The following is a 144,179-nucleotide window of genomic DNA, read 5'->3' as shown; positions in this document are numbered from 1 at the left end:
CCAAACCGGCATGTTCAGTATTGTAGAGCTCAAATACAAACACAGGTATGTTGGTCACTGTATTAGTTTGCTAGGGCTACCATAACAAAGTGCCACAACCTGGGTGACTTAAACAATAGAAATTTATTATTTCATAATTCTGGAGCTAGAAGTCCAAAATCAAGGTATCTGTATGGGGTGGTTTCTTCTGAGCACTCTGTTCTTGGCTTGCAGATGGCTGCCTTATCTTCTCTGCCTTCAGATGGTCTTCCCTCTGTGTGTGTCTGTGTCCTGATTGCCTCTTCTAATAACACCAGTTAGTACTGGATTAGGCCACACACTAATGACCTCATTTTAACCTAATTAGTTTTTAAAGACCCTGTCTCCAAATACAGTCACATTCTGAGATATTGGGGGTTATGACTTTGACATATGGATTAGGAGTGTGGAGGAGCAGGCATGTTTCAGTCTCTAGCAGTCACTGAGTCTGATGATACATCTGACTTTCAGCCTTTGGTCTCTGAACCTAGATATCCCACCTATTGGTCCTACAGCAGCATGAATGAGTCCCTGAATTATCATAAACATTGCAGCTTCGAGGACATTTGCATAACTTCGCAGTGCTTCATTTCGCATCTGATGCCTCAGACGAGGGCATGCCAGGGATCTATCTGGCTGACTACTTCAGAGTGATGGGTCTATGGTAAAATCCGGGGATTCTGTGATCATGCACTCATAATCACAAATTCTTCACTGTAAACTGGATCCTTGGTTTGATGTTCTGTTATGTGGCATCCAACGTTAGGAAGTCAGGCATACTATCAGCACTCCCCTGAAATTTCTGATAGAGAAGCCGTAATCAGGGGATGTAATCAGGTTTACTTACATCCAGTATGGGTGTGAAAGGGTTGAAGGTATGTTATGTGATTGATTTAGTGATTGGATATCAAGTACTTACTGTCAGGAAAGGAGCAAACTCAATCAACCTTAAAGGAGATGATGTACAGGGGATAATGCTGTCGGGCTCTGCATAACTTAAATCCTTGTCACCAGGACTACTGCACATGAACCCACTATTCCAGCACTGGAGAACCCATGGATAGGGTTAGGTTACATCCTCCAGGTACCTGGTTTATGAGTGTCTCTTCTACATTGCATGCTCTGTGGTGGAGATCGGTGTGCAACACAGAAATTCTCTGTGTGTGCTCATTCCCATAGATCCAGCCGGCATTCGCCTCTCAGATGACCTTGTCTCTAATCTTCTACTTTGCCTTTCCAAGTTCCCAAGCCAACCTATCAAGGTATACAGATTCTCTATATATTGTTACCTTAGGCCATTTTTCACTCCTTCAAAATACATATACATCCAAGAGTTCTTTTCACAGGTCTGCTCAATGCAGCAGCAACTTATTCTTAGATAACACCAACACAGCAAGCTAAACAATTATTGAAATAAGCCTCTAATTTTCCTCGGTCTCTAGAAGCTTCAACACCCTCAAGTAATAGAGGTGTGAACTGGGAGATATCAGTGGAACACAAGTGGGTAACAAGGAGACTGTGCCACCACTTTATGAAATAGGCTTTGGTTCACTGCATATGCTGAAGCTTGATCCAAAATATACCTTTTCTGTTGTATGATGGATTGCTACTCGACTCACTGGACCTTATGAATTAATAGAACTGATAACTCCCATAAACTCCATTAGGTCACGAAGTCACTTATCATCAGTCTCTGCTACTACCCAGTAGTACATCACACCAGTCGAATGCTAGAACGACTCCATAATCCAGTATTTCACTTTGCCTGTACCTTATCCCAAATCAGCTAAGATGAAGTTCTTATTAATTGTGACATCACAGCATGCCAGTTACCATCAGCAATGGGATCTGTGTTATGTTCTGAAGATGAGAGACTTTGATGGTTACACAGGGCAGATAATTGAAAGGATTCATAAGCCCCACAGAGTATATTCATGTACGGCTTTAATGAAGCTAAACAAGTTTGTACAGAGCAGTAGAAATAAAATGCAGATCAGTATGGAAGGCCAAGATATTTTTTACACACAGTTTTCCAGAGTCCTTTCTTTCTTTCTTTCTTTCTTTTTTTCTTTTTTATGTTTATTTATTTTTGAAGGAAAGAGAGAGACAGAGTGTGAGTGGTGGGCGGGGGGGGGGGGGTGCAGAGAGAGAGAGGGAGACCCAGAATCTGAGGCAGGCTCCAGACTCTGAGCTGTCAGCACAGAGCCCAACGGGGCTCAAACCCACAAACCGCGAGATCAGGACCTGAGTCGAAGTCAGAAGCTCAACCGACTAAACCACCCAGGCACCCCCAGGGTCCTTTCTTTTTAACCAGAATGTGAACTACCAAGACATATATGAGGAATCTTGGTTTCAGGAGAGCTGGGGCAAAAGTTTCCAGGAGGGACTTTTATGCCCCAATGGGCATATACCTAAGCCAGCTGCTAATTGATTTCACTGGGTGTAAGCCATCAATCTCCACATCCCTAAACAGCAAAAATAAGGTGGCTCTAGGTGCTGAGAAGGTTTCAAGCATTAAATACCTCATTATAAACTACTAGCTAGCCTATCTCCTCCTTATCTTGGCCTAGAGTCAGTATTAGACTTGCAGGCCGACCCACAGATAAGACAGATAAGTAGTTATGCTTTAAGATAACAGAGTGACCTAGTTCCAGAATTTTATTCTGAATTCTTACTTCCTAGGAATGCTTCTGGTTGTAAGCTTTTATTTTTTTGTGTTTCTTCCAAAGCAAAACCTCGGTTAAAGTTGGGGTTGCAAGTCATTTATTTATAAGATTCCAAGAAATAAGATGTTAGTGAATGGGGAAAGTGAGACAGGAAAAGAGGAAAAAACATCAGAGTGGGTGCTTTATTGAGGTTTTGAGACCAAAAAACTAAAGGGATTCTATAAAAAACTGCTTTTTTCTGCTCCTTTTTCTGCTTTATTCTTGCTTGGACCTACACCTTCACCTTATACAGGCCTTATAGAACAGATAATGTATGTCCTTCTTGGAAAAGTAGAGGAGTCAATGATTTCCTTGGAGTCTTCCAGCAAAACAGATAACATCTAAGGAGTGGTGACAGGGTAGCGTTATCCTGAACATTTTCCATGACCAAGGACTAATCAAAACCCCTGGCTTCAGGGCATAAGTGATCTACGGAGGACACCTAAACACACTCCTTTTTGTTCCTGGATGCCTGAGAAGATACTGAACTGGGACACAATCTTCAGTAAAAACTCCAGATCCCAAATAAGGATGACACTCACTCTTTGTTTTTTGTTTTTTTTTGTTTTGTTTTGTTTTGTTTTGTTTTGTTTGTTTTCTGAGTTCACTTCCTAGGAAGGCTTCTGGTTGTAACATTTTATTTTTTTTGTGTTTCTTCCAAAGCAAAACCTGAGTTTTGTGTTTTCTCAAACACTCTGTATCTGCACTGTATGTCTTCAGAAACTCTGCTCAATTCCTTTTGGCTTATGTTTTCTATCCTGCACAAAGCCAAAAATCCTCTTGGCCCTTGCGTTCTTGGACCCAGCTAGCCTACATCAGTTTCAGCTGGAATCACCAAGGAAGAGTAAAAAATTGTCTCCCACGAATGACTGTTTGAAGCAGGGGATCATGGGTCACCTATATAGTAGCTCTCATCCATATTTGTTGCGAGTTGCACCTTGGGGTGTTAACTTTCTCATTCTCATGGGCTGCACTAGTATGCAAAGGGCCAGTCTGTTATGGCTCTGAAGAAGGTCATGGCTTAAAGACTGTTTTGGGACAGAAATATTTCAGGAATTTTGAGATCCTGTTGTAAAACACAGCATCATTAAAAATTAAAATTCCATAAATATATAATTAATAACATGAAGAACAAAAGAAATTAACACTCAAAATCCATCTTGTCCTAATTATTTTCTTTCTATTGTCTACCCCTTATGATCATTTCTCTATTATCTGTATGGTGGAATGCTAACACAATGGAGTGCTACTGTGTGAGTCTTCCAAGAAACACATTCAGTATGTCATGCAGTAGCTTGAAATTGTCATAGTGAAAATATTTACGCCATGGAAATCAACAAATGTTAACATCAGGCTTGATTCCTGCCCTTCCATCCAGCCCTAGCTGCTGGTTAAACAATTATTGAACTCCCATTGCAGAAAAGCTATGAGAAACATGTCCTTGAGATGAGAGACTCAGTGTAAGTTGCAGTTGTGGAACCCATGTTGTTGAAATCAGAGAAGCCGAAGATATGTGACATTGGTGGTTACTTTCAGTCTCCCAGACTTTGTTCCAAACTAGAAATTATACAGAGAAGTTAGCTTCCCCTCTAATCTCCATCTGTACCTCAACCACCCTCCATAGATATTATTGTAATTGGACATGTTTCGCTTAATGTTTTTAAGGTGGAGAATTTCAGGGATGAAAGGCCAAGGAATTAAGAGTCTAGGTGTTGGCTGGGATACCATTCCACGCATTAAAGTTAGGGTAAATAAACTTGAGTAAGAAGAAAATGAGATGGGGTAAAAATCTTGAAACTTTTTTCAAAAGTTAAGGAATAGTGGCTGAAAAGCTTAGTGAGTAGTGAATATTATATCTGTCTCAAATATTCATAAAATGGGAGGGATTTTACATGTGAATGGTGGAATAATGATTAGCAATGCACCTAGGAAGGAACCTCCCCAGTAAGAGTTCTCATGGTAGGACTGTCACTAACCACACCTTATCACACATCACACCTACCCTCATTTTCTCTCTCATGTACACATATCAACAACAACAACGCACTCAGAACTATCTAATAAAGAATAAAATAAGTCATATTTAAGAGTTTTCTATGTATTAAGAAACATTTATGTTCTTTTAAATCCATAGCAATTTGACAATTTAATATAATTCCCATATTACATTATCATTCCCACATTACAGATGAAGAAACTGAGGCACAAAGATTTTCAGTAACACTCAGTGAGTGGTAAAGCCAGGCTACAAACTGTTTTGTGAAAACAAAACAAAACAAAACAAAAACCTTTCTCCATCTTCTTAATCTAAGTGAAATCTGCTACTATCTCAAGGCACACCTTACCTTGCAGTCTGGTCAAGTGATGGATGATTTTACACCCACAAGGCCTGTAAGCAGGATGGTATCTTCCTTGGTTCTTATAGCTGTGTCCAAACCTAAGCTAAACCTCCCTTTTAAGCTGAAATCCACTTAAAGGATATGCTAGCAGAACATATTATTTCTCTCTTTTTTTGGTGTGGTCCTATAAAATATTCCTGTCAATCTTTCTCATTCATTGGCAGATTTAACACCCCACTTCTTACTACACATTTGGTGATTTCTAACCAGAGCCTACTAGCACAAAGAGTATATTTGTTCAAATTTTATTTTATTTTATTTTATTTTATTTTATTTTATTTTAATTACTTTAAAAGGCCTCTGCTGTGTATACAAATTTCAGTAGAGGCATTTGCTTTGAGTACATGAATTAAAAAAACAATTCCTCCTTCCAGGTTGAGATTAGCCTCTGTCTAGAGCCCAGGGTTAGAAGTAGAATTTGGACTGGAATTCAGCTTACAGACTCCTTGGGTACCAGATTGTCCCAAGAAATGATTCTTCTAATTCCTTTCTCTTTTATTTTTTTCAATGTTTGTCATTATCAATAACTTACTTCCACCCTACCTCTATTGCCACCTCCCAGACACATACCATGACTCCTATTGTGAATAGCTGTATAACTCCAAAATATTACAAAAGTGAGCTCTTCTTTGACCACTCTCTCTAACATTTCCAGCTCACCTACCCTAATCATTGTCATAGCTCTTCACTTTCCAATTCTTTAATGGTACCATTTTCACCACCAATCACTATCTCAAAATCTCCTTATCCAACTTAGATGCCATGATTCTCCATTTTAGTCATGAAATCACATGTACAGGCACTCTTAAATTATTTGACCTCCCTCCCTCTATCTTCTTCAGTTGGCAAAACTGCAACTTTATTTAAATTTACTGTCTTCTAATTGCCTGTGGAACCCGAGTTGGGGAAAATAGTCCAATGTCAATGGGATCACTGTGCATTTAGTGCCACAAATTTCACCTGGGCTCATAACATTGCCTAGTTATCTTTATTGTATCTGTCTAGTTGATTCACCTTAATCTCCCTCACCTATTTAAGGATCTTTCTTTCTTTTTTTCTTTCTTCCTTTCTTTCTTTTTCTTTCTTTCTTCAGAAATAAGCTCCTGTCCCCACATGACATCATCAATGCTATCTTTTCTGTTATGTCATTTTCATGAGTATGTAAACATGTGATAACATCCTCCTTCCTGAATGACCATCCCTCAGTCCCTTAACTCTCTCCAGTTACTGTTCTACTTCTCTATATCATTAGGTAGCAATGTTGTTTTTTTTAAACAGTTTCCTACAATAACTTCTTACTCACATGCTCTACTTCAATTATGACTTTTCTGTCAAGTTCACTAATAGTACTAACAAGTACTGATTTCACAAAATGGTGTCATATGTCATTCCTGACCTTGCTCCCCATCACAAGAACAACTAACAACTATTCAAGAACAGGACACCACTGAGAGAATCCAGGCTGAAGCAACTCCCTACCATACCTCAGAGACCAAGACAGACTGCATTAGCAAGTAAACAAAGCAGCTACATGTTGACTACATTGCCCCTTCCACACACCAGCACAGCATCATGTGGAAAGGTCTCCCCTGAGCCTCTAAGTCCTCCAGGGGGGAAAGAGAAGCAGGCAGGAGGTGGGAGGGGAATGACAACCAGCCCTCTCCAGCATCGGGATCACCTTGTGGGAGCCACTACTCTGATTGCACACAACAGAATTACAGAGTAATATCCAGAGCTCAACCACTGAGAATCTGACTATGATGGAGAAGCAAGGAGAGGTATGCAACCATCAGCACCCAGATCTTGGCAGATGGAGTTCATAACTGTGCCTCAGTAGTAATCCCAGCCAGGGGTTCTATTCACCTACAAAACCAAGTTGGGGTGCTCTGATCAAGGAACTTGTCTAAGTACAGATCTGCCTGATTCAGATCCTCAAGCAAGGAGTTGTGCCAGCCCTAAAGCCTAGTTTGCCCACAGCCAGGCAAGGAGCTAAGTCATAGCCCCATGAGCCATGGAGAGTATCCTCCAGCTATATCTTGCTAGATAGGCTGGAGGGAACACCTAAAACTTGTGTAGTCCAGCAGCAGGAGGAGCAAATCACCCCTGAGCAAAGAATTTTTCTGTGCTATGCACAGGTAGGGGGACAAGTTCATAGTCAAGGCTGAACATACCTCTCAGCCCTTCCCAACTAGAGAGGCTGCTTGGGAAATTGAGAGTTGCTTGGAGCAGCCTCTCTCCTTCCCATCCAGATGAAGAAGCAAAGATGTAACACTGCCCACCAGCATCTGGCCAGAAAAGCCAATGAGAACACCTAAAAGCTGTGAGCCCCAGTGGTGCTTGGACTGAGAAAAGGGCAGACAGAGCCAATAGTTTGCAGAGAAAAGCCAGTGGACTTGTTTGGCCAAATGAAATGGGGGAATGGGTTGGCTTTAGTTAAGGTAACAAAGAGCTTTACTGACCTTAGTGGTGCAAGAAGCAAGTGAAGCAAGAAAACTAATTCATAGCCGTGCTCATGACTGAATACAGTCTTCAGCCTGCCTGACCAAGGAACCTAACCAGAACACATGGGGAACTGTGTGGGTCATCCAACAGCCCTACTTACTGTGGCACTTAAACAGAAAGCACAGCCCATGGCCTTCTCTGTCTGCAGAGCAAAACCAGTGCCCAAAACCAGTGACCTCACATGACCAGGGAATTCAAAGCACACTCTTGCCTCATTCAGGTCCCCAATCAATAAGCCTTATAGGCAGCAAGTCTTGTTTTGCTGCCTTGTCAGGGCAGGAAAACTAATTCATAATCCTATCTACAACTGAATATAGTACCTAGTCCTGCCAATTTGACCAGAGAATCCAGGCAAAAATAAAGCCTATCCTACAGACTTGCTTGGGGAGGGAACAAGCAGCTTTACTTAAATGTTTTTAACCAGGGTCACACCTCCCCATCCCTAACCTCAGAGCATGAACAAAGCATAATAGTAGGCCCCACTTCCCCAAAGACATTCCCAGAAAACACACCTAGAAATCCAAACTGGTTGGCTGGTGAAGGTCTGCCTCTGCTAAAGCAAATCTGTAAAGTCTGGAAAGGAATCTGATCAATAAAACGCACAAATATTAATGTAAGAAATCAAGTATCATGGATAAAACAGGTGAATATGACGTGACCAAAGGAAATTGATAAAGCTGAAACAACCGACCTTAAAGAACTAGAAATCTATGAACTGTTGGACAAAGAATTCAGAATTATCCTCTTAAAGAAGTTTAATGACCTACAAAGAAAGAAGAAGGAAAGAAAGAAAGAAAGAAAGAAAGAAAGAAAGAAAGAAAGACAGGGATGGGGGGAGGAAGGGAGTAAGGAAGGGAAAAAGAAAAAGAAAAAAGAAAGAGAAACAGGCAAATAAATGAAATTCAGAAAATAAACAAGATGATTGACAAAGCAATAGAGACCATTAAAAAAACAAAAATGTCCAAATCCTAGAAGTGAAAATTGCAAAAACTGAAGAATTCAATAGAGTTTCAGAAGCAGACTTGACCATGCAGAAGAAAGAATCAGTGTGAATAGGACATTGGAAATTACTTGAAGGAATAAAAAGAAAAAAGAATAAAAAAGAGTGGAGAAAGTCTATGGGAATTCATTGGTTGCAGGATACAAAATTAACAAAATTTAGTAGTGTTTCTATACCTTAATACATTTTCTGAAAACAAAATTAATCACCTTTAACAATAACATCAAAAACAGTAAAATACTTAGAAATAAATTTAGCAAAGGAGGTAAAAGTTTTATACTCTCAAAATTGCAAGATATTAACATAAAGAAATTGAAGAAGACACAAATACATGGAAAATTACCCCATGCTCATGAATTGGAAAAATAAATATTAAAGTTAATAGTACCAAAAGCCATGTATAGCTTCAATGCAATCCCTATCAAGATTCCAATGGCATTTTTCTCTTTACACAAGTAGAAAAAAATACTCCTACTTCTACTTTTACAGAAGTAGAAAAAATGTATGTGGAACCACAAAAGACTCTGAATAACCGAAGAAATCTTGAGAAAGAAGAATAAAGCAGGAGTCATCAAATTTCCTGATTTCAAGCTATGCAATACAGCTATAGTCATCAAAACAGTACGGTACTGTCATAAAAACAGACAAATAGACCAATGAAACAGAATGGAGAACCCAGAACTAAACCCAAGCACATGGAGTAATTGACAAGGGAGCGAAGAATACTCAATGGAGAAAAGATACTCTTCAATAAATGGTGTTGGGATAATTGGCTACTCACATGTAAGAGAATGAAATTGGACCTCTATCATACACTGCTCACAAATATTAATTCAAAATAGATAGAAGACTTAAATGTAAAACTTGAAGCCATGAAATTCCTAGAGAAATATATATATGTATGTATATATATATATATATATATACACATATATATGTATATATATATAAAGCTCTTTGACATGGCCTTTGGAAATGATTTGGATAGGACACCGAGAGCACAAGAAAGAAACAAAAAAAGACAAGTGGGACTATATTAAGTTAAAAAGCTCTATACAGCAAATAAAACTACCAATGAAGTGAAAACTCAACATATAAAATGGGGAAAAAATTTCAAGCCATATATCTGATAAGAAATTAATCAGAAATATTAAAAAATTCATACAACTCAACAGCAAAAAACTAAATAACCCAATTAGAAAAGACACAAAACACCTGAATAGACATTTTTCCAAAGATGATATTAAAATGAAGAAATATTATCATTTGTGATCACTTGGATGGACTTTGAAGGCATCATGCTAAGAGAAATGAATCAGACAGTGAAAGACAAATGCTATAGATATTATAGTATAGGATTTATGTGTAGAATCTAAAAAAAAAAAAACAAAAATCATAGCAAAGGAGATCAGATGTGTGGTTACCAAGGCAGTGGTTTTGGTAAAGATAAATAAATACTAGAGTTATAACGCATAACATGATGACTATAGTTAATACTGCTGTGTGATATATAGGAAAGTTGTGATAATTATTTCACAATATATGTAAATCAAACTATCATACTGAATGCCTTAAACTTATACAATGATGTATGTCAACTCAATCAAACTGTATGTTTGTAAATCAAACTGGAGTAAAAATAGTAGTGATCTCCATATTGACAAAGGCAATAGTCAATTTTAGTCTACCTCTTACTCAACCTCTGAGGTATCAAATTTTCCCTTCTGAAACACTTTGTGCCCTTAGCTTCTAGAGCAGACTCATAACTCTGGAAGTATTACTGATTCCTTTCTTCCTTATCCGTGCCCAATCTACACTCAAATCATACTCAGGTTTGTACCTGTAAGTAATTTCACATTGCCTATGCCAATATCTCCAAAATATTTGCTTTCAGAATTGACACTCTTTTAGTTACAGACATGTATTCAACTGTCTTTCTGATGTTTCCATTTGGATATATAAGAGAATTCCTGAATCTGACAGATCCCGAACAGAACTGTTGATCCTTGTGCTCAAAAGCCTGCTTCTCTCTTTCTCTTCACCACCTCTGTAAAAGGAATAACCATGCACTCGGTTGCTCATGCCAAAACCTAGAAATCATTACTGTCCTCTGTACCTATATCCTATATATAATTGTTTAGCAAGTTCTATGGGCCTTACATTAAAAATATATTCCAAATTAGACTATTTCTCACCACTTCTGTTTCTCTTACATATAAAACCAACTAACTGATCCTCTTGCTTCTATTCTTATTCCCTTAAACAAATTCTTCATAAAGTAATTGGAATTCTATTTAAAAAAAATAAATCATATCATGTCAGCCTACTGCTCAGATTCTACAACAGGTTTCTGTTTCAAAATCTGTTAAATATGTCTGACAGAACATTAGAGTGTAGCCTCAGTAATTCCTTGAATCTATCTTGCAATTTGTTTTTGCCTTTGTTTTTTATTTTCTTCACTTAATTCTAGTCCCATTGACTTGGTCTTCCTGCCATGTCTCAATTATACCAAGTTTCTTTCACCACTTCCTCTTTTCTCTTGTTGGACTATTCCTTCCAGTAGAGAGTTCCATGGTTCTTCTTTTTCCATCAGATTTCTGCTCAAACCTTCTCTTTCCTGCTCCATATGACTCTTTATCTATAACTTGCTTGATTTATCATTACAGAATTAATTACTACTTGAAATCATGTATGTATTTGTTTTTGGGCCTATTGTCTGTTTTAACTACTATAATGTAAGCTCTCTAAGAACAAAGATTATGTCTGCTTTGCTTATTGCTATTATTTCCATGTCTAGATAAATAACTGACACACCGAGTTCAATGAGAGAACAAATTGATTAATAAGTCATCATTTGGGAAAGAGAAGGATGATTTAGATGGTGTTGCATTACACAAAAAATGAATCAGTTTCAATCTTTATTAAAAAAAGAGAAAGCACTTTGGTAAGAGGAATGACACACATTTGCCAGACTTTACTGTAATCACATACTTTTAATTATCTTATCTATCCTGCTGGATTGTAATGTCCAGAGAGCACCAAATGATATTTGTGCTTACCACAGCATCTCAACTGCACAACACTGTGCCTAGAGGAAAAATCAGCTACCCTGTAAACATCTGTTGAATGAATGGATTTTAAGAAAGGCCTGGGACTCAACTAATTTAGGAGACAAGCAAGGTCATTAGGATATATCAGGGAAATTAGTATAGTTTAATTATATAGTAGTTCCCTTTAAATCATTTATTTTGTCTAAGGAAAATATGTGCTTCTGGAGAAATAGACAAACTCCTTGTTTGTGGAGAACTATGTCATTTCCCATAAACTATCACTGATGATAGTGATGAAATTATTTTCAATCCATTAAAGAATTAAAGAATTAAAGAATTTAATTAAAGAATTAAAGAAAAACTGAAAAAGGTGGTGGGCATACAGAACGTTGAATTAATCTGATACATGTCATCAACATACTCTTAAATGCTTTCTCTTGCACCAGAATTCATAATGAACAAAAGGGCAATCTCTTTCAAAAAGAGTTGGATTAGGAGTTTCATAAAGAGTAGATCTTTCGATCCACTGACATTGATAAATGTTTCATATATTACTCAATAATTCAAGTACATGATTAGAACAACAGTAAAAATTGATCTGTGTTGTTTTGGGTGTTTATATATGTGAGCAAATGAAACAAACCTTTCTATTAGAAACAACATTTTCCAGAAATTCAGTCAGAAGTTTGAAATTAAAATAGTCATAGGGTTGCAGGGATGGCTCAGTCGGTTAATCGGCTGACTCTTGATTTTGGCTTAGGTCATGATCTCACAGTTAGTGAGTGTGTGGAGGCTGCTTGGGATTCTCTCTTTCCCTCTCTCTCTTCCCCTTCCCAGCTCGCTCGCTCTCTCTCAAAAAGAAATAAACTCAAAAATATATATAGAGAGAGTCATAAGTCCACCACAGGAAAGAAAGAGAATAGGAAAAACAAACAAAAAACCAAGATATTTATAAAATACAAAGATCTGAAACAACTTTGTTTTCCTGGCCTTCATGTACTTGACTAATCATGTCTTCAACTCTCTAATGCTCCTCCAGCACTGGACTAAAATCCAGCAAAATCTGTCATCTTAACAGGCAGCATATGTTTAAATGAAGGAACACATTTTAAGAATTTATTATTTAGATCCCTGGGTTTGCAACAGAATGCTCAATATTCATAAAACTTCATTTTGTTTTTCTCTCCAGTATTAGCTGTTTGTAGCTTCTACTTACCTTTCCCTTTCCTTTTCCCTCCCTCTGGTACTGTATTCTCCTTCTTTTCCTCTGTCATCTTCTCTCTTTTACTCTGTATAAGAGTGCTATTTCATACCATGTAATTATTAAACAGGTAACATTAACTGGAAAAATACTTATGTAATTAAATAATGTTTGTTTTTGTTTTACTCATGTTAAAAACAGGTAGCTCTAATAATATGCTATTTTTAAAAATTGAGAAAAATTAAAAAACATTGTTAAAATCACAGTTGTTTAAATAGTGAAACTTGCACATTTGGAACACAGACAATTGACAACATTTGTGTCCTACACTATATTTTACTTGTATTTTTATTGGTCACGTTTTATGGTAGTTCAGAACCGTTAATAGGTTGAATGTGTTCTATATTACAACATGGTTAATATTTTATCAAAAAGTTATTGCCTTTGCCTTGAAATTATTTTATTCCTTGAAATTTATTTTCTTTTTTATATTATTTTGGAAAATTTGCTATTCTGTAAGTGCATTCCATATAGGAAACTGATTTTTAATAACAGAATATCCTTTGGCCTTTAAAGTTAGTGGAAAAATAATCGCTTATATGAAGTTTGTTAAACCTGATTTTGTTTGACTAGAACTATTTCATTATCAATAGACTACTCGACTTTAGTTATGGAAACTGAAGAATATAGTGTTTTTCATCATTCTTTACTTTTATAAAGAAAGAGATATTTTTGGAAATAAATGCTATTTGCAGTACATGGTAAATGACTTTTTAAATGACTTCTCTATAATTTTAAAAATTAAAAAAAGTAGTCTTAAGTTTTACATTTAAAAAATAGGATATCATCCTAGTCAGTTTCATATCGCCATAACCTACCTACCTAAACTGAAAGGAATCATGGAGGTTTTTGCTAATTCCTTACATCCGCCTTCCCCCAAACACACATTTGATAATTAAATGAATGTTATAACATGAATCTGGAATGGAAATGTCACTATAGTAAAAAGCTTCCTTATAATTATGTTTTCAAAATATGTAAACAGTTTTAGTTTCTCCTAAAATACAGGGAAGAAACTGTGTGATAAATAACATAAACAGCAAGTCAGAGAAATTAAACTTGATGAGATGTACAGAGCAGAGGAACGGCAAAGAGCATAACAGTTGGAAATCTGTCTCCATAACTCAATGACAAATACAGATATCTCTTCTGTGTTGTGTATAATGCTCATCTTTTGTGCACAAAATTGAACAAACTTTATGGGACTTCGAACATTTAAATTATAATATAGTTTATATTGTTACTATAATTTATAATTACATGTATTTGTATTTTTTTTCAACTAGGAACAGGAATTAATTTAAGCTAGGACTATTTGGAGGGGTTTCTCCAACACAGATTTAAAAATTGATATTTTTCTAACTATAACAAAATTTTTGAGGAAACACCATTATTTTGAAACATTTAGTGTTATTGATAAAAATTAATTACAATATATTTAAACTAGACAAGTGAGAGATAGTCATTATGTTTTTTTATGATTAATGCTGTCTTTTAAAGCACTAGAGGGTAATAATAATAAAAATAAAATATATCAGGGGTGATTATTAGATGCTAGGTGTCCTTTTAATTGCTTATATTAGATTTCGTAATAGCTCTTTGAATCACTTTTTTTTTTTTTTAACGTTTATTCATTTTTGAGACAGAGAGAGACAGAGCATGAATGGGGGAAGGTCAGAGAGAGAGGGAGACACAGAATCTGAGACAGGCTCCAGGCTCTGAGCTGTCAGCACAAAGCCCAACGCAGGGCTCGAACTCACGGACCGCGAGATCATGACCTGAGCCAAAGTCGACGCCCAACCGACTGAACCACCCAGGCTCCCCTGAATCAGTTACTTCTGAATGTACCATGAAAAAGCATGTGGAAGTAATTTGTCCAACTCTGCACTGAGCGCGGAGCCTGCTTGGGATTCTTTCGCTCGCTCTCTCTCTCTCTCCCCTGCTCTCTCTCTCCTCTCTTTCTCAAAATAAATTAAAAAAAGAAAAAGAAAAAGAAAAAGAAAAAGAAAAAGAAAAAGAAAAAGAAAAAGAAAAAGAACTGATTGGCCCAAGATCCCATAGTGGTGGAGCCAGTGATTGAAGTGAGACAGTCTAGTCTCCAAATTAAGGTTCAATCCTGCTTGCCACTAATTTGCTTTTCCCCCAGCTTATTCTATTTTCTCAAATGAAGACTCCCCCCCCCCCCCCCCACCTTCCTATCACATCTCTCCTAATTGCTCCAATTTCTACCAAAGAGCCAATGACAATACAAATGAGCTAGAGCAGGAGTGAGAGTCACACAGCTAGCATTTTCGGCATTTTAATTCACATCCCATTCACATGGAATCAAATATTTATTCAAAACCTTCACAGATACTATAAAGTGGTTATGAAATAATCATTCAATGCAATCTATTATCTTAATAGTTAAAAAAAATAGCAAAGTTTAGATTATTACTCACATCTGTAAGAATTTGGTATATATAGCTATTTGCCTTTGCAACCACACAGAAGGAAAAAAAAGAAAAAACCTTAACTAAGAATAAGCATACAATGGGGGAAATCTGGTCTTTTTGTTCAGTACATGCCTTTCCAGTGGACTTGCAGGTTTGCCTGTCCCATCAATCTCTAAGCTCACAGGAACCTTCCAAGCAGAAAAGAAATAAAACCATATTATAAGATGATCTTCCAGATGTGACTTCTAGTGAATTTGGGAGATAAAATTTTTATTGTAATTTAGGGAATTTTGTCATTTTCAGATAATTTTGAAAGGCGGTTAATGGTAAAATATTCCAGCAAAACTATAACAGTTTTATTTTTCAATAAAGACTGTAATGTCTTTCATATTTTATAAATAAAATGTATTTGCAAAGGAAAGTTGACCATTTATTTTTGTAATGGCATGTTTGACTTATTTTACATGGCTAAAAAAGTAAAGGGACCAAGATCTGAAAAGGAAAACCTACCTTTTCTCTTGGATAGTTGAATTTTTTTTTTCACTCATACATGCCATTAGGAAAAGGAACTCAATAAAGCATTTTCTTGGGAGTAATTCATTTATGAGGATATCAGAAGCATACCAGTTTTATTTAGGCTTTAAATATGGGTCTGTTTTAATTTATTTTTTCAAATATGATTAAAATACTATATGCCAATGGTAGACAGCACCAAAAGTTTAGGTCAGATTTAACAAAACTTATGTTTACTTTGCCCCAATTGTGCAAATCTTTCATTATTTATAATAGTAACTTTGTTTATTTTTTATAATTGTAACTTTAATAGTACCTACCAAATAAATTGTTTTAGTTCTTCTAATATCATGTATTTATTTTATCATGTAATGGGATAACATAAAACTGTCTCAAATATAACAAAGTTACCTAATGACATGACTATAATTTAGTAGGTATCATTTATTAACTTCAATCTTATTGCATTTGAGTTCCCATAAAAAGATACAGAGAAGTTGTATTTCTAGGATATACCAAGAGTATACCAGAACAGTCCTCACTATAGAGGGACCAGCAGAGACTTCCTTTCTTAAACTCAAAGGCTATTTTCAATCACCAGTTTATTAATTTGCCAGCATTTTAATACGTTGGACTATTCCCTCTCCCTTGGTAGAATATCTTTTATCTGATGTCGGTTTTTCTCTTACTTCTATCAGCTTTTCCCTGACTCATTTACAAGTTCATTCTATTTTATCCAGCTAAAAATTGTTGGAAGTTTCTTAAATATATGCTGGATCAGTGATCTCAAATCATGTCTCCAGAATGGCAGCACCAGCATCGACTTGGAACTTGGTAGAAAAACAAATTCTGGGGTTCCATTCCAGACATATCAAATTACAAAGTCTCAGAGTGGGAGCCCCAAATCTGTATTTTAACAAGTGATTTAAATTACTCTGATGCACATAAACCTTGAGAGCTACTCTCCATTATTGTCTCTACTTTTTATTTTCATGTCACATCTACTCACATAAAGCCGTATTCTTTCTTTTAAAGCAGGAATCAACAAACTTTTTCTGTAAGATAGATCTTTTTTTTTATTTTAATTTTTTAACATTTATTTATTATTGAGAGACAGAGAGAGACAGAACGTGAGCAGGGGAGGGGCAGAGAGAGAGGGAGACACAGAATCTGAAGCAGGCTCCAGGCTCTGAGCTGTCAGCACAGAGCCCAACGTGAGGCTCCAACTCACAAACCGTGAGATCATGACCTGAGCCGAAGTTCGACACCCAACAAACTGAGCCAGCCAGGGGCCCCTGTAAGACATATCTTTTAAGCTTTGTGTATCATACTATGTTACACTGCTCAACTCTGTCCACAATATGTAAGTGAATGAGTGTGGCGGGGTTCCAGTATAACTTTATTTAGCTGCACTGAAACTTGAATTTTATAAAATTTCTTGTGGCACAAATTACTATTCTTCTTTTGACTTTTTCAACTATTTTAGAAACATAAAAACCACATTTAGCTTGTGGGCTGTACAGAAGGAGACAAGAGATTGGCCAGATTGGGCCCAGAGGCCATAATTTTTGCCCATCTCTGCTTTAGAACCTTAGTACTTGTGGTGGTTAATTTCATGTATTCCTTTGCCCAGGCCATAGTACCCATTTGTTTAGTCAAACACCAATCTGGATGTTGCTATGAAGGTGTTTTTTAGATGTGGTTAATACTTACATCATTAGTAGCCTTTGAATAAAGCCAGTTATCCTCCAAGGTATGAGTGAGACTTTTTCAATCAGTTGAAGGCCTTAAGAGAAAAGATTGATGTCCTGGCAAAAAGAAAGGAATTCTACTTCCTTCAGACTAGAGACTGAAACATTGACTCTTTCTAGAAATTCCAGCCTACTTATGAGACTTTCACATTTTCTAGTTCTGACAATTGCATAAGCCAATTCCATAAAATCTCTCTAGGTAGGTAGGTAGGTACAGATAGATTAGATAGATAGATAGATAGATAGATAGATAGATAGATGATAGATGATACATACATGCATACATACATGATAGCTATAGAGGACAATAACAATACATAGATCTATACTTATTTATACCTATCTTTATTTATCTATCATCTATCATCTATCTATCTATCTATCTATCATCATCTATCTATCTATCTACCACTGGTTCTCTTTCTCTAGAGAACTCTGACTAAAGCACTACTCAAACAAATGTGGTTTGTGGACTAGCAGCATCAGCATCACCAAAAAGCTTGATAAAAATGCAGAATCTTGGACTCCACTCTGGACCTGCTGCCACGGAATTTACATTTTAACAAGCTTCACAGTGATTTGTGTGTGCATTATAATTTCATAAGGACTGCATTAGAGTACTGTCCTGAGTTTAAAAGTATACATTTATCAGTGTGATTTCATTAGGTTAATAGCTATCTCTGATACTAGGTTCTAACTCCATGAGCATAGAATCGTATCTTTAATGATTATCCTAGTTGTATTGTAGTAATAGCATAAAATTGTATCTTAGGCTTGCACACTATTGTATCTTAGATGACTACCCTAGATTCTGGCTCAAATTTATTGAACTTTATAGCCCTGAAAACTAAATGCCAATATGAAGACAATCACAATTAGTATTAGGTAGTACAGGGTGCAGGATAATTTAAGTTACTATTACTTTTATTTTACCATAAGTAATACTCCACATTCCTTAATCATACTTTCGGTAAGAGGTTAATTTTTTACTTACCTGGGAGTTAGTAGATTATTAAAATGACAAAAAATAGGATGCAAATAAAACTATTATTAAGAGGAAACATATAGATTTTGGAAATTCATATTTACAAATAGTACATAGGTAACAATAACCATTTGTGTTTGGTTATTAATTCTGAGGCTCAAAGATGTTCTACAGAAAACTTTCTTCATTTGTCTCTCCATTGCAATCTCCCTAAAAGATTCTGTAGATGTAGATTTCATTCCTATAGTTTTGCTTCATCTCAGTTTCTTGATGCAATTCTTGGGATTTGTTATTGTTTGTTTGTTTTTTAATATTAAAGAACACATTTACTAGATTTTTGTTTGGTATAATAACTATGATGATCTTATAATATGATCTTATTTAAAGTTCTTATCAACAAGTTTTCAGAGGCCTCTGCATTTGGGCCAATAGTTAATCTTTTTTTTTTTCAATAGTGTTCCCTGTACCCTGAAATTTCTTTTCAGAATTGGAATAGCAAGACAAAAACAGTTCTTTTTCCTTAACATCATACAGTCTCATGCAACAATTTAATAAGATACCTAGAAACTTCTGGGCAATTTCTGGATAATATAGTCTAATGTTATCATGTATATTTTAAAAATTGGACTTTTCAATCAAACACATAGTTACAACTCAGGAATGGTACAATCAAATTGCTTTGGTACTTTGGCTATTATGTTAAGATATTCTATCACAGACCAGAGTAAAACATAAAGACTTGATGTAATTTAAAATATATATATATTTTTAGTTAGATTAGTCCACATTCCTCTAATTGCTATCATCCTTTTGTCTAACACATGCTAAGAAGAGAAAACTCAATCAAAAGGAACATTCTGTGGAGGATGATCCATAATAAAATCTATTTTTCTGTCTCTAAAAAAATAAATAAATAACCCCATCGTCCTAGAAGATGAGATATTCAAGTCTACTTACTGGAACGCAGTAATAGAATAAGCATGGAAACCAGATTAAAAAAGCTTTTAAAACTCTACTCATTTTTCTTCATCATTTTTTAATGTAATAGTACAGAATATATTTAGTTTTCACCATGGTGCATTATTGAAATTAAGGAAGTTAAAGTTCTCTCCTCGATAATGGGGTAGATATATTCTCTTGTCAGCAAAGTGAGTCAGCTTCTGTTACAATTTTTCCAGCTACCACACCAGCCATGAAGGACAAGTGAGTGGCTTAATGATTTCCATTGCTCCCTTTTCATTTACAGGTGTCTCTTTTGTTTTCCTTTCTGGTCTTGTTTGGTTTTTGTCCCAATCACATAGTCAATATTTTTAAAGTAGTGCTATGAAAAGAAAAAAAAAACACTTTCAAAAAGTTACTATAAAATGTAATGCTGATTTTGAAGCAAGGTTTTCAAATAAACGTAAAAGATACGAAGGACTAAGGGTGTTAAGTAATCAAAGAGGTAGAAATCTAACAATGCATATGCTTGGAGAGAGAGACTAGTTGCTTCATTAAAATTCTTCTTCGGGGCGCCTGGGTGGCTCAGTCGGTTAAGCGTCCGACTTTGGCTCAGGTCACCATCTCCCAGTTCATGAGTTCGAGCCCCGCGTTGGGCTCTGTGCTGACAGCTCAGAGCCTGGAGCCTGCTTCACATTCTGTGTCTCCCTCTCTCTCTGCCCCTTCCCTGCTCATGCTCTGTCTCTCTCTGTCTCAAAAATAAATAAACATTAAAAAAATGAAATAAAATAAAATTCTTCCTCAAGTTTACGCAAAAAGAGAAGAAAATAAATGGTCCAAAGACCTTGCTCTTATTTAACAAAGTAGGGGAAAACACATAATAATAAAAAGAGGAGCGAAAGCACCCACAGACACTGGAATTGAAGACAGGAGCTAGTGAATACTTGCCCCAGCTTCCCATGCAGCATCTACCCACCCACCCCCACCCTTGCATTCCTTTGGAAACTTCCAGCAATAACCTAAGAAATTGCCAGCACCATCTCTTAACATTGCTCTTGGTAATATTCTTGCTGATAGATAAAATAAATATTTTGGGTTTTTTGTTGATTATATATGTATCTTATTTATAATATTTTTATTTCAAACCCTTACAAAAATATACAACTCAATTATTAATTTTATTTTTTTAACATGGCTCTTTTTGACATATCCTGAAGGATCAAAAGAAGTCCTAGAAATAATGTTTTATAAGAAACTAATAATATGAATATCATACACCTTACAGAATCCTAATCTTAAATGCTTAAGCTAATTATAAACATGACTTTTTTAAAAGTTAATTTATTTATTTTTTAACAGAGAGAGAGAGTGCACATAAGTGCAAGTGGGGGATGGCAGAGAGAGAGGGAGAGAGGGAATCCCAAGCAGGCTCCTCTTTTTAAGTGCAGAGCCCAATGTGGGGCTCAGTCTCATGAACCTTGAGGTCATGACCTGAGCCGAAATCCAGAGTTGGATGCATAACTGACTGAGCCACTCAGGTAACCCCAAACATGATCTTCAAATAAACCTGATTAGTTAATTATACACTTACAGATTCTATTCTGAAGTCTTTAAATTTTTGCATGGTAAGGCTGGCAGTCACATATATGTCTCTCACATCCTTGAACAATGGTGGATTCTTACAAGGCTGTCTCAAGGCCAGGAAAGAGTGACTGCAGGGATCTGAGAGTGGAGGCACTTCAAAATTTCTCAAAGAATTGGTCTCAGAACACTTGAATCGGCATATATAAGGAGGCATATTACAAGTGCTCTGAAAAAATAACTCTAGTGACGTGACTATACATTTACACAGAGAAATATTTTTATTCTACGCCACCAGCAAATCAGTCCTTGAGAGCACACTATGAATCCTGACTCAGGTGGTTATGTTTTTTAACTGAATCTCAGAAGCCTCCAGGTGAAAAATAAAGAAGACTTTGTAAGAAACAAAACAAAAAGTAACTTTCTCACTGCATGTAGTTTTCGTTTGCACAAAGTTGTTTTCCTTTAGTTTAGTTTTAATATCTTTTGCTTCATTTTCCTTACTATAAAATGAAGAGATTATGATTGCCAAGGGTCTTACTAGCTAGACAATACAGAGTTCTGTGATTTGCGAGTGTCAAATACACAGCAGCAGATTTTACCTTTGCGTGATTTATGTTTAATTCATCATGTATTTAGAGTAAAGTGATGCTTGCACAAAGGATAATATCTGTTTTTTTCTGGAAATCTCTTCATTATTTCAGCATCTGCTTATGGAACTTATTGAGAACAATGTAATAAAGTGATGGATATTAGGTAGCATTAGTGAAATTACATCCTAGAGATAGATGTTTAATAAAAAAGAGAAGAAAATCCTTCTATTTATAATATTGTGGGTTATAATATACCACAGTATACATTTCTTTGAATAAACGGCTATCTAGAAGTTTTATTCTTCTGAGGATCTTACAAAACTTTTCTCAATTTTCCGTGAGTTTTTTCCCTATTTTTTTCACCTTTATTTTTTCACTAAAAGTACTTCACTTCAGCCTCATGACCTGGAAAGTGTACCATTATAAAATCTTTTTAGCCAATTTATTTGCTCTTAATCTCTCCTATTTTCAATTGCCATTTCTTCATCCACTGAATATATCTTTTAACATTGCTCTTATGATATCACCTAATGGATTAAAAAGTTTAACAATTCTTAATTACCTACAAATACATCCCTAATCAAGAAATAACATTTAAGACTCTAGCAATTTGACTTCAGGTTATCACTATTCCCTCCTTCTAACATGTATGTATATGTTATGCCTCGGTCTCATTTGATGATTTTACATCATGCTACAGAGAGGAAATAGATATAATTGTTTAAGGATTAGCCACTATCATACATATATATGTGTGTGTGTGTGTGTGTGTGTGTGTGTGTGTGTGTGTGTATTTTTTTTTTTTTTCCATTTTGGTCATCAAATATGGTATTCAGGCTCCTATCCCAATTTAACCCCTTCCCATGCTTGAGAGCTCATTCTTTTTTACTTTCAAGTTCTTTACGACAGAGTTATCGTCTTTTCAGTTTGAATCATAAATTCCTCCTTCACTACGTCATTACATCAGTATTAAAAACGTAACCCACTTATGGCATAGAGGTTACAAAGCTCTGCATCTTGTTTGGTTTATTTACTTATTTATTTTTTAATTTTTTAATGTTTATTCATTTTTTGAGAGACAGAGAGAGACAGAGCGCGAGTAGGGGAGGAGCAGAGACAGAGGGAGACACAGAATCCGAAGCAGGCTCCAGGTCCAAACGGACAGCACAGAGCCCGACACGGGGCTCGAACTCACAGACCGCAACAGCATGACCTGAGCTGAAGTCAGCCGCTCAACCGACTGAGCCACCCAGGTGCCCCTTGTCTGGTTTATGATTCTAAACTTCCTGAATCATAAATTAAAATTTCTAAATAGTGTGTATAAATGATGCCTATGATTCCTGTTACTTGAAAAGAAAACTAAAAAGGTATATAGCATATTTAAAATTGCAGGGTGCTAGTCATCACACAGAATACTGAATAAATATGCAACATAGTAAACAGAAAAAAATGCTGGCATAGAGTTAAAGGGCAACTATTCACATAGAATATCCCGAACATAAAAAGGACAGATGTAGCATTTGATGAGGATATGAAAAAAGTGAGATAATTGCAATTTGCCAAATTGACTTTTCAATGTACCTTGTTGAAGACCTATTTTACTTAATAATTCAATAGTTTTTATAGCAAAACAATTGTCTTCACTTGCATGAAACTCTCATGTGAACTTGAAAATATGCAAGGAGGGTGTAATGTGTAGTATATTCTCAATCAGACCTCCATGTTCTAAACATTTGGATGATAAACGATGTTTAAGGAAAAGAGGTTCTATCTTTATATCAACAAGAGCTAAAAACTATATACATTTTTAAAGGCAAAATCATGACTCACATATAAATTCGAAACAATGATGTGTCAAAACTTCTTATCTCATTCTGTAATTGATAAAGGAACCAGTCAGATGCTAACACTGGTTCAAGATTCCTAAGAATAGACATGTGTATAGACGAATTCGCTAATATATGCGAAATTGGTCAACTTCAAAATGAAAATAAAATGCAATGTTTGGAATGATCTCTCCCATCCTGGTGGGTTGGGGAAGAGGAGATCAACTGCATCTCTCCGTCTGTACAGAGTTGCATGACAGACCAGTAAGGACAATGAAAGGCACACACCCCTATGGAACCAGATTGCCCCCAAGTGTCTGCTAACAATACCTAGCATCCCATGGAACAGATTCCCAGCAATCATATACTCTTTCAAAACCTTTCACACTTTTGTGGTTTATTTTTTTTCTTTTTCTGATTCTAGTATGTTCTACAGAGGTGGCAGCTGGTAGAGAGTCATTCATGGGAGATGACAAGGATATCAAAAAGTCTGATGTTCCCTGGTTTTTAATGTCCAAACAGATACGCAATTGTCAAAACAAAACTCCATCTAATATTTTAAATTTGCTATAAACAGAAGCAGGTTTCTAGACTGCGACCTTCTTTGAAAACCTGTCCTTCCACCTCTGTTTATATGCATGCTAAAAGGAAAATATATTACTAACTGATATCATAATTAAAACATAAATTAACAAAACTTGATTTTAACGATTAGCAGTAATTTTCAATGTGAAACAAACATCAATATTACATTTCTTTAATATTATTTAGGGTTATATAGAAAAATCTATGATCACTCTTGACATCACATTTATCTTGTATCCTCAAAATTTGAAAACACTGATTTCAGTCATAATTAAGTGGTCAGTACAGAGAATAAGATCTGACTTTACTTAAAAGTCAGTGTTTTAGTTTCTCTAATTCTTTTTTATCAGTATTCAGGGAGCTAATTCTGAAAACATATAATGAAAAAAAGAGGGAAAGGTTTATTTTAGTTTATTTTTTCTAAATTATATTATTACTTCCCAACATTCATGTAGGTCCCAAGTGAAAATTCTGTATTGTTTTCCATGAATTTTCTCTTTAAATCAAAGTGAAATCTTTCATTCTTTGTACCTTTTTGCCTTTTCTAGTAATGTGAACCCTTGTATTGGGCATTAACTGCTTTGAAACCATTAAGTCCTTTGTATCAACTCATACTGAAAGAGTCTAGACTGTTCACTAGTATAAAGGTCCATATCTGTGTTCCATTGTTTTTCTATCAGGATTATTAATACAATAAGAAAATTGCTCACAAAGGTATTCTTCTCCTCACTGCATTTTAATAAGCTGCTTATGCTAAGCAGGTGTCTGCAATTGTTAGGCTGTTAAGTGGGGTACACACATGTATCCAAGGTATAAACAGGTGACTCTGCTTCAGCTGAATGACATGTAAATGTACATGTCTCTATAAAATATGTATGACCAAATTTACACATCAATGTAAATAGCAATAGTTAGATGTTCCTTTTGACTCACTTTGAGAGATAAAAGTAAGAGGGATACTAGGGATTTGGAAAGATTATCCTGAAATTCTCATTAAAGCCATACAATACAGGTGAGGAAGTAAAATGCATACCGATTTTCAAAATATTCTAAGCATTTTGAGCTCTGAAGCAAGTCAAAATTTCTCTTTGGAGTATACATTTAATGTGTTTGAATTCTAGGTCATCACTTTGAAATAAATTTGGGTAGAAATTACTCAAAAATTCTGAGATTTCCCTGAAATTGGTAGCAGTGTTAGATGCTATTCCATAGGATTCAGGGTTTGGCTTCTTTTTCTTTTTATTATACAGGATATCTACTATGTTTTTAGCCTGAGAAATACCAAACACTCTCTTCAGAATTGGAGAACGGTGATTACAACAAGTGACTGGACTTTGTAACTTGGACATACAAAGAATATACTCTTACTCAATACATTCAGCTGGAGCTTGTGATAAATGCAGAATCTTTGGCTCTTTCCCAGACCTAAAGAATCCTGGTTTGCATTTAACAAGCTGCTCAGGTGATCCATATGCACATTAAAATTTGAGAATTGCTTTAAACAGCTTCATGCCTTTTGCCTTGCATCTCTTCAACTCATCCTTCATGATGTGAATTCTCAACTCTGAGATACTGCAAAATTATCACAATGTATTCTAATATGAAAAATGATTCTCATGCAAAAAAAAATAATTGAAAACCATAGTTCAATACCACAACCATATTGATATCACTGACAGAGAAACTAGACTATCTTGCTGCTTAAGTGTATATATAATAGTATAATGTATAATAGTCTCTAAAATAAAATACAAACCCTTAGCATACAAGGCCTGTGATGATCTGACACAGCCCAATCATGTCACAATCACACATAAAGTGGATTCTTATAATATATTAAACACATGACATTTTTGGAATTCTTATTATCTCTGTTGCCTCTATACTCTTTAGGTACTCATTCTTCTGGCAGGAATGCGGTATTCACCTGGGCACCTCTCTTTCAATCTGATGAATTTTGTCTCAAGTGTATGCACTATGAAGTCCTGCCTCATTTAATAATTTGCTTATATGTCTATGAGATTCCCCCTTTGAAACTTCAATGTACATATTCATATACATCTACATATTCAAGTCTGATTCACATGTAGATCAACAAAACATAAAGATAGGACTTATTCCATTCATCTTTGTTTCCGTAGATATAGTAGACTCTAAATATATATGAAGGAATGAATGAAAAAACAAAAGAGTATTCAAAATGGCTTCCATGTTTAGAGCAACATGTCTTGACAGTCAGAAGGTCATCTACCCCATTGATAAGAAAGTATTATTACTTTGAAATATTATTTCAAATATTACCTTGAAAGAGCAGACTAGCTCTACATTCCCATTCTTAGAGCTCTCAAAAGTATTAAGAGAGAGAAAAGATGCATCTGGTTTATGTAATCTATCTCTAATCTGTCCAAGAATTTGAGGCCTGTCATGATAGAATATTTAGTCCTAGCCCATTGCTGGTTTCTCTCTTACTCACAAATTAAAATTGCCTTCCTAAGTGATATGCAGTTATCAAAGAGTAACCTAAGTCTACTTTCTGATGAATGTAGAAGAATGAGTATTTAAAATCCTTTCAAAGACTCTTAAAAAAATTTTTTTTAATGTTTATTCATTTTTGAGAGAGACAGAGACAAAGCATGAATGGGGGAGGGGCAGAAAGAGAGGGAGACACAGAATCCTAAGCAGGCTGCAGGCTCAGAGCTGTCAGCACAGAGCCCGATGTAGGGTTCAAACTCACGGACTGTGAGATCATGACCTGAGCTGAAGTCGGATGCCACCCAGGCGCCCCTTAAAGACTCTTTCAACCTTGGTATTATATCATTATACAATGAAATTTATGCATACTATTTGCTTTGCATAAATATAGAATAAATAGAGAGGAGAATAAATAAAAAAGAGAAATGCTTAGGGTACATAGAGGTTAACCTGTCTAATTCTATAATATCTCAGAAACATCTGTATATTTTGGTACATCCAAATACATATAGTTTTCAGTATTTCATGACAAATTACAATTAGGCTATATCTATATACATTGTTACCAATTCAATCTAAATGTTTATGCATAATTTAGAATGTGAGATGAGCCATTGGCGTTTCTGCCATTTCTTGTTTTTTAAATGTTTATTATTTATTTTGAGAGAGAGAGAGAGGGAGAGACTGCCAGAGCAAGTGGGGAGGAGCAGAGAGAGAGAGAGAATCCCAAACAGGCCGTGCACTGTCAGCGCAGACCCCCACTCGAGGCTTGATCCCATGAACTATGACATCATGACTGGAGCCAAAATCAAGAGTCGGCAGCTTTACTGACTGAGCTACCAAGGCACCCCTCTCGTATTTCTAGAAACCTTTAGTTAAGACTTCTTTTTAGCTCAGATATTAATTTTATCTCTAAAATAACTTCTGTTTCCTTTACCAAGCTCACCAAGGATTATATTTACTCTTTGTCTGATATTTATTCACAGATTCATTATTTATTGATTACTTACAAGCAGTTGTTGAGAACTCCATGAAAAATGAATTTGTTAGCATGAGGATAGTAATGGGATGAGCAAAGGAAAGTGACTTAGATCTGGCATATAGATTTTACATACAAAAATAGTGAGATCTGAGACTTGAAAAGGGTGTTGATGGTGATGACAATTTTTGGAATTAGTATTCCATGCATGTCTGCCTTTCACATGTACACTTCCCCAGCTAAAGGTGTCTGGCTGATGGGGTCCGGCTTATCTATCTCTGTAGATAAGAATGGTTAAGAATGGTTCTAAATAGTGAATCTGAGGATTATCCTTCTTCTTCAGTTCTGAAAAATTAATAGCTGTTATTTCATCAAACACTGTTTTTCTCCATTACTTCTATTTCTTCCTGCTAAATTTTGTATTGAATTCCAGAACTTATTCAATCTGTTTTCCATATCTCTTAATTTTTTTAAGTGGGATATTTTGATTATGTTAACATTTTTTTCTTAAATAGAATAATTCTTCAGATTAATCATCCAGCTGCCTTATTTGTTTTGTGTCTTCCATATTCTCCATTAGAAGTCTTTTTCCTTTCTAAGATATAAATATAATAACATAATTTTCTTGCAGTCTTTTCCTGTTTCCTCCCCGCTACCCCCATAGTTGCAATTGCCTTCATTATCTCTCAGACTTTCACACATTTTTATTTTGAAGCTATAATCTGATTCCTCTATTAAGTATTTCCTTCAGTTATAGTTTTCTCTTTGTGTTTGTTTTCTGGTGTCTGTCTTTTCCAAGTTGTGGTTCATATTATGTTTCACAATTATGCCATCTTCTTCTTAAACTGTGTTTGTAATGTTTCCAGACCTGATTTCATTGGCTCCTGAGCTGTAGCATCAGTAGCAAAGCATCTAGTTTGGAACAACTGGGGGTAATAGCCAAGGATTTCAGGGTAGCAAGTATTACAATTCCTTGTCTGCCTCTTTCTCTAGACCTGCTTTTGGTTCACAGATAGTTCTCTCTTTTGTTCTACATTCAATTTCGAATTCAATTATGTTTGTAAACTTCTCCCATGTTTTCCCTGGGTTTCCTTGGGAGTGCTCAGTGCTTCTTTAACTGGAAGTATAGTTTCAAGCACACAGTTTTTTAGCCTGACTCTATCTTAGAACTGGATGTATATAACATTTTAGTTTGGCCTTGAAAAATAAATTTGGGTTTTGTAGGTTAGAATGGAGTGGGGAGGGACAAATTTCAGTCAAAGACTTCCTTTAGCAATGCATGGAAATTAGAAGCACAAAATATACTCAGAGAATGATGGTAGTATGTGTGTGTGTTTTTTTTAATGATTTACTTTTTAAATTATTTTTTAAGTTTATTTATTTTTGAGAGAGAGAAAGAGACAGGGCACAAGCGCGGAGGGTCAGAGAGAGAGAGAGAGAGGGAAACAAAGACTCAGAAGAAGGTTCCAGGCTCTGCACTGTCAGCACAGAGCCCAGAGCTTGAACTCACAAACCATGAAATCATGACCTGAGCCGAAGTCTGACACTTATCCCACTGAGCCACCCAGGCACCCCAACGATTTAAATATTAACCTTATTCAAAAAAACACCTTTACAGAAACATCCAGAGTCATGTTGGACCAAATAGAAATATATGGGCACCATGGCCCAACCAAGTTTACACATAAAATTAACCACAACAAATCCACCCTTTGGCAACTCTGCTTATTCATACTTGGTCCTAGGAAGGATCTGTCGTTCTGCAGCTGTCTACTTTCAGGTGATGTCTTCATATCATGCAGAACCACCTGTAAATCTGGCCTGAGTCATCTTCTGGTCTATCAACTGATGGTGGGGAACTCCCCCAGAGGCCATGGTATGGGCTGGGAGAGAAAAGGTAGTAGAAGAGTGGAGACCATAGGTGTCTTATCTATGCATCCAGGGCCTTCTCAGGGAAGACATCATATTTACCATTTCTATATGATGATGGAGTACTTTAGGGTTTGGTGAGTTAGATAATGCCCAGTTCATGATCGGTAGCTCAGATCAAATGGTTACTTGGTGGCCCATGGTTAAATATTTAGTCTCTGCCAAGACCTGATTGAGAACCAAAGCTACTCCTCAAAAGGACAGTAATTATCCATTGAGACTGGCAGGGCTTTTCTCCAAAACCCATGGGAGACCTGACAGCACCCCTAACTGCCACTGACATTTCAAGGACCATTATATCATTGCATCATATGACCCAAGTGGCAGAACAGGCTACACAGCAGCCTGGACACTCAGGAAGGAGCTGCAGTGCAAGTCCAAAGACAGCCTGCTGGTAACAATTCTTTCTAGCTCAGGAGACATCTGTCTTTGCTCTATTAAGACCTTCACTTAATCAGATGATGTAATTATGGAGGATAATCTGCTTCACTCAAAGCCCAGTGATTTAAATATTAATATAATCCAAAAAGAATACCTTCACAGAAACATCCAAAATAATGCATGACCAAATATCATCCGGGCACTGTGGCCCAGCATGTCAATACATAAAATTTACTGTCTATACCTGACATAATCAGAATTGTTTTTATATAAGGTACTTAAAATGGTGATCAGAAGAATATATAGAAGCATGAAAATTTTGAAGGCAAGAGTATTCTTGAAATACTTGAAAAACAAGTTAATAGAGTCTATGGTGGTATGAGAAATCAAGATATTCAATAGAAAGGCTATATCCAAAATTAATTACAACAAATTTGATAACATAATAATGTATCAAAATACACAGTAAATATTTAGAATTAAGAGACTCAGACAAAGAGGTGGACCAAGAAATGAAAATGCCAATTTATAGATTATTCACATAGAAGTCAGAATTGAATCTACACTAATTTTTAAAAGCCTGGACTAGCACACATGTTCTTTCAATGAAATGTGTAATTTTTATTAGTTTAAATTAATAAGGTGATGTTTGAAGTAACAATTATTTTCTTAAAGTCAATTCATTTGCTTTGGTGGGGGGAGGGGCAGAGAGCGAGGGAGAGAGAGAGAATCCCAAGCAGACTCCACACTCAGTGCAGAGCCCAATGTGGGGCTTGAACCCACAACTGTGAGATTACAACCTGAGTAGGTGTCAAGAATTGGACACTCAAATCCACTGAGCTACCCAGGTGACCCTAAAGTCACAATTATTTAAAATTTCTTAAAATTAAGACTCATTGAGAGAAATTTTGTACTTTGTCTTCTGTAAAAAGTGTAATATTAAATATTCCTAGAGACAATCAGAAAATTGGCATTGAGTATGGTTAATGGTGAGATTTAGGTTAATATTGCTGACTTATAAGTAGATTCAGAGTACTTCATTTTCTACAGTGAATATTACATACTTTAGTTATGTTTAAAGCATTTGTGCTGCAGGGATTTGATGAATCAATCAATAAATCCTATTTATATAGGAAAAATATTAACTTCAATAATTATACAAGCCAGTGATTCATTTTATGCAGATGTTGCATTAGCTCATCTGTCTTTGCTCAACTGCCTTAGAATCAGAAGACTGAAAATGGCTTTAAGAAATCACACTATCACCCTACCCCAGCTGTGCTCTATATTGTTAACAGTATTAGAAATTGAAAATGATCACACCTGACCAACTCCTTAACATTTAATGTACTGACTTCTATTCACAGTTGATTTATAATTTGTATTATATTCACTATTTTTCAATTTTATCTTCAATGATTTAAAAAAATTAAAGGGGCTCCTGGGTGGCTCAGTCAGTTAAGCATCTGACTCTTGATTTCAGCTCAGGACATGATCTCATGGTTGGTGAGATTGAGCCCCACATCAGGCTACATGCTGAGTGTGGAGACTGCTTAGGATTCTTTCTCTCCCTCTCCTTCTGCTCTCCTCCTTTCTCTCTCTCTCAAAATAAATAAATAAACATTAAAAAATAAAAATGTTCAAAATTACAGCTTTTTTATTAACCTAAGTTTTAATGTCTTGATTTCCTACTGCCATCAACAAAGCTTTATTATATTCCACACACCAAAACACTGAAGTCTGTCTCTTTTTGTAAAGGATGCCATCAATTTGTTCTATTTTGTTAATTTCAACAAAATATAATTTAATGTAACCTTGTAAGACAATACTGCTTCTTTTTATATTAACGTGTCCAAAGTACAAATAAAAAGAAAACAAGATGACTTACTTTTAATTTTTTAACAATAGAAGTAATGGATCTAACTTCCAGTTACATTGTTTTCCCTTTTTGAACACAACTCCTTGATTGATGTGCTTCTCAGGATTGCAAAGAATTGCTGTTCTTAAATTGCTCTCATGTCTTATCATAGGGCTTAATAGAGCAACTGAGAGTACCTTGACTTTGATTAATGCAGTTTAAACAGAAAGAAAAAACTAAAAATAGGAAAAAAAAAAGATTATAATAGCTACTGGTGCCAAGAAAAACAAAACTGGTTTGGTAATGTGGATTCTGTGCAACATTGTTTTGAAGTCAAGTCATTTTTTCTGTAATTAGTTTTTTTAGAGGCCTAAAATCACATTACCTGCAAAACTGCCTTAAGATTAAAATAATGGGCAAAAGGTGAACTAATAAACTGTCAGTTATGGGAATTGGCGTTTAAAGACTGACAGAAAAAAAAAATAGAGAGGGTCAGAAAATATTAATTTTCTACATTAAAATAATACTTGTATTATCCAATTTTTTTATGCCAGTGGAACATTGTCTTACAAGTACATGCATTTCACATTAAAATAGTTCTAGACTAATTGTTTGCTGAGCAGAAGTACTTCCTCTTAATGACAGGGATGAACTTGGAGTTTTGAGCAGTAGTATACTTGTGATGTTTTTTGTATCAAGTTTTGAGCAGTAGCATACTTGTTATGTTTTTTGTTTGAAATCTTTCCTTTTGAAAAATTATTTTGAATTAGTTTTTATCAAGGTAAAGCATGTATTAATTTTTTTTTTTTTAAGCTAGGATATTACAAAAAGCTCCATAAGAGTGAGTCATTCTCTAACCCATTTCTTTGTACCTTCTGTTCCTCACAGGCAACTCTTTTCAATCTTTCCAGATGTTTGTTTTGTTAGTTATCTTATGTTCCAAAAAATTACGGTCTACTGCTATTTTTGTCTTGCCAATTGTAGAGTCTTCTATTTAGCAGTGATGATGCGTTAAGACATACCTCTCACAGCCCATTCTCACACCCTGACCTTCCCCTTTTCTCATCCTTCCAGTAAAATTATATGGTCATTTAATTAAAACTAGCAATTAGAATTTTTCTTATTACTATCTGTAAAATATGTTCACTGAAGAACCACATAGTGTACCATGTATAATTATACTTCCTTCCTTATACATCTGTATTTTTCTAGAAGTTACTGGTTTTATTTTTTTCAGATGTTCAGTTGTCTGTATACTTGCCATTACATTTTTCTACATGTCCTGTCAGATATGTAGTGTTTTTCAAACGGTAAACTCTTTCAGCTCATCTATCAATTTTCATTTTTTCACCTTGTAATCCCTCTTCTTCCCACTACCTTATGATCTGGCTTCTCTCTGGACCTGTTTTACTTCCATTATCTTAGGACTTCTCTGTTGGGTCATCCTCTGATTTTCATACTTTGTTTTAATTGCTTTGTCCTTTATTTCTGGAAGCACTTTTGCCACACAATTTCTAAGAAAGGATGCATGTGAGATATTTGTTTTGAGTCTTTAGATATCTTAAAATGTTTTTTATTCTATGCTCAGACATGACTGACGTTACACATGCATATGCCTTTATTGTGACTGATTCAATCAAGAGTCTGAGTTTTCTCATTTGTATAATGAAGAAATCAGAAACATAATTATTCAATTCCAATTAAATGAAATGACTGTGATTGGTCAGAACTATATAGTTTTCTTATTTCACACTTTCTTCCTTGATCTAGTTTTACTTCAGCATTACACATATAAAATCAATAATATCCCTTCCTGAGAAAGTGTCTTTGTTTCTCAACACAGTTTCTTTTTAAATTTTACATGTAGTAAGAATTATTTTTTTTTTCAAAAAAAGTTACTAATACATTTAAAATAATGTTTATTACAGAGAAATCTTTTGTCCTTAGGCCACAGCATTCGAATACCTCTCTCATCTAAGAGGAAATGCTTTAACCATTTTTGAGTTTAAATCATTAAGAGCTTGAGTGTATATACAATAATATTAGAGTTGCTTTAACTATTTTTTTATTTAAGGAAAAATATCTACCAGAATGCCATAAAATATTTTTAGAAACTAAAGCTTTATAACCTCTTAGTAGATACTGGTGCAATATTTCTGAAGAAAATGTTCTGTCACAACAAATACAAAATATATCTAGGAAAATACATGGGTTGGAGCTATCTATGCTCAATCGGTACAAATATAACAATCTTGGCAATGGGAAGAAGAGAAAAGGCATAATTAAAGTGGTAAAGGAGGTCTTCTGCCCTGGGGAGCAAAGGATGGAGAAACTCAAGCATGTAATTTTTACTGCAAATTGTATTACAGATAGACAAGCATATCCTCCTTGGCTGTAGAGGAGTGTCTAAAAGTACAAAGCTACATTGTTTTCAGAAGAAGTACTTCTTGAATTTTGAATCCAAGCTAAAGTAGTAAATACAAGAAAAAATATTCACTCCATGGAAGTAATTGTCAACACACTCATTTATACTTAAAATTAGATTAATCAATTTAAATATTATTTCTTTCATAAAAATGTAAAGCTTCTCTACTCAATCATAATACCCATCACTATAAAACTATTGGAAAGAAAATAACTAGGAAAACTTTGCCACATACATGGCAGATAAATATTTTTAAAAGTATTATAAAAGTATACTATGCATTTATGTAAAGATGCTCACAATAATCAGTGATTAAAAAAAAAAGGCAAGTTAAATAATGAGATATCATTTCTCCTGATTGGCACTTTAACCCACTTTAATTGGAGTGGGTATGTGGAAATAATCACTATCACATCCTACTGACCAGTGTGGAAATTTGTTTGACCTTTCTGGAAGGCAATATGCATAAAAATTAAAAATGTGCATACAGTTTGACCTACCAATTTCACCTCTAGTGATTTATGCAAAGAAAAATAATTGGAAAAGTGCAAAGATGTACAAAAAATATTTTTCACAGTATTATTTATGGTATCAAGATAGCAACAACTAAAATGTCAATTGGGAAGTATTTCGTGAAATAAATTACGATACCTCAACATAATATAAAGCTATGTAACTGTTATAAAGGTAGTAGCAATTCTTTTTCAACCCATGAACTACTTATCATATAATGTTAATTTAAAACAACCAAATTATTATAAAATATTATAAAAGTTTGATCACATTTTTGGGGACAGGGAAAGGGTATCCCTCACTCATACCCACATATAGAAGCAAGTCTGAGAGGTTATGTAACAAATTATTAAAAGTAATTATCTTTGATTGCTAGTTTATGGGCAACTTTTTCTTAATTCATATTTCTGTGTTTTCTGGTTTTTTAACCCAAGAATATGTTACATTTGTACCAGAAAAAACATTAATTTATTTTTTAAAATATCAAACACACACACACACACAAATGTCCAAATACTGAGTGATTTAATGAAGTGAATTATCTGTTCATATTCCTGTTTATTTGAACAGATGAGAGAAAAAAAAAAACCCTGAATGGTTAAAGCATCTTATTTAAAAAAACTCATACGTTGATTATTTACATTATATTATTAATTTTAAATGTAGTTCACTTTAATAAATCATTAATAAGATGTCCTATGACATCTCTTTTCTCAATAACACAAGGTATGGTCTATAAATGCTAATCAAATGCTAATGTGTTAATATTTAATCTATTCGAATACAAAAGTAAATAGACTAACAATATATTTTTGTGTGTGTGAGGGGCTCATATTTAATAAAAATGAGACTTTTAAATGTTTTTCAAGCAGAAATCAATTTAAAATCAATTGCATTTAGAAAATCCTAAAGAATGACTTTATGAGATTTATTTTGTAAATTAATTTCTATTAATGTAATTAAAAATTTGAAATTTAAGCCTTCCACACAATAACAAAAAAATGTCTAAGTTCTCTTACATATAAACTTAGTAGTGCAATGTCAGATTTCAAATTTGTATTAGATTTACCCAGCTCTCAGAATCTTTTAGTTCCAGTGAAACATTTCATTATATTATTTGCCAGCTGTCTTTGGTGCTGTTTTTTTTTTTTTTTTTTTTTTTAACGCTATATTTTTTTAAATGCATAAAGTTCAGGTGAATAAAGAATGTAAACATGAGCATAAAGTGGGAAAACTGAACTGCCATGATGCTGTTCTTTACTATTCCCGCAAAGCCTCTGAGTAGTTCTAATTAGTAAATACATGTGCTTCCAAGTGTGCATTTTTAACAGCACATCCAGTGCCAGAGGTCAGCCATTATTTACATAAAAATGGGAACTGAGATGGCAATGCAAAATCAGATGTTAATACAAAAGGCAAAATGTTAATAAGAGAGCCTCCTGGAACAAAAGACATTATCCTAGTCCACTGAGTTCTTTTGATTATTCATTCTGTACACTTGTAAGTTGATTCAAATCACAATTAAAATTAAAAGCAATCTGCCGCTTTAAAACATCAGGGAGCGAGGATGCTCAAGCTTTGACAGTCTCTACACTAGAGAAATGATGACAGAGAGCAAGGACTTACTGGGCATGAAGCCTGTGATCTAGAAGCCACTGAGAATGGACAGGTCATAGATATGTAATGCCAAATAGCATGGAGTTAAAGAGTCTTTATGTATCAGGAATAAGTTGGAAGCATACAATAAAGAGTTTATTATATAGAGAAATGGAAATTTCCACACATGATTCCTTATTGGGTGGTAGTTTTAATAAAATTAACCTTTTCTTAGAACTTCAGTTTTAACAATTTCCTGGTAATTTTACTGTTACAGAAGACTGTTTTTATTTTTTCTAAGGCTCTAGCTTTGGAAAAAAATATTATATATATATATATATATATATATATATATATATATATATATGATGTATATATATAATTTTAGTAAGTAACTCTAAATCACTTTTCAAATGAACTGCTTATATCTTTTAATTCTCTACTCTAAGTCATTGTAATGATCTTTTCTGACAATTGTTTTGTAACTCCAACTCCACTAAAAAAGATCATTTGATAACTTAAACTGATTACGTATGAGTGTCATTAATATAGAACTAATCAGATAATGATATGCTTGATATTCATAAAAATTTTGTTTTGCTGAACACCAGTTTTATGTTCAAACTGGTATGTTTAACAAATAATTATTATGGTGACTATATACTTGTGATGATATTATTATTGTTATTGTTATTATTTTTATTATTGTTAGAATCTCCCTTCAATCTTTGAGGATATGAACTTTTGACTCACCATCATTTTCTCAGCACGTATTGATCATTGACCAGACAGTCTCCTAAGGGGACTGCATTTCTCATTTATGCTTCATAACAATGCCATGTGTTCGACACATTTAGTATTTCCGTTTCACAGATGAGACGTTGGAAACTTAGAGAGCTATCTAAAGCATCAGTGGCAGAGTTGGGACTTCATTGAAAAGTCAGGTTCTGTATTTTGCACACATCATCATCTTACTCTATTACTTTTATATGTAGAGTTAAAATTTGTAATGAATTTACTCATTAAATTAAAGCTCTTATTGTTTCAGATTACTCGTGTTTTAATTTTAAAATGCAAATTTTGAAAATTCATTCTTAAGATAAGTTTTAATTCAGTTTTTTTCTGTACTAATATTATCTCTGTCTTATGTTTGAGTGTGAATGTAATTGTATTATATTTTCATGCATGTTTGCTAGATTTGTTATAGTGGATACAAGGCGGGTTTGCATTCTGGCTCTATCATTAACTACCTATGTAAACATGGCAGGTTACTTAATTTCTTTCGGCATCAGTTTCTTTAGGTAGAAAATTAGAATGATAGCATTGCATACTTTATGGAATTTTGTGTGAGATATCACAAAATTAATTCATATCATATACACGAAACATAGCCTAACTCATAAAAATGCTGAATATAGATCTTCTTTTTATTATTAAGATGTTATTTGTTAAGCATTAAAAGCAATTTTTCATTTGTAATTGATCAAAAAATTTTTATGCAACTAAATATAAGTAGAATATTATACAAAACATAACAAACTGGAAATGGCCAGAGAACTTTATATGCTCCTAATGATTTTGTTATCTCTGTATTCTCCCCCTAACTCAAACATTCACAGCTAACCCATCACAACTTGCCAATGAGACCATTAGGATTGGTTTTATCATACCCCCCCCTTTTTTTTTCTGTTCACTTGACCACACAAAATCCCAAGATTCCTGGGTCATTCTTCATAACTAGGACTTTCGAGGTCTGTGCTTCCCATAATCTGACTTTATCTCCCACTCCTTCAGACTCACTCTCTAGACTTCTTCCCCTAGTTCTGTGCCCCAGACAGCTGACCAACATGTGCTACATCAACATGTTCCTTGTACTTTGGCTTCTAATTGGATTCATCCAACGGGAATCACCTGTAGTAGATTGGAGAGACAGGGGGAAGAATGAGGTTGGTATATTTATTCCTCAGGCTCTCACCCTGTGGGGTCTCTATGGGTTAGTATTTTCTAGACTAAAGGTCGTAGCTTCTGTCAGGTGGCCTCTTCATGCAATTCTGCTCATTCTCTGGGTCCCTCCTCTTGTCAGGGTTAGAAGAAGAGTACCTTGCTGTCACTCCCTCATAATTTCCCCAGACTTTTATAAAGAGTTCCTTTGTTTAAGTCATCTCTTCCCAAATTCAGATGGCCTCATCCAAGCATGCCATCTGTTTCTTATCAACACCATGACTGAACGTACCTCAAGTTTCCAAATTCTTCCATTGTTTGCTTTAGAACCTACAGACTTATCGCAGAAAAATCCCTATGTCCTTATCTTTCAAACCTTCTTGAGTCAACTAAAAGCAAGTTCTCTTTTCAGGATGCTGCCTCCCCTTTGGCTTCGTATATTCACTGGCAACTTATCAGACTTTTATACTATCAGCTAGACATACATTGACTTTTTAGGATTATCGTCCCTTTTTCCATCCTAAATATTCCATCTTTAAGGTTATGCCAGAACGAAACCACTTTATACTCCACCTTGTTGCTATATTACCTATAATGCCCCCTTCCTGTTCTCACCTGGAAAAAAAGCCCCAAGCCTGACTAAATCCAACTGGTGGCACTAGCTTGACAAGGGAAAGGTTGCAGAGCCATGATGCTTGACATCCATTTTTGGATCGCCAGCATTATCTGAACCCAGAACTCTTTCCAGCAACCGACTATATTTCCTTAATTCATTATCTCTCTTACTCATAGATTTTCTCTCCTTCTCAACCCTCAAAACATCCTCCAACATTTTCACACTTAGTGTATAGAATTAACTCTGTTCCCACCCCCACTTTAGCCAGCCAACCTGCACTTGAGTCATTTCCACTGCCTTTATTCTTGTTATTATAGATCAGTGATTCTTAACATCAATCACATTAACTTTGAGAGATTCCTAATTTTTGTTTTTTTGTGTTTTTAAATGAAATAATTGGTAGGAGGGGTGACATTGGCTTTTAGATGGCAGATTAGGACTCCTATAAAAACAACAAATGGGATAGTAATGCCCTCAAAAAAGTGTTTTCCTATATGCCTTCCAACTTTTGAATGTCTTGCCATGCATTCATACACATATAAATAGAACATAATTCTACTTAGAAAGTAAACGTGCAGCAAATTTTACCTTTTGAAAAAGTTTTTGAAGAATAAGTCATACCCAACAACGTAGCTCATTATATTTGAGGTATTTGAGTCTAAATACAATGCACGTCTGCCAATCTGTCCTTGTGCTTATTATAGAAACATGGATTCTCTTATCAATGTGGTCATTTGCTTCATTAGGTTTTCCATTGCAATTATTTTCTAGAAATTAAACAAAATAATTATTGTTTTGTTATAAATTATTTTATTTCTCATTTTGATTGCAGTTATGATATAACGTGGATAGGTTTAAAATTAAACCTGAAGATGTTATATTTTACAGAAACAATTCTTGTGTAGTGAAGGGCAAGTTACCAAATATTTGCTATAAACAGAGATGGTGGTCCTGATGGCATTGTGAACCATCATGTAGTTGAATACGTCCTTCTCCTTTCAAAGCCCAAACTTGCAAACTGAATTTAATGATCCCTTTCTTCTCAAAGACAGTTCTTTAACAACTGGCCTTGGCTCTCTCTCGAACCATTCATTTATTCCAAAATTGGCTGGATCATTCTCCAAAGCATAACATGCTATAGTAGCTTTCAAAGAAAAAAAAAAAAAAAAAAAAAGAGAAGTTTTCCTTGAGCCAGTGTGGTTGTTACTTTTAGTCTACTCAAGATAGTTTTACATTATTCACTGTTTGTTTGGTTTTTCTAATACTCTAATTCTTGTTCCTCTTGAACCCAGTTTATTTGAGCATTTCTCCCACTACTGTGCCAAAAGATCTCTTGTTAAGAACCACAGCAACTTCTCACTGTTAAATCCAGGATAGGGTTCTGTTTTATAATTTTCTTTTCAGTGGCCCATCAGATAATTTAACTTAATTATTTTTCTTTTTTCTTTCTTTCTTTCTTTCTTTCTTTCTTTCTTTCTTTCTTTTCTTTCTTTCTTTTCCTTCCTTCCTTCCTTCCTTCCTTCCTTCCTCCCTAGCTCTATGTGTTGCAGTGCCCTAGAGAATCATTCCTTAGACGTCTTGTTTTCCCCTAGTAATTTCATCCAATCTATGATCTTAATTATCATGTAAATGCCCATGATTCTGAATTTACTCCTCCAGCCTGGAATGTTACCCTTAACTGAAGACTTACTGTCCAACTTATTATTAGACATCTGCCCTTGAAGTCTAATAGGTACCACAATACAAATATGTCCAAGTATGAACTTTTAATTCATCCTCTAAATCCACTCTTCCTCTCAATCCAGTCTTCTTCTAAATCCATTCCTCCTCTAAATCCACTCTTACTCATCTGAATTAATTGCAAGTCATTCTTCCTATTCTTCAAGCCAAGAACCTAGAATCATTCTTGACCCCTTTCTTTGTCTCACTCTCCATATCCACTCCATTGGTATTTTCTTTCTTTCTTTCTTTCTTTTTAATGTTTACTTATTTTTGAGAGAGAGACAGAGCATGAGTGGAGGAGGGGCAGAGAGAGAGGGAGACACAGAATCTGAAGCAGGCTCCAGGCTCTGAGCTGTCAACACAGAGCCTGACCTGGGGCTTGAACTCACAAACCATGAGATCATGACCTGAGTCAAAGTCAGATGCTCAATCAACCGAGCCACCCAGGTGCCCCTCCGTTGGTATTTTCTATTGGTAGAATTAATAGTAATCTTTGAAACCTATGTTCAAAATGTACCCAGAATCCAACTACTTTTTTTGTTCTTTGTTTATTTTTGAGAGAGAGAGAGGCAGAGAGAGAGGGAGACACAGAATCCGAAGCAGGTTCCAGTTCCAAGCTGTCAGCACAGAGCCCGACAGGGGGCTTGAACTCAGGAACCACAAGATGGCAACTTGAGCTGAACTTGGACACTTAACCAACTGAGCCTCCCAGGTGCCCCAGAATCCAACCAGTTTTTATTATCTATGCCGTTCTTCTTTTGAGTAAAGCTCACGTAATTAAAAGACTTCTAATTTGTCTTTCATTTTGCAACCTTGTCCCCCTTTTGTCTATTTTTCAACCAGCCTACAGACTGATCTTTTAGAAATGTAGTTCAGATCATGTCACTCCCTATTCTTTAAACCTCATTAACAGTAAATTTCAAGGTTGTTACAAGAACCTACATAAAGTGTAGATGCTTAACCAACTGAACCACACAGGTGCCCCATTAACTTTATTAATTTTAATTTGTTAAGTAGCCAGCACATATTCTTTTGCTTTCTAATTCTTAGACTGGCAACCAATGGATTTGAAAAAGACCTGTGAGATCAATGTTTGAATTAAAAACATTTTAGTAAGTATTTCTTTAAGATTTTCTCAGGCTATATATATATAATGGCAGGCTTGCCTACACAGGAAATGAGTACTCACCTAAATTCTGAAGTTCATGCCAAACAATGAGAGGATGAGGGAAATAACAAGGGCTAGTAGAACAGATTTAGCCACAGATGGCTTCCGGCTATAGAGTAAAGAAAGAATGTGGTGTTCAGTAGTGGTGTGTCTGCTAAAGTTGATTATTTTCTGGCATGTTCATTCCATGCTTACAGCAGTAACCGAAAGAACTACATAAATTGCTAATAAATGATTCAAGGAGTTTTGGAAATACAATGAACACATGGAAGAATGATCATGATAATCATATACAATGCCTCTTACACTACCTTGGAGGCTTTTTAAAGCCTTATAACTTGGAATGGATTTTGAGCACCTACTTATGGATGACTTTGGGCAAGTTGCTTAAAATTCCAGAGCCTTTATTTCCTAATTTGCACAATGGAGATATAACAAACCTACTCCACATGGTTATTGTGAGGATTAACTGATTTAATACATAGAAAGTGCTTAAAACAATGCTTATGTAGAAGAAGAAAAAAATTTCCTAACTGTTAGGATCCTTGGCTAGGTCTGAAAATTAAACTGACAGATTAACAGGAGAAAAGAATACAAATGTTATTGAATTTTTACATGTACATGGGAGCCTTCACAAGAAAATAAAGACCCAAAGAAGTGACCAGAGTAGACTTTTTATACCTTTGAGACAAAGAAACAATACATTTGTGAAGAATTAATTGCCAAGACTAGGGGACTGAGCTAGGGGTTAGTCCTATTAGTGCTAGGTAGTCAGTATCTTCTTTAACTAAGAAGATAAAGGTTAGTTTAACAAGGTTTGTTGGCAGATATCTCTGGACTGATAATAGTCTGTCTCTAATAAAAGGAAAATTAGTTGGCAGAAAAGGAGTTTGTTTTTTTTTTTTCCTGCCTTTATTGATTCTTAGTTCCCTTAAGCTCAAAATAATTTTTACATCAAACAAGCGTATTTTGGGATGACATATTCTGATCTCCTTTATCGGTATATAATAAGTGAGCAGTGTGTATTAGCTTTTTATTTTTTTCCTCTTCATTATCCTAACCTGGAAATCTTTAAGTTATCTTTAATTCATTTTAAATATTTTGAAAGATTAAAAGTGATTTTTTAGATGTTTTGTCTAAAAACTTTCCTTTCAAATGAAAGGGAAATATAATTTGCAAGGTTTAAATGTATTGAATTGGCATTTTATTTCTGGAAACATTTAATATGCTGGGGTTCTCTAAATATTTAGATTTTGTGAAAGACTATTGTTTCCCAGAAATAAAAAAAAAAATGTATAATAGAAAAAAGGAGAACTACCTTAACAACTGTGGTTCTCAATGAAATAATCCAAGATCAGGTCTCCAAGCAGGCTATTGCTTTTATTCCTGTGCTGTTGCCCACTGTAGTTAGCTTTAAAAAATATAAGTAAATCATTAGACAAGGTGCTTTACTATTATTATTCAAGAAATCCCATCCCAAGAGATGGGGTCTAACATTCATACTGTCTGATGAATGAAAGCTCTAAGACGTGAAGGAGCCAGGCTCAGATAGAACCTGACAGTAAATACTGTTCCTGTCAGTCAGCCCCCAGCAGCCAGTGGGGCTTTGGCGATTTCTGATATAATTAAGCTTCATGCTTAGCATAAGAGATGTATTAAATCAGCCATATGATTCACATTATATGTCAAATGATCAGAAGTTGACACACTGCACGTAAATGTCTCTTCTCATTCTGAAGATCGTTGTTTCTATGGCATAAAATAACAAAATAAGCTCTTTTCTAAGAAATGTCCTCCCTTTATCTTCTCGTATCTTTCCAGGCTCTCCTGTTTTCAAAACGAAATATCTGTACATATTCTACCACAAGTGACTTCTTGCTGTGAATATTTCCCATGGGGGGTTAAATAACAAATTAACACTAGTTTGGGTAAAGGTTTCCTAATTAGCTGATCAAGGCTGTCAGGCCATGAGAGGAAGCAAACTACCATGATATTCTTAACACTTCGCACATTCCTCACTCAGCATCTCCCATTCCTTCCTGCTAATTCTATCTGATTAGTTCAGAGGCCTTGAAATCAGCCTAGTCTTTGAAAGGAAGCTTTTGTAAGTTGCAGTCTTTCTTTCCTAAATATGTTTGTTGTCAGCAAGCCAAAAGTACATTTAGAATCTTCTGTAAGCTTCATCTGAGGAGGATCGAGGTTTATAATAAGAAGGCTATTTGCATATAAATTATGCCTAGAATATACGGAGGAGTGAAGTCTGAGAAATGCTATTATTTGGAAAGAAAACGGACGGCAATCTCTGATATAAAACCATTTTAAAAAGTTCTGTGGAACTGGATGGCTTGTATTTCCTGTGGCACAACCAGCTGCAGATTCAGGGGGGAAATTCTAGCACTCTGCAGTACTCCCAGCCAAGAGATTGTATGACATTTAATTAGAAATCAACATTCTGTAGGAGTGTATACAAAGGGATCTGTACGATTATGGGAAAGTAAAGTTCTTTGCCTGTTTTGAATAATAGAAAAATTTAAAGCATGATGTTATTTATGTGTAGCTGGAACTTAATGCAATTAAAAATGACACAACTAGTTAGTAGAGCACTAATATAGCAAATATTTCATTCACTTAAAGCAAATATTCTATCCATTACTGTACTGACTCTCCAAATTGGGGATACGCATGGGGACAGAACATTTCTGACTATAAATTTGGCCTTAAATAATCAGTAGTAGCTTATTTCCAAGGTCATAGTTTGAAATGAACTATCCATCTGATATTTTTCAATTATTTTGATGAAATAATGCAAATGAAAAGAGAAAATCTACCATACACTGGGAGGTCAGCATTTCTAGAAATATAATGACATACATAGTTTGTGTGGAATACTATCCATGGTGAATTTGAACAATCCTTCTTCTCTCTGGTCCTCATGTTATAAACCATGAATTGTATTATTGCAATGATGGAGCTGTGTAACAGGAGGACCAGTTGAGTAATTTGTTTCTAAAGCCAGAAAAGAAAAAAAAAAAAAAAAAAAAAAGGAGACACCCCTAGGGCAAGACACCTTGCTAATGAGATAACACACTGGCTAAATTAAAAACCTCACCAAGCCTGAAGTCATTTAGATTTATTCTTTGTTCATTTCTCTTTGTTCCCTCCTCCCTCTACTTTCCAATTCTTCACTGATTTTTCATATGTTCATACTCCATTGTGATGATTATTTTATTTTAGTGTAACCGTGAGACCTTATATTAGCTGTATGTGATTCAAAGCCCTGCAAATTATTAAGCTACAAAGATTTAGTTTTGTCTTAATATAAAAGAAAACTTTTGAAAACAGACACCTGCTTAGGAAGCTATTTCTTGAGGGGCCAATTCTTTTAGGGAACATTTTTCACTGTTTACCTATAGCCTCATTGACTCCAAAAGAGACAACATGTGGTTTCATACTCCTCATTTTAGTTCATGAAAACTATATCTGATAGTCTTCCAGGGTGAGCCAAAGGCTGCCTACAACTTTTAGAGTTGTGAACGTAATCAGGTTAGACCACAGGAGAGAAGATAATTCAGATGGTTTTAGGATCCACTCCTAAAAGAGAATCAGTTCTTCCAATTGCATTATTAATTGTAGAATTTGTGGATTTCATATCATTTCTTCTTTCAATTGAAGAGAGATTATATTAGTAACTTTGCAAGTCTGAGAAGATAAAAATAGCTCACAAATTAGTGAGCTGTAACAAATAACGCATGCTATTTTTAACTTCACTAGGCTCTCAGTTTCCTTAGTATGATTTAAATTGTTTAGGGCCACGTGTCCTCTTTCTGTGATCATACCTCACTTGATCATACAGCAACTGTTCATTAAGTACATACCCAAATTTCCTTCAGGCTAATCTACATACTGTGGCAAATTTGGTCTTTAATTATCTGATTCTTGGAAATTCTTTTCCTCTACCAAACTCTATGCTACATTTACAACAAGGTAGAGGTAAATTATTTTAAATAACCAAGCTCCACTTTACCCCTTTGCCAGATTAAGTTTCATCATTCTTTCCATAAATCATATTGATAGATCTCCATGATTTTCTGAATTCTTTCTTTCACAAACCAGCATTTCTGCCCCAATATAGTGAGTTTCGTCCTTGCCAGAATTATGTTATATTTATTTCTAAATCCTTTTATGCATTTATGCATGTTATTGTTATTATAATTTGACTAACTATTGAGTGTACCAGTGAAACATGAATAGGAAAAGATGATTATTTACATGAAAACTAAATATTTTAGAAAGATGTAATGAAGCTGGGTTAATAAATTAAGCAAAATGGATAACTATGAAATACAGGGGGAAATTATATTGCTGAAATTACATTGCTCTACAAATATCTTTACTTTTTAGTAAAACAAAATTGGAGAGTATAGATCATTAATTTTGGATGTGATTTATGATAAATAAATTACATGGAACTCTAATTTGTGGCTGCCATACTGTAAGAAAGTTCAGAATAAACATGCTTGCATTTATTTGAAGTTAAAATGAAATATTTAATGTCTGTCCATTTATATAATAGATTGTTTGATTTAACGAAACAACAAGGCATCTCAATAGCTTAGGGTATAGAATGCTCCATGCTCTCCTATCTTGATGTCTTTGCACAAGCTGTTTTGTTGGGCTACTGTTGTAATCAACCAATCAATCAACCTTTCTCTTTCCCTGCCACTTAATTTACTACTTCCCTATTCTTCTTCTTCCGCCTTCCTATACTATGCTTGGCTAATTTGTAGGTGTTTTTAAGTACCCATCTAAGACATATGATATGTTAAGCTGTTAACACTGTGTGCATGCGTTTCTGTATCCTGTGCACAGAAAATACTACTCAGGCACTTCTTTTCATTTAAAATCAAATTTGATTTTATTGATTCAAACTATTAAACTCAAAACTTTATGCTTTTTGGAATGTTTACTTACACCTTATAAGGATTACTTTTCGGTTTCTAAATCTAGTAAATTCTAACAATTACATTAAGTGGTTTTTTTTGATTAATATCTGTTCTCATATACAAACAGATAAATTTGCTAAAATTTTAAGCTACATTTACATATTTAATACATTTGGTTTTCTTATTAAGTACTCTAATAAATATTCTCAAGTACTTAAATAATACTTGTGAATCTGATAAATTAAGCTTATAAACACCTTTATTGTTAAGTTTATTTAAGCATTCCAGTAAAGTTTATAACCTAAGTAAAATTTCAACTTATAATAATAATTATACATATTATATTATCATAAAATATTTTGGGAAGAATAGTTATTCAATGAAGCCATATTCTCTCAAGCATTATATATGATAATAATACCAAGAGAAATTATACAGAATATTCCTTAACATAAAAGGAGTTTTTAATGTGTTTAATTTATTTCATTATTTCTACATCAAGCTTTAAATCTTCCTATGGGTAAAATACTAACCCACCAAGAACAATTATGTGGTCCTGTGCTAAGCAAAATAACTCTCCCTTCCTGCAGATGTTCACATCTTAATCTTTGAAAACTATGAATGTTTATGTGATGTGCAAAAGTGATTTTGCATGCTGATTAATGGTATGGACTTGGAGACTGAGAGAGCTCCCTGGGTTTTCCACTACAGCCCAGTCCAATCACATAAATCCTTTAAAGGAGGAAATTTCCTAGCCTGGTCAGGGAGAGATGCCAATGGAAGAAGGGCAGAGAGATGTGACATGAGAAGACTCAATCCACTCTTGCTGATTTAGAAGAAGGAGACATGAACACAACACTGTTGGTGGCCTCTAAATGTTGGGAATGTATCTCAGCTGACAACTGGTCTGAAAATCGCAAAAACCAACATTCTGCCAACAACCCAAATGAGCAAGAGAACTGATAATTTTTGAAAGTCTCCAGAAAGAAATAGAGCCCTGTTAACAGCAAGACCTGTTCTGACCTGAGTTCTAACCCATAGAATAAGAAGTTCAATTCACACCGTTTAAGCTGCGAGGTTTGTGTCAATATGTCATAGAATCAAGATAAAACTAACGCAAGTCCCAAGTGAATTCTGAACGTGGCATCTCAGAATATTTGTATATTTTTCAGAGATTTAAGCCAAATTGTGAAAACTGCAGCAACAAACAATTACCTGGTGCAGGTTTTCCACACCCCAAATGCCATACTGAGCCCTCCTGTACCATGAAAACAAAATAGAAGACTGAGTCCAAAAAGAGTAGTTTTGTAGTCCATACCAAATAACTCAAGTTGCTGTCTACTTAACGCTCAAGCCTCTTGTAGCTATACTTCTTGGTTGGGCCCAACTAATGTATTTGTTATTCTAGTTTATGATGGCTTATTTTAATATTTTTCTCATAATTTTTATATATTTTTTTTTTAAATTTTTTTTTAACATTTATTTATTTTTGAGACAGAGAGAGACAGAGCATGAGCAAGGGAGGGTCAGAGAGAGGGAGACACAGAATCTGAAACAGGCTCCAGGCTCTGAGCTGTCAGCACAGAGCCCAACGCAGGGCTCGAACTCACGGACCGCGAGATCGTGACCTGAGCCGAAGTCGGACGCCTAACCGACCGAGCTACCCAGGCGCCCCTAATTTTTATATATTTTTAAATGGCAGCTGATTTGATTCTATGTATCTCCAGAGGTTCTGAGGTCACAATTTCAATAATCATTGTAATGAGCCAAGAAACCTTCCCTAATTTATATTGATTAACACAGCTCTGTGCTAAGGTCCCTTATAAGTAATTCTAGAGCAAGCACCTCATTTGCTACTTCTGCTGTAACACTTAGCATCCTACATGAAACTTAACAAATATCCGGTACAATACAGTACCCTTCTTACAAGCTGACAAGTTAGCCAGCTAGCTTCATGGGCGCTGGCCCAAGAGACTCCTGAATCAGAAACAAAGGGCTATTACTTAAAATAGTGATATTTGCTCCACAAATTTTGTTTGAGCTGTAATCCCTACAGGACAAAAGAAGGAGGGTCAGATCACACCTTCACATGGAGGGAAGTGCATTACGGGAAAGAAATAAGCTTAGAGAACCTGAATATTTTATAATGTCAGTAAACATTTCCCTGAGGGCAACTTTATCTTTATCATGCTGGACTATAAATACATCTGCCCTTTATTCTGGAGGGAGATATTATCTCTAGCTTCTAAGACTATTTGTTCTATATACTCTTAAAAAGATTGTCAGAAAAAAACAGTCAATAGTTCCACTTGTAAGATGTTCAGCGACATGAGAGCATGTGCCTTGACAATATCTACTCCATGTCACTCCATTGTCTTGGGTTCCAGTGAATCTTCCCGTGGGTATGCCATTTTGTTGACTACTCTGATGAATCTGAACAACAGAGAAGGTTCAATTTACCCAGTCAGCATTTAATTAAGACTATAATCAACAAGATTCTAAGCAGTGTGATGAGGCTAGCTTGCCATATTGACCTTAAATATGTACTTAAATATGTAGAGTCCTGGATCCGAAGTGGTAAACAAACCCATAAACCGAATTATAAGTGTCTACCTTAGAGAACCAAGTGGCCTCCTCTTTAGGTTTATGAATTGAACTTTCCTCTTGGCAAAAGTATTTCTCTAAGTGCAGCAGGATGTATTAGCACAGCCACTGCCTTTGTTCCTAGGGAGGAAGTTGGAGTAAATCTATCATTCATAACAACCCTGACCAGTGAGCTGAGTATGACCTGAATATCTCCAAGGGCGAGGTTGTGTCACTGATCACTTTGACTAAAGTAAAGTACAAATTTCATATGATCTTTTCTAATTAAACAACTCCCTTCTTTGAGATAACTGTCTGTAAAAAAACACAAAATTAATGAGCCATTTAGCCCTCTGGGACGCTTTCTTGAATGTATTTGTTTTCTCTGGCTCTTGTAACAAATTACCACAAATGTGATCACTTAAAAAAACAGAAATTTATTATTTTACAGTTCTGGAGTCCAAAATCAAGGTATTAGCAGGGTAGCACTCTCTCTGCAGGCTCTAGGGAAGGATCTGTTCTTGCCTCTCCTAGCTTTTGGTGGCTCCAGGCTTTCCCTCTCTAGTGCCAGATCACTCCAATCTCTGTCTCTGTGGTCATATTGCCTTAAGCTCCTCTGTCTGTCACATCTACTTCTGCTTTTCTCTTACACAAACATTTGTCATTGGATTTAGAGCCTACCTGGATAATCCAAGATAAGCTTCTCCTCATCTCAAGATTCTGAACTAAATTACATTTGCAAAGATCCTTTGTCACAATAAGATAATATCCATCATTTCTGAGGATTAGGATGTGAATATATATTTTGGAGTTTAGCACTTAGCTACATACAACAAGTAACCAAGTGTAGCTTCATCTTTGAGGTATCTCTACAGACATTTGAGCACTACATGATCTACTGTGGTATTTCCTTAAACCACTGAAGGTTTCTCCTAACCACCAGTAAGGTGTGATCACTACGTTTCTGGGATAGTGGCAAGTTAATTCCTGATTTCCCCCAAGGAGTACGGTTCTAGGGATATATATGATGCCCTTGGTGGGAGAGTGTTGATAGTTGTCAGTGATCTGCAGATCTGACCTACATCACTTAGGGAGTGCAAGTTGATGGCACCTCCAACATGGCTTCTAGCTGACTGGTAAGCCTTAGAGTTCCCAAGTCAGTTAGAATAATTACATTTAGTGCATGATTTTGGAAGAATTGCCTAAAGCCAGTCAATACAACCTGTCTTCTTTTTCTGTTCACTGACTAGATGACATTTGTCCATCTATAGAATGAGAGATGAGTGACAGCTATAGGAACAGGGTGAGGCTGACATCCAGAGGTTCTGGCAGATATTTTACATGAGAGTTGAAGGAAATTGGACTATGTCTTGCTGTTTCCAATATGTTTTTAAGCAAAATTAAGTGGATTATCAAATTGTGGTCAGAAGCATCTGGCGGAGAATGGCAGAGTCTGCAGTCAGTTAAATTTCATGCATCTGCAACAGTTTGGGAGAGCCAAATCAGGGTGTTTTCCTTGCTGAGGAAGCCTCCAGAGGTTTTCCTGAAAGAAAATGATATTAATATTTCTTCTTCCCCTATATTTCTCTGAATCTAAGGTACTTTTCTCCAGGTGCTATGATAGTTTGCTCCTCACAAAATTGATATGTGTTATTCCAGTAGCTATAACTTCACCCTATTTCCAATCATATTCTATTCAAACCCACATATTTTCCCCAAAAGGATCAGGGGAAAAAGCACAAGGACATTTTTATAAAATTTATAGTAACTACTAACCTATATTCCCCACTTTGGCCCATGTGGACCACTCTAGAGAAATTCAGTGAGAAGTGTACTTAGTCAAATATTCATCATCTTTATGACCTAGAACTATGTCCAACAAAAGTACAAGTGGCTGAATCAAAATTAAGGTTAAATCCCTTTAACTGCATGGTATGTGAACAAGGCCAGTCTAGTTTGCCATTAGGGGAAAGAAGCAAAAAAATCATCATGCCTAAGAATGGTCAGGGAAGAGTTTTGAATTTTCAAATAGGATAATATAATCTCCCACACCTTTCATATACACCATTACTCAGAATTCAAGAGAGAAGAGAAGATCTTTTTCTGGGCATAGATATACTCAATGACCAAACTGCTTTGCTAAGTGTGTAGTCAAGGAAGAGGTGAGAGAAGTAAGGTCAGAAATATTTTGAGTTGGTATTTGAAGAGGCTCTCCCAACGATCATCAATACTAGATCACTGTGGTTGGTAGGAAGCTTTGGTTCCATTAAGTTCTTGATTTTCAGCCCATCATTGAGTGGCTTTTGTGATAATAGGCATGCTATTGTTATGATGCAAAGAGCCCAGAAAGTCAAAAACATAACACAAGTTACTTTTAAGGTTCAAAATATTGGCTATGGTAGGCAGAATAATGCCCATTTCCCCTAAATGCCCATGCTCTAATCCCAATAACCTAGGAATATGTTACCTTATATGGCAAAGAAATTATGCAGATAATATTAAGTTGATGGTCTTGAAATGGGTGATTACCCTGGGTTATCTGAGCAGGCCTAATGATGTAATCATGGGTGTTCTTATAAGAGTGAGACAGAGGGAGACACTATAGCAGATGAGGAAAAAAAGGATGTGACAATGGAAGCAGAGATTTTACTAATGTAGTCATGAGCCAATGAGTTAAAGATTTTTAACAGCTTCTAGAAGCTGGAAGAAACAAGAACAGATTTTTTTCTTGATGTTTTCACAAGAAACCAACCATGCTGACACCTTGATTTTAGCTTTTAAGCCTTTTTGTCGGAGTTTTTTGTTTTGTTTTGTTTGTTTGTTTTACCTCCAGAACTCAAAAATAATAAATTTGTGTGATTGTAAGCCACTAAGCTTGTGATAATTTGTATAGCAGCAATAGAAAACTAATGCAGTGGGGGTGGAGGGAGCTGATCAGTCTGGAATAACACCTTCACCTGAAAATATGCCAGCAGCAGAGAAATACCATTAATAGCTATGAAAGGGGATGGTGGTGGTCAAGGGTTCAATGTAATCAATTTCCTAGGAGAAGTTTAAAGGCCATACCCCATGAAATGTGTCATCTTTTACAATGAAACAAATGAGTCAATTTCTGACAGGAGTCACATGTCTGACATGCAGTAGCAGTCTCTGCCGAAAAAACATTTCTTTCTGCCCAGTTTGTGATGGTGGATGTGTTTCAATGTCTAGCACAATGATGGATTCAGGAAGCGAGGATGGCAATCTGGGTAGTGGAGACTTAACTGTAGTTTGATTTCAGTCAGGCTCATCCAAGAATAGGCTCTCCCATGGCATCTACATGAGTCACTCAGACAGTTCAACTGGCAGCTATGATTTGTTTCCCCAATTTATAATCCTGAGGAAGATGTTTTCAATCTGTCAGTCTCTAGTCATCAAGTGGCATCAAGTGGCAGACAAAACAGCTACATCATTGGAAACAGCCCAAGTGTCAGTAAAAAATATAACAAGGTTAATCATTTAGAGTATCAACCAAAGCTATGAGAATATCCTTGAGTTCCATCCGTGAAACAGAGTGATCATGTCCATTCTGATGATGCATAGCTATCAGTGAAGTTGAATTTCTTCAGCAGCCCTGAGGATCTCATTGGGTTTCAGTTTAGGTAAATAGTCAGTGAAAAAGGCCCAGGCATTTAGGGGAAACTCTGTGAATCAAGATCCTATTCAGAAGTAGCTTCACCCAGGCAGCAGAGGATTAGCGATTTCATATAAGGTCAAGATGAAACTATGTGTAAGTTCGGGGAAACTGGGTGGCTCAGTCAATTAAATGTCTGACTCAATGTCAGTGCAGGTCATGATCTCACTGTTTATGAGATCGAGCATTGAGTGGGGCTCTGCCCTGACGGGACGGAGCCTGCTTTGGATTCTCTCTCTTTCCCTTTCTCTGCCCCTAGCCCCCACCTTGTTCATGCTCTCTATCTCTGTCTGTCTCTTTCTCAAAATAAATGCATAAATATTAAAAAAAAAAAAACACAACAACAACTGTGGCTAAGTTCTTCCATTATTGATTATACAGTTTCCATTTGACAAATGAGCCTTTTCCCACCTTGTCAGTAGTTCAGTCTAAATTGATCGACCTCAAAATGGGTATATTAGGTCACAATGTCACAAGACTTATGTGGATCCTTGTTCCAATTCTGTCAGGGCCCAGTAGCAAAATAATAGCTGCTTTTTAAAATAGATGTTCCTGGTGGCTGTGTCAAGGAGGCAACTAGACCAGAACCCAAAGAAATACTTCCAGGTAGAGATGTTTCCATTTCCTGAGGTTCCATTTAGTAAAAACTAATACTGTTTTTACTCACAATGCTTATGTTCTCAAATTCCTGATTTTTTACCTTATACCAACAATTCATTATCCAAGTTTCTGAACACCAGCTGGCTGTTCTACAGTTTTAATCATCTCTGACACTAACTAACTGGGGTTAGCAGCAGATCCCAGAAGTTAAGCATTTAGTCCCCCAAGACTACCCACACTTCATATGCCAGATGTACCAGACTTGTATGACCAACCAGCTAAATTCAGGGGGTTCATATAACCTCCTCCTTAGGTTTGATAATTGGTTAAAATGGTTCACAGAACTTAGAAAAGCACTATACTTACATTTACTGGTTTATTATAAAACATATTGTAAAGGATACAGATGAAGAGTCAAATGAGGAGGTGAGATCTGCAAGAGTCCTGAGTGCAGGAGTTCTGACCCATGGAGTTAGGGTGTGCCACTCTCCTGGCATGTGGATGCATTCACCTACACAGGGCTGTGGGCCCACAAAGGTAGTACCACAACTTACATGTAGCTCTTCCCAATTGGGATCATACCCTCTGAAATGTACAAGATGGGGAAATCCATACATATAACTCAACAATTCCTACTATACATTCATGCATAGAGGTAGAAGTAATAGTGCATTAAATTGGCCAAAGGGCTCCATACACAAAGTCGATGAGGTTTCTTCCCCATTTTGACTTCTCCTAGCATTAGGCAGAATGATGGCTTCCCAAAGAGGATCATGTCCTAAACCCTGTATGTTACATGGCAGAGAGAAATTAGGATAGCAGATGGAATTAGGCTTGCAAATAAATCAGCTGATCTTAAAAGAAGAAGCATGTCATGAATTATCTGGGTGGGCTCAATGTAATTACACAAGTTGCTAAATGTGGAAGAAAGAGGTAGAATAGTTAGTGTCAGAGTGATGTGGTATGAGAAAGACTCAGCTAGCTGCTCCTGGCTTGGAAAATGGAAGATAGCTGAAAAGCTAAGGAACGCAGGTGGCACCTAAAATCTGAAAAGGCAAGAAAGTGAATTCTTGCCTAGAGCCTCCAGAAAGGGATTTTGCCTTGCCAACACCTTGATGTTCACTCATTTACACCATATCAGACTTCCAGATTCCAGTACTGTCAGGTGATACATTTGTACTTTTAAGGCCCTACATTGGTGGTAATTTGTTACAGCAGCAATGGGGAACTAATTCACTGCCTAAATTCCGTCAGTTTAAGTCAAGAGTCCTCTATTCCACATGGGACCAGAAAGCATGTTGACTTGGAGGTCTATCCATGTCTGTTCAACTCATTAAAGTTTGAGCCCCTCTTTTCACTTTAGGAAATGTTCTATCAAAAATCCATTCCTTCTTTTGTCAAATATTATTTTTCAACATCTTTGAGTCAGGAACTATGGTGAGAAGTGGGAAAATTAAAAGAAAATTCCCTTAGGTAAGTTAAAGTTTACTCTAACCTACTTTTATATAAATTTTGGTAACATATCCTATTTTTATATCAATCTGGCTTTTCTGATTTCTATACCAGTACACTTTTATCTATAGAGCAGGTTTAGAATTATTAATTAATGGACTGATTAAGGAAACTTTTCTGAAAGTTCTCTCAATATTTACTTCCTATTGTTGATTAACTTGTCTCTGAATCAAATACATGATTGTGAATTAGTTATAGCAGAATTCTAAGTTTAAATCAATAGATTTAACTTAGCAATAGATTCTATCTTAAGATAACAATAATTTATCTTTTAAAAGAATAAATCGCTCCAACTTTTCTAAGCCATTTTCCTTATTATCCCTTTTGAAGATACTAACAAAAATAAATAGAAGAGGCATTATATAGTTCTAATGCAATTTCTAAAAATTAGATCACTTGATTCCTGTTCTATAATAATTGAACAGAATAAGGTAAAAATCCAAGACTTATGCCCATCCACCAGTTTTCATTACTGCATGAACACATTTCTTATGTTAATTCTTTTTATTCAATAATGTTCATTTAATTCACCTGAGGACTTTGAAGACAAAAATGTGGATTGTAACTCAGTAGGCTAGGAGTGGGACCTGAATTTCTATCTCTAATTAGCTCCTTGGTGATATTGATGTTGCTCATCCCTGGACCACACTTGGAGAGGCGAGCTCCCATATCAAAGTCTATTCCCTCTATATGGTTTTCAGCTGAAGTCACACTTTGTTCATACTTATCATCATTATAGAATTCTCTAGGGAAACCAAGCACTGTATTTCAATTTGTTTTACCTTTTCCTCCATGATGTATATTTTCTACACTTTACAAGGTCAGAAATGAAGCAACAGTTCCTAAAACAGATCTGTAAGCAGAACCATATTTTCAGTTGACAGTGAATCTTAGGTCCCCAATTTTTATAATCAGGTATAATTATTGATAATGTGACATATATTGAAAAGGATGAGACAAAATTGATAAAGGAATTGTGGTTTATATACACAATGGAGTACTATGTGGCAATGAGAAAGAATGAAATGTGGCTTTTTGTAGCAACATGGATGGAACTGGAGAGTGTTATGCTAAGTGAAATAAGCCATACAGAGAAAGACAGATACCATATGTTTTCACTCTTATGTGGATCATGAGAAACTTAACAGAAACCCATGGGGGTAGGGAAGGAAAAAAAGAAAAAGAAAAAAAAGAGGTTAGAGTGGGAGAGAGAGCCAAAGCATAAGAGACTCTTAAAAACTGAGAACAAACTGAGGGTTGATGGGGAGTGGGACGGAGGGGAGGGTGAGTGATGTGTATTGAAGAGGGTACCTTTTGGGATGAGCACTGGGTGTTGTATGGAAACCAATTTGACAATAAATTTCATATATTGAAAAAAAAAAAGAAAAGGATGAGATGAGAAAATGCTTTGTCTTCTCAATACACACTCTCTTCTTGTATACCCAATACCATGTTTACACTTTAAAATAGAGATGATGTATTATTTCTGCTTTAAAATACAGTGTAGACATTGACTGCCCAAAAAGCTATAGACCTCTTTTCAGCTTTGTAAGTTTTTTTTTTTTTAGAGTCTGTATTAATGGAGCCATGAGACCTTTTTAGTCTGGTTACAAATAACGTTAGTTGAACAAATTGTAAATTAATTTAGATTTATAGGGAAATTATTTTAGATAGTATTAAATATTACATTTTTATATATTTTTTTGCCATGGACTAAAAAAGGACATTGTGAGCCCTGCCAAAATTCTTATGTTGAGTCCCTATCCCCAAATGTTACTGTAATTGGAGACAGAACATTTTAGGAGGTGGTTAATGTTAAAAACGTTAAAAGGGTAGGACCTTAATCTGATAGGACTGATGTCTTTTTAAGAAGAGGAAAAGATGTACAAGACACCTGCTGTCTCTCTCCTTCTGTGCACACAGATGAAAGACCATGTGAAAACCCAAAGGCAAGTTGCTGTCTGCAAACTGAGAGTTAACACGAGAAACTGACTACTCTGGCACCCCACTCTCAGACTTCTAGCACCTTGAACTGTGATAAAATCAATTTCTTGTGTTGAAACCACCCAGTTTGTGATATTTTGTAATGGCAGCCCAAGAAAATGAATACTTGTTTCAACTAATGCATAGCTATGCTCATATTTAGAAGCAGGTTTTTCACTGGAGCCAGAATTCTTGAGTTCAAGTCTTGCTTGTGTATTTATTAGCTGTTGGATCTTGAACAAGTGACTTAGCTTCTCTGTGTCTGCTTTTTCTCATCTGTAAAATGGGCACCATTATAGTTCCTACCCTTTAGGTGTTCCTAATAAAATGTGAAGGCCGTATTTCAGAATATAAAAGAGTTAAGAGGGTACATGGTTGTGTTTGTGGCAGGGTTCCTGACAGAGTGTGCTTTCTCTCCAAATCCTCAGTAGCATCTAAGACTCTCCAGTGATAAACAAGGGTTGATATCCTATAAAATATAGTTGTCGCATAGAATACATTTTGAGAGGATACCAGGAGCTGTAGAAGTACAGCACCAAATGAGCATAGTTCAGGTTCGTAGAATAATCTCATACAACTATTGCAGTTTTAAAACTCGGCACACAAGCATTTTGACATCTTTTCCTCTGAACTTGAAGTGTTTTGAGACCCACCACCCCTGTGTTAAGGTAACGGTGACCTTCTAGTCATGCCAGTATTTCTCTTGGCTCTTAAACTTCTGCAGCATTCCAAGTTTACAAACTGCAAAAGACAAACAACAAAAATGACATTTCACCAATCTGACCCATTTCTTAGAAAGAGACCACGAGAATCAACTGCAGGTTTATCAGAAGAAACAATTCCTGAACTCTATCCCTCTTGAGCCATGGACTGGCCTTTCTTTGCAGCTGGAAAAGATTGAAGTCAGACAACAGTATTGTTTAATTGAAGAGAAAGGGAACAAATCATGCTAGGTGCATAAAAGGTTACTCTTACCCTCTCCACCACACACACACACGCACTATACACACAAAGGAAAACAGTAAGTCATACATTTCCAAATAATAAAAAAATTAGAAAGAGAACCTTGTATAAATGTATGGGATATATCATTTTGCTTCAGAATATCAGATTTTGTACAGCCTAAATAAGTAAAATAAACAAGCAGACAGACAATGGACCAAAAATCTAACCATTAAGGAAGAATATATTATTAGAACTGCTTGATTTTCAAGAATTTGGAATGCACATACGCAAATCCAAGACAATGACACTGACAAACAGAAAGTATTCTTTTTATAAGGCTCTACATAAATTAGAAGAAATAGTATATTAGTGACCACATGAGAATCGATCCTCCAACAGTTTCTTATTTTTCTCCCAATAAAAGAAATATTTACCAAAAGTAAATTGAAACCCTATTGACTTTTTGAAATGCAATACATTTCAAGGTTGACATTTAAACATAGACCCAAGGTTTAGGAATGTTCGTAAACCAAAATGTGGTTCTTTCACAGAGACAAAATGCTATAGTACTGGAATAAAGAAGCATTCTGTGAGTAAATGAACTTATTGTCAAAAGCTTCTAATAGAGGATTAGAAGGAAAGGTACTGCAGACATTCATGTTATCATTATTTTAATTAATTTATTTTCTTTTTATCTTTCTAGCAGTAAATATCACCGGTCATTGACTTCATTTGGAACACCAAAAAGTTATCTCAAGTATTCTAGTACCAGTAAAATCTCACATGAAATATTTAAATACTTCAGTACTAAATGTTGACAAAAGTAAGTGACATTCTTTTCAGGTTTGGTCTGTTCAGTGGTCTGTGGCCAAGACTCATATCAGAGGAAAGATTCAAGTCCTGAATCAACTGTGAACTTTTACAAGGTACATTATTTTACACAAAATAATAATTGCTTTTGCTTCCTTCCTTAGTAGATTTACCAATGGAAAACAGAAATGAGACAGAATAGAAAACAAGAAGACACAAATGATGTTCCATTTATTAAGTTGAATAGTGCTTCCCATATAGTTACATGTATATAACACACACACACACACACACACACACACACACACACCACTCTGTGCCTTGTGGCATTTATATTCTGGCAGGGAGAAACAGAAGGAGGCTAACTTAGTGATGAGTGTACTCTAGCCAAAATGCCTGAGATTTAAAATTAGACTTTGTTAGAAATCAAAGCATGGCCACTGAGAAGCTGGGTGACCTTACTTAATCCCTTAAAATCACAAGTTTTATCTTTAGAGTTAGGATAAGCATACTGTTTTAAGGGAATTGTGGAAATGATGCTAGGAAAGATACCTTTTAATTTGCCAAATTTTCTGTTAATAAGTTGGTTTCCTTTACCAACTGGGACTCTCAGACACCAGAGAACTGAGGCAGATCAGAAATAATTTTGTTTTCTTTAAACCAAAGTAGCTTCCCCACCACCACCACCACCCACCCCCAACCAAAGCTAACATGGGATGATAAATACAACCATGGGTGCTTGTTTTCTTGTCCTCTGATGACAAAGTCTGTTTCCTTAACAGGTTTGGTTACTGATCCTTGATTCCAGATCCTGTGTTTGAGGAAGGTAGACAAAGGCATTGTGTTTCAATGGACACACTCTGGACACACTGCTTCTCTCCCTTGAGATAACCTCCTTCTCTCCTTTATGCCTAGATGATTGACTGTGATGACATCTAATTACAACTTTCTCATTCTCATTTGCATCACTAAGGGGCTGGCTTCTCTATTCACCATCAGAGATATCACAACATGGCAAGCATGAAAGAATTTCTCATGACATAATGTGGGAAACAAAGACAAAGGAACATTGTGTGCTTTCATTCCACTTCCCTGTTATAAATGACTTAAATTGCCTCATGGGAATGGAATGACTTAAGCCCAGTTCTATCAGACTTTGTGACAATTTACCAATTCCAAGTATTCATAGATGACAAACCATTGTCACCTGAAATCCCTCAGACCACTAAGGGCAAGGTTATTCAAAAATCCCTGGTTATGTCTATATCTGTATCTGTATGTGTATCTATCTATAGCATGTATATTTCTATTTATCTATCACTATTTATATTATATACACACCCATGTACACACATACACTATTATACACCCATGTACATACCCATGGGGGTATATATACACCCATGTACACACACACACATATCTATCTATCCTCTCGAAATATAGAACTAATAGGAAGTGTATATATAGCAAAATATATTTGTTATAAAGAATGGAGTCATGTGACTGTGGACACTGATTAGTCCAAAATCTTCAGTGTGTATTGGGAAGCGGTAGACCCAGGACAGCTGATCATGCAGATCAAGTCCAAAATCAGCCTGTTTGAGAAATCCCTCTTGCTCAGGGAATGTTCCTTTTAGATAACCACAGCAAAAGACAGCCTATGACTCAAAGTGCAATGTTAAGTTTAGCATAATTTTCCTATCACCATTTTCACCTTTGTGATATCATTAGAATTTATGAATACATACGTGATTTACTCTATGTTATTCTTTAAAAATTTTCAGTGAAAAAATTGCCCTTAGTTGAATATTGCAAATGAAAACAAATAACAAATACTAAAAGGAAGCTTAAATGAATATTACTATGTGAAAGAAGACAATCTGAAAGGCTACCTACTGTATGATTCCAACTATATGATCTTCTGGAAAAGACAAAACTATGGAGACAGAAAAAGATCAGTGGTTTCCAAGGACTGAGGCAGGGAGGTGGGAGGGATGAATAGGCAAAACAGGGTTTTTAGGGCAGTAAGAATACTCTATATGATACTAAAATGATGTATATGTGTTATTATATATTTGTGTAAACCCATAAAATGTACAATACCAAAAGGGACCCTAGTGTGAATTATGAATTTTGGGTAATTACGATGTGTCAATGTTGGTTCACGAATTGTAGCAAATGTACCACAATATTGGGAGATACTGATAATAGAGGATATGCATATGAGTGGGCACTAAATATATGGGAAATCTTCATATCTTCCTCTTAATTTTTCTATGAATCTAAAATTTTTCTAAAATATTAAAGTCTTAAAAGAAATACTGTGCTTTTTTTAAAGCCATAATCATTTTCATAACCTTTCATTCTCATAAATAACTTTCTGTTTTTCACGTTATATATCTGGTATTATTTCTGAGCACACTCAAATATCTTTTATCCAAATTTTTCAGTTCAGAAGAAAATCTTGAACCCACCTATTCAAATGACATTCAGTAAATGGAATGAAAAATGACAGTTTTGTACTGATGACATTTAATATTTAAAATTATATTATTTATAAAATATTGTAAGTCATTCCATGATAATAAGCATTGTATTTTTTCCAAAGTCAGTGTGTGGTTCTCTGACTTTACACTAGAATGAAGGATAGTTCTTTTTAATAGTTGCCACTATTGGGAATACACCAGGAAAGATATCAAGTCGGAAGGGGCAACATTATTTATTACCTTTGGAAACTATGCAAGTAAACCTTCACTGTACTTTTCCATTATAAAATTTAAGAGATTATTTGGCACATAATAAGTACTCAATAACTGTAGAATTAATTTCCTCTATCTTTTTTGAGTCTTTCTGATTGGCAGACTTTCTAGTGAGGAGGATAAGAGCATGGGGCTGAAATGTTTTTATCCAGTTATATTAAAATAAGTTGAAGTACTTTCTCTTTGTTACATCTTTCTTATAAAAATGCATTACACCTTGGATACTGTTAAAGAATAACTTCATAGCATGAAACTACAGAATGGGTGGAAAAATATTATGTTCAAGGTATATAGTGGTTGGAGGGCAACACATATTTATATGGTGAAATATGTCTATTTTAGAAATTTCAATAATTCATATACTATATTTATTACTGATTTCTAGTTTTTTTTAATGTTTATTTATTCTTGAGAGAGAGAGAGAGAGAGAGAGAAGGGGAGGGGCAAGAGAGAGAGTGAGACACAGAATCCAAACCAGGCTCCAGGCTCTGAGCTGTCAGCACAGAGCCTGATGTGGGGCTTGAACCCACAAACCAAGAGATTGTGACCTGCGCTGAAGTCAGATGCTTAAGCGACTGAGCCACACAGGCGCCCCTATAGTTGGTTTAAAGGTAAACATCAAGTCAAACATTCCTAGGTGTTTTCTTTCAGAAGAATTTTTTAGGATTGCTTTCCTCCAAATTTCCAGAAATCGAAGTCTTTACAAATAGTTTAATTAACTAAGTAAAATTTTATACATGAAACTAAAGAAAATGGTTGCTAAAAAACAAATAAACAAACAAACAAAAAACCCTTGTAAACTTTTCGTTCAAAGCCTTCCTTGGCTTACCCAATATTAGTATTTCAATTTTAATGCATTGAAGATTTGTCCTAATTTTACTATCATTTCCTAAAAATCATGTAATGTGGATATTACAAATATTCTACATACAAGAACATAGAGTAGTCAAAAATATTTCAAAAGACTTGTACACAATTTTTTGAAATTATTAAGGCAAAGGATTAAGGAAATAATTCAAAGGAGATAACTTCACATTCTTTTGATTATAGTCTATAAAGAAAATAAAATCTAGAGTTTGAAAGTCTCTTTTGTGAGCTATGTAAAGCATTCATCTTCTAGCATATGTCACAAAATAAGTTGTCAGTGAATTTACAAAGTCACCACAAACTCTCACTATCCATTTCCTATGAATTACATTTTACAAGTAGCATTCATACCATATGCACATTGGATTTTCTACATACGAACCAAATTATTTGAATCACAAGCCAATGTGTGATCATTCCAAACCATAATTTCATACACAAACAGGTTTGCTACAATCCAGGAGTTAATCACAGTCAAATGAATGCATTAGCTAACCAACATATTTGTGACAAAACTCCAATCTGTTAGGCACACACAAAATTGTCTGGAATTGGATGTTGTTGTTGTTAAAGCCATATGGTATTTTTTTCCCCAAAAGCACATTTGGAAGACCTCTTTCTATGGCTTTTCATTTGATAATTTTGATTTAAATTTTTTTTTCTTTCTAAATATTCATTTGACTATCCATTCTAAATCAGTATTATCAAAGAGTGCTTGAACAAAACGAATTATGTTGTTGTCAAATGTTGTTAGTTGACACATATAAGAACTGTGTTTATGCAAAAAATATTTGCCAGGCACCATCCATGCATAGAGCATTTTACTAAATCATATGTAAATTTAAGAACTGGTTACCTCCAAGAATTCTGGTTAGGAGCTTCCATCAAGGTAGACATGAGACACTGCTGATTAAGTTAAGTACAAAGACTGTAAATCCACAGGTAATTAAGTAATCAAATTAATGATAAAGAAAATAAATTCTATAGGATCATTACTGTGACTCATACACTGTGATTAAGAATGATAGAGAAGGTGGGGATTGAGTTTGCGTTTGAGAAAATATATTGTTTTAATACAGATGAAGGACGAAATGTTAGAAAGTCCAATATATTCTAAACCTGGAGAACATATTCTGTTAGGAGTGGTAAGGAACAAGGGAAAATGAGAAGAATGGTTTGGCTGGAGAAATAGGTTTGGCTTGAGAAAAGCAGGGGTTATGGTTTGTCTGCTTAGGGTCAGGTCAGATTTTGAAAAACTTTATAAAGGGGTCGAAGGTGTTAGGCATCACAGAATAGATAAATTTGAAACACATAAAGTTCAAAAAAAGAGAGCAAGCCATTTTTTTTTTTGTCTGCTTTAAGAATTCATCTTGTAGGGTGTGTATATGCATTGGGCCACCATGGGAGAATGCTAATTTAAGACATTAAAAGATTTAAAACAGAAGAAGACTGGTATTTTAGTAAGAAATATTCAAGGCATGAGGTGCTAAGTATTTGGAATGTCACTTGTAAAATTAAAATAAATAAGAACACATAGATATAAAAATACAAATACCCAAGGGTGGTGTACTGTATTTGAAGGAAAGTGTGAATAACGTATGATAAAGCTGAATGATTAGCAGACTGGCTTGAAAATGATGGAGTTAAGTTATATAGTAGAGAACACCCGTTATAGATGGAGTGAGTAGGGTGACTCAGGGAAGAAGAGGATGGTGAACTTAGTTCCAGACCTACTTCAGTTTGAGAGGAGGATGAGGGGTCATTTATCTGACCATTGAATGGTGAGAAAAGTTGTTATGAGTAACCACTAGTGACAAGCATAAACAAACCTGTGCATGACCTCTACTTCCTTTTGATTTTCTCTCTCACTTTCAAAATAAATAAATAAACATTAAAAAAAAAAAAAAAAGAAGAAGAAGGAGAAGGGGCACCTGGGTGGCTCAGTCCTTTAAGCTTCCAACTTCACCTCAGGTCATGATCTCACAGTTCCTGGGTACAAGCCCCACATCAAGCTCTGTGCTGACAGCTCAGAGCCTCGAGCCTGCTTAGGATTCTGTGTCTCCCTCTGTCTCTGCCCCTCTCCCGCTCAGGCTCTGTTTCTCTCTGTCTCTCAAAAATAAATTAAAAAAAAAAAGTTAATTAAAAAAAATTAAAATTAAAAAAAAAAAGGAGCTTGAGGAGAACCATCTACAGTGGTTGGAGGAAACAGGTATTGCTAAGCAATGATATTGAGGACAGTAAACAAAGAGTTAGAAGGACATCCTTCTCCTCTCCTCCTGCATTCGAATCTCTGTTGATGGCCTTCTATTTGGAGCTGTGATAGCATTAGTAAATAATCAGAACACTATTTTGGCTACTCAGCATTGGAATACATCATTCTACAACTATGTCAACTGACACGACAAATATAAACAATATACTTCGGCCTAACAAAAGAGCTCTCCTTCATACAAATTAAGTCTCTCTCACCACCTCCACAAGAAGTGGATATGAATTCCCAGCAGTCACAGTATCGAGATCTTAGCCTCTGTCACAGTATGTGTGTTCTTCCTCTTCTTGTTTAGTTGCAGTTACTCCTAAATATCAGGCAACTTAAAGGCAGCATTGTAAAATTAACAGTCTTTTCACAAACCAGTAAAAAGGAAATGGTGGAAGGAAAGAAAAAGTATTAATGCTGAGAAACAAAAGATAAATAATTGACACAACACTATTTTCAGATAAATATTGACTTGCAATATAGTCATAAAAGATCATGACTGAAACACTGAATGAATGACTGAAGGTGAGTAAGAAAGTAGTATTCCCAAATTAAGAACCTGTGTTTTATTTTTGATAATAATTTTTTAATGTTTATTTATTTTGAGAGAGAGAGACAGAAAACGCAAGTGGAGGAGGGACAGCAAGAGAGACACAGAATCCAAAGCAGGCTCCAGGCTCCGAGCTGTCAGCACAGAGCCTCATTAGGGGCTTGAACTCAAGAGCCGTGAGATCGTGACCTGAGCTGAAGTAGGAGGCTTAACTGACTGAGCCACCCAGATGCCCCAACATGATCTATTTTTGATGAATTAACACCATGTTTTTTCTGTCTTAGAATTAAACTCTTAGAAGTACCCGAAAAGATGTTCTTTTTTTTCCACCTGCCACTTTATTTACTATAAGGATGTTTCCCTATTCTCTGTAATTTTTATTTAACATTCTATATAGACTAGCCATAATTGCTATATATCACAGTCTCCAATAATACATTTAGGAAATTTTCATGTACACTTAGCAACATGAATATAATAATGATACAACAGAAAACTCAAAGATCAAAATATGTTGACCAAAATCATGATAATTTCCCTGTTTTAATTTTATGGACTTCTGAGTAACATATAATATGAGAAATTACTAACAACCACAGTCATTTGTTTCCTTAATCTATTAATAGTGACTTATGTTGCATAGTAATACAGATATCTTACTGGTCTGGTCCTTTCAGTTTTCTTCCTCCAATAGATAAATAGAAAAAAAAATGCACACTTTTGAACTCAGTTTAATTTCAAACCACACGACCATGAACTCGTCAATCCCAGGAAGTGATGATCACAGAAGGAGCTCATCCTTTCATCACAGAGGTGAAGAATTATTTTGCTTTGTGCAATTCTACTGGATACATTGTGACAGATCTTCAATTTCCATTTATTTTCTAATCAAAAAGAGTCATTTCCTTGGCACTGGTACTGGTCTTAGTAGTTCAGGAAGAAAAAACAGAATCAGCAGGGGCAAAGTGTATGATATTTGAAATTTCATTCTTCATTTTGTTGAAAAATTGAAATGAAAGTTAATTTATCTATTAGCAGATTCAAAGCCATATATATATATACTATATATATTTGTATATATGTATTGTATATATATATTTATATATATATTGTATATATATATTTTGCATAAATATATATATATATATTTATATATATATTGTATATATGTATTTTGCATATATATATATATATATATATATATATACACACATATAAAAGTTCAAGTTCAGTGGCTACTATGTAGATATTTTGGGTCTTTGAAGCTTTTTAGTTGCCATTAGTTATATTCACTAGCAAGGCTGGCAATTTACTATTATATACTGAATGTGAAGGGAAAGGAGAAGAAATAGAAAGTCTAAAAAGAAATAAAATGTGGATAGAAGGTATAACACAAAAATACAAAAGGTAAAGAAAAACTTTTATCTAGTAAAAAATAACATTCTGAATTCGGGATGTCAGATATAGTTCATGTATGAAATTATTCCATATCTAAGAATATTTTATCTTTTTTTATCTTTTTTTTTTTTATTGTGAGACCCTAACCTGGAAGAATACTGGTGTTGGTAACCACGCTTATCCACATTTATCTTCCCCCTTTCATCTTTTCTTGTGATGACAGTAACAGTGATTGTGTTGTTACTGGGGATATGCAAAGCAACACTGTGAAATAACTACTATTATAAAACTTCAGTTTAGATAGCTGAGGGCTAATGATGTTATGTACCTAATTCAAATTCAGATCTGTCCTTAGCCCCAACTGTGCCTGTGCCTGTGCCTTAGAAAAGTGTGTTCCTGAGGCGCCTGGGGGACTCAGTCACTTAAGTGTCCAACTTTGGCTCAGGTCATGATCTCTAGGTTGAGTTCAAGCCCCGCATTAGGCACTTTGTTGTCAGTGCAGAGCCTGCTTCAGATCCTCTGTCTCTCTCTCTCTCTCTCTCTCTCTGTCCCTCCCCTGCTCACGCTGGCTCTCTCTCTCTCTCTGTCTCAAAAAAAATTAAAAGCATCTCTCTCTCTCTCAAAAAACATTAAAAGAAGAAAAAAAAATGTGCGCGGCCACAGCTCTTTCCATAGCCTGTGGGTTAGTTAATAGAGCTTCGGCTGATTGTCACTGAGACTTGCTTTCTTGACCAGAGACATTGGTACAGTGAACACCCTGAACAACTCTGTATTATAGGTGTCCCAGCCAAGAACAACCTGTTATTGGGAGAACTGAAATTCAATTACTTCAAAGCTTATGTTTGTCAGACTCCATTCTTCAGACTCTCAAATGCTCTTGCCGATACTTCAGATCTCGGAAGGGTTGTCTCCCTTCCTCCAGATTCCTTCCCCAAGTGCCTCCCTCTGAATTAGGTATCTCTCCTCTGAGCTTCTGTCATGTCTCACAGATATTTCCGACTTCAAGTTAGCACAGTGACTATGACTGTGCATGTGTATATTCTCCTCAGTTTTCTGTAAACATTTCTATGACCTCAGAACCCAACACAGAGACTGTCACATTTTAAATTTTCAATAAATGTATGTTACAGGAATAAAAAGAGTTTCATTACCCCCATGGAAACCTGGTAAATGTATGTCAGAAGCTTCCAAAGCCAGATGATAAATCAGAACCTGAAAGTATCAAATAACATGTAAAAAACAGAGCCATACAAAAGGACAATTTTTTCTATCAGTCTAACCCAGTTGAATGTACAATGGAGAATTGACAGAAGCTTGACTAACTTATGAAGCAGAATTGGAGGCATTAAGCTCTTTCTTCTCTCTCATGGTTCCCTCGTTAAATCTTTCTCTTTTATGCTGTTTCAACTTGTTCGCATTTTATTTCATTGAAACCGGGTGCTATGTTATACAAATGAGGCTCAGGTACATATTGACATAAATATATAAAAACTTTAGTCTGTAAACAACTCAAAATACCCTCCAGTCCACATCTATTTTGCTCTTTGGTATGACATTTAAAAGAAAGATAAGAAAATGGAGTGTCAATTTTTTTGTTACTGCTCAGTTGACATTTCTAAATAGCACAGGATTATAACAATATTAGATATAACTTGACTAATCATCTTACATTTGACCTCAGTTTGTGAGCATATTACTAATCACAAATGATCAAATCCTATTACTTTATCAGAGTTTTAAAATACCACTAAATAATAACATTTCCATGAGAAATTAAATGTTCTATATGCATGCTTACTTATGCTATGCAATATATATATATATATATTTGGCCCATCATTTCAGAAGTCAACCTATTATACATTAACTGGCTAAAATTAATGGAATTATGGGTCATAATATGGTTTGTTTGAGGTACTTAAATATGTTTAATTCTCAGCCTGTATGTGTATGAACCAAAAAGTTAAAAAAAAATCCACCAAGGGGCAGTTGAGTGTCTGACTGTTGATTTTCACCTCAGGTCATGATCCCAGGGTCTTGGGGTCAAGCCCCACATTGGGCTCTGTGCTGAGCATGAAGCCTGCTTATAATTCTCTCCCTCTTTCTCTGCCCCTTTTCCCAGCTCTGTGCACTCTCTCAAATAAGTAAATAAGTAAATACATAAATAAACCACCAAAGTTTCCAGTATCTCATTGGTACTCCACCCTTGGAAATATTCAGTGTGTATGTTTCCCACATAATTAGAAAAGGATAAAAGTTTGGATGGAATTACGCAGAGTTGGGGCTATAAACTACACAGAGAAATTGGTGCTATATTCCAATTTTTAAGTCTTTACCTTTTAACTAGCTTCTTCCTAGCAACGTATGGATAAATGGGAATTTTTTTTAAGTTTATTTATTTTGAGATATATATAGAGAGAGTACAAGCAGGTGAGGGGGCAGAGAGAAGGAGAGACAGAATCCCAAGCAGGCTCCACACCATCAGCGCAGAGCCCAGTGTGGGGCTTGAACACATGACTGCAAGATCATGACCTGAGCCAAGATCAAGAATTGGACGCCTAACCCAACAAGCCAGTCAGGTGCGCCTGGATAAATGGGATTTTTTAAAATAATAGTTATGACACTTAGGGAACAAACCCTGTGCACCTCTACAACTGTGAAAAATATGAATAATAATCATCCAATAATTAGGAAAGATCAAACTAATAGCATAAAAAATGATAGCATACTATACAAACTTTAGATAAATTTTACACCGACATTATGCTTACTACATGCTAGGCACTATTTAGATGCTTTATACACTTTAACTAATTTAATTCCTATATCAACCCTATAAAGTAAATTCTATTCTTATCCTTATTTTACACATGAGAAGACTGAGCCACAAAGAAGGTAAGTAACTTGCCTAAGGTCACACAATAAGCAGCAGTCTGGAATCCTATCCAGACAGTCTGGCTGCAAAATTTGTGGCCTTAAATTCTATTCTACCTGCCTGGCTTGTGCAAAAACAAAGGTGATACAATTAGAAGAGCAATATTTAGAAGTACAAGGATGGGGCTCCTGGGTGTCTCAGTTGGTTAAGCGTCCAACTTCGGATCATGATCTCATGGTTCACGGGTTTGAGCCCCGCATCGGGCTCCATGCTGAAAGCTTGGAGCCTGGAACCTGCTTCAGATACTGTGTCTCCCTCTCTCTCTCCGCCCCTCCCCCACTCACACTCTGTCTCTCTCTCTCAAAACATAAATAAACATTAAAAAATATATTTAGAAGTACAAGGAAAGATGATACATGCATTTGAGCAATTGTTTCAGCTTTGAAACAAAATGATAACAATTGCTGAGCATATGTAGTCGATTTCTTATGCCTGAAGCCAATTCAAGGGGGTGATGCCTATGCAGTGGACTGTATTTGCAGATTAATCTGGAAGGTATGGTGCACTGGTAGGTCAGGTTTCCAGGTGTTTTATTGACATGAGATACTGAGTTGCTTTCACTAGGTCAGAGAGAGCCTGCCTTAAGAGAGTAGCTAAGAGCACAGAACTAGAGCCAGCATGCATGGGTCTGAAGCATGACTCTTGCTTTTATTAGTTGTCTGACCTGGAGCAAGTAATTAATCTTTCTCTGCCTAAGTTTCCTTATCTGTGAAATGAAGTAAAAACTTGATTTTTAGAATTGCAGTAACAATCAAACGGGTTCATGTTAATCAAGTATTTAGACTCACACTTGGCACAAATTAAGTGTTTCATAAATATTATTAAGTACAGATGAATTTAGTGGGATCACACTTGACTCCAAATGAGTATCACATTTGGAAGAAGAGATCATCTTAGTGCCATGTGGTTTGTCACTCAAATCCTTACCTATAAAGTCATATGTGGGTCCTAGAGAAAAACTAATCTGTCATCTAAACCTACAACAGTGGTTTTACCACATAATTGATAGAATTGGGGTGAGGGGTAAATATAGCTTTATAAAAATATAAAGGAAAAAGATAAATAACCCTTAGCTTCTGGGGTCCCAGGGGTATCTCTTGTATGTCAAAGCTAGATCACTATGAAAAGGCACAGGTGGAGCTCGGTGAAGTTTTGGTACCAGGAGAGCTGGTAGGGTGTGATTAATAGGAACAGTGGCAGCAACAGCGCCCCTGGGCTGCGAGGGTCGGTAGCGCATGCACGAAACCAGGCTCTTTGCACAGTGGGGGTGGTCAGCGCGTCAGGGGAAGCAGTAATGCTGTAGCATAAGGACCACTTGGAAGAAGTCGGGCTTCTCATGCTCCTTATACAAAATCTAGTGAAGAAACCCCAAAACTCTTTGGCACTAACTCTACTGTATACACTTAAGAAGAGAGTAACTAAACAAGGATTAAAAGCAGGGCTCCTCCTTTATATAGCTTTCAGCTACATGGGTATGTGGATAGGGGGCTATGTAATATTTTCATCTGAGATCATTGTCACTACACCCATCCCTGTGAGGTTTGTGTAAATGGCAACCATAGCCTTTTTTAAGTGTAATATTAAAACTAATTTTCTTTTCTTTTTTTTAAGATATGCTTTATTTTTTTAAATATAATTTATCATCAAGTTGGGTAACATACAGTGTATACAGTGTGCTCTTGGTTTTGGGGGTAGATTCCCATGATCCATTGCTTATATACAACATTCAGTGCTCATCCCAACAAGTGCCCTCCTCAATGCCCATCACCCATTCCCCCTCTCCCCCACCCTCCCCATCAACCCTCAATTTGTTCTCTGTATTTAAGAGTCTCTTACGGTTTGCCTACCTCCCTCTCTGTTAAAACTAATTTTCTAACTTATTTTAGTGTTGTCACCTAAGTAGTGGATGCTGATATATTAAAGGCCTACTTTCAGAGTTCAGTTTTTCTGATTTTGTAGAACCTATTCCGTTGGATTCCCTAAAATTGAAGCATGAAAACATTTGAAGAGAGTAGTGTGGGAAAGGAAAGGAAAGGAAATTTCTAAGCTCAAAGGGCTGAAACAAGAAGGTGAAAAAGAGATAATAAAATGGATGAATGTGAGCCTTATTCCAAAGATTTTAGGTGAAAACAAATGGTTCACAAAACTCAGCTGCAGAAAACAATCACTGAGTGTTATTTGAAAAGTATACCCTTTGATCCCTGGATCTTCTGAGTAAAAGCTACTATACTGTGATAAATATCCTTTATGTGTCCTTATTTATGGGTAAGTATTCTTTATGTGTGTGCTTGCTTAACAATTTTTCTCATATATTAAGTTTTATACTTTGATGGCCCTCATAGTCTCAACTGAAATGATAGTGAATCTTTTCTAGGTTGGAGAGAATTCCTTGTTCTACTATTTCTGGGTAAAGACCTGTGTGGTTGATGTGTTAGTATTCATTCATCATTTTAAATTCATTTCATGTGATTTTTTTCCCCCGATGATCAAAGAATTTGAAAAGCAAAGAAAATTTAATGAAAAGAATGAAACAAAACAGAAACATTATCCATGATCCTACCATTCACAGGCAAAAGTATTTTCTATTTTGACATTTTCCTCCTGCTTATTAGTTTTAAGATGACAAATAGTAGTACAGGTCTCTCATTTAAAAACAAATAAAAAATGATGAAGACAATTGGAATTCAGGTACTCTGATTTGAGGCCAAAAGGCTGGAGTGATAGCTGCGTATCTGAATCCTGGGTCATAAACGTAACAGAGAAATACATTAAGCAAACTGAAAACATTCAGCGACCAGAGAGCTGCCAGGTCAGGATAGTTGGGGGCTGGTGGTTTGAGAGCTGTTTCTCCTGCTAGTTTATCATCTACACTTCAGTGATCTTTATGGAAATGACCAATAAGCCAGCCTGGTACAAATAAGTCCACTGAGGTAGCTCTTAATACCCATTCTTATCAAATTGAATCACCATGGAACTAATCTTCTGCAAATTATTTCAGAGAGTTGACATTTTATGTGCACATTAAAGCTTCCCGGAAAGGGCCCATCAGTCTGGAGAGGGGCACAACTGATTCCTGTCAGGTTTCAGCTTGGTATTTATTAAGCAAAGCCTGTGTATATCCTTTAGCGCTGAGTGAAACATGGCCATCCTTAACTGACTCAAGGTGGAAGCCATAGGAGAAAACAAAGCAGCTAGGAAAGAAGAGAAAATAAAATTGTGTTTCAAAAAGAGAACAAGTAAGTGTATTTAATAACAGTTTGCCCACTTTTTGACTTCAGATACATGTGTCACCATGGTTTAAAGGATTCAATTGTCAATACTGACTGATTTGCTTTTTAGCTACTTACGTCAATTAATTACAATTTTTAAAAGCCAGTAATGCTGTATGTGTGTGCTTAACACACACATAGAGAAGAAATAATTACTGTGTGAACACAATGAGACATGGCTGTACTGAAGCAGAAGCTCTCTAGGTATGTCTGAACACGTAATACGTAATAAATTTATCTAACACCTTTTTTGAGATTTAAATAACATAATTTTTTTATGTTTATTTATTTTTGAGAGAGACACAGAGAGAGAGAGAGACAGAGACAGAGACAGAGAGAGAGAGAGAGAGGAAGGGGCAGAGAGGGAGGTGCAGACTCCGTAGCAGGCTCCAGGCTCAGAGCTGTCAGCACAGAACCTGACGTGGGGCTCAAACTCACGAAGTGAGAGATCATGACCTGAGCCGAAGTCGGATGTTTAACCGATTGAGCCACTCAGGCACCCCTAAATAAAATATTTGTGATGCTGTACTATGCCAAAGGTATTATCTTCGGCACTGTGGGGAGACAAAAGACATATTAGACATACGCATTTCATTCAATACTTAAAGTTCAGAGAAGGTAATGGTGGAGGTAAAAGGCAGCATTTATGGGATGGCATACCGGGTGGCCAGAGGTAGAGGCACCATTTAGGATATTATTACACACAATCAGATCAATCCATGTCTTACATAATTTATTTACTTACAATGTTATAGACTAAGGAACATTATCCTACACATTTGCTATCTCTTTCCCTTTCTAAATCTTCAAAACAACCCTGAGATATTAAGTTAGTTACCACTGTTAAACTTCTTCAGGAAGATACTGAGGTTCACAATAGATATATATTTCCAGCCATGTGAAATGTAGCTGTGACTCAATACGCTATAACTTCAGGACCAAGGTTCTTATCACCATCCTGTGTTGTTTCCCATGTAAAATTATGTGCCTGGAATACTGGCGAATTATCAGTTTTAAATAGCAAACATATTCAAAGAACCCTTTTCTGGACGACAAGATGAAAAATTTTCTCACTTTACATTATATTTCATATTACATAACAAATGCATGAATTCCCTGAGCCTAATGTTTATATTAATATGCCCAAACTAGCACTTTGTACATGTAGTTTTCATCCCTCTCTCTCTACCATTTCAGAATCACTAAGCTAACTATGATTTCTGCATCATTAAACTCTAAAGATATTTTGCATGGCTTGTGTTCTAATTTCAAACAACAGTGCCTGCATTCACCAATTCCTTCCTTTCTGCAATACTCTCTTCCCCTGGGTTTTTCCTACCTCTTAGATCACATGTGTCTCAGACTGTCTCTTTTTCTCAAATGCCTGAATTCCTCAAGCGAGTTCTACACAGTTTTCCCCAATACCTCCTCTCCAGGGAATCTTGTCATTACTCACAGCATTAAGTATCAACTGTATACAGATAACTTCCAAATTTAAACCTCCATCAAGGCTCATCTCTGGGCCATACCTATATATTTATTTAATTCTCTGATAGTTCCTCTTGGATGTTTGAAGGACACTTCAATTCAATATTTCTAAGATTGAACTCACCAACTTCCCCCATGCCTTCCCAATCGTGCTAGCCCAGAGTTCTGTATTTCAGATAACAGCACCACCATCCAGCTCACTGTAAAAACTAGAAGCCTAGAAATCATTCCTCACCCCTCTCCAATGCCCCTCATTCAATCCATCACTAAATCTGTTTTTGCCACTACGTTTTAAATCTGTTTCTGTCTATCTACCTCCACCATAACCACATAGTTCATACCTGACCTGCTGCAAAAGTTTTCTAACTTCCAAAATTTTGACTTGTCTCACCTCCTTCCCCTAATATGTTCGCTAGAATGTAACTAGGGCATCTTTTTTTTAGAATGAAATTCCAATTACTATGGTTATGTTGCAACTTGCCTCCCTGAATAAAGCCTTCAATGACTTTCTACTGCTCTTAGGACAGAAAACAAAAATCCTTAATGTTGACATGCAGGGCACTTCATTGTGAGTTCCTCATCTTCCTTTTTCTCCTCCCCTCCAACACTGTCTTCAACTTCTGTTTCAGTCACAGCAGACTTCAGTCTCTTCCTCACATGCACCATGAGGCTTCCTGCTACAGAGCAGAGCAAGGACAATCTCTTCCCTCACGGATTGCTCTTCCTTTTGTCTGCTTCCTGCTGGTCACCCTTAAAGTCTCAACTTACTTGTGAGTTCTTCAAGGAAGACATCACTAAGTTCTTTAGCCTTATGGTTTTGTAATGCCATGTACCTTTCAATTGTAGTGTACTTCATGGTTCAATTTTTATATTAGTTTAATCTTAATTTGTCTGTTTTTCCTACAAGTATGTCTGTAAAAACAAAGGCCTCATTTGCCTAGCTCACATTATATCATCATGTCTAGCATAGTTGTTAGCCAATTATAGGTATCCCGTGGTTTTATTTTTTTTATGAATGAATGTATGGATAAAACACACACTCATGTATGAACAACTCCAGCGTTCTAAACAATGCACCCATAGCTCTCATTCTATACAAATTAATTTATAGGTTTGTACCAGTTTGATTTAAGTTTTGATTTGATAGGGGTTATTTTTGTGTGTATGCGTTCTATGTACTATCCCCAGGTAAGCCTTTTTTTCTAGATTCTTATATCTTTTCCATTGTCTAGTAATAGTTAATATCACTGATGGTGAAAACAATGGATACTTTACCTGTGCAAGAGCAGTTTCACTGAAATTCAACTGTTTTTGTTTTTCACTTTAACCAGGTTATTTAGAAAATGGAAATTACTAAGAAAAAAGCCTCATTTAAAAAACCAGCATGACTTGTTTCCCTGATCTTGATATGATACAGAACCATAAAATATGAATTGCCGTATCAATTTTTATGACTGTATAAGGACAAAATTAAGACCATCGTGATATTTGACATAAATAATTATTTCAGAATCTTTGATTAACTCAGGTTCTAAGAAAGCAATGTTGAAAAACCGGGTGAATGACAGCAGTTGAGCACATACTATAAAAACAGGTAGATGATACATGCATATAGACAGATAGATAGATACATAGATAGATGATAGATAGATGGATAGATAGATGATAGATATGTAGTCTAAAAGATATTTAAGAAAATAGAAACCATTTTACATTTCAGAAATCTGTTTTCTCTAAACGTCTAACCACTCTATTTACCTTTCTTCTAAATCCAAAAGCTATGTGCTAACTGAAAAAATTAACTATTTTTCAGGGGTAATAGATCCATTATCTGTACTTAGAAACTTTGTTTGAACATTTAAATACACACATCTTTACAACTGCAATCATTGTTCATAGGTTTTCTCACTCTTTGTGTTTGAAAATAATTTATTTACTCTTGTTTTACTTATGATAACTGTTTTCAAGTATCTAAAAATGCCCCACACATGATACTTTTGATAGAAAATATATGCTTGCATTTTCTTTTATTAAATAAATATTCAAGAATCTACAAAGGATTTAACAGAAGTTGCATTCAACTAACTAATGCCTTATAGCCAGGCCAATATGCTTTGAAAAACTACTTTTTCTGCATTCGCAGATACACCCCATTTTAAGCCATTTTTCCTGTTCAAATATTTCATTAATATCCCCAAACACAGCTCAAATATATTATGGAATTCCCACATGCTTCCCTCAAAATGGACTTAATGATTCTGGCAAAGTAATTCCCAAACAAATGATGGCCTCGCATTTGTTTCATGGACAGCTGAAAAATGATGACCTGGGTAAGGCCATCTGGAAAGAGTACAAGTAAGAATATTGACTTTACAGAAAACACCTCAGCTTAATACCTTTTCTGGAGAATGCTTATGCCAGACTCATTAACAAAGGCAATACCGCTGAGGTATTTTGGAGCTTTGGTAGTTTAAACAATTCACAACTTCCAGCCCAATTTCTTGATATGAATTTTTAAAAGGGCATCATTGAAAAAAATACATTTGATTTTGTCTAATTTATTAGAATAATTGAGCAGAAATAAGCAGTAAAAACTGAAAAAAAGCTTGTCTTTTTTTGAATTAATTAACTACTGTATACAAATAAAAATTTGCAGTAAAATGATTGAGTATAACACAAGTAATGAGCACATTAAGTCTAAAATTTAGTCTTGGATGCTGTTATTCTAATTACATTAAAGTCAATTTTAATCTAAGCCCCATGCATCTTAAAAGGAATTTGGTTGAGACATTATGTTCTGTTTGTTTAGATTTTAATAAAGAAAATGTTTTTTCTAATTATAAATTATTTCGGCACATTTCTAAACAATTAATGTTTAACATGATTGTGGCTCCTATGAATTATAAAATTCATTCATAATAAAAATAATAGAAACTTGACTTGTTGGCATTATTTTCATACACTCCTGAGAATATGAGCTAACAGGAAGAAGGAACAATGCTCCGCGTGTATGATGAAACTATTTAAACCAGTAAGGAAAAATGGCATCAATCTTATTCCTTATAGGTTGTCCATACATCTTTTACATGGAATATAATATCCATATTTTTGTTTCCAGCCTATAAATATGATGGACCAGTTAACAACTTGCATTCTAAATCATACTTACCCAGGAAATTTAAAAAGATATGTGAAATAGGGACACCTGGGTGGCTCAGTTGGTTAAGAGTCCGACTTTGGCTCAGGTCATGATCTCGCAGTTCATGAATTTGAGCACCGTGTTGGGCTCTGTGCAGACAATTCAGAGCCTGCAGCCTGCTTCAGATTCTGTGACTCCCCTTCTCTCTGCCCCTCCCCTCCTCACACTCTGTCTCTTCTCTTTCTCTCAAAAATAAGTAAACATTAAAAAAAAGTTAAAAAAATAAGTGAAATTTTTTTATTGTCAAAAAAATTTTTAAGTTTTTTATTTCAATTCCAGTTAGTTAACATACAATATATTAGTTTCAGGTATACAATACAGTAATTTAACCCTTCCATACATCACCCTGTGCTCAACACAACAAGTACACTCCTAAATCTCCATCACCTATTTAGCCCATTTCTCCACCAACCTCCCCTCTGATAACTATCAGTTTGTTTTCTATAGTTAAGAATCTGTTTCTTGGTTTGCCCCCTCTCTTTTTTTCCCTTTGTTCATTTGTTTTGTTTCTTAAATTCCACACATGGGTGAAAGCATATGGTATTTGTCTTTAAATGACTGACTTATTTCACTTAGCATGATATGCTCTAGTTCCATCCATATTGTTGCAAATGGCAAGATTTCATTCTCTTCATGACTGAGTAATATTCCATTGTATATTACAATGGAATATAACATAATATATTCCATTTTATATAATAGAAATTATAATATAGTATATATATATTATATAATATAATAAAGAAGATTCATTTGTTAGTTGATGGATACTTGGGCTGATTCCATAGTTTGGCTATTGTAGATAGTACTGCTATAAACATTGGAGTGCATGTACTCCTGCAAATTAGTACTTTTGTATTCTTTATCTAAATACCTAGTAGTGCAATTGCTGGATTTTAGGGTAGTTCTATTTTTAACTTTTTGAGGAACCTCCATACTGTTTTCCAGAGTGGCTGCACCAGTTTTCAATCCTATGAACAGTATAAGATGGTTCCCTTTTCTCTACATCCTTGCCAACGCCTGTTGTTTCTTGTGTTGTTGATTTTAGTGATTCTGATGGCTGTGGGGTAATATCTCATTGTAGTTTTGATTCGCATTTCAATGAGTAATGTTGACAATCTTTTCATGTGTCTATTGGCCATCTATGTGTCTTCTTTGCAAAAATGTCTGTTCATGTCTTTTGCCCATTTTTTATTGGATTACTTGGGGTTTGGGGTGGTAAGTTTTATAAGTTCTTTATATACTTTGAATAGTAACCTTTTATCAGAATTTTTATTTGCACATCTTCTCCCATTCCATAGATTGACTTTTAGGTTTGTTGATTGCTTCCTTCACCATGCATAAGCTTTTTATTTTGACGAAGTCCCAATAGTTTTTTTCCCCTTTTTTCTTAAACTATTCCAAAAAATAGAAGAGAGAGAAAAACTTCCAAACTTATTCTATGAGGGCAGCATTATCCTGATACCAAAACCAGATAAAGAGTCCACTAAAAAAGAGAAATGCAGGTAATATCCCTGGTGAACATGGATGCAAACATTTTCAATAAGATACTAGTGAATGAAACCTAAAAATGCATTGAAAGAATTATTCATCACAATCAAATGGGATTTATTCCTGAATTGCAAGGGTGATTCAATATTCCCAAGTCAATCAATGTGATACACAACTTTAATAAAAGAAAGGTTAAGAACCATATAATCATTTCCATAGATGCAGAAAAAGCATTTGAGAAAGTACAATATCCACTCATGATGAAAACCCTCAACAAAATAGTTTAGAGGGAACATACCTCAACATAATAAAGGCCATATATGAAAGACTTACAGCTAATAGCATTCTCAATGGGAAAAACTGAGAGATTTTCTTCTATGAGTCAGGAATAAGAGAGGGGTGTCCACTCTCACCATTGTTATTTAACATAGTACTGGAAGTGCTAGGCACAGCAATCAGACAACAAAAAGAAATAAAAGTCATCCAACTTGGCAAGGAAGAAAACTCTACATAGAAAACCTAAAAGACTACACAAAAAACTGCTAGAACTGGTAAAAAATTCAATAAAGTTACAGGATACAAAATCAACATATGAAAATCTGTTGCATTTTGCACACCATTAATGAAGCAGCAGAAAGTTTATTCAAAGAATCAATCCTTTTTAAAATTTCACCTGACATAATAAGATACCTAGGAATAAACCTAAATAAGAGGTGAGAGATCTGTACTCTGAAAACTGTAAAACTCTGATGAAAGAAAGAAGATGTCACAAGAAAACGGAATGACATTCCATGATCATGGATTGGAAGAATAAATATTGTTAAAGTGTCTATACCACCCAAAGCAATCTGCACATTTAATATAATCCCTATCAAAATACCACCAACATTTTTCATAGAACTAGAACAAACAATCATAAAATCTATATAGAACCACAAAAGGCCCCAAATAGTCAAAACGACCTTAAAAAAGAAAAACAAATTGGGGCATCTGGGTGGCTCAGTCGGTTAAGCCTCTGACTTCGGTTCAGGTCATGATCTTGTGGCTGGTGTGTTAGAGCCTTGAGTCAGACTCTGTGCTGACAGCTGGGAGCCTGGAGCCTGCTTTGGATTCTGTGTCTCCCTCCCTCTCTGCCACTCCCCCGCTCTCTCGCTCTCTCTCTCTCTCTCTCTCTCAAGAATAAATAAACATTAAAAAAAGTTAAAAAAAAAAGAAAAACAAAGCCGAAGACATCAGAATTCTGGACTTCAAATTATATTACAAAGATGTACTGGTACAAAAATAGAAACATAGATCAATGGAACAGAAAGAAAACCCAGAAATGAACCTACAACTAAATGGTCAATCAGTATTTGATAAAGCAGGAAAGAATATCCAATGGGAAAAAGATAGTCTCTTCCACAAGTGGTACTGTGAAAACTGGACGGCAATGTGCAGAAAAATGAAACTGGACCACTTTCTTACACTATACACAAAAATAAATTCAAAATGGATGAGAGACCTAAATGTCAGACCTGAAACCATAAAAATCCTAGAAGGGAACACAAACAATAACATCTTTAACATCAACTGTAACAACTTCTTTCTAGATATGTCTCCTGAAGCAAGGGAAAGCATGTGAAATATTTAAATGAAATGATATTAAATGAAATGATATTTTGTTCTTATTGCTGATGTTTCTCTCCTATATTTGACCTTTGTTTAAAATTGAAATTCGCAGGGCACCTGGGTGGTGCAGTCTGTTAAGCATCTGACTCTTGATTTCAGCTCTGGTCATTATCCCAGGGCTGCAGGATTGAGTCCCACATTGGATTCAGCACTGAGCATGGAGACTGCTTAAGATTCTCTCTCTCTCTCTCTCTCTCTCTCTCTCTCTGTCTCTCTCCCTCTGTCCCTCTGTCACTTTCTTTCTTTCTCAAAAAAATAAAAAAATAATGAAAATGAAATTAAAAAGAAAGTTAAAATTGAAATTTGCTTATTATTGTTTGTCACTTTTAAAAAATACTGTTTTTCGATGTTTATTTATTCTGAGAGAGAGAAAGAGAGCAAGCAGGGGAGAGACAGCAAGGGAAGGAAAGATAGAATCCCAAGCAGGCTCTGGAGCCTGACTTAGGGCTCAGTCTCACAAATGGTGAGATCATGACCTGAGCCCAAACATAGAATTGGAGGCTTAACCAATTGAGCCACTCAGGCACCCCAGTATTTCTCATAATTTTTTTTATGTGTGTATTTGCATATGCCTCTGTATGTATATACCGTTTAATTCAGTTTCTAGTTGACCCTTACTTTAATAAGGTAAATTTTAGATTTATTTTATAGTTATACAATTTTAATATTTTATAAAATAATACAATAAATAGTATTTTCTTAAATTTTTTTAAACATTTATTTATATTGAGAGACAGAGAGAGACAGAGCATGAGTATGGGAAGGGCAGAGAGAGGAGGAGACACAGAATCTGAAGCAGGCTTCAGGCTCTGAGCTGTCAGCACAGAGCCCGACGAGGGCCTCGAACTCACAAACTGCGAGATCATGACCTGAGTTGAAGTCGAACAATTAACTGCTAAGCCACATAGGCACCCTGATAAATAGTATTTTATAATATAACATATTTTATTGTAAAAACTATTTACTAGCTAAAACATTGTTATTTACATGCATGATGTCATTTAACCCAAGAAATTAATTCACAAGTTAAAATTTCAGTCAAAAGTATGAAGTTCTGAGAGTTTTTTCCTCTTATTCCCCCTACATTTAAACAGTTAAGTATTGAAGCTGGGATTCAAACACAGACCATTATACCTAAGCAACTAATTAAACTTCACAAAAAAGTTCCATTTCCTATTATTTCTTAAAATAGTTAAGAATGCAATAGTAAGAGAATATCAAGTTGACTGGGAATCTTTATCTGCATACGAAATTGAAAAAGATTTCTTTCAATTTTTCCTTGATTTCTACCTCCTATAAGAGAGGTTTACACACACACACACACACACACACACACACACACACAGACATACAATTTTCATATTCAAATTAGACTTGGAAAATCCCAGTACATCTTTAAGATTCCCAATGCAAATAAGCATTTTAAGGGATTGTTAGGAGATAATTCTCCGTGGGATATTGCATTTCTGAATGTTTTTTGGAGGGAGGTGCAAAATGTCTTTTAATCTATCTTTTCAAGTATATTTATATAGTGAACAGCCTTAAAAGATAGGAGCAGAGGAGAAGGATGTTTACTTCCTATTGTAACAAATCCAAGTTTCCTACATTTAGGGTTCCTCTATTGTAACGCAACCTACTGCACGTGCAAGCTTCCTCTGGGCCAGTTCACATTGCCTCTGTGGGACGTAAGGGCAAGGGGAACTGAAGCAAACACACTGATGTTCATACTGCCTGCTGTGCCCTGGGTTACAAAGCCATTTGTCTCTGACCAGGAGACTTTAGCTAGCATCTATGAAACTAGCCGGCTAACTTGTAACCTTTACAAGTAAGATAAAAGCCCAGACCTTGACAGTTCTTGAAAATGCTCTGACAAGTTCTTCATCAGTAATGATTTCCATTATTTAAAAAAAGCATTTCCAGATATCCTCATCCATGAAACGTTTTTAACCTGTAATGTTTATTAATATTCCACAAACTCACTGTACAATGAACATTGAGATATGTCGATCTAACACAATTAGTACCCTTCTTGACTGAGTGATCTTTCAAAATGCCATGGGTTTGATAAAGTTCTCATATAAATGTATTAAAATTTTTGTTGTTTTCACTGAATTTAAGTTTTCTGTTATTATATGGTATAAGAATCTTCTAGCATATGTCTTATCCTTGGTTGATGGTTTTGATTTAGCTAACTATTTGCCATCAAAAAATATATATTTCCATTTTCCCCATTTCTGACTACTGAAAGTGTTGTCATGGAAATATAGGCTCTGGTATATATTTATAAGGTGAAATAACAGGCACCAAAAACATGAAGTTACCTTGAAGAAAGCAGGGCAATGACTCAAATGAAAGTGTTACTTGACAGTACTTCATGTACTAAATTCAGGTTTGAGATTTTCACAATGAAGGAATGTGTGTCATTGAAAAACACAATGACTTTTGCTTATGAGATATTATACACTAAGTATTATGATTTTTATTAGAGATCCTATTCAATTCACAAATGCAGTTATATTCTGAGTTTATAAGCTATATATACAATGAGAAGACATGACCAAAAATCAATAATAAAGTGTTTTGCCACCAACCTCTGTTCATTGCCTTTTCTTAATTACTACTGTGAGACTATTCCTATCACATGAGGTAAATACTTTTGTCAGGTAAAATAAAACAAAGTGAAAGAAGTTGGCAGGAACTCTTTTTAAATTAGGGGCTTCTCTGAAAATGTGACAGTTTCCCTGGTGGTAAAGCTGTGACAACTCTGTGAAAAGATGTAATCATTTTGGGTTTGAAATTGCCTGTCACTCACTACTCCAGTGCCTTATTAGCGAAACTTTGATTCTTCTCTTACTTTTAACGTCCTAATATATTATAGTCTTCTTTTATAACATTTTAAAACCACAAATTAAAAGAAAATACTTTGACAATTTTTATAAAAACTTTTTTTCAAGTTTTTTTCTTTAAACTGGTGTTAGTTCTGCATGAACACAAACATTGTCCTCGTTCCCCAAAATCACTCTTTGTTTCTGGATTCCAGAGATCGTCCCGTCCACCTAGTTCCCACCACCAGTTGGGAACTGAATGCTCCAAATTGAGAACACAAGTCAACTAACAGAGCTCAAGTTGAACTGAGTTCTTCACTTAATGGGCTTTTGTGAGTGGACTTTTCTTTTTAAAAAATTTTTAAAATATTTATTTATTTTTGAGAGAGAGGAGGGGGGAGGGAGGGGGGAGGGGCAGAGAGAGAGGGAGACACAGAATCTAAAGCAGGCTCGAGGCTCTGAGCTGTCAGCACAGAGCCCGATATGGGGCTCGAACCCGCGAACCATAAGATCATGCATGACCTGAGCCGAAGTCGGATGCTTAACTGACTGAGCCACTAGGCGCCCCATGAGTGGACTTTACTTACGATATTTTCCTAAATATATTTGCGATTATAAGCATAATATTTGTGGATGAAAAATTACAAAATAAAGAAATTAACAAAGAGATAATGAGTGTTAATATTTGGTATGAATACATAAGCAACTAACTGGGAAAATAATGAAAATAATTGAAAATGCTGACATTTTAACTCCATGTATGCTCATGATTTCTCCAATTCATTTTTCAAAATTTTAGTGTTTGATTATATGAGCCCTTTGTGGGTTCGACCTCTTTTGACCTGTAAGCTTTTCACACAGCTTTGTGCTCTCCACACAGCATTTTTCTGTAAGGCTTAGCTCCTGGAAACTTCCTTAATTAGCATGGGGACAGACATGAAGAAAAACTTAAGACCAGTCATTTTAGACATCTTCACGTTCTACTTATAGAATGTTTATTCAACAAACCCTTTTGTTTACCTACAGATAAATGGATATGACTTTCTCCTTTTTTTTTTTCTGGTTAAATTTGTTAAAATTTCATCTGTCACAATGCTTGATTTCCCTCATTTTGGCTCATCATGGGATCTTTTAAAAATTTAGACTGATATAGGCCATTCCGCAACTTGCATATAGAATTATTGGTTAATTTTTATTTCACCATTCTCCAGCAAGCACTGAATATTATCGTAATTGTATATTATTGTTGAGTGAAAAAAGCACAAATTCTTTATATTTGCATGACTTTGAATAAGATTGGATATTGTTAATCTCTTTATTGGCATTTGTATTTATTGTATTTGAATAGACTATTAATGTCATACACATTTTAAAGAAACTTTGCATTTATTTAATGATGTGTAAGAACTTACATAGCAATACAGCTAAATCTATGCCTGTCATATTTATTGCACAAATTGTTTTCAGTTTGTCATTTCTCTTTTTTTCCTGACACTTTATCAATTTCTGTGTACATATATCAATGATATTCTTTAAAAGTTCTCTCACTAATTTATACTAAGAAAATCCTCTAAACTAAAATCACCTAAGTAAAGAGAGAAAATTTCAGGTAGAGAGAGTTGAGCAATTAATACTGCTGAGTTCTGGAGGAGGTTGCAACATTAATATATACAATATATCTTTATTCCAATATATTTCCAATCTTTTACCTTCTGTTTTTCAGTTCCACCTAGAAGGTCATTCTAATGGGTTTCGTATATATTCTTTTTCTTCTGTGTGTACTTGTCATGTATATACATATATACATATAGTTTTGTTTCTTTGTATTTTTATTTTACATAGATGGATTTATACTGTAAGCCTCAGTTTCTTTCTTATTTCTATTCACACAACACCCTACATGTGATTTATGCCATAGTTAGGTGATTCTGACTTCTTTATAGCATTCTTTCATGTGTATGTGACATGTTTTACTTACCCATTTTCCCGGACAGGGTCACCTTGATTCCTTCCAAAACTCCTCTATTTCAAATGATTGTGTGAATAATCATTATATAGGTCCCTATGAATTTTGTGGAAATTTCCTTGGTGTGTATAACCAGCAGCAGGAAATCAGAAACACAGGTACGTTTTTATCCAATTTGACTGAATATTGCTAGATTGCTCTCCAGAAAGGATATGCCAATCATCACTTCTGTTAGCATACATAATTCCTGAATGCCTTCGCACCTGCCTGTACTTGAATTATCAGAATTATTGTGTTATTATTTTTACTAAATTTCTGGGAGCAAAGTTATGTTCCCTTGTTGCTTCCATTTACGTTTCTCTAATTTTAATAAGTTCGATCATCTCTTTCTGTGGTTATTTGCCTTTTGTTGGCACTCTGAATTTCTGTTCAAACCTTTGCCCGTTTGTCCACTGCAATTCTTCTCCACCAGCTCTGTTTCGGTGTCCGGTAGATTTTCAAGAGTTCTTTTAACTTCTTTGTTACTTCTAAGTACTGCAAATATCTTCTCTATTTTTTCTTCTTTTTATTTGTATTCTGTAATATTTACTAAAGGTTAAGATCCTTAATTTTGCAAGAGTCCTATTAATCGGTTTTTTGCTTGATGACTTTGAATTGGGGTTTACTTCAATCTTTTCATTACCTAGTTCACTAAGAGAATATTTCTTAAAAAGGTAAAGGACTTTCACAAAAGTTTGTTTTCCTATATTTATTGAGGTGATAATATGATTTGTTTTTTGGACTATTGGTTTAGTAGTAATTTAGTAAATAACATTGAAACATGTACAACATGTTCAGTGATTTTTGTATTTCAGAGATAAGGTATTTGATTATGAATATTATTTTTAAGTATACTGTTTTGAATTTTAAGCTAACATTTGATTTATCTCTAAGTGATATAAATTTACAATTTTCTTAAATTTTCCTTATCCAGTTTGCAAATAAAATAGTAACTTTATGAAATGAATTGGGAGTTCTTTTTCTATTTCTAGTAGCAATAATTTTGGGGGGGGGGCTAAAAAATTGCTTAAAATTTTTTATTGAATTTTGCACATAAATACTTAATCATCTTGGAATTTTTTGGCAATATGGTTAGATAAATTTTTGTTCAGATAGCCAAATTTTATACCAATACTCTTGAAGGAATGTGTGACTTTCCATTCATTAGTCACTTCTCTTTAATCATTTATTGAGATCTTAAATGTACTAGAAATGAATTCAGGTCTATTTATTTTGTTCCATTGATCTTTCTGTAGATTCTTGCACCAGTGTTGAAAGTATTTTCAAAAATATTGTGTGTATACTTTAAATTTTAAGTTTTATCGCATATCTAAAATCTTTTTAATTGTTCTCAAATTATAGAACAAATGTTAGCTGTGATAAACATGTTTTTCCACACAATTGTTATTGTCAAAATTATTTAAAAATTATTCTTCCACTAGCTTAAGGCCTTAGTGATGTAAATTTTGAGACCTGATTTTATTAAACTTAACAGTGATTAAACAGTGCTCCATAAAAAGGAACCCTTTCAGTTATCCTAGTTAAACTTCCAGAAGCATTTAGTTTTTTAAGTTGACAATATTGTACTTCTAGAAAATTTTCTTTTCTTGGCTTGTGTGACACCATAATCTCTTGACTTTTCTCTTGTTTCACAGATAACTTCCCAACTTCTTCTAGGTCTCTTACTTGGCTCCTCCTGTCTATCTACACCGAAAATTCTATCGCTCCTCTAAAGGGTTCAGTCCTTGGCCCTTCTTTTCATACTACACTGCCTGGTTCAGTAATCATATACCATCAATAAACTATGACTATTATTTAGAAATTTATATCATCAGTTCAGAACACTCTTCTGACATCCAAGTTTCATACTTGACATATCTGAGTTGTTTTACAGGAAATTCAAAGTCTTGTCCAAAACATATCTCCTAATCTCTCGCTAAGTTCAGAACAACACAAATACAAAAATCCCTCTCCTTTTCCAAGGATCCCTGGTCTCAGTCCAGTATCAAAACCATCTGCTAGTTCACACCAGAATGTCATCAATAATGACATTGATCTTCAATGACCGACGATGTCTTCTTTTTTCCTTAAGTACCACCACTCACTATCCTTCACATTCCAAGTGTTGTTAACTCTATCTTGAAATATATTTAATATGACCTTGTTTATCCATATCTATCTCTAATACCTCAGAATCCTTACCATCCTTTATGCCTGAGCAACTGTGATAACCATTCTTTATGCCTGGGTGACTGTAATAACTCTTCTATATATTCTTCACATATATACTAGTTTCACTATTCTTTACACTGCTAAGAAAATATACTGAAAATATAAGTATGATTCTTTTACTCTAATACTTGAAGCTCCGTCCTATAGTTTTTTTGTGTGTTCAAATGATGTTTTTTTATATGTCCATTTGAGGATGTTTATCATGACTCATTATTTGCCAACAAAGAGGTTACATTTTTTTTTGTTTTTATACAATATTTGTCAAATATTCTAAGTTTTTAGACTTGTAGTTGGAGAATAGGACACAATATCCACTGAGATTCCTAGAATCTAGCAATCATACATCCTGTGCAGTTCTGTTGAAGTAAATGAATTATCTACGCCTTTTCCTGCCTAATTCTCTGAAACTTTTTACTAATAAGAATTCCTGAACAAAAACAAAACAAAACAAAACTACCAGCATATTAAATCTTCTACAAGTATTCTGTTTATTTATTTACTCTAAGGACTTTACTTCTGAGGTTTGTACCTCAAGAAAAGTTGGTATAGTTGTTTATGTGTGTGTGTGTGTGTGTGTGTGTGTGTGTTGTTGCTGATTATGATTATATATATTTTTTCTCTTCAACAGGTGGCATTCATATAGAAAAGGTAGGCTAAGCAGTTTCTAGTGATTTAGCTGTCATACACACACACACACACACACACCTGTGATTTAAAAGAAAAAAAATCTAAATGGCATCAAAATGGTTAATAGAAAAATAATTATAAATATCTAATACAATACAAAAAAATGTTATCATACTCGACTTTAGATAAACATTTAATAATATATAGCAGCTTTTCACCTGTTTGCTTGGAAAATATTTCAAAAGTTTAATCCAATGCTCTTTTGGCTAAAATATATATGAAAAGATACATTTTTTGGTCACTCTGATGAACTTGTAAATTCTTGTCAACTGTCTAAAATGGAGATATGTTACTATTTATCCAAATGTTAAATGTACTTTTACTTTAGCCCAGCCATCTCACTTCTATTATTTATACTTAAGAGATACTAACCCAAGTGTGCAAACATACATGTACATGATATTTAAATAATATAGTTTGTTATTAAAAGTTGAAATAATCATATTTTGGAAGCTGCATTGAAATAGCAGAAAAGAAACTATCAACATTTAAAATCCAATACGCTGAGTGTATGAATTACGTATAACCTGTCCATTAGAAATTGTCATATAAGACTCTGTAAAGCTATTATGCCCGAAGGCCAATGAAGAGAAATTATACATCATTTCCAGAGTCTGGCCTTCTTCATCATAGCAGCTGTCAGATATCAGCCTTGCTATCAGACAGTTAGTTGTGTTAAAATCTCAAGAACTGTCAGAGACACTGGTCATCATGTGACCTTATTCCATTATCCTTTTAATCAAGGTGTCATGGTGCCTTCAGCACTTCCATTGCAAATACAATTGAGAGGCAATAAATATTACTTAGATTCTATAAATTTGTGAAAGTAGTATTATTATCTGATAAAAAAATCAATCATAGGGAATTTCAATGCAACCTCTAGCTGTAATGCTGATAAAAGTATCAAAATCACTAGGATGAACTTGAATAGGAACTAACCTCAGAAATTCCCAGTGGGATTTTGAGGATGTTGGGAGTAAGAGTGACAGACTTTGGGAACTGAATGAATCTCTTTTATTCCTTTAGATCTATCCCTCTATCTGCCAGTGGGAGCCTGGTCTGGATTTATATTCTGCACAGAATGGAAAGAGTCACAAATTTTGCTCACATCCTGAAAGGAGGACAGTGCTTGGCTGCACATATACTTGACCGCTAGGACCCTGATAGTTTTCATTTCAACATTGGTTGAGATGGAAATCTTTTATCCACTCTACATTTTTTCACCTTGTCAAATTGTTGGCTTATTGTCATTTAGCTTAAGGACAGAATGGATTCTTAAGCTTCTTATCAATATATTTATCCTTGAAGAGATATTTTCATGCAAGAAAGCAAATATGTGTGTGTGTGTGTGTGTGTGTGCCTGTGTGTGATTGGAAATACAGTAAGTGGAAGATATTAACCTTATAAAACTTGGTATGCATTAAACTTATATACAAATCATACATGTGGCAAGTTTCCAGTGCATTTTCAAATAAATATTTTTGAATACATGAATGGATAATCTGAATTGTTTTTCATTCTGATTTTTCACGTTGATCTCATTTCCAATGTTGTGAGAGTGTTTCCTCTCTCTTACTATGTATATATGTTATCACCTATGTGTTGTATGTACCTATATTTACATATAGGTAAATATATATGTGTGCATATGTGTATATACATATATGTGGTCTCTCTAGATATAAGGAAATAACCATATAGATAAACCATATATTAATAGCTATAATTAGAGAGGAGGAGAGGAGGGAAAAAGAGAGAGAGAAGTTATATTTTGATATACTTATGTATTTGTTTAGTCATTTACTCAATATACATTTAGCACTGAACTAAGTTATGAGAGTAATACAAAAATCAATAAATTTGGTCTCTGACTTAAGATACTCATCATTCATAAGTTCATTCATTTGACTTGTTCATTGGGGATTTATACTCATCTACTACTCCTAAGAATCAGTTCTTTTTAGTTTCAGTTTTTTACTCTTTCAACATATGGTTTCAACTGAGAACAATATTTGTTTTAAGTGTGTTTGGATAGCAAGTGATTTCTGAAAATGAGATTCTGTTTTATTCCCAGAAAACACTACATTTTAAATATTTTTAATTACACATTTCATAACACTTTTTATTGTATAATTATTAAAACATTCTGTATATCTATGAAACTATTTGGAAAACATGTTGGCCAGCTTTAAAAGAAATAAATGTACAGAAAGCAGTACAATCACTAAGAAAGTGGGGTACGTGTTCTGTTTCAGAAAGGCTTGTGTTCTGAAGAGCTTGGTTAAAATAAAATCATACTTCCTGAAAAGCATATGTATTAATGAATCAATTTTTTTTCTCAAGGAAGTGTCAATTAAAGGGGGGGTGGAAACTGTGTACCTTTTACTATGGATGTAAAGAAAGGTGCAATTTAGAACTCTCAAGAAATTACTAATTTAGCTAAATTTTTAAGTAGTTAGAAGGAAAACAATCCAAGGAACATCCATTTATGAATATTTTTCATCACTGTTGCGTTCATCAGAATATATTAGTTTAAAATAAGCACAAAATAAGGGCATCTTGGTTAAGTGTCTAACTCTTGGTTTGGGCTCAGGTCATGATCTCACAGTTCATGAGTTTGAGTTTGCATCAGGCTCTGTACTGTCGGTGAGGAGCCTGCTTGGGATTCTCTCTCTCCCTCTCTCAAAATAAATAAATAAAATAGCACAAAATATAGAAGATACAAACATTCACAAATTTGGTAAAATATCACATATTATGGGAGAAAGAAATTACTGAGGGATACAGGATGACTTAACTAAATTAAATGATGGATTTTAAACATCTTTACTAACTCAATAGATGTAGTAAAACAAATTAATCATAGTTCTACATACCATATTAATCAGGGAAATACAGCAATCTAAAAGCAGACAAGTATGAAAGCAATGTGCAGCTATTGCTATCAATTGGGCCCCACCTGTTATGCGACAAACATTCTTTGGATTAGAAAAAGGAAAAATGGGAGGTACTGTTAAAATCAAGGTTTGGAGCAACAGGACAAAACTGTGGCTTTAAAAATAACCAAAATAGCGGCACCTGGGTGGCTCAGTCAGTTGAGCATCCGACTTTGGCTCAGGTCATGATCTCCTGGTCCATGAGTTCGAGCCCTGTGTGGGGCTTTGTGCTGACAGCTCAGAGCCTGGAGCCTGCTTCAGATTCTGTGTCTCCCTTGCTCTCTGCCCCTCCCCCACACACGCTGTATCTCTCTCTATCAAAACTAAATAAACATTAAAAAATTTGTAAATCACCAAAATGACATTAGCTAAAATGATTTAATTATAGTTTAGGCATAAGACAAAAATTAGATATCTGTTATTAATGGGTGAAACAAGTGAGTCATGTGATATGAGAGATAGCAAACTGGAAAGCCCATAGGAGAAATAGATCGCTCTTTTGTCATTCAAAGACAAGAAAAGCATAGTCTTCTGTGAATAGTGGATGCTGAATCAGAAATCAGGAAAGAGAACATTTTCATTTCATCTCTGGATACATTTTAAACTGCTCCCTGGTATTCATGCAAGCCTTTGTATACACAAAGAACTCAATTTCTTTATTCAGTCAACAGAATGACAAACAGCTAAATGGAAACCTCTCTGGACCCTGGGAATTACTAAGAGCAACTTATTGACATAGGAGAAAAAGCCAGCAGGAAGATAACTGATATTTTAAAGCAAAATTCTTAAAACCGTATTCCAAGAAACAATAAACTTCTATAAGATTAATAGATGTCACATGATAAAGAACTATTCCATTTGGGAAAAGTCATGTTTTGTATTTCTCTTGTTGGTGATTTCAACAGTCTATTAGCATTTTAAAGACCGAACTATCTTGCTCTAAAGTGATCTCTTAAACTTTATACAATTTAGCATATCCACAACTTATTTTCCACAATTCCTTTTGAAAATATCCGTGAAATGGATACAATGGATAAATTGATAAAATATCCATGAAATGCTGCCCAAGACTTGGAGAAGAAGCTGTTCCATTTTCTGGCTTCCAAAAAGGAAGAGGAAATAAATCTACAAAAGACACTGATACATTTTATGTTAGCTGTCTTTGTTTTTGACACATTTTAATTTTATTTTGGCTGCCATTATTTTTGTAACCCTTTTAAGGGTATCACATGGATATCTGCCCATTGTTTGCTCTACTGGGCTCAGATGTATTTCCTGAATATCCTGCATCATCCTTGGAATCTCCTCTCTCTGGCCTGTACTGGCTTTCACTGCCTATATTCAGCGAGCAGGGACAGAGAGATGTCAAAATGCCAAAAGAAAAAAAAAAAAAACTCACTGATGTAAAACTAAGATCAATAATTGTTTTCAAATAAGACAAAACTACAAAAAATATGACTGAGTTAACACTGATGAACCATTAAAACAGAAAAGTAGCAACAAGAAAGAAAGAATAGTTTAAAAAGAAGGCAAAATAAAAAAGACCTCAGAAACTGGTACCATCTCTGCATGATTACATAAATAAGGATTACAAATACCTGACTATAGAGCATTTTAGTCGTAAAGATGTATGAAGTTTATCACCATTTTGTTATAAGTGGAATTATTGCATGTTTTACATTCAAAATCTACATTATATCATGCACCCAAATAAATGACTGGTATTTACTGATTTAAATACAGAAAGGAAAGGCATTAACAATAAATATTTTAAAAATCTGATTAGCCTAAAATCAATCATTGAAAATTATGCTTGCGGTCCTAACTTTTCATAGGGAATGTCTATTTTATTTTAGGATTATATAATATTTATATAGTGTGTGTTTGCAACTTCAACCTGTACCTCATACTAACAATTGAGGTTTTTCCAAGAGAATAAAGTATTTTCTTTCAAAATTCCTATCAAAAGCCCAGCTAAGAAAGGAATTTAGGGAATTTCTTTGAAAGATATGTAGTCCTTTCAGTCTTTTCACTCTACTTCAATAAAGCCTGATCATCAGAAAACCAAATATTTTCAGGTAAAATATTTTAACTTTACAACATTCCCTTCAGTGTGTTACATGTCCTTGACTGTTATTATAAGAAGAACCATACAAAACAGAATGTTATAAGAAGAACCAAATGAAATGCCTGACCTTTTTTTGTTAGATAAATGTTGATTGTGTTTTGCATTGCAGTAACATTACTCAAGAAATTAAAGAATTAAAAATTTTTTCTTTAGACCTGGTGGTTGGAAATTTTGCCTTTTCCAAAGAACTGTGGTTCTCCCTCCTTTCTGAAAATGCCATGGTACTGACTCTGTTTTAACCTTTCCCCCATACCCTCCTTTGTTTGGCTTCAAAACTGGGAGAAGGAATTTTAACTACCCAGATTTTTAGAGTGTCTACCTTGGTTGGGTTCTCCTCCCAAGTTTTCATTACTACTTATATGGTCTTTCATCCTGATTATATTGACTTCTTTTCTGTGAAGCAATTATCCCAGTTTCTTTCAAAGCAAACAAACAAAACCCAGAATAGCATTACAGATTTCTCATAAAGTGCAGAGTTTGAAAATCCCATAGGATAATATTTTGTTTACTGCTTGATGAGAAATAACCTCTAACCTGAGTCAGATCTGCAAAGATAAAGGTGATTACTCTCTAGATTTAGCTCTTTCTGATCTCCCAGGAACATCTCATATTTTGTTATAATTGCTTGACTCTTTAAAAGGTATATTTCATGTGTATCCTTTCCCTGGCTCTAATTCCCAGCTTCTATTTTCTTTTCCTTTTCCTTTTTTTTTTTTTAAACTTTCCACGGCACTGTAAACTTTGTTAAACCCAGTCCTGGTATTTACACTGCTTTGGGGCCTGTTAGTTTCCTTCTTTCTATAGCTCCAGAGGTATCTTTTCCCCTTAGAAACCATAGACTCTTTGGACGCCTGGGTGGCTCAGTCGGTTGGGCATCTGACTTTGGCTCAGGTCGTGATATGGTTGTGGATTCGAGCCCCGCATCAGGCTCTGTGCTGACTGCTCAGAGCCTGAAGCCTGCTTCAGAGGATTCTGTGTATCCTTCTCTTGTTGCCCCTCTGCCCCTTGCACTGTCTCTTGCTCTCTCAAAAATAAACATTAAAATTTTTTTAAAAATTAAAATTAAAATTAAAAAAATTAATAATAAAGAAACCATAGACTCTTATGGGTCTGAAGCCGGGGTGTTTAAAAATATTTTCCAGATATTTAGTGATATTTCTTTATGAATCAAATGGTAAATGTCTCCAGTTCAAGGTTCCAGTGTTCTACTTTGGCTAGGTTAATGGTTGGTACTTAAGAGTCCTGAATTGAGACTCTGTAAATCTGCACTAATTAGGTTGTTTTACCTTTCCTCTTCTCTGTGTTTGAAATACACTTTTCGAGGCTCCTTTCATCTTGCTTACTTCCCCTCATTGAGGTATGGATTCAAATACAATTTTCTCTGGCTGAGCCCCTCACCTCTCCCTTGCTCAGACCCTTTGCTCAGTTCTCTGAATGAGCAGTTCCCAGTAACAACTAGGATGTCTCCTACCTCATCTTCATAGTGATCCTTAATACATTTCTTACATATTTGTTTGTTTGCATTATTTGCTTCCTGTTTCTGACATTTGCATGGAAGCTCCCTGAGGTCAAGAATTCTGTTGTTCACTAATCCCTAGAACATAGAATAGTGCCTGGCACATACATACATAAGCAGAGTTTAAGGAACTAATTCATCACCTTATTTTTAATGTTGTGAGAATGTAAATTTTTTATAAGGTATGAATTCAGTACAACAGTTGTATTTCTTTAAGTGAGAAGAACCCATTGGTTTTCCTGACTTAAACACTCATAGATATTAGCCCAATTCCTTCTGAGACTTGTCACTCAATGAGAGATCATTATCCGAACATATTCCTTTATCCTCTCTATATTTCTTCATACAAAATTGTATGTGAAGTACATTTTTTAGGAAAGAAAAAAATTAGTGTTATTTCCTTAGCAAAACAATACACTTAAAATCATTAAAGGGCATGCAAGATTATATTATTGTCCCATAAATATACTACTATTTAACTTCATAGAATATTAAAAAAAATAAAATCAAATTGACAAATTGCAAAAGCTGAATCACTACTCTCTTTGTGGTTAACCTAGACCATTATGGATTAGATAATAGTGGCAGATGTGATTTTTAGTTCCATCTAAAGTTGATATTTGGTTAAAATGTCTATTCTGTGGTTAGCTTAATGCTCAGGGAGAGGGAAAAAAAAAATGCTGGCTAGAATTAATAAGTGTAAAGAACCAAAATAACATAAAGAGACTCCAGGGGGAAAAGAAAGACAAACTGACCACAATCTAGTAATGTGGCTTTAAAATGTGTACAATTTGCGGGGTGCCTGGGTGGCGCAGTCGGTTAAGCGTCTGACTTCAGCCAGGTCACAATCTCGCGGTCCGTGAGTTCGAGCCCCGCGTCAGGCTCTGGGCTGATGGCTCGGAGCCTGGAGCCTGTTTCTGATTCTGTGTCTCCCTCTCTCTCTGCCCCTCCCCCGTTCATGCTCTGTCTCTCTCTGTCCCAAAAATAAATAAAAAACGTTGAAAAAAAATGTGTACGATTTGCTTATCAGATGATCTCTTTAGTAATAGACTCAAATCTTCAGTACAAAAAAATATAAGGGCATTACAAATCATTATCATCTTTACATCTAAATTGTATACTAGTATAAAAATGAAACAATTTTACCATTTCCTGAGCCACTAATATACCCATAAATAGCAGCTTGAAGAGAAGCTTTGTGTTTCCAGCAACAGTTCTATGTGGTAATGGAGTTGGGATTTTCTTTGTTCCTTTTAGGTATCATTTGTTTTCACAACTTGTCCTGTGTTTGATGAGTGGGGATGGTAATGATGACAAATTTCTTCCTTTGGTGGTGTATGGGGTACAAATTTGTAAATGCGTATGCTTACCAAAAATGTTTTTTACTAATCTATCCATTTTCCTTTTGAAAGTCATTGAGGCAATCCATCAGGTTTTTAAAAGGAACTATGGGGGCAGGAAAAGAAGGTCAACTCTGTCAGTAATTTTGTTCAGTCAAGGTTGACTAAAGAGAAATCATCTAAAGTTACAAGGCAGTGGTTTTTAGTGAAATTTTTAGAAATTTCTGTTTCGTTGGCATTTCTAAATCAGAATGTCAAGTCTAGAGTAGCAGAAAAAGAAGACGAGAAGAAATTACTTTCTGGCATTCAGCACTAATTAATATAGTCGTCTTCCTCTCTTCCCTATCCTCCTCCCCCTCCTCCCCCTCCTGCCTCTCCCCCTCCCACTCCCTCTCCTCCTCCTCCTCCTTCTTCTTCTTCTTCTTCCAGGTATTTCCAACACTTTAATGAAGCTTCCTTTACCGTCTTGCAGTCATTGCCCTGCCAGCCAGGGTAGCTGGGAATACAGAGCTGCAAGAGGAACACACACTAGTGTCTGGTCAGTGCTTGTTCTCTTCTCAATTTTCAAAAACAAGGGAGCTGCTATAGCTGTAGTCCCAGAGTGCTGCCTGCCTGGTTCCATTACTCCTACGTGGTACCCATGTTCCTGCAAACTATTTCATGCATGGTATTTGGCAGAGAGGGACAAATTCACTGAGATTTCTTTTGTGGTCTAATATACAGAAGATCCTTATAAATGCACTCTCAGGTTTTGAAAAAAAAGTTTAGTTTCAGTGTGAAGGATTTACTTACATACATATGTATCTACCTATGCATATGCGTGTGAATATATAGATTTATATAAAACCTATTTACTATATGTACATATTTGTTATGTTATTTATATCTTATATTTTACTCTTATTGGTACACTTGTTGTGTCTTTCACAGAGAATCTTCTACTACTGATGTGTTGCCATGTCTTTCTCTTGTATCTGTGTGGTGGGAAGAAGGGCAGTTATGATTTTGGGTAGGCTTCAACGAGGAAAAGCCATCCCGAAAAGGTGTCTTTTGAGTAAAGGCCTGAAGAAAGGGAGGGAGGAAATCACATGGAGCCTCAGGTAAGAACATTCTAGGCAGACAATGTGCCAAGTGCAAAACTTTTGAGGAGATCCACCAATGTGAAACAGAGTGAGGGAGGGGAAGGGAGGCAGGAGATGGAGTCAGTCAGGAAGCTGGGGACTGGAAGGGGTGGGCGGTGCACATCAAACAGCCTTATTTTTAGAACGAATTGTAAATAGGGAAATGCAGCAGGAGTTCATGAGTTTCTGAGAGCCTGATTAGATGCCAGTAACTCAGTTTTCCATTGCAGTGTTTATTAAAGTTGAATGCATATAGTTATCACACAATAAACACTTGTTTGAATATGAATGAAAGAATGTACTTGTATTGAAGGGCATAGAGACCACGTGAGCAACTGTCTTCTGTAACCATAGCTATAGTTATCACATGTGGGCTATAATGTTTCTTTCTTTTTTAAAATGATTATTTCTTTATTTTGAGAGAGAGAGACACACACAGAGGGGGAGAGAGAGAGAGAGAGAGAGAGAGAGAGAGAGAGAAAGAGATTGAGCATGAGTAGGGGAGTGGCAGAGAGAAAGAGAGAATCCCAAGAGAGAATAGAGATTCCCCAACAACGTGGGGCTCAAACTCATGAACTGTGAGAGCATGACCTAGCCAAAATCAAGAGTCGGATAGTTAACTGACTGAGCCACCCAGGTGCCCTAACTGGTGCTTCTAATTCCTGTTTCTAATTCCTCTTCTCTTAAACTTTCATAGTGCACTCTACTAGCTTTCTGGGGCTGCTTCAACAAAGTACCATAAACTGATTGACCCACCAATGGAGATTTATTAGCTCCCAGTTCTAGGGGGTAGAAGACCAAATTCAAGGTGTGGGCACGATTGGTTCTTTCTGAGAGTTGTGAAGGAGAATCTATTCCCTGTGTCTAGGAAGCTAGGAAGCTTCTGGTATCCTCAGGTGTTCCTTGGCTTCTAGATGTGTTCTCCCTCTGTCTTCACATCACCTCACTTCTATGAACATCTGCCTCTATGTCCAAATTTCCCCATTTCATAACAGCATAGTCATATTGGATTATAGGCCAACCTCATCTTAATTTGATCATCTGAAGAGATTCTATTTCCAAATAAAATCACATTCATGGGCCCTGTGGATTAAGACTTAAATATCTTTTAGGAGGACACAATTCAACCCATTCCGATCAATATGGTACTTGCCTTTCTGTATTAAAACTGTTGTGGACAAGTTCACTGATGGCCTTACATAGTTAAATCTAGTTTCCGCTCTCAGTTCTCTTCTTAGCTCATCTGACTCTAGTATTTGATAAAGCTGATTACACCTGTTCCTTGAAACCCTTTCTTCTCTTGTCTTTCGTGTTAACATCCTCTTCTAGTTTTCTTACAATATCACTGCCCACCCTAGGCCTTTTGCTCATCTCGCCTCTCGTCCCCAATATTTTAATGTAGAAAAAACCTAGGGCTCAGTCCTTGGTCCTCTTCTTTCTCTGGACACACTGCCCTAGCAAAATCATTTAAACCACTGTCCTTAAATACCATAATACCATCAATATACAAACAACGTCCCCATTTATGATTCCAATTCAGCCTTCTTGTCCATGGACACACTTGTATTTGCAAGTGCCTACTTCCCACCTTTGCTAGGATGTCTAATAAAAATTTTAAACTCAACATACCAAAAATGTAATTTCTGGGCTTCCTCTGAGCCCCTGCTCATCTCATTGCCTTTTTCATCTCAGTTAATGACAACTCTGTCCTTGCACCTTTTAGTTAAAAACTGTGCAATCTTTGACACATTCTTTTCTTCATGCTCCAAAGGCAATCTCATGCCATATCCTGGTGTCTCTACCTTCAAAATATTACCAGAATCTGATCACTCTATCCAGCCCACTGCAGGTGCCCTGCAGGAAGTCACCATCATTTCTTGCTAAAATTACTGTAATCATCCCTTAACTGTCCATATAGATGCGATCCTTGCATCTATCATTCAATTGTTTATTCTCAACACAGCAGCCACAGAAAACCTTTTAAAAGATAAGTCAGACCATGTCTTTCCTGTTCAAAACCCTGTGAGAGATCTTTGTTTCCAACCCCCTGCCCCCCCCCAAGAAAGCCAAAATACAGAAAATGTGTCCAAGATCCAATGTGATCTGCACTTTCCTCTCTTGATAACCTTATTTCCCAATTCTCTCTCCTTGCTTATTCTTTGTAACCACATCCTCCTCCTCCTCAGCATACTTACTTAACACATACTGAGAATGCCCCTCCTTTGGGACATTTACAGTGGCTCTTTACTCTGCCCGTAGTGCTTTCTCCCTATGTCTCTGCAAGAATAACTTCCTCACTGATTGAAGTCATAACTGAAATATTACATTCTCAATAAATCTAATTCTGATTTTTTAATTTAAAACTATACTTTTGCTTCCTTACTCTGCTCTATTTTTTTTTTTGTTTGTTCATTGTTTTTCTTGCCTAGAGCCATATCACATTATTTTCTCATTTCTGTGTTTTTTTTAGCCTATCTCCAATCTGAAGGAGAGTATATTTTCTGTTTTGCTGATAGATCCCAATTAATTTGAACAGTGTCAATACCAGCCACGTAGAAGGGGCTGAATGAGTTGAGTTCATTATAGTCTGTTCATTGATCTACAGAAAGATGTGGCTGCATAGAGGTAGTGACCCATTCTAGAGACAAGAAAATTCAAATTTAAAAAACCAATAAAAATTTAGAATATGTTTATATGTCGTGACAACATTTTCCACATCCAGATTAATTAGATCAGTTAGAGAGTGATATGAAAAAGCTGCTTCAAAAATATTGAAGAGATAAACTCGTATTTTTCAGTGAGTTGCCATATTTTTCAGATCAATTATTCATCAAATAACACAATCCCTGCTAACTGCTTCACATTACATAAGAATTTATTTTAAGGAAATAAAAAAAAAGATTAGTTTTAGTCTGACTCTGAGGAAGAAAAAATGAAGATCTCTAACACTGCTTTTCTTTTTCTAAAAAAAGAAAAGAAATCTATCAGCAATCTATGTTTACTGAAAACATTTTTTTAAAAACCAAAATATTTCCTTTTCCTCATTACTGTTGTTCATCTTCACATATGGACAAAATAGAAAAACAAACAAACATTCAAATAAACAAACAAACAAACCCTGCATCTCAGAGCATCAGCGATACTGTAGACAAGATTAAGTGTCAAAGAAGTCTGGGATAACAGTGAAGGCAAGTGAAGTAATAAGGCTCAGACTTTAACTGAAATGTTAGAAGAGAAAATTGGGACAATAAGATTGGCAAATTATGAAGTCCTAGAAAAAGTTAGAGCACTCTAAGGCAAGAGAATAAACTACTGCAGGCCAGAATCTCATTCTCTGAACTCTAGGGAAATACAGTATAAGTAGGTCTGATGAGTAGGTATTCCCCTCGAGTTACAAGGGGGATGAAAAGCTGGCCCTATGTCTTTAATTCATACAAAGTATATTTTTATAAGAGAAAAGAACTCTAAGAGGTGCTGCTCCTGAGAGAGTTGGAAATTTGTACTGTGTTAAAATAGGTTAGAGAAAGTGCTCTATTCAAGTGTCCTGGCATCACAGAGGGAGGATGCTATCCTGAGGCAAAGCGTATTTAGAGATGCTTTTGAGGTGCTTTTGAGGTTTGCTTGATTTCTCTTAGGTTCCCAAAAAGCCAACTTTATATAAAGCGAGGGATAGTTTTGCTGAAAAATTCTTTGAAAAATCCTTTGAGGCTACAAAGCATTATATTACAAACAGCAACCCTGGCTATCATAATAAAAACAAAACACATTGCCCAGCACAGAGCAATCACTATGGCAGAGAACAAGTTATGTGATCACCAAATCCCTTTTCGTTTTTCTGTTACTGAGCACGCAGAAAAAGTACAGTTCTCAAGCTGCTTTTCACTTAGATGAAAAGATCTAGTTCTGTCCAAAGGAATGAAGTGTTACTTCCAAGCTGAGAAATGGAAGAGGCAATGCTCTCACTCCATTTCCTTCCTCTGTTGTGGTGACCGTAAAGGCTTTTTGTTGAGACACCAGAGTCTGAGAACAAAGAGGCCACCAGGATCCTCTAGTCATGCTTGCTTGAAGGGAGCTGCCTTAAGAAGGCACTAGACCAGGACAACTTTGTATGAGAGACAAATACACTGTTAAATGTATGTTAACTGAGAATCTAATGCTTTTAATAAATGATAGCCAAAAATAGTAAGCAAATTACAATGTTAGTAAAACATTGCTTGTATGTTTGAGTGTGTGTGTGTGTGTGTGTGTGTAATTAAGAAATGTCAATATTTAACATAAAAATTCTGTTAATTTGGTCAAATGCAAAGTAATAAGAGCAGTCTGTTAAAAATTTACACACTCCCCTTTCTCTAGACACTCAGTTGAAGTAAATAGATTCAATTATTGATATAGTTTTGTTAAAGTATATTTTCCTCACAGAACTGTCCAAAATGGAGTTGCCATTGATTTTTCCAAATTGATTTCACTATTTCAAATACTAAAATGAACGTATTTGAATAAAATTAATAGTATATACTTTAAAAATAGTTGAATTTATAAATATAAGTCATCTACAGCCAAGTCTATATAAACAAAATATTGCTGCCTTTTTGGGGTAAAAAATGTTTCAGTTAATCAAAGCAAATGACTTTATACCTATGGACATGGTTGAATATGCATGATAACGGTGGTTAAATTTTCATACTGTTAAACACAGTATACCAAACATTTATACCAAAGACTTTGTATAAATAGTCAATTTAAAAAGCATTTCCTGGGGTTCCTGTGTGTTTTAGTCAGTTAAGCATCCAACTCTGGATATCGACTTAGGTCATGATTTCATGGTTCATGAGATTGAGCCCCGAGTTGGGCTCTGTGCTGACAGCACAGAGCCTGCTTAGGATACTCTCTTTCTCTCTGCCCCTTCTGTGCTCACATGCCCACTCTCTCACCCTCTCTCTCAAAATAAATAAATAAAAACTTTTAAAACTTTAAAAACTTTTGAAATTAAAAAAAATAAAAACTTTTTTCTTAAATACAAGGGTATTCTACCGCTGTACCCCTCCCCCAGTCTATTGTCATCCACTATCTTTGAGGGACCCAGTTTCATGATGCTTCAAGCCCTGTGGGATTCCATGATTGGTGGCAATATATTTTAAGGAAACCACTATAACATCTCTTCCTATTGGTATTAAATCCATTCTGTCAAATCAGTTGCGAATGCAATGCTAGTCACATGAAACTAATTATTTGTATCCATATCTACTTTTGTTTTTTAGCTACTTTTATGTTTTGTTGTCATAAAAAGTCCTTCTAGTTTATTACATGTGCTTCTTCAAGAAAGTTAAGGATAAAATGCATATGCATATAAGTTGCTTACCTACTCTTAATGGCAATAATATTCATTTTTAACATATTTAGTGAGTTATTTGAAAAACCTCAGAGCAGTGACGCTTCTTGTATAGATAATTTCAATTTGAGAAGATCTAAAGGCTTCATTTACTAGAATTAAATTCGTTTTTTTGATGGAGTAAATTAAGATTTTCCTTTAAAAGTAAAAGTAGTAATTATCAGTTCTTAGTTTGATGCAGCCTTTCTAACAGGGTTGTGCTGAGCACTCTGCATTATTAAAGAGGGACACAGCAAATCAAGTAAGAGATTTCTCATTACATTGTCAAAACACATGAGTGATGGATAGCAATGTCTCCTTTCTACATTAAATTACTCTTTTGTTTAGCACCAAATAATTAAAATTTGCAGAAGAAGACACATATAAAAGAAATATCAGAAAATCAGGTATGTGAGAAAGAGTAAAGAATAATTCATTTGCTAGTGTTGTAGCATGCTGAGTAGAGGGCTGAATGGAACATTTTTAAAACAAAACAAAACAAGACCGCTTAAGCCCAAAATCTTCAAAATGTGTATCTCCAGCTTTAATCCCTCCCCCCAAATCAGGCCTCTTATAATGAACTGCCCACTGTAAGCAAATGGTACCACCATTCACTCACACCACAAAGTTAGCAATCTTGTCTTTACTAATGTTTGCTCCCTGCTCCACATCCAATGAATCCATAAATCCTCATAGTTCTGTCAAATCCTATTCTGAGTCTGACCACCTTTCACCATTTGTATTGTTACCATCAGTGGTGGTCAGAACAATGGGCCACCAAAGGTGTACATGCCCTAATTTCTGGAATTTGCAAAAAGGATTTCAGGTTGTGCACAGAATCAAGATTTTTTTTAACCTCTATTTTTATAATGTTTATTTAGTGTTGAGAGAGAAAGAAAGAAAGAAAGAAAGAAAGAAAGAAAGAAAACATGAGTGGAGAAGGGCAGAGAGAAAGAGAGACAGAGGATCCAAAGCCCCAGTGCAGGGCTGGAACTCACGAATGGTGAGATCATGACTTGAGCCAAACTCAGACATTTAACTGACCGAGCCATCCAGGTTGCCCTAGAATCAAGATTTCTAATCTGTTGATTACTAATTAATAAAATTGCTAATCATTATGGAAGGTTATCCTGGATTATCTGGGTGGGTCCAGTGTAATCACAAGGATCCTTGTAGCTGAAAAAAAAGTGGCAGGAGAGAGAGAATCAAGGAGTTAGTACTATGAGAAAGACTGGAGCCAACATTGTTGGTTTTGAAGATGGGAAAAGGGCCATGAACCAAGAAATGTGGGTGGTCTCCAGAAACTGTAAAAGACATGGAAGAGATTCTTCTTGGAGCCCCCAGAGGGAAACCAACCAAATTGACACCTTGATTTTAGCCCAGTAATGCCTATTTCAGGATTTTGACATCATGAATTATGTGATAATAAATTTCTACGATTTTAAGGTTCTACTAATTTCTTACAGCAGCTATAGGACATCAATTAAGTGACCATATTCACTGTTGTGATAGACTACCAACTAGTTACCTTAATCCTATTCTCATCTCTCTGAGTCTATTCTCTACAAAGACAATTGGATGATTATTTTAAAATGTAAATTCTAGGGGCACCTGGGTGGCTCAGTTGGTGAAGCATCAGACTTCAGCTTGGGTCATGATTTCATGGTTCACAAGTTCAAGCCCCACATCGGACTCTGTGCTGACAGCTCAGAGCCTGAGGCCTGCTTCAGATTTTGTGTCTCCCTCACTCTCTGCCCTCCCCTGCTGGTGCTTTCTCTCTCTCTGTCTGTCCCTCTCTCTGTCTCTCTAAAATAAATAAACATCAAAAAAATTTTAATGAAAATTCTATACTTTGTTCAGTTACACAAACTATCCAATGACTTTATATCACAATCAGAATATAAATAAATTTGAGAATCTCAAACCCACAAAGCCCTAGATTATCTGATTTCAGTCAGCTTCTCTGACTCATTGCCTTTCTTTCTTCATTCTGTCCACTGTGGTCTTCTACCAGATTCTAAAGCATTCCAGACTCATTTCTGATTCATAGTCTTTGCTTTTGTGCATCCTTCTGCCTGGGACACTCTGGCCCCCAAAACTCTATATGGCTGGATCCTCCTTAACTTTCCTGTTTCTGAAGAAATATCACCTACTCAGTAAAGCCTCTGGCCACCTAGTCTAATTCAAACCCCTTTTCTCCAGTCATCTTGTTTTATTTATTTTCTTTCAGAAGACATCACTATATAAATCCCCTAGTTCATTTTGTGATTTTATGTTAACTTGCTTATTCTTACACCCCCCACACACAAATAATATAAACACCATGAGAAGAAAAACTATGTGCCTCATGAGTGTAACAGTGGAATTTAGAATATCATCTGACACAGCATATATATTTGTTAAATCAATGAATGAAAACATTTAGTGATGTCAATTAAGACGTTTAAATATTAAGGTCATACACAATGAAACACTAATACATGTTTCTTCTAAGTTCATTAATTCTCCTACTCCAAAGATGTATATTGTCACATTGCACATCAGGGTAGAAAGTGTGTATTTCAAAATGTGATTATACTTTACATAGTATACTTTTTTATTCAAAATGATGTTTCATTTTCTCTGATCATAAAGCTTTCCAGAAAGAGCTATTATCTTGTGAGTTCTAACCCTGTCTTTTGTTATTAATTAGAGTGATTATCCATTTCTTTCTCTGCATAATTAATTTCTTTCATTCTGCAATGACAGTTGTCCTTCTAAAGTATGCCATCTGAGTCTAAAATTTGCATTCTGAATTAATAATGATGAGAATAATTCTAGCATAGGTTTCTATGTATGGTCTTTATAAGCATGTGCTAAATTTAATTCTTTCTAAGTGAATTAGTAATTGTTTGACCTTGGACAAGTTACTTAATCTCCATGCCTCAGTTTTTTTCCATCTACAAACTTTTCTTACTACTGTTAGTAACTAACTATGTTGTAGGTTTGTGGTAAGAATTAGTTGAGTCAAGGGTTGCCTGGGTGGCTCTGTCAGTTAAGCACCTGATTCTTGGTTTCAACTTGGGTCATGATCTTGTGGTTCATTAGTTCGAGCCCTGCATTGGGTTCTGCACGGACAGTGCAAAGCCTGCTTGGGTTCTCTCTCTCTCTCTCCTTCTCTCTCTGCCCCTCCAATACTCGTTCTGTCTCTCTCAAAATACATAAATAAACATTAAAAAAAGGGTTAATTGAGTCAATACAGGCAAACCTTAGAGAAATTGAAGGTTTGGTTCCAGATTACCACAATAAAACAAATATAGCAATAAAGTGAGTCAAGTGAATTTTTTGGTTTTCCAATGCATATCAAAGTTATGTTTTACAGTACTGTAGTCTGACAGCATTATGTACAAGAGAATTGTCTTAAAAATGTGTATGCACTAACATTATGTCTTAAAATGTACATACCTTAATTAAAAAGTGCTTTTGATAAAAAATGCTAATCATCATCTGAGCTTTCTGTGAGAGTCATAATCTTTTTGCTGGCAGAGGGTCTTGCCTTGATTTTGATAGCTGCTGACTGAGCAGGGTGATTGTTGCTGAAAGTTGGGGTGGCTGTGGCAATTTCTTTAAAAAGGCAACAACAGTGAAGTTTCCTGCATGGATGAACTCTTCCTTTCATGAACGATATCTCTGTGGCATGCCCTGCTATTTGATAGTGTTCCACGTGCAGTAAAACTTCTTTCAGAACTGGAGTTAGTCCTTTCCAACCCTGGTACTGCTTTATCAACAATGTTTATGTAATATTCTAAATCCATTGTTGTCATTTCAACAGTCTTCATGGCATCTTGACCAGAAATAGATTTCATCTCAAGAAACCACTTTCTTTGCTCATCCATAGGAAGCAGCTCCTCGGTCCTTCAGGTTTTATCATGAGATCACAACAACTCAGTTACAGCTTCAGGCTCCACTTTGAATTCTAATTCTCATTATTTCCACCACTTCTGTAATTACTTCCTCCACTGAAGTCTTGAACCCCTTGAAGTCATGGGTAAGTTTTGGCATCAACCTTGTCCAAACTCCTGTGAATGTTGATATTTTGACCCCTTCCATGTATCATGGATGTTCTTAATAGCATCTAGAATGGTGAATCCTTTCTAGAAGGTTTTCAATTTACTTTCCCCAAATCCGTCAGAGGAATCACTATCTATGGCAGCTACAGCCATGTATATTTCTTAAGTAAGACTTGAAAGTTGAAGTTGCTCCTTGATCCATGGGCTGCAGTATAGGTTTTGTATTAGGCATGAAAACACCATTAATTTCACCATACATCTGCATCAGGACTCTTGGGTGATCACGTGCAGTATCAGTGAGTAGTCATATTTTGAAAGGTATCTTTTATTCTGAGCAGTAGTTTTCAAAAGTAGAATTAAAATATCCAATAAATCATGTTTAAACAAATATGCTGTTATCCTGGCTTTGTACTCCATTTCTAGAACACAGACGGAGTAGATTTAGCATAATTCTTAAGGGACTTAGGATTTTTGGAATGCAAAATGAGCACTGACTTCAACTTAAAGTCACCAGCATTAGCCCCTAACAAGAGAGCCAGACTGTCCTTTGAAGCTTTAAAGCTAGGTATTGACTTCTCCCCTCTAGATGTAAAAGTCTTACATGGTATCTTCTTCCAGGAGAAGGCTCTTTTGTCTACATTGAAAATCTGTTTTTTAATGAGGCCATCCTGATTAATTATCTTAGCTAGATCTTCTGAGTATCTTGCTGCAGGCTCTATATCAGTACTTTCTGCCTCACCTTGCACTTTATGTTATGGAAATGGCTTCTTTCCTTAAACCCCATGAACCAACTTCTGCTAGCTTCAAACTTTTCATTCCCAGCTTCCTAACATCTCTCAGGCTTTATAGAATTAAAGAGAATTAAGGCCTTTTTGTGAATTGTACTTTGCCTTAAGTGAATGTCTGGCTGGTTTTATCTTTTATCCAGACTACTAAAACTTTCTCCATATCGACAACAAGGCTGTTATTGGGTGCCTGGCTGCCTCAGTTAAGTGTCTGACTCTGGATTTCAGCTCAGATCATGATCTCAGCGTTCATGAGTTCGAGCTTCTCCTTGAGCTCTGTGCTGACAGTGCGGAGCCTGCTTGGGATTTTCTCTCCCTCTGTCTCTACCCCTCCTTGACTCATGCTATTTCTGTGTCTCTCAAAATAAATAAATAAACCTAAAAAAATAGCACAAGTCTGCTATGGTTTCTTATCATTTGTGTGTTCACTGGAATAGCACTTTTTAATTTTCTCTAAGAACTTTTCCTTTGTATTTACAATTCAGCCAACTGTTTGATTACTTAGAGGCCTAGCTTTTGGCCTCTCTTTACTTTTGACATGCCTTCCTCACTAAACTTAATCACTTTTGATTTAAAGTGAAAGAGTGTGACTCTTCCTTTTGCCTGAACATTAAGAGGCCATTGTAGGTTTATTAACTGGCCTAATTTTAACATTGTCTTAAGGAATAGGGAGGCTTAAAGAGAGGGAAAGAAACAAGGGAACAGCCAGTCAGTGGAGCAGTTAGAACACACCCAACATTTATTGATTAACTTTGCTGTGTTAATGGGTGCAGATTGAGGCACTCCAAAATCAATTAGAAATGTAACATCAAAGATTGCTAATCACAGATCATCCTAACAAATGTAATGATTACAAAAGTTTGAAATATTGTGAGAAGTACCAAAATGTTACACAAGGACACAAAGTGAGCAAATGATGTTCAAAAAATTATGCCAATAGACTTATTTAATGCAGGATTGGCCCAAATCCTTAATTTGTGGAAAAACACAGTATCTGTGAAGCTCAATAAACTAAAGCACAATAAAATGAGGTATGTCTGTATAGAAATCCTTAAAGAGTCAAATCCAAAAACTGTTATAAGTGAATTTAGTAATGTTGCAGGATACAAAACCAATATGTAAAAATCTGTTGCACATCCATACACTAATAAAACTCTATCAAAAAGACAAATTAAGAAAACAATCCCATTTATAATTCCACTGAAAAGAATAACATATCTAGGAATAAATTTTACCAAAGAAGTGAAAGACTTATGTACTGAAAACCACAAGTTATTAAAAAAAGGAAATTAAAGAAGACATAAAATAAATGGGAAGATATTTCATGCTTATGGATTGGAAGAACTACTATTATTAAAATGTCCATACTACCAAAAGAAATCTATAGATTTAGTGTAAATCCTATAAAAAACAAAAAAAACAAGCAATCTGCTTAAAAATGGGCAGAAAATATCAGTAAACATTTTTCCAAAGTAGACATACAGATGGTCAACAGGTACATGAAAAGATGGTTAACATGATTATTCATCAGGGAAATGCAAATCAAAACCACAATGAGATGTCATCTCACATCTGTTAGAATGGCTAATATCAAAAAGGTAAGAAAAAACAAGAAAAAGAAAAAAGGTGAGGATGTGGAGAGAAGAGAACTTGTAGGAACTGTTGGTGGGAATGTAAATTGGTGCAGGCTCAGTAGAAAACAGTATAGAAATTCCTCAGAAAATTAAAAATGGAACTATCATATGATCCAACAATTCTACTTCTGGGTATTCATCCAAAGAAAATGAAAATACTAACTCAAAAAGATATATGCATCCCCATGTTCACTGCAGCACTATTTTCAGCAGATGAGATATGAAAAAAACCCTAAGTGTCCATTGATGGATGAGGGGACAAAGAAAATGTGATTATTCATGTATCCATTTATCTATCGATCTATATATATATATAATATATCCATTATATATACAATATTTAATATATATTATATATACACATATATCCATTATATATAATATATAACATATATATTATATATAATACATATAATAATTTTTAGCCCTAAAAAAGTACAAGGTCTTGCCATTTGCAACAACATGGATGGATCTTGAGAGCATTATGGTAAGGGAATAAATTCAGAGAATGACAAATACCATATAACTTCACTTTTATGTGAAATCTAAAAATAATAACAAAAATATGCTCTTCTGGACAGTACGGGTGACTGAATACAGTTAATGCTTCTAAGCTTTTAAGAATCTGGTGTGTCAGTGTAGAGATCCACTCATCTTGCAACCACTCACACTATCAAGTCTCGTATGTAAGTTCCCTGCATATTAAACCTAACACCTACCAACACGAAGTGGCCTGCTTCTTCCTTTGGTCTTTTCCTGCCCTTTGTGTATGGGGCATTTTCAGATTTCACTCATAAGCTCTTGCAGATATAAACCAACACAAATTAACAGATTCACCCAAATTTAACAACTTATGTATATATAGTTTTAAAACTTCCCCTAAATTTTACTGCGTATCATATTACAGAACATAAATATATATTTAATCAAGTTGACCTCCAACTTTTTCAGTTACTCCAGTGTATTGTTCTATAATTTGACACTAAAATGGGGGAACAGTTCCTGGTGTCCAAAATCTGATTATAAAAAGTTCAATTTTCTGTTATGGAAAACTATAAATGTTTTTCATAAGATATTAAATTTGAAGTTGAGACCCATAATAATATGTAAAACTCCTAAGAACAATTACTTATCATTCATGATCACCATGGACATAGCAAGATTTTATCCATTTCTTTTGTTTCTTGAACCCAAGGTGTTTACAGTTATGTAAGTGATATCAGTAAATTACAACAATTTAAAATACACATCAATACTGCCATATATTTAGGCATTCAATCATTGTTAAAGGAATATGGGTTCCATGGAAATAAATATAATCACCAAAAGGTTAAAAAATAAGTAATGTAAAGCTTATAATTTTAAAAATTACACAGTGTACTGATTAAAAATTTTGATTAGTATAAAATAGGTTGTGATTTGATTTGTTTCATTCTAACCTTTTCTGTTTGACTTAAAATAATTTTTTCATGATTTGTATTTATACCTGTCACTTCCTCTGAATAAAATTGTAATTGTAGGACACTAACTAAAGTTAAATTTTTATAGACAGAAGCTAGTCCAGTTGGTACTTTTATGATATCTAATATATAGAGAGATATAATGAGATTAATTATTGTAGAACTAAATTTTTTGGAGGGAAACCACCAGTATTCCCATGTTAAATGAACTTCTAATAATTCTACATAGTGATTCAAAACATACAGTTAAAAACAGGTTCATTTAAATTTTTTTAATGCTTATTTATGTTTGAGACAGAGAGAGAGACAGAGCATGAGCGGGGGAGGGAGAGAGAGAGAGGGAGACACAGAATCTGAAACAGGCTCCAGTCTCTGAGCTGTCAGCACAGAATCCAATGCGGGACTCCAACCCACAAACCATGAGATCATGCTCATGACTGGAGCGGAAGTCGGACGCTGAACGATGGAGCCACCAAAGTGCCCCAGTAACAGGTTCATTTTAGAGCAAATTTATTTTAAATGGTTCCCTTGGAAAAACCACTTGTCAATTAAGTGTTATGGGGACATTTCTCTGATTAATTGTATTTCTATATTTTCCTATATATCTCATGGCTGAAGTAGCTGAATCATGGCTGATTATTACTCTGGACTAAAATATCCAGACCCTTTATATCTAACACTTTGGAGCTAGATGTTTGTATTGAGAATCCTTTTCCTCTTTTTTCTCTTCTTCTCTGTCCCATTACTACTTCTCAACTATCTTTCTAGGAAAGGAGCAGCAGAACAGAGATTATCTAAGGATAATGGTCTTTATTAGGTACATTCACAGTTCACCATTGGGCAGAAGTGGCATTGAGATCAATTTAGGTTAAAGTCTTTATTAAGCTGCTACATTTGAAAAAAACTATATTTCTTTCTTTTTTTGACCAATGAAAACCAGTGTTATTGTATTACTTTTATCTCCCTACACAAAATATCTCATTTTTCAATCAACTCTTAGTCCTTAAATAAATATTATGTAAATATATATATTAAGTAATACATATAATATATTATTAATATAATATATTATGTAAATATAAAATGTAAATACATATACTGTATATTATACTGAATATATTATATGTATATATTTTATATGTGTATATATATATTCTTAAATCTATATATTTAAGAGGAGGTTAAAACAGAAAATTAAAATTATATGAAAATTAATAAAATGTCATTATTAAAATTATGTTATGGAAAGAGAGTGGAGTCTATATGCTCCAAAAAATAAGACCATCTTTTTTACTATATAAAGGAGACACAAGAAAATAAATTTAAAGATAACAACATGAAAACACAGAAAAGGGTAAACTTAATAATATTATTATGTGACAGTATTTATGAACTGACTGAATGGAAATACATAGATATAGCACATGTATGTTAGTACATTTGTCATGTAGTGAAATTCAGATGTGAATTTCAGCTGGATTTTTTTTCTCTCATGGAACTAAAAAAAATACAGTTTATTTGGAAGAACAATTATGACAAGATTTCCAATAGAGCTTTAAAACTAATACTTGAGGAGAAAAATACGCTACAGATAATATTTACAATATTACATAAGGTTAGTACCTGAAGAAGCAAATCAATGTAAAAGGGTGATAATCTATATGCAGAACATGTATGTATGAATATTAAAATAAATTTATGATAAACTTCATTTTATTGCATCATATTTTATTGTATACATGCTGCTGAAAATGTTGATGATACTTTTGAAAGTAATTAGAAAACATGTCTAAAAATATTGGAAATAAGCACTAAATAGATTATAAGACTCGTGTTAAAACAAAACTATAAGAGTGAAAGAATGTGAGAAATAAAATATTTATGTAAGCTTTAAGATAAGGGAAATTTTTCAGAGTCAGAAATCCAGAATGTAGAATTAAAAAGAGTTTATTTTACTATATGATAATTTTTTTGTAGAAAAGATTCTATTTTTTAAAAGAAACAAAAACAACAGTCTCAAAAAATATTTGCAGCACATGATGTGTCCCAAAAATTTGTAAAAAATTCAATTAAAGCAAAAGAATAAAAGGGATATAATATAAAAATGGAAAACATAGAGAAAGCAAAATGCAAGATTGTGAATGTAAAAACCTTCAGATACATGAAATGCCTCTCTAGGAGTTTGGACAATGCAATTCAGAAAGAGTTGATGCAAGTTTTCACTTAGATTGGTAAAAATTATAATATTGCTGTTAAAGATATAATATGCTAGTTCAAGTGTGATTTATTACAATTCATAAATTAAAATAATTAAAATTTGATTTGACAAGCCACTTTTGAGGTTATAGTCCATAGAAATAAAAGTAGTGTGTGTGAGTGTGTGTGTGTGTCTGTGTGTGTAGATAACTTACATTTTACATTTGTAGGTCAGTGGACCAAGAGGAGCCACACCCAGATACAGCACAAAGCTCATTACTCAGAGGACTGGCTCTGAGTTAGACAGACTGGACCGGAAGCTGGACTGTTTTTCTTGAGAAATGTCAGTATGGAAAAAAGGAAGCAAAGGACTATTTGGTGCTTGTTAGTGTGAAAAGTAGCAGAGAATATTAACAAACATCCATTTACCAGATTATTCTTCATTAGGTTTCACTGAGGAATCCTATAAGAAAACAAAAATTAAGATATTTTTGTAGAAATGTTGGTAAGAAATTTAATAGTAAATTTCTGATTTATGATAAGCTATAAAAAGACTTTTTTTGTGTTACCCAAATTTCTACATTTGATGGTGAACTATAGGCCTTAATATAATAGAATCTATGAATCTTGTAATTTATATGTCTGTTAGATTTACTTGATGAGACAATTATAATCAAATTTTGAATGAAGTTTATACTTGTGTAGGATTTTTTCTGTTCAGGGTTTACATTCTGTTTTATTTTAACATTTAATCTTTATTTTTAGTAAGCACAGTTTTTAAAATTTGGGGGAGGAGTTAAATGTTTATTCAATTTTGAGAGGGAGAGCTTGAGTGGGAGAGGGGCAGAGAGAGAGAAAGAGACAGAGGATACAAAGAGGACTCTGCTGACAGCAGCAAGTTGGATGCGGGGCTCAAACTCACGTGAGATCAAGACCTGAGCCAAAGTCGGACTCTAACCGACTCAGCCACCCAGGCACCCCCAGTTTTTTTAAATTTTATGTGCTACTCAATAGTATGACTAGAATAAGTTGACCTAAGTTCTTTTTGTAATGATGGAAAGCATGCATATATAGACGTAAATAAAAGCCAATACTTCCGTGGACTGTGATTATGTAAATGCATAAAAATGTTGAGACGTTAGTTGAAGGATACAATGCCATTTATTAAAAGAAATATAAGGAAAGCACCGGTCCAGGAGAACAGAAAATATCTTCCCTGTATGAAATTATTAAAATTTAACAGTAGGAGTGCCTGGGTGGCTCTGTCAGTTGAGTGTTGACTCTTGATTTCAGCTCAGGTTATGATCTGAGGGTCCTGGGATTGAGCCTCGCATCAGGCTTAGCACTGAGCGTGGAGCCTGCTTAAGATTCTCTCTCCCTCCTTCCATTTCTCTCCTTTACAATCATTTATGATTTTTAAAAAGAAAATGGGCAGCAAAAAATACTCAAGGAGAAAAAAGATTGTCCAGCATTGGTATCTAATCATTGTTTTAAACCATTATATTAAATTGCTGCTTTATTGGAAATCATAATTCGTCCAAGTAGTTTAATATATGTCAAAATGTAAAGTATGAAAGAAATTAGAATTAAGTAAGACATTACGGAATCTGATGTATTTCTAATAGATTGATGAATTAGATATATGTGAATATAGAAATGGATAACATGTTAGGCCTTTTTCTTCTTTCCTTTTCATAAATATGTCTTTGAAAATGCTGTTTGTTGAAGATATGTCACTTCCTATACTGAGAAGCATGCTTAGTTTTCCAGCCTAGACCTAGGAGGACCAGTGAGAAGTAGAGACATATTTCAGAGAAGATCCTGCCACTGGGCAGTTAGGAAGTCACAGGGAATGAGGTGGGATAATTATTTTCCCATCCCTGGGCCTTCTGATATTTTATGAAAGATTGCAATATTTATTGAATGGTATTTGGTATTTTGAATCTTGTATTAACAAAATGATTCGAAATAAATCTGACAAACTTATGGAGATAGAACACACAGATCAAATACTACAAAAAAACCTAATACTCTTGTTTTTGGAATGACTTTGATATTGGAATGAGTAATTCATACTTAGCAATTAAATAAAGTTTGGACCTAATTAAAGCTCCATGTAGAGTGAAAAGAATATTAAGAGTTTACTTGGAAAAATATTAACTTATTTTCAGTAGCATTGACTTAATAATAGAGTCATAACACCTCCTAGAAAAAAGACTGGTTGTATTTCCTGAATACATGTATTTGAATGGATAAGAATGATAATCAATCATGTATACAGGGGATAATTTCAGTTTTATTAGTGTACACTGTATCCTAAAATAAACAGTCTTACTTCCAGGTCTTAATTCCCAGAAAACCTTGGAGAACCAATGTATATTTTCTAATAAGATCAAGTAATGAGTTATACATGGTCTAGGATTTAAAATGGCTCAACTTAATGATTTTTTGACTTGATGATGGTGCAAAAGTGGTACACATTCAGTGGAAGCCATACTTCACGTTTTGAATTTTGATCTTTTCCCATTCTAGCCCTAAGTGGTACACTATCATCTTGTGATGCTGAGTAGGGGCAGTGCCATGGGCTCCCAGTCGGCCCTGTGATCACGAGGGTAAGCAACCAATCTGTACCCAGACTGCCTTTCTGTGTTTCACTTTCAGTGCCACATGCGATAAATTCCATGAAATATTCAGCACTTTATTATAAAATAGGCTTTGTGTTAGATGATTTTGCCCATCCCTAGGCTAAACTAAGTGGAGCGTGCTCAAGGTAGGCAAGGCTAAGCTATGATGTTTGGTAGGTTAGGTGTGTTAAATGCATTTTCAACTTACGATATTTTCAATTTATGATGGTTATTGTGACATAACCCCATTGCAAGTTGGGGAAAATCTGTGCCTATGATGGGTCTGATATTCAAGAAAGAGAAAAATAAATAGTATATATTGACAAAAAATTGCACCATGACTTTTACAACATTATATTTTACTCTGAAATACTTAATCTGAAATATTGTGCCTATGATGGGTCTAATATTCGAGAAAGAGAAAAATAAATAGTATATATTGACAAAAAATTGCACCATGACTTTTACAACATTATATTTTACTCTGAAATAGTTAATCTGAAATATTGTGCATACATAGAAATAATTGTAGAAGAAAAGACTGAAAAGCATTTAAATTAAGATAGTTTATAACATCTAAATGACCCATTCTCTTACTAATTGAACTTTCACAAGATATAGATATTTATGAAATTTTAAGGTCTAGATTTGTGTAATTGTTCATTATCGTATATTTGCATGTAGCACTCCAAAGCGTGTTTTCATACCCTTTATGTAACAGGTAGTTTGTTTATTTGTTTACTGTGTAGAAGGTGCTATTAGGTCTGTTATAAGGTGTCACTTTGAAAATTTATGTTTTCGAACAATTGGCAAGGTTCTTATTAAGCTGAATCCACTGTTCAGAAGAACCTACCTTTTGGGTAATATATCAGGATTGTGCCTTTGCACCAAAGATCTATTACACGAACAGTACAGCAGCGTGACAATTCTAATGATGTATGGACTAATTCATCATGAGCGTTAAGTTTTGTTGTATTCCTCAGAGTTTTTCAGTTGCTGAAGAAGAATAAGACTTAGGAAGCAAAGTGGGTTTAGCTTCATTGGAAGAGTTTGGCAGTCATTAAGAAGTCTATCATGCATTTATTTTCCTGACGAGGAAGCTAAAGCAGGAGTAATGAAAACTCTCTTATATGGAGCAAATGAGGCAGTGTCATTTCCCCCAAAGTACTGTAGAAATGACTTGAGGATTGAAGTATTTCTATAAGCATAAGAAATATTGGTCAATGTGTAACATCTTTAGCACCTACTTATTTATGCAGAATATGCTAAATGGTAGTATTTGAGGAAAAAAGATACAAAAAAAACCCCTAATTCCTGATCATAAGAAGCATTCAGTCTATTTAAGGAAGCTGTACTTATTTAAATTATAAAAATAAAACATTGTGAAAAATCTTGTTTTAAGAGTTGATCCATAAACTACTCTTCCTCATATTTTGGAATCAAAATCAATGCTAATTCTTAAAAGGGACCAGGAGGACAATAATACATTTGTTGAATCCATAGTAATAAAGGAAAAGGTTTAGTACACGAGCTGTTGAAAAAGTTTTGTACTAAGGTCATGAATGGCCTTATTGGAATAATCTATTGCCTTTTGGAAACTTCAGTCCCAAGAAAAGCTAACCCACAGGAAACTCCCCAGTTAAATAGCAAGTACACTCTACATTTCTATATGTCTCCTACTTTTGCATAAGACAGTACAAATGTAGATTATATTTGTATCTAAATTACAAATATTCTTAAATTAGATTGTGGATTACATTAGATTAGATTAAGATAATAGCCATAAAATCAGGAAGATAGAAACCACTCTTAGACAATAAAATCGGGAATTTATAGTCTTACAAGAAAAACATGATCACATCACTTATATATTTCCCCATAGCTTTGAAAACAAAGCTCCCTTAAGCACAGCTAGCAAGGCTGTGTGATCTTCCTACCTACCTCTATCTCATCTCAAACACTCTGCCCCTGGCAGCCTCCACCTGGGCACATTGGCCTTGTGGTCCTTTGCGTCTTCCTCTCTCATGGCCTATGTATACACAAATTCCTCTGTCTGGAAAGTCCTTTCCTCCAAGTTTAAGTCCTGTCAGACACACATACTTACACACACACACTCACGTTAGAAAATATAACCAACAATCGTTTACAGCACTCAGCCTAAGAAATAAAACATTGTCAATAGAGTTGAATCCCTGGCACTCCAATCTTGTCTACTCCCTGCCCACTCTCAGTCCCAGTTTTCTGATTTGAAGGCTTATCAATTTCACAGATTTAACAAATATTTTGTGCCACAATATAAGCAATAAATTATTGCTTTAATTGCTTTACATATTTAAAAATTGTATGTAAATTGGAGCATACCATATACCATTAAATATCAGAGTAGATAGTCTTGTGCAATTTACTTTTTTACATTCAGTATTACTGGTAAAGCTCATCCATATTTAGAGAGATAGAGCTAGTTTATCCATTTTCAATGCTGTTTGATATTTCATGTATGAATGCAACATGGTTGCCTTACCATACCTGTAAAGATCACACTTAGGGTTTTTAACTTTCCTCCTTCCTTCCTCCCTCCCTTCCTTCCTTCCTTCCTCCCTCCCTCCCTCCCTGCCTCCCTCTCTTCCTTCCTTCCTTCCTTCCTTCCTTCCTTCCTTCCTTCCTTCCATTCCTCCTTCTTTCCTTCCTTCCTTCTTTCCTTTCCTCCTTCTTTCCTTCCTTCTTTCCTTTCCTCCTTCTTTCCTTCCTTCCTTCTTTCCATCTATCATCCTTTCTTCCTTCTACCATGCTTCCTTTTCTTGGAGTAATAAAACAAATGCTAATATGAACAATGTAGCATAACTCTTGTATATATATTTACAGGTGGGTAACGTACATTGTTTATGCACCTTCAATTACTCTAGGAATTATCATAATACTGTCTGAAGTTATACCCGTTTATATTTCCTTAGCAGAATAAGACATATCATTTTTCTGCATCTTTGTTATCACTTGGTGTGAAACTCAATCTTACTATGTTTTAGTCACATTGTGATAGTAGAAAATTTAAGCCCCTTTTAAGATGTTATTAGTCTCTTCTATGAAGTGTCCAATCAAATATTTTGCTTGTTTGTCTATTGGGTTGACTTCTTCCTTAATTTTTAATTAAAAAAAATATAGATACAAATACTCCAAGCCTGAGATTATCTTTTATTTTTCTGATAGCTTTTTTTATGGATATAAATAGTTGCAAATTATAATGTAAACAAATTTATCAATGTTTTGTTTAAATTTGTATTTTTAAGCCTCATTTAAGAACTCTCCAATTGTATAAAGATTGTCTATTATATTTATTCCTAAATTTAAAATTGGTACTTACACTTAAGGTTTAAGATGACAGGTGTGAATTCCTTTTTTTCCCATAAGGAGGATCAATTGTGCAAGAAGCATTTTATGGTCCATCTTTTCAGAGGTCTCTGCGATGCCCCTGTATCGTATTTCATTCCCTTATAAACATGAGCTCTTTTCTGGTTTCTCTATTCAGTTCCATTGTTCTAACGATCTCTTTGTTGGCTAATATCATATTTTTAATTGTTAGACCTTGGCATTTGGTAGGGCAGATTCCTCCAATTTACTCTCTTGTTTTTCAAAATTAATATGGCTCTTCTTACACTTTGTTTTTCCAAATAAATTGTATAAGCAGAATACCAAACCTCACGAAAATACTGACATAGTTTTTATTGGATTTGCCGAGACTTAATCTAATTAACACCTAATCATCTTTGAGGTGTCATTTAAATTGATTCTTCCATTTAAAAACAATCCATGACATCTACAAGAGTGTTATATCCCATTGTTATATTCTTTCACTAAAACATACCTCTGCACTGTATTTACTATAGTTGTGCTTTTATATTTATCTCTGGGATTATCTGTTCCTGTCTTGTCATATAAATGAGACTAGTAGTAGTAGTAACAAATTAACACGAATAGCGTTACTACTAATACTTAGTCAACACCACACACACACACACACACACACACACACACACACAAACTGAGGTAAATCCTAAAGTGGAGCCCTATACTGGAGTGAATTAGGTTACTTTCTTAGCAGATACATTACCCTGGATAGATCCATACCTTTGAAGAATATCTTGGAAGCACAAGATGTTAAAGAGCATTATAGGTTTTTCACCTACATTTTTATTTAGGTAAATATAAGCCTATCCATCAAGATAAAAGAAGTCAAATAAAAAAAAAACAATAATGCCCCATTAAATTTTTATGCTGATTTAATTATTGATAGATACACTGTTATGTATGTATTTTATCCATCTGTCTAATATCAATATCTCAAACATGAAAGCACACATTAATTTGATAAAGTATGTGAGCATGTTACAAAGGAAGTTTTTGCCCATGCAATTAAAACTAAGGATTGAAAGTTCTCTTACTCTGTGGAGCAGCTGTTACTTTGTTTCCTGCAATTTACTGCTGTAAGAACCTAAATAATAGCGAAAAAGAGGGTGGGAGTCTTCACGGTTGAATGTCCAGGATAGGGCTTTTCACTTTTACTCATTGTAAACGCTTCTGTTTTACTTAAATTCTGTGTTTTTGCCTTCTGATCTAATCAGATATTCTTTATCTTCCTGAAAAGCAGAACAAAGACCTGTGTCTAAAAATGACTGTTTGTATTTTTTCAGACCGTCTTCCCTAAGAGAAACATAATTTTCCCACCAGCTATTATTTTTTATATTTATCTCCAAAAAGGATCTTTAGGAAGTGGTACCAGCATCAATGGCTGCAAATGATGTACTCACTACTGATTTCTTTTTGGACAACTTTGACTTAAATGGCAAAATGAATATTAAAAAACAATAAAATGCAACAGAGATGGAGATTTTTTTAAGATGCAAAAACTCATATAGAGCTGCCAAATCTAGTTACACTAGAAACAAGTGAGAAAAATGTAGACTGCCTCCCGAGCTTTCAAAAACCATCAGACACTCAATACGTAGTAATGACTGAACACATTCACTGTACTTAAAGCCTATATTAAAAGAAGTGTCTAGAGAAATTTGAATTAAAGAAGATTCTGTGAAATTTGCCTAAGTACAGAATGCACATCTATTTTGAATTTTCTTGCTTTTATTTGAGACAAGTGGCAGATAATTTCACAGCTGTCAGTTAATGCACATAATGAATGTCTTATAAAAGGATGAAAGCATAAAGTTGTATTCATGTTCCCCAAGTATGTAAAATAAATTCAAAAGGATGTCAAGATCTGGTATGAAATGAAAATGCAAGAACACTTTGGTTTAGCAGTGTGGGGGCAGGGTGTGGGAGGGTGAACACTAACCCCTGTCTGCCTACGTATTAAATCAGTAGGAAGGGAGGCTTAGAACTAACTGCTTTAACTCTTAGATTCTTGCATCAGTTTCTAAGGACTTTATTACGTGGCACTTTTATCTGACACGGAGCCAACTTTAATTAATTGCTTTGAGACACTTTGTATTTTAAATTTTAATGCTAAATCCTGGCATTCTTTAGCTTTTAGAAACTGTGGGTATTTTTTATCTAGACAAGATGGATAAGGACATTTTCCAGCTATGGAAAAAGAAGATAAAGTGAAATTAATCAAAAAGAACTGCATCATGTTAACAATGGATAGATTTAAAGGTCTAAATCTCATCCATCTAATCTTTTATAATTCTATAAAACTCTACCAGAGTTACTTCTTGATTTCTGAAAATGAAATCCTTAGATATAATTCTTTAATGTTATTGTAATAATCACCATGTCGATGTAAAAATAAAAAGAATCAATGACTAGAACATATGACATTTGTTATTATATGTTTTGGACATAGCACACAGTCACATACTCAAAACATGGGACTATATTCAATTTTCAAGCAAAGTAATATCTCACTTTCTTATTCATTTTGTTGGTTTTTTATGGTTTGCTTCTATGTACTTCTTTGAAAATCAGTATGGCTTTATAACCTTAAACTTGACCTTTGGTCTTGTGTTATGATGCAGCCTAATGAAGGAAGGAAACTAACATTTTAGGCTACTATCACTCTCATAACAAAATCAGTCAAGCTTCAATCCTTGGGTCAGGACTTCGTTATTCATAGCAATAGAAGTATCCAAAACACCGACATATTTGTGCCAGCTCCCCGAGCCCTAATTCCCACAAAGTGATGCATAAAGGGACAGATGACACTAGCACATGCAGAAGTACACGCATTACAGGAGATGAATCCTAAACTTACAGAACCCCAAATCTATAGCAGACAGTGAGTATTCTGGCTCTTTCTTCCAGAAATTAACACTACCTCTACTTTCTTAGGTTATAAGCAAAGGTTCCCTTTGGTCTGGGAAAAGAAATCCTCTCTTACCTTTTAAACTTGTTCACTTGACTGTTCACAAACACCTTTGAGAAGTTAAACTAGAACAATGATAATCTACCTGAGAATTGTCTTCCAACAATATCAAGAGTTATCATAAAGCAACAGTGAATGAGATAGACTGATGTGGGCAGAATAGTAAAATAAACCAAAGAAGAGAGAGTCAAACAACAAGCTTACATAATAATTACTTCACAAATATGCCATAGTAGCAGCAGTTTCCTCGGGAAAGACAGCCCTTCCAATAAATTGTCCTGAGTTCATTAATATGGGCAAATATGTACATATGTGTGCATATATGTGTGTGTGCACGTTTGTGTATATATTAAATGTGCATATCCACACAGACTCATATTGACTTCTTGATTCTGTATACACAAAAGCAATTTGAGATGGACTGTAAGATTTAAATGTGAGAAATGTAAAAAAAAAATTAGAAACACTTCTTGGAGTTAAGAGAGAAGAATACTTTCATGACTAGATTTTTAAACATCACTGAAGAAAGACAGATTAGGAAGGTAATAGTAGCTTATCCAATGGTCACTTTGGTGGCTTGCCAGATACGTGGTTCAGCAGATCCGAGTTCAGTGGCAGAAGAGTTTGATATTCACACATGGGTTTCAGATTATCACCCTTTCTGACAGTCACTTCCCAAGCTAAGAAGGTTCCAGCATCACTGCCTGATTGCTATGGACCCTTCCAGGACTGCTAATTGCCACCATGAAGGAAGTATGCTGCTATGTGCTTCAAGTGAAATCTCAGTGTCTGATGGCAGTCATTTACATATGTGATTTCATGCCACAGGTGATGTTCTTGGTCAGAACTGTCTTGTCAAAGAGAGAAGGTTGAGTGCTTCAAGCAAAAAAATGAAAGAGGGGGAAGGCATGCTTAACGTCAAGGCTCTGCTGCTCATTGCCAAAGGCTTTCTTTAGTGATGAAATTAGGAAGAGGCCGGCTCACAACTGGTATTCAGCCATCAGGAGATTGTTCCCAGTACTTGTGCTGGGTACCAACAACAAGGAAGAAATACGTGCACTTTGAACAAAAGGTTGATTCAGTGAATGAGAATGACATGAGCATAGTGATACAGTGAAAAGGTCTTTATGTGGAAAACATTGTGGTGTACGTGGAAAAGCAGAGAACACTGGGTAAAAACAAGCGACTGATATCTGCAGTACTGACTCAGGGGCCAAACCTACTCTACTACTGATAGATTCTTTACTTGGAGCCCTACTGTGGACTATCAGGGTTTAAACTGAAAGACGCTATAGTTGTTCCCACCGTACCTGACATCACAACAGTGACTAAACAGATTACTTCCACTTCAGACACCTGGTATACATACCACCTTGGATATGGTTCACGTTCTCTTGGATACTGCTGACACTTCAGGAAGAATGAAAAAGTATACCTGCCTTTATTGGCAAGCTTTCATTGTCCCAATGTTTTCATAGATTATCTTTTCATAGTTATCATTTGGTTTGATGAATCTTGTGCAATGTAAATTCTTGATGAATAGGCAGGCATTCTGTTACAATGATGCCATTTTAATAATGATCACCAGGCAACTGGTTGCATTGCATTTGATGCTAAGGAAAGTTATATAATAATAATATAGAATAATATAATAATATAAGAATATAATATATAAGCTAACCTTGTAGATATCAACCACAAAAAAAAGGAGACCAAATGCTTATTTGGACTTTTTGGATATTAGAAACAGTACATTCTACTCCTGTGAATTTTATTATATCCTCCCCTGCAGGACACTAGAAAAGCAGACACGTTTGAGCTGGGGCTTCTTCGGTAAAAAACCTTGAAAATAGTGCACTCATCAATAATGAGTAAGCCCTACCCTACAGTCTTCTCTCTCCTTCAGACTCCATGAAGTTATAAGAGGCTGACAAATTTGCAGCTGAGTGGAAAGCTTTAACAATGAGACTTTACTAGTTCTCAGATTCTACCTGTGCTTTTTGTTCTTTAAGCTTTTTGAACTCAAGGGGCAATTTCTAGGATATTCTAGTGCCTATTGGAGACAGACTATCACACTGTGAAGTAATAGGCATGAATCTCCAACCTGGCATACCGACCTTAAAAGATGTCCTATTTCAATCACTTCATTAAGGTATGACAAGGCCCACTTAATTCTTGACACTTACAATTACAGAACACACCTGGATCCAGAGATTTTTACTACCTTCATATGTTGATGGATATTCATCCATGAGGCACAGAGATGACTTTGCTCACTGATGGCCTCTTCCATGAGACATGGCACCTGAAAGGAGAGTTTGCTTTTATGATAGAATAGCTTACCTTTGGGATGAGCAAATTAATAGTAATGCTACATCCATTATCAAATCCAATGAGTTGGTGAGTGCCCATAGCATTGGAGAGTGTGCAAATGGCTATTTTTCATGTGGTTCTCCTGGACATAGAACAAACTATTCTGTAGCTGACTAAAATGTTCCTTTATACAGACTCAGGGACCAAATTTAATGGCTGAACTCATAAAGGTATAATCAGATGGGACATCTCTCTATGGGAAGAAAAAAAGAAAAAAAACTTGGTCCTTATGTCACATTTGTACATGGCCATACGAATTGACTAAATCTAAAGAAGGACCTTGGCTTTTTCTTAAAGGGCCAGATAGTAAATGTCTTAGGATTTATGGACCATGAATTAAATAGAGGACATTATGTAGGTACTTATACAACCATTTAAATGTAATCATCAACAATTGTATAGTATTTTTAGCTTGCTGGACCTGCAAAACCAAAGGAAGTTGGTCTCAGGTTGTAATTTTTCGGACTCTGATCTAAACAAAAGGATCTGAATTAACAAATATCATTAAGCATATGTAACTATCATCTCTGCTAGAGTCTTCTGGAAGTCTAATGGGAATTATTATAAAGGACTGAGGTCCCAATGACAATTGTTTGACTTGTGTAGAAACTGCGGTTACCTGCAAAGCTTGCAACATTTACCAGTTATGTCGGTATCTTCAACATCTATCGATTTTCTGTTCTGCTGTCTTCAAATATTTAAAAAGTTGGATGTGGCCATTATCCACTTCTGCCTTATATGAGCTTCTAGGTATCTGATAGTCTACAGTGGAGAAGGTGGGGGAATTTGAAGAAATAGGTATATCCTCTTGTCTTTTTAAAGAAAAATCACACTCTCCTCCTTTTCTCAATCCTGCTTTCACTTCAGCTGATGGATGGGGAGTTCCTATGGTAAGACCAAGAATAATTGGGATGCATTTATCATTAACATAGACACTAGCTTAGCCTCTGTAGTTCTAGAAGCACAGGGATTACTTATGAATGACAAAGTTCAAACTTCTCCATTCCTATGGAACTCATTATTTCAGAGTTTAGGCAATGTGGTTTATTACTGTGGAGAAACTAGGACTTCTAATAGTTGATTATGAACATATTGGAGACTAAGGCAGGAGATAAACTAACTCTGTTTTACTGTGACCTATATGGGCAGACTTTTTAAAATTTTTTAAAACTTTTATTTATTTTTGAGAAACAGAGACAGAGGATGAATGGGGGAGGAGCAGAGAGAGAGAGAGAGAGAGTGCGCGCGCGAGAGAATCTGAAGCAGGCTCCAGGCTCCGAGCTGTCAGCACAGAGCCTGACACAGGGCTTGAACCCACGAACTGTGAAATCATGACCTGAGACGAAGTCGGATGCTTAACTGACTGAGCCTCCTAGGTGCCCCATATGGGCAGCCTTTAAAAAACATTCCAGGGAGTGGTTCGCAATAACAATTCCATACAATGTTGGATGTATGCCTTCCATCTGACACTGATGCACTCTCTCAGACAACACAATGGAAATTACTTAAATCCGAAGTCATACTGTGCAGCTATTTGGGACTATTGTATTTAGCATGCCTCCAAGAGCTGCAGGAGGATGGAAGAAAAACAAATGTTAGTGGTTTGTCTCCCCTTTCAGAAGATTTGTAGAACAGTGGTTCAATAGTCTGAGTTTATTCAGCAGAAGATAGAACTCTACTTGATACCAAAAGCTTATACTCTAGAGGTGCTTGTTTTATAATAGGGACACTTTCCGGACCTGGGAGCTTCCTTGATATTTAATGATGTTGATGTTTCTGTCTATAAAATATATAGAACATTATGGGAACAGTGTTCTTCTTTTCTAGAATATCGGTCAAGATGAATACAGTGTTTATACACTGCTTGAGCTATAGGTAATAAAAAGTAAGAAGATTATAGTATTTACTCTCTCTCTCTCTCTTTTTCAGTGACGCCTACTGTGTATCTGCATAACATGGCTCTAATGAACTTTTGCAAACTGAGCACCCAAAAAACACTAACCATAAACAAAAGTACGATCAATGGGTATTATTAAAATTAAGAACTTCTGTTCACCAAAAGAGAATCATTAAGAGGGAGAACACATGTGTTAGGAAAGGAAAATACATATGCAATACATAAATCCAAAAAACAAAAGGACTCATGAGAATGCACATAAAACTCCTACAGATCAACAACAAACGTATAGACAACCTGTTTTTTTTTAAATGGATAAAGGATTGAATAGGTATTTTATAAAATAGAATATCTAAATGTGTAAAAATAATCTATTAAAAGCATACAAACTTACAGTTAGAAGACAAATAGGTTCTGGAGATCTAATACACGGCATGTGATTATAGTTAATGATACTGTGTTATATATTTTAAAGTTGCTAAGAAATTAGATCTTAAATGTTCTTACCATAAAAAAGAAATGGAGTTTATGGAACTTGGTGGAGGTGTTAGCTAGCTCTCTAGGTAATCATATGGCAGTATATAATGTATCAAATCAACATGCTACACACTTTAAACTTATACAATGTTGTGTGTCAATTATACCTCAATATAACCATATTCTCAAACTCACTAGGCATCACAAAAATACATATATAATAAGAATGAGTAATATTGTACATTCAAAATAAAGGATAAAATTTTTATAAAAGACTGGTAATAGTATTTATTGATCAAGGTATTGAATGATTAGAATTCTGAAATACAACTGGTGGCAGTTAAAATGGCCGAAAACTCTTAGTAAAACTCACACTACTAAACCTGACCATATGTAGACCCTATGTTCAAGCAATTTTACTGCCAATCATATTCCCAACAGAAATGAGTACAAATGTACATCAAAAGACATTTACAAGAATGCTCATATTTTTCAATAGCCAAAGACTGGAAAGAATCCCCAAATCTATCAATAGTATAGTTGGTAACTAAACATATGGCATATTTATACAATGAACACTACCTAGCAACAAAAAGACTGAAATGTTTTCACATGCAGAAATATACATGCATTTTATTAACTTATCATGGAACAAAAGAGAAAAGACACTAATGAATAAATAATGATTTGGTTTCTATAAAATTTAAAATCAAGTAAATTAATCTTAACTTTGAAAGTGAGAATAATTGTTATCCTGGTGTAGAATGTAATAACAACCAGGGAACACAGGTAGGGCTTATTTCTTTATCTGGATGAGGGGCAGGAAATTTGTGAAAACTGGTAGATCTGTACATCTATGAGGTGTGTTTATTGTAACACTTCATAAACGACTATTGACACAGACATTGTGTGATCTTTCAAACAGTACTTACACATGTTGCATCTTTTCCACACACAGCAAGTTTGTAATTTCAAAAACACAGAGAAACATCAGACAATTAGCAATCGATTGTATACATGTAAATCTGAGAGAAAAGAGGTGGTGAAACCTAATAAGCTTTATTTTAATTAGGATGGTCTCTGTCTTAAAAATGCCTTATTAATACATCTCCAGGAAAAGCCCCTCTAATTTCTGCTAATATAAATTTCTTCTTCTTTCAAGATCCCCAATTTATCCTTGAAGACTCTCTTTACAATACCTTATCACACTGCCTTTGCTAACTTTGAACTCCTATAACACTGGTGCCATGCAATGCAGCCATTGATGACATCTGTTATATGTCCTCTATTTGGTTCATACAACGGACACTTAGTCCTTCCTCATTCCCAGCTTGATTGGTTGAGGGCTGGAATTTCCTATAGTGCCATCAGTCTTGACTTTCTGAGCAGGAAGAATACGTAAGGGCTGCTAATCAGAATATATAGGTAGATGTAGATAGAGATATAGATCAGGTTTTTCCTGTATAATGACTGTTAACTAATTATTTCCCTACCAATATTGGTAAGGTTTTGTTCTTTTATTTTCACCGCAATTACTTGGTATTTCTTAGAATAAATAATTTTCTAATAATACATATCTTATTTTCTGTCAATTCATAAAATAAGTGATAAATTGAAACACTAGTCTCTGAATGTAGGTTGACTGTACCTATATTTGAAGCACATATAACATGAAATTTGCATGTAATAAATGCTTATTATGTGCCAAATGTTGATGGGGCTTATATACTCTGACAGAATAGTTATGTTACAGTGAGGAGAATTCCCCAAATCTCAGGGACTTAATACACTAATGGTTTCTGAGTCACATTACCTGTCCAGAGTGAGCAGAGTGTCTTCATATTATAATCACTTGGAGACACAGGCTGACAAATGCTTCATCACCAGCATGCTTCCATTGATTATTAAAGCTTCTCTATGCATATAATGCATGTCACTACTTCTCCCATTTTGCTGGCCAAAGAGTTAACACCTAACTTCAACTCTAATAAGGCAGAAAAGTGAACTCTTACAAGATATACAGAAAGGAAAGAATGAAAATACCCAATTTTAGGAGATAACTGTGGTAGGCAATATTCTCAGAAAGCTCTCTGATTCCCATCCCTTGGTATACACAGCCTTTACAGTCACCTTGCTTTGAATGTGAGAAGATCTGTGATCATGATTCACACCTGTGATTAAGTTATGTTATAAGGTAAAGGGTTTTTGCAGATATAATTACATTGTCAAATCAGTGGAGTTCGAGGTAATCAAAGGGAGATTTACCTGGGTGGGCCTGACTTAATTAGTGAAAATATATGAAAGAGAATCCAGATCCATTGTGAATAGTCTGCAGTTGGCTTGGAAGAAACAAATTTCCATGTGTTGCATAGATGTAAGGAAATGAATTCTACCAACAACCACATCAGCTTTGGAAGAAAATTCAAAGCCTCAAATGAAAGCCTACCTTCAGCCAACACCTTGATTGCAACCTTGTGAAACTGAGCAGGGGACCTGGATGAGCCATTCCCAGAATCTTGGCCTATTGAAACTGTGAGATGATAAATATGTATTGTTTTAAGAGGCTAAATTTGTAATTTATTATGCAGCACAGAAATTTAATACAGTAACTAAAGGTTGATGTGCTCACAACAATCTCACAATCATTGTTTAAGTAAAGTAATATTACTTCCACTTTGCAAACAAACAAACAAAAACACCTGAGTAACAGAGAGGTCAGGTCTTATGCTAGTATGTGGTAGAGTTGAGGTTATTGCTATGTTATCTTGCTGCTCTTCTTGGACACAACAGTTTTTTTTTTTTTCTCATTCTAGATAATCAAAATTTGTTATTTAAAGCCATTAGGGAGGGATAAAAAAACATTATCTTATTTTCTATGCTGAGAGATAGAAAATATGAAACTAAAGGCAAATAATGTGCAACACCATTAGGGTAGAGAAACCTGCAAGAATGAAACAATCCTCTCCTGCTCTTTCTCCACCTCCTTCTCTAAAAAGTAGTGGATCAATTAATTAGTATTATTGGCTTATACTGGATCTGCATTTCCACATATCTGAAGGTTTTTTTTTTTTCAATATGCATTATTGGAAACTTGTGAAAGTGAGGTCTTTAAAGAATAGTTCTATTGAGCTATAGACCAAAGCCTAGTAAATATCAATAAACAAGGAATAATATCATCATATTCATCAATTATGTTGTCATGTATTGTTTGTTTTATAAAAGCTAATAACTCATTAGCTAAAGCATTTATCATCTTCATAAAAATAGTATTCTGTGAAAATATTGAGTATGTCTACTTATGTGTGATCAAACACAATGCTATTTATGGACAAGTGATAATGATTTTATTAAACTATATTTGTTTCATTGAAATAAAATGAGTTCACAAGAAAAACAGTTTGTAAACATTATTCAACTTAATAAATTGAAGATGTACCCATACTGCATAGCTTGGAAAATAAATCCATTTTGAAAATAATTTATTATAGATATACCTTGCTTATTGAAGATAATCTAGAATGAGAACATGAAAATTTTAAATGGGGGTTTCCAAAAAATTATGTCAATTAACAAATTTATGGTATTTACACATTAAAAATTCTCTGGGTTGAGAATACCTTAGAAAAATTACATGGAAAAAATTCATCAAGGCTAATGGTAGTCAATGCATTTAAAGTTGGTCACACATGCTGCTGGTCAAAGTAACCCTTACTATTCTTCCAGGCCAAATGAATATAAGATGTTCTCCAAATTAAAAGCCTTTGAAAATGCCATGAGCTTCATACTTATAATTTGAAACATTCACTTTGCTCTTTGTGGGAATGTCTAGATCAAACAGATATTTGAAAAAGAGATGGAGAAGACAGTAAATATTGTGAAGCATGTTTTAATTTTTTTTATAAGCATTATCTACAGGGAAGTTGGATGATGTTCAAAGAATGAAATAATTGAATATTATTTATTGGCCCCCTAAAAATTTGTATTAAATTTAAGTATCTTTTTTAAATACTGAAGGTAGACGTTTCCTATTACATAAGTACTTCCAAATAAGAATTTCTCTTTATTTTGGGTTTTAATTTAGCATTCATTTCAGCCTGCTTTACCTTTCATGTTAAGGGATAATAACCTTGTTGAAATCAAATCAACATCAAAGGTTGAAATGAATTTACTAATCTTGAATTGGTCTATACATATTTGTCCATTTCGTTAGTTTTTAGATTCAGTTGAGAAGCTTGGAGTTTGTTGTTTATTAAAGTTACAGAAATCTTAAACACAGTCTACCTGCTGTCTGAATAGAAATGTTCTTCCCCTATCCCTCATTCACTACACTACCAACTTTGAATTCCAATTTCTACACTGTATTTCAACTCCTAAGTCTTGAGGTGTAATGTAGATCTTATTACTATATATAGTTCAATTCTAAGAATAACCTAGAGTAGGGGCGCCTGGATGGCTCAGTCGTTAAGAATCTGACTGTGGCTCAGGTATAATCTATGGTTTGTGAGTTCAAGCCTTGCATCAGGCTCTGTGCTGACAGCTCAGAGCCTCGAGCCTGCTCCAGATTCTGTGTCTCCCTCTCTCTGTACCTCCCCTACTTGCACTCTGTCTCTGTCTCTCAAAAATAAGTAAACATTAAAAAAAAAAGAATAACCTAGAGTATTCATGGACTGCATCACCCAGAAACTACTGAAATATTTTCTTTAGTCATGTTTCTCTCTCAATGTTTTTCCCATCTTGGCTCATACTGAACCCTCAATCCCTTCTTCTGTCGCTGATATGTGTGTTTACATATACTGCAACTCTATGTCTGAGGTCCAATCTTAATTCCATTCTCCTCTCAATCCTCTTGAAATCAAGCAAAAATATCCTGTAACAAAGAACCTAATGTAGTCAGATAGTGGAGGTAATTTTAATGAAATATTTATGTTTTACGACACAAGGGACTTTAAATAGTTGGATATAACCTAAATTTTATTTGAATAGATCAAGACAGGTAAAACTTTTGTTATATAACTCTATTCTCAGTGGTCTTTTACATCATATCTAAAGGAAAGCTCTCAGCTTTGTAGAGCATGGTATTAGTTTTCCCTTTCATCTATTTAATCCTATTTCTCAATATTATCCATTGTAATCTCTTTGTCCTTTTTGGAACTTCTTTTAACTACATTCAATATGGATGATAGCCTCTGTGCTTTGCCACACTTGGACTCCAGTTTGGAAGGAATTTGTTTTATTCTTTTAATTACACAAATTTTACCTGTTATGCTAATTCACCTCTGCTTTTACATGGCCTGCAAATTCAAAATACATTGCTCCAGTCCACACTAATCTTTAAATATTTTGAGTTAGAAACTATTGCTACACCATTAAAAAAAAAAAAAGTTTTCTAACATTTTGGCATCGTTTGTTTGATATCTCTTTAAAACTATATAGAACTTCTAAGTTCTAGAAACATACTTTATGCTTTTTTTTCCTTTTTCTCAATACTTAGCACTGTAATAACTCACAGTAAAATGGGCACAACGATAATCTTATTAGGTAAGATTACATAATATTTTAACAAAACACTAAGCAAATATCTTGCAGATAGGTGCTCACCAAATATTGCCTAATAATAGGTAATTAGTTCATATACTTGGTTTGATAGTACTAAAACTACTCAAAAAGTTGCTCATTCTTTGATTACTTTGAAATTTTAATTTCATATATGAAACTAATCAGGAATGAATTTTTACAAGGATGAATATAATATGTTCCTGCTATGCAAAGTAAAATAATTTTGACAGAGTTAGATTTACACAACGTGAAGGGTAAAGAAAGACTTCATTGACATCTGTTTATTTCATAAATAAACATTTATTTATATGTTTATTTAATTATTATTATTTATTTATGATTATTTATATAATAGTGTTTGGGTCACTTGATCCTTAAATGTTTACAATTATATCATTTTAACTGAGAATATGTGATATATGTTAAAAACGTTTTAAGATCAAATATAGAAAAGCATTATAAGTCCTAAAAATGGCTTTTAAAAAATGCTAACCAAACTGTGTCTCTTACGATTATACGTTATTCTGTTTTTAAACCATGGTGGTGGTGGTAGTGTTGTTAGTAATTGTGTGTGTGTGTGTGTGTGTGTGTGTGTGCACACGTGTGTCTGCCAGTGTTGTATACACTCAACATGTCTTTCTTTCTTCATCTGACATGAATAAAAGCCAATGATTCCATATTCATGGATATCTTCCCACACTAATTTGTTAGCAGTTGAATCTCTTTAATGTGGGTCACCATCATTGTATTTTTCTAAGGAGCTAGAAGCTCATGAATTTCATCAAGAAAAAAAACCTCTATACTTTTTTAAAGGTAAAGTGTCCCATCTTTCTGAACAATAGCAATTGGTCTATTATTGGTCTAAAATGAATCACACTGTCAAGTCTGACAAGATGAAGAGAATCTTGTTACTTCTAGGTAGCCTTCGTCTGTTTCCGTGATTTGGAACTGATTTAAATATTTAACTTCCTTTTGGAAAAAATCACTATTAAATTACCAGAAGCCTTTTAAATTGTGCAAAGGCTAACAAAATAATGATATTTATTCAAGGAAAGAACTGGATGAATGAATGTGATATAAACAATCTGGCCAAAATAGCATTGTGGCCCAGTACCAGTACCTTTAAAGCATCTGGTGCTATTTGATGTGTAAGAAACAGTTCACCAGATGAGCTAGGCCTGTTTTATTTATGAGATTGTTATGTTTTCATGGAACTCTTTTTATGGAAAATGGCATCATTGATTTAATAATAAGGACACTGATGGAGAAAATATAACAATATGCTATTTCCTCTTGAACAAAACAACAAACATTAGGATTTCCAAAGCAAAATTACTAGTTGATGCTTTCCATCTGGTGGAAGGTCAAGGAAAATGGCAACGATGTAATGTTACCAAATAGCTAAATTTGTGTGATGTGTCCAGCTTTAGATGAGATAAGGTTTCTTTAAGTATCTTGCTACAGGTGGTGAGAAAAGGCCTGCATTTTGCAAGTGTTTCAAACCTCCCTTTAAAATCCTCTCAAGGAAATTCTAAGGAGCCTTCTAGGACAAAATTCTCTTTATTACCAAAGTCTTTAAAAAAGAGCAAATAAAATTTGAAGCCATTATTTTTGGCCTCCCATTTTTCCCTTTATTATTTAATATGTCCTTCATTATTTGAAATGGGCAAAAGCAGTATCTTTTAAATTTACTGTATCTACTTTGTCCTTTACAATTTGACAAGAAGTGTTTAATTATTTCATTAAAATAATTAAAGAATACATTAAAAATAAGGATTCTATAACAACACTGACTGAGGTCAAATCCTTGCCATGTGACCTTGGACTAGTGACTCAATGTTTCTGTGCTTCAGTTTCTTCATGCTGTCTCTGAGAGCAAATTGATGGGCTAAATATTTTTGTTGTTTATTTTCTGGAGATTTAACTCTTCCCTTCCTATGAAAAAGAAACAGATCAGATAGAGGCTAGAGTTCCCTCGTACCTTAAAAGCTTTCTTCTTGGTTATTTATTTTGAGGATTTGAAGTAGAAAGCCTTAAATTATAAAATGTAGAATCTAAATAATAAGACATAATTCAAGATATTCCAATGCCGGTACTTCAAATAATAATGCAAATGATTATTATTTTGAACTCAGGTTCTTAGATATACAATCACTCTAGTGGGACAAATAGGTTTTAAACAGATTGTAAGATACTAAATGTGATTTTAAAAAATAAAGTAAGGGGCGCCTGGGTGGCGCAGTCGGTTAAGCGTCCGACTTCAGCCAGGTCACGATCTCGCGGTCCGTGAGTTCGAGCCCCGCGTCAGGCTCTGGGCTGATGGCTCGGAGCCTGGAGCCTGTTTCCGATTCTGTGTCTCCCTCTCTCTCTGCCCCTCCCCCGTTCATGCTCTGTCTCTCTCTGTCCCAAAAATAAATAAAAAACGTTGAAAAAAAAAAATTAAAAAAAAAAAAATAAAGTAAGTATACTTTATAGTATACTAAGCTAAATGTAACTTAATATAGTAAACTAAATGTTACTTTTAGTATTCACCTTGGATAGAATACTCACTGTTCTAATGAGCCTGTGAAATACATATATAGTCAACATGTGCTGACAACTGTACAATTATAGTTTGATATGTATTCTTTTTGCATATTATTGATGGGATTTTGTAAATTATGTTGAAAATATAGAAAGCCTTTGATGCTCATCTATTTCTGACCACATTCCTAAAGAAAGCTATATACCCACATTCACATAATTATACTAACAGAAAACTTATTTCTTGGGAAGATTTTATAGATTTAATTTTTATATTAAGTCAGATATTTCCTTACTAATTGGTTTCTTAAAATTCCACCCAGTCATTCAGATTTTGCTTTCTGGAAAGCACTATTAAGCACTATTTTTTTCATGTTTCTCTTATTTCCCTAGAATTATTTTCTAGGAAAAACAATTAGTTCTTTCAAAACTTCTTCATCTGAAATGCTTCTAAGTTCTTCAGTATCCTGGTTATTCTCTGGATGCATTTCTGTGTGTGATACAAAATTTTGAAGATAATCCATCACATACCATCTGTCCAGTGCAGGCCATAGAGTTCTCCTTCATCTAAGCTGCTTTCATACTGTGACTTGTGGCCTCAGACTGACCTATTGGTCAATGGAGTCTCTGGGACTTTTGTTCATGAACTGATAAGTCCAAGACTTCTCCATTCTACTGGTGAATTTGCCTTTTGAAACAATTGCGCTTGTGTCTAGTTATTTCTATTAGCTTCATCTCTTCAGTTCTATCACATTTTTTTCTTTCTGAAAATATTATTTTGATTTTGAATCTTGCTATTTCAAACTGAACTTTTATTGAGCATTTATCAATTCATAGACAAGCGCTAGATGATGATCTCATTTAATACATTAGTCATATACAAAATACACTATTACTATTTTCATTTCACATGTAATTAACTGGTGTTAGATTTTGTCACCAGAAAATTTGGTAAACTTATCTTATCTTGTAGGTCACTAATGCAAATATTGAACAAATAAAGAATAATTACAAAATTGCTTAATATTCTACCAAAGATGTCCCTCTTAATTTAAATTCAAGTAGACTCAGGTTTAACTGCTTTCTTGATATCTCTACTTAAATATGTTATAGATACTCCAAGTTTACATGTCAAATAATTTACTCATCAAATTCACTTTTTCTCAATTTACCCCTGGTTTTTCAAGCCTTAGAACTTGAGATCAAATCCTGCTTGTCTACTGCCTGTATGAATTCTTCTTCTGTCCAATTTTTGCTGTAACCACTGTTACTGTTCTAATCCAAGTACATAATTCCTGTGTTTTCTCTTCCTGTCCATCAAACCCATACTTGGGACTACAGCCAGATTGATTTTTAAAGAGCAAAAGAACCCTGAATATTACTTCCCTTCTTAATACCTCTCAATATTTTCTCAGTGCTGTTAGAATTAAATTCATTCTGGGGCACCTGAGGGACGCAGTCAGTTAAGCATCCAACTCTTGGTTTCACCTCAAGTCATGATCTCAAGGTTCATGACTTCTACCCCTCATGGGGCTGACAGAAGTCTGCTGTCAGCAGAGAGCCCACTTTGGATCCTCTGTCTCCCTCCGCTCCTCCCCCACTCTCACTCGCTCTCTCTCTCAAAAATAAATAAACTTTTAAAAAAAGAATTAAATTTATTCTTTAAGATGATCTTTAAAACCCTTCATAATCTGCCTCTCTTCTGCTTCTTGTGCTCTAGACAAAATCGGTTTTTTAAATTCTACAAAAGTGTTGTCTTCCATCTTTCAAACAAGACATTTCCCTTCTCCTCCTCTCCCTCTGCCTGTACTTGATCTTTCTCCTTCTGTTCCTGGCATGCACTGAAGAATAAAACGGACACTGCACTTGTGGAGCTTACACTCTGTTTTGAGAAGATAAAAAGTAAACAAATATACACGTAAAAATATGCTTTTCAAAACTTGCCCCTTTTAATACCTTTTATGACTAAGGTATACTGACATCCAGTGTGAGAGTTTAAACATCACTTCCTCATAGAGGCTTGCCCTGACCCTGCTGATCGTTACTCCCCTGTCTTTTGTAGGAACAACACCTCTTCTACTTCATTTTTAGCACACTGTATTTGTTATAAGTTGCTTAAGGTATGCCATCCCTAATAGTCTGGAATCTCCATGAAGTCAGGTTCATAACTAATTGCCCACTAGTACATCCTTAGATCACTGATTGCATGGTTCCTAGGGAAGGAAAGGTAATTGATATCTACTTACTAAATGACTGATTAGTCAACTACAAATTGAACATGAAACCACATACTTTGCACTTTAACCAAATGATCCTTTTATTTACACAGATTAACTCAGCAGAAATCTGAAGAAAGTTTTTTTATTTTATTTTATTTTATTTTATTTTATTTTATTTTATTTTATTTTATAAGAATGTCTGGATGGGGAAGAGGTGGGAAAAGGGGTGTATCATCTTATTAGATAAAAACACCTATTAGAGGGGTGCCTGGGTGGCTCAGTCGGTTAAGCAGCTGACTTCGGCTCAGGTCATGATCTCACGGTCCGTGAGTTCGAGCCCCACGTTGGGCTCTGTGCTGACAGCTCAGAGCCTGGAGCCTGTTTCGGATTCTGTGTCTCCCTCTCTCTGACCCTCCCCCATTCGTGATCTGTCTCTCTCTGTCTCAAAAATAAATAAACGTTAAAAAAAAAAAATTAAAAAAAAAAACACCTATTAGAAAATATCCACAATTAGAACAGTGTGATACTTCTCTGAAGATAAATGACGGATGAATGAGATGAAAAGAACTACATACCTAGTACAAGTTAATATATGTTAAATTTTAATTATACGAATTGTTAACAGAGGCACCTGGATGGCTCAGTCTATGAGCAGTCAACTCTTGATTTTGGCTCAGGTCATGATCTCGTGGTTCATGAGATCAAGCCCTGCATGGGGCTCCATGCCGACAGCAGGAGCCTGCTTGGGATTCTCTCTCTCCTCTCTCTGCCTTTCCCAGCTCGTGCTCTCTCTCTCTCTCCCTCTCTCAAAATTAAAAAAAAGAAAATGTTAACATTTCACATCAAAAGGAAAAGAATGTAGTTAAATACATAACAATGGAACAACTCACTTTTTAAAGAAAATCTGAAATGTCTATTTATAGGATCAAAGTAAATCTCATATTTCAAATAAAAATATATTCCAGGTATAAATATAACTGAAATTTAATTGGGAAAAAACTAAACTATAAAAATATCAGGAGAAAATGTTTGTAGGCAATTAAATATTCCTGGAGATAGGAAAGCCCTAAGAAGAGTCAAGAAGTTGTTTAACTTCAGGAAATATCTTACCTAGAACATTAAGTGATTGGTGTCCCCTCCCCCCTAAATATTATATGAATAGTGCTTTCTGGAAGGCACCTCTGCAGTCTTTATCCTAAGGCATCATAAAAACTGGAAACAAATCATGATTATTTTTCTTACAATAGTTTTTAATCACTGAAATAGAAACCTTTAAGTGAATTATTTTGACATGCCATTCATGAGTTGGGAATTTATTTGATGAACTTATTACACACTTAAAATATTCATATTACACAGATAACTTAAACATCAAGACAAATATATATATATATATATATATACATATATATATACATATATATAAAATACTGTAAAAAAGTCAAATATATTATTAAATGTTTCACTAGAAATAAACTTAGAACTGAATAAGATACAGAATTAAACAGTATTATAAATAAAAGTAGCAATTAAAAGAGATAAGTTTGTTGTTTATCATATTGTAAAATGTGTTAAAAAGTATAATATAACAGAAGTGAAATAAGTGTGGAGGGACAGGCAATCTTGTTATTTATGTCTTGTGAATTTTTTAAAAATAATTTCTTTGGAGAGTTGTCTTTAAACAAATTAAAATGCATTTAAAACGTATAACTAAAATTTATCTTCAACAAATAAATGCATACCTCTACAACAATGTATGTACATACTGTTAATTTTTGTATTTTGTAAGAATAAAAAATTGAAATAATATCCCATAATAAGATTTGGTTAAATAATTAAGATAAATTCAAAATTTGTCCTTAAAATGATAACTCAAATCGTTAATGACCCAGGAGAATATTGACAATATAGTTTTAGTATGAAAAGAGATTATAAAATGATATTGTAGTATAATTTCATTTTTGTAAAAAAAAAAACTTATATATGTTTGTTTTGGAAAACAACTCTTCAGGGAATCACAACAAATTCTTAACAGTGGTTATATCTATATTGTGGAATTTATGATAGTATTAGCTTTTGAGAGCTTTTATTAGATGTTCAGCTGACTTCAAACCGAGCTTCACAAATCAGAAGATGCATGAATCTCTGCGGTTCATTTTGTGCATCAAAATGGTAGTAGTAATAGTACCTGCTTTGGTTATTCTAATGATTAAAATGGTTAATATATGTAAAGCAGTTAGAAGAACTTTGTACAAAATAAGCCCTCAAAGAGTTAACTTTTTTATTTTTGCCGTTCTAATTATTTTTATAATGATTATCGATTACTATTGTAATTAAAAATAAAACTCATCTCACTAGAAAGTCTCCTATGTAATCTGTTGATAACATAACGAGACCAACTGATTACAAAGCTTAAATTACTAAATTTGTTGGGCACAAGGAAATACCTATATTCAGAAGCAGTTTCTTTAAATTCTTTTAAGGAATTTAAAAATTCTTTAAATAGACACTCAAACAGGGTCTGAATCTGTTACATATATTACACAGTCTAAGCACAGAGTATTTTGATTGGTTCTTAAAGAATTGGTGAAATATTCTGATTGGTTCTAAGGGAGGCAGGAACAAATTCTGATAGGCTTTTACTTCCAAGCAAGGCTGCCTCAGCATCTGATCTGTCCCAACTTAAAGGTATTTTATTGAGATCTTTTCGTTCCTGATATGGTTTCCAGTATCAAAGTTTCTCAAGGTCTTTGATTTTAAAGAACACATTTTTTAATGTTTATTTATTTTGAGAGAAAGAGAGCACGAGCAAGGAAGGTGCAGAGAGAGAGGGAGAGAGAGAATCCCAAGCATGTCCCCCACTGTCAGTGCAGAGCTGGCCAACAGGTGCCGGGACTCAATCATGGAAACCATGAGATCATGACCTGAGCCCGACTGAACCACCTAGACGCCCCTAAAGGATACGTTTTTTTAATATAATGTCCTTGATACTGATTTAAATTAAGTTTCTTAGAAATATATCCTAATGCTCTCAGGAAGTGAAGTTATACAGATTAACAAATTCTGTTGGTTGATTTCTTTTATCTTTTTACATTGGGATTAGTAATAATTTTATCAAATGATATTTTGTTGTTTCCCATCTCTTTGAGAGTAGTTTCCTTAGAGTTTCTTTTGTATCCCAGTCTTACTCAACCTATTCCTAATTTAACTGTTTTGAACAGCCTTCTGACACCATCCACTTCTATTCTGATCTTTTGAATCACTGGGGTTACATTATGCAGATACCCGTTAGCCTAATGGTTAATTTTGTCTCTCCCACCTCCCCCAGCCAATTTTATTTCCAGAGGTTTAATCCTATGAGGAGAACTCTCTATTTCCCCGGTTTAATGTTACCATCTCAGGGAGATGCACCCAGAAAACCCCCAACTTCTCTCTGCTATGCACTCTTACTCAAGGGTGGAATAGGTTGTTTGTTAGGTGAATGAGGGAGAAGCGTTGAGCAAATGACTTAGACCTGTCTGTGCTTCACTTGTATCTATCTGCCTACCTGCAGAGAGAATGAAGTCTGTTTTTGTTCTTTGCTCTGAGATAAGCTGAAATGGTTGACTAAAACCCACAATTTTAGTGACCCTATGAGAAGGGGTGGGGAGAGAAGATGGCAGTAAGTCTGTCTACTTTAGTAGCACCTTAACTTTATCGTTTTTATAGATTTTTCATTTCAAATTATGGTTTAGCATATGGTATCAGATACCCAGCTGCCTGGCTTTGAATCCCTTTATTGCTTACCGGTTGTGTGAACTGGGAAGTCTTTGTCATCTGTACAATGAAGACAAAAATAATGCCTGACTGCTATTATATTGCTGATTAACTGAGATAATATGTAGAGGGTTTCTGACCTGTAACAAGCATCGATTGTTAGTTAAGATACCATCATTCCTTTTATCTTGACCCATGTTCATTCTCAGAAACCCACATAAATTAGTTATCACCTGAAGAGGTAGTATAACAATATAACTATTAGACCATGTGTATCTATTTTGTCAATCATTGAAGTAAATTGAAGTCCATCGTTATAACTATAAATAGTCTTTGGTATTAGGAAATCATTGCCCATAGAAAAGCATTCACAACTTATTCAACATATAATTTAATCATTCATGTAGTCATTATATATCAGTAACATTAACAGTATGCAGAAGCTTTAGAAGATAGAGAGGCTTACATCTTAACCTCAAGCTGCTTATGGATAGATAAAACAGGAATGAAATATAATATGACAGAAAACAATGGTGTCAGTAGAGAAGCACAGATAAAGTGCTATTGGTTCCTGAGATGAATAGGTAACTAACTTTAGCTGGAATGATCAAGTAATGACATGGGAGATATTATGGTTGCTCTAGACATGGAAGAGTTGACATGACTTACAGTCCAAAAAATAGAAAGTTGTGTAAAAATTTATCTTGTTGCATGATTTCAATTTTATATTTAATAGTATTTTCACATTATTATCTAAGTAGGGATTGCAAGCAAATTAATTCAAAATTCAGCAATGATATTTTTTCCATAATCACTGTTGTCTTCAGGAATCATCTAGAGTCATTTTGGATTAAAATAACAATAACTACAACTAAAACAAGAGCATTACTATATGAGGAGCCAGAAATAAATTGTATGTGATATCAAAGTATTTTTTGATGATTAAAAGTGTATTTCCTCCACTTCACATCTAAAACATGTGTTAGCTTTGGGTAACATTTATCATCCTTATCTACAGCTATTATTTGCAATTATGTGTTGTTTTAATTATTTAATTATCTAAATCCTGTTTTCTAATTTTTGTTTTCTTGGCACATCTGGGGAACGTTTTTTTTTTTTTTTTTTTTTTTTTTTTTTGTCAATGAAAACAAGCAAGAGTAGTTTACAATACATACTACAAAGAAAGAACCGAATTTCTGAAACACTCAGTTGCCAGAAAAAAAAAAAATCCTTTGACACACTTGTATTTTCTTTGCCCATCTATCAACAAGAGTACAATAAATGAAGTCACAGAACTTTATTAGCTACTTAGGGAAATTACTTGTTTACAGAAAGCCTGAAATTCTATCTTAAATGTATTAGTGCCTCCAAGTCTTTTGAAGCAATTTTCATGATGCAGGAAGATAGTCAAGTAATTTGAAACTCCAATTTTGTTTGAGGATTTAAAATGTGCCAAATGTCATATGAAACCAAAGACATCGTTGAATTATGGCCAATTTGTTGCCTTATCTTGGGATTTCAAATGACATTTTTCTTTTAAGTAGGAATAATAGGAGGGAGTTCCGTTTGACCTGAGCCAACACATCATTTTAAACAAGTATGTGCTGTTGTCTTGCATGCAAAGCCTTCCTTAGATGGGAAACTTAAATGGACATATTGTATGGAACATATTGAAAGGAGATCTAAAACATAGTTGTTTATCAGGGTTTCTAATTGTGAGGCTCTTTGATGTCTTGAGGACAACAGTTTGTTTCCAGTGAGTTTGGAGTGAGAAGGGTGGGAAGTATCTCACTGGTATTTCCTTTCTCTCAGAGGAACCATTATGTCAAAGATTAGAAACAGATTTCTCAGTTAGAGTCAAAGTTGAAACTGAAATAAAACAGATGCTTCTTATTGATAGGATGAAAATGTGAGTCTTTTAGGAAGAGTGTAGTTTATTCTACAGGTTCTTATATACAACATGCATCTATATATGAGCTTTGGTTTAAAGGTGTTACTTTTTATTAAAAAGTGATTTTTTTTAAAAATAATATGAAGGTAGTGTCTGTTGCTACACCCAACAGCCATGCTCTCATGGCCCATCTTTGATGGAAGATTTCTTTCCAAAACTTTGGAATCTGAGAATGCTGCATGCTTCCAGACATCCTTGCTACTAGGGTGTACTAGGGTAATATTAGTATACAAGTTTAGTATACTGGTATATTATATAGGCTACTACTATATACTACTATATAATCCAATCCTAGCCAATGGGATCGAAGAAGTCTAAGAAATTGTCCTTCTTATTAAAAGTGAATGAAAGTTATTCTGACTCTTCCTTGCTTGATGTACAAGAAGCCTGGAACGTACTGAGCCCAATCTGTGACCCTGAGGAGAGAGAGCAACAGCTAAGTTGTGGATGGCATGGGGGAGAGATGATAACCACCATCATCATTATCTACTTCATCAAGCTGCAACATCAGTGTTGGAGTTGCCCTACCATTATTGTTCTTCCATTGTGGGATAATAACCCTCAAATTTGTATTTATTTTCAGAAAGGAATTCTGACACTTGCAGCCACATATATCCTAACCAAAACACAGAGTGATTCTATTTTCACTATAAAAACAATAGACTTGGTAACCTGAAGGCTAGGTGTGATAAATATACCCTTGGGCAACTTTTTTGTTTTTAATTTTTTTTTAATTTATTTATTATCAAGAGAGAGAGAGAGAAAGACAGAGAGAGACAGAGAATGAACAGGGGAGGGGCAGAGAGAGGGGCAGACACAGAATACGAAGCAAGCTCCAGGCTCTGATCTGTCAGCACAGAGCCCATCATGGGGCTCAAACTCACAAACCGTGAGATCTGACCAGAGCCGTAGTCGGATGCTCAAACGACTGAGCCACCCAGGCGCCACCCCCCACCTTGGGCAATTTTAATGAATCAAATTCGGGTATAATCTTCTCCCCTTAAGTGTGAGCAAAGTGTATACGTTGTTTCTAACTGGTAGATATAAGACTGTCTTAACAGAGTAGAGTGAGATTTTCTTACTGGTCTTGAAGAAGGAAGTAAGTTGCATGCTGTGACAGGGCCATATGGCAAAGACCTGAAGGTAGGAGCTGAGTGCACTCTTAGCTGACACTCGGACAAGAAAACAAAACAAAAAACAAAAAAAAACAAGGGCCCTCAGTTCTTCAATGATAAAAAAATTGAATTTGGGGCACCTGGGTGGCTCAGTTGGTTAAACATCTGACTTGATTTTGACTCAGGTCATGATCTCGCAGTTGTAAGATTGAGCCCCACAATGTGTTCTACCCTCAGTGTTGAGCGTGCTTAAGATTCTTTCTCTTCCTCTGCCCCCTCCCCCACTTGCACTCTCTCTATGTCAAATAAAAATATTTCTTAAAAAAAAAAACTGAATTCGGCCAACAACTATGTGAGCTT

This window comes from Panthera onca, chromosome B1, assembly GCF_046562875.1.
Source record: "Panthera onca isolate mPanOnc1 chromosome B1, mPanOnc1 haplotype 2, whole genome shotgun sequence".
Lineage (NCBI taxonomy): Eukaryota > Metazoa > Chordata > Mammalia > Carnivora > Felidae > Panthera > Panthera onca.
This window is presented reverse-complemented; position numbering follows the sequence as displayed.